Here is a 130,487-nt window from a genome sequence, read left to right as displayed (position 1 = left end):
AGCATTTGCATGTGGATCATCTTAAAAATGGGTTTAATAGTAAATAGGTATTTTTTTAATTGTAAAAATGTATTCACGTTTAATGTGCCATGAACACAACCAGTCATGTTTTCATCTGATTGTCAAACAAATCACTTCAGAAAGTAGGTTAACTTCACACGTTCTTCCAAAATTATTCCAGCATCCGGACAGGTGGCTGAAATTATAGTATCTCACCGGAGAAAGCATCCATACTCTTTTTGGCCAGACAGCGTCACACAGATGACGATGGCAGTATTATCAGCATCTACTGTCTTTTTACTTAAAGAAGTGCATATTTTATCCCCCTAGAGCCCTCAAACTCAACTCTAGACCTTGAAGCCAATTCCATTTATTTGTTCATTGTTCCCACTAATCAGGGACTAATTTAGACCTGGGACATAAGGTGGGTGCAGTTAATCATTAGGTAGAACAGAAAACCAGCAGGCTTTGGACCTCATAGGGTAAGTGTTAAATACCAGTGCACATAGCCACGGGAAATAGTTTGAGGGTGGGGGGTCTGAGAATGACCAGCTCTACAGACGGCTATATCGGTTTGCTCATACAGGACTATTAAAGCCCCATTGCACTACTGTCACGAACCGGCTCAAAGCCCGTAACAAAAGGGAGACAACGTGGAGATAAGGCGTAACAAAAGATATATTTATTAACTAAAGCAACTAAGGAAAATATACAATGGTGTGTGTGTGTAATCAGTAATCAGTAGTGTAAGTGAGTGTTTTGCATGCATGAATGTGATAATGCAGGGTGTTGAAAGATGTTGTCGCAAACAACCCAAAAACCACCAAGAAACACAACAAAATCCATAAAGGTGTCTGCATGGAGAGAGTCTCCTCCATGAATGGGGAAGTGGTGTATTTATCCTGGGAGACACCGGGCCCAGGTGTTTCCCATGTAGCTGACGACCCTCCCAACTCCGCCCACCAGCATCCTAATAAGGAAATAACAGAGAGAGAATACGGCAGACAGAGTGGGAGGGTCGTCACATCCCCCCCCCATAAAACCGGGGACCAACAAGGACCCCGGAACAAAATGCCAGCCTCTAAGTTCCAAATTGACACAGCTTCTGCGCCACAAATTGATGAGGGTTTACGTGTTCACACTTACAATTTGCCCCAGCCAACCTCCTCCCCAGACCTCAGCGACCTTCGCACAGGAAGCAACATTTAAGAGGAAATAAGAAAACAAGACCAGGAGGGAGCAGACAGGACAGAGAGAACATGACAATACGAAACAATGGTCAGTCACGTAAACATTTAGGAACAGGGTGCACGAGAGAGCGCATCAGCAATCACGTTTTCAGTCCCCCGGATGTGCCTCACATCGAGATGGAATGATTGTAAAAATAAACACCATCGCATTATCCTCTGGTTTGGACACATCATGGACCTCAAACAAGTGAGGGGGTTATGGTCGGTGTAGACCACAATGGGTACTACCCCCGACCCAACATACACTTCGAAGTGTTGTAGCGCCCAAATGAGTGAGTCACCTGAGTGGGTTGATTCACTGTTGTGGTCATCCTGTCTGGGTTGGCGCCCCCCCCCTTGGGTTGTGCCGTGGCGGAGATCTTTGTGGGCTATACTCAGCCTTGTCTCAGGATGGTAAGTTGGTGGTTGAAGATATCCCTCTAGTGGTGTGGGGGCTGTGCTTTGGCAAAGTGGGTGGGGTTATATCCTTCCTGTTTGGCCCTGTCCGGGGGTGTCCTCGGATGGGGCCACAGTGTCTCCTGACCCCTCCTGTCTCAGCCTCCAGTATTTATGCTGCAGTAGTTTGTGTCGGGGGGCTGGGGTCAGTTTGTTATATCTGGAGTACTTCTCCTGTCCTATTCGGTGTCCTGTGTGAATCTAAGTGTGCGTTCTCTAATTCTCTCCTTCTCTCTTTCTTTCTCTCGGAGGACCTGAGCCCTAGGACCATGCCCCAGGACTACCTGACATGATGACTCCTTGCTGTCCCCAGTCCACCTGGCCATGCTGCTGTTCCAGTTTCAACTGACCTGAGCCCTAGGACCATGCCCCAGGACTACCTGACATGATGACTCCTTGCTGTCCCCAGTCCACCTGGCCATGCTGCTGCTCCAGTTTCAACTTCCACCTGACTGTGCTGCTGCTCCAGTTTCAACTGTTCTGCCTTATTATTATTCGACCATGCTGGTCATTTATGAACATTTGAACATCTTGGCCATGTTCTGTTATAATCTCCACCCGGCACAGCCAGAAGAGGACTGGCCACCCCACATAGCCTGGTTCCTCTCTAGGTTTCTTCCTAGGTTTTGGCCTTTCTAGGGAGTTTTTCCTAGCCACCGTGCTTCTACACCTGCATTGCTTGCTGTTTGGGGTTTTAGGCTGGGATTCTGTACAGCACTTTGAGATATCAGCTGATGTACGAAGGGCTATATAAATAAATTTGATTTGATTTGATTTGCTAGTGCTTCCTTTTCAATAACCGAGTAGTTCAACTGATAATGGTTAAACTTTTTGGAAAAGAAACTAACAGGCCTCTCAATCCCAGACACATCTGCTTGCAGCAAAACTGCACCTGCCCCCACATGACTAGCATCCACCTGCAAGGTAAATGACAAATCCACGCGAGGAGCAGCCAGCACCGGAGTTGAGGTCAGCAACCTCTTTGCATCTTCAAAAACGTGTTGACAACGAGTAGACCAAACGTAAACAGCCTTAGCTTTCAGCATATCTGTCAAGGGAGCGACCACGGTAGAGAAGTTATTACCTCCAATGTCAATATCATGTTCTATTAAGTTTGTACGTGTAGGTGTATCAGAAAACAAACCTGGAAATCTCTGAATAAGACCAACCATCTCTTTCCGCCCATCAACAGGTAGGTGAGTGAGAAGACTGTCTAAAATATCCAGTGTTTCTGAATTTTTCAATCTACCCGGCAATATACAATCGTCAGGACCAGGAACATCTTCCTCCTCATGCACAGATCTAGCACGACAAGAACCCAAGGAAACAACGGTATCAGCCAAAAGAACAGGTTTACCGTCCTCTGTAGAATACTGTCCTTCAGTCTCAGAGGAACGTGCATAATAGGGTTTTAACAGATTTACACGGCACAGCTGGTGTGCTTTCCTCCGTTCTGGAGTGGCAACTAGATAGTTTTGCTCAGTGTACTGGCGCACCACTGTATATGGACCTTGAAACTTGGCTTGAAAAGGAGAACCAACAATTGGCAGCAGAGCAAGAACCTGGTCACCTAGACTAAAGTGACGAGGCTCAGTTCGGCGATCAAATATGCCCTTCATCCTCTCCTGTGAAGATAACTTCTCTTTAGCCATTTCACCAGCGGCGTACAGTCGTCGCCGGAAATCACACACATACGATAATAGGGACTGAGGAGGCTCGGGAGACTTCCAGTCATCCTGGAGAACAGATAAAAGTCCACGCACCCTATGTCCAAACACAAGGTCATTTTGGACTGAAACCTGTGCTCTCCTGTGAAACTTCCCTAGCGGCTAACAGTAACCAAGGCAACCCCTCCTCCCAATCCTTATCCATCTCAGTACAATAAGCTCTCAACAAAGACTTAAGTGTTTGATGGAAACGTTCCAGTGCTCCTTGACTATGCGCGTGATAGGCGCTAGACAAATTGTGTTTAATATGGAGCTGTTGAAGAACCTGACTAAACAGATTAGAGGTCAAATTAGATCCTTGATCACTCTGAATGACCTTAGGGATTCCAAACAATGAGAGAAACTGAGTCAAAGCTTTGAACACCGATTTAGTCGTGATAGATCGGAGAGGATAGGCAGCAGGAAACCTAGTGGTCTGACACATCACAGTGAACAGGTAACTGCTACCCTTTTTAGAACGAGGCAGAGGACCGACACAGTCAATATTCAGATACTCAAAAGGTTGGCTGAGTACAGGACTAGGAAACAATGGTACTGGTTTAATAGCTTGATTAGGCTTACCAGTTAATTGACAGGTGTGACAAGTTTTGATAAAATCAGAAACATCCCTCTTTAATCTAGGCCAAAAGAAATGTCTTAATATGCGATTGTAGGTTTTCCTCACCCCCATATGTCCAGCAACGTCGCTGTGAGAAGTTTCCAACACCAACTCACGAAGCTTAACTGGTACAACAACCTGACTAATTGCCTCCCCCAGAAAACAACTATCATGAGACACCCACTTTCTCATCAGGACATCCTCTTGGAGAAAATAGCCATGGGCGACATGTCCCAACTGTTCTACAGGCACAATTTGATCACGCAACTCTTCCAACGTGGGGTCATCCCGTTGCGCATTGATTAGATCTGACCGGGTTACAGATAACGGGATAACAGGGAAACAGTGACATACTTTGTATTATTATCATTAGTCGGCGCAGTAACCAGTTCGCCACGGCTCATAGAACGTGTCACTGCACACGCAGAGAACACCTCTGGGAAACTCTGTACACTCATCAGGAATCCCAACAACTGACGGCTTAGTGGAAACCACTAGAGATGGAAACACGACTGGCCATACACGCTCACCAGCCAAGTTATTCCCAAGGATAACGTCGATACCCTCAATAGGCAACGAAGGACGCACCCCCACAACAACTTCACCCTTCACCAGCCCACAATCCAACATCAGTTTATGCAATGGAACTGACAGTGTTCAAACCTATTCCCCTAATTAGAACACTATTCCCCGAATCAGTCTCAGCAGAAAAGGGTAAGAGACTCCAACACAAATGATTCAGAGGCACCTGTGTCTCTCAGGATCTTCACTGGCACTAGGTCTTTACTTCCTAACATAGACACAAAACCTTCCGTAATGAAAGGTAAATAGTCTGGATCAATATGGACTTTCTCATTCTCCTGGGCCTGAGGAAATGAGTCATGAGTGAACTGATGTGGAACAGGTGCAGCTAACGCGGTAGGCTTAGATTTAGCATAAGCACCCTTTGACCTGAGAAGTGGACATTCGTTTTTCCAATGACCTGAACCTTGACAGTAGTGACACTCCTGCCCAAAGTCAGCTTTACCATGAGAGTCAGGCTCAACCCTAGTTGAATAGAACTCTGCCCGTGAACCAAAGTATCTCGGTGAGCGAAGCCCAAATCTATCCGAACGCCCCCACTCTTTCCGAATACGGGGCTCTGCAAAGACACTTTTGTGAGTCAACACATACTCGTCCGCCAAAACCGCAGCTTCAGCAACATTCTTTACTTTCTGTTCGTTAATATACGTGGCAATACGATCAGGAATTGTGTCCTTAAATTGCTCTAACATAATCAGATCACACAGCCCTTGGAAAGTCACAACTGCAGAGGCGGAACACCAGCGATTAAACTGTAAAGATAACTGTCGCGCAAACTCAACATGAGTCTGCTTATCATCCCTTTTTAAAGTTCTAAATCGTTGGCGGTAAGCCTCAGGGACCAGTTCATTAATCTGTAACACAGCTGTTTTAACTTTATCATAACTGGCACTGTCGTGTACACTAAGAGCTGAATATGCTTCCTGCGCTTTACCAGTCAGCACACACTGCAACATTAAAGTGCGGTCAGAATCAGGCCAACTCCTAGCGTCAGCAACCCGCTCAAACAACGAAAATAATGTCTCGTGGTCCTTTTCATTAAACTGAGGCAATAACCGTAAGTTCCCAACAATATCAAATGTCTCTGGGGCACGACCAAAAGCAGAACTACCTAGGTAAATCTGGGTCACCTTCCCAAAACAAACTCTCCCCTGAGATCTTTCCTTCCCTAACCAACTCTATACGTTCTTGTTGCAACTTGATTTTAGCACGCTCCATATCTTGTTTAAATGCCAATTCCTTTTCATATTTTACACGATCATGCTCTCTCTTCTCACGATCATGCTGCCGATCATGCTCTAGCTTCTCACAATCATGCTGCCGATCATGCTCTAGCTTCTCACAATCATGCTGCCGATCATGCTCTAGCTTCTCACAATCATGCTGCCGATCATGCTCTAGCTTCTCACAATCATGCTGCCGATCATGCTCTAGCTTCTCACAATCATGCTGCCGATCATGCTCTAGCTTCTCACTATCATGCTCCAGCTGTAACAAAAGCAGTTCATTCTGCTGTTCAAAAAGAAGGCTACTAGGGCTAACCGATGGAATGGCCATTGTAACGTTATGGGGAGACAACAAATCCTCAGCAGAGGCTGGCCCAGTGGTAACTTCAAGAATACCACTCTCCATCAGATTGGCCTTCAATATCAACCTAATAGAATTCTTTAGACGTTTATCAGTTACGGCTCAAAGCCCGTAACAAAAGGGAGACAACGTGGAGATAAGGCGTAACAAAATATATATTTATTAACTAAAGCAACTAAGGAAAATATACAATGGTGTGTGTAATCAGTAGTGTGAGTGTTTTGCATGCATGAATGTGATAATGCAGGGTGTTGAAAGATGTTGTCGCAAACAACCCAAAAACCACCAAGAAACACAACAAAATCCATAAAGGTGTCTACATGGAGAGAGTCTCCTCCATGAATGGGGAAGTGGTGTATTTATACTGGGAGACACCGGGCCCAGGTGTTTCCCATGTAGCTGACAACCCTCCCAACTCTGCCCACCAGCATCCTAATAAGGAAATAACAGAGAGAGAATACGGCAGACAGAGTGGGAGGGTCGTCACACTACTGTTGGGAGAGAAAATAAATCTATGTTTTTATTATTCTTTTTCAGGGGGGACTGCAGCACCCCTACTTCCTGCGGCTATGCCCCTGCCCTAGACTCTAAGGGCTGGGTTTATACTAAGGTAGCCTCATCGAGAACCAGACTTCCCCAATACCGTAAGCCTGGGGAAGTCCATGGCAGAAAAATTGAGAAATAGTGTTGGAGACCCAGTGTAAATCAGTGACGCCTCGCTACACTTGAAACCAATCAAATGCCTTGCTTGGGCGGAGCTCCAATAGTGCTCACTAACTATTGGACTATACTAGATTATTTCCATCCACAGTTTTTATGCAAGTAAAGTCATATCGTATATAAAAAACAGAACGTTTCGGTGTAATTTTATAAATGCCAACAGATCATTTGTTTGTTCGACATAGTGCACAAATATTGATATAATAACCATCATATAGTTCTCCCACTACAACTCGGGAAACCATGCAGTTTATTAGGCTACAGATGAAATAAATTATGATGAACTTCAAAGGGTGGTGAAAGTGCACGGTGATAAACTTGATGCTGCTTTCCAATAAATATCGAGGGTCTTATTCTGGTGACGTGATCGATGCTTGACTATCGTTTGACAAATATAAATATTCTTGCTTTTATCCATAATAATCTCATCATGTAGACTATCCAACCCGCACAGCCTACCTTCATTGTATCTACAAGAAGTTGGCTAGAGCCCAGGTGCCCAGACCAGAGTACAGACATTTGCTATACAAAACTATCGGTAGAGTTGAAAATGCAATGGAAACACATTGAATTCTAGATTTTGTTTCGGTGCATGAAAATTTAAGAAAAAAAGGTACATTTTGTGTGCACTGTCATCACGCACGGATTTGATCCGCAACGAGTCCATTTGGTGCAAACATTGGTATTCCAGAACATTTGCATGAAAATCTGTCGCCAATTGGATGAAAATCGAGCCTAGTGTTGAAGAAGGTTGGGAAGTTGCCGATTTTAAAACCCCGTCAAAATATGTTGATGTATGTCGAGTTTGTGTATAAAACACAATTAAGTTTCTCCTCCAGGTTTTCGTCCATTTTCTGCAATGTTGCAAACTAGCATATGGACTAACTCTGCGAAATGTGTCCTTCCCGGTCGGAAAACAGTGATGAACATAGCACGTTCCACCAAAGAGCATGTGGGGGGTTTCTAGAAATGTAACATCCAATCAGAATCTTGCTGCTTGAAGTCAGCGGACCATTGAAACCATTTTTGCAATACAAAATTCTCCAGAACTGCAAGAGAGGCATGAAGCGACGTGATTTTGGAGGTATGACTAAGCTAACGTATGGAATTGATTTAAGATGGTAATATCAAGGATAATTTAGCTATTTGATTTGGACATTTAGGACCCCTGTAGGTAAATAAAAAAAATACAGTGCATTCGTAAAGTATTCAGACCCCTTGACTTTTTCCACATTTTTCTACATTACAGCCTTATTCTAAAATGGATGAAATATGTTTTTTTCCCTCATCAATCTACACACAATACCCCAAAAGTTTTTTTTAAACGTTGCAAATAAAATGAAATATCAAATTTACATAAGTATTCAGATCCTTTACTCAGTACTTTGTTGAAGCACCTTTGGGAGTAAATATTGCCTCAAGTCTTCTTGGGTATGACGCTACAAGCTTGACACACCTGGATTTGGGGAGTTTCTCCCATTCTTCTCTGCAGATTCTCTCAAGCTCTGTCAGGTTGGATGGGGAGCGTCGCTGTCCTGTTGGAAGGTGAACTTTTGCCTCAGTCTGAGGTCCTGAGCGCTCTAGAGCAGGTTTTCATCAAGGATCTCTCTGTACGTTGCTCTGTTCATCTTTGCATCGATCCTGACTAGCCTCCCAGTCCCTGCCGCTGAAATACATTCCCACAGCATGATGCTACCACCACCATGCTTCACCATAGGGATGGTGCCAGGTTTCCTCCAGACGTGACGCTTGGCATTCAGGCCAAAGAGTTCAATCTTGGTTTCATCAAACCAGAGAATATTGTTTCTCATGGTGTGAGAGTACTTTAGGTGCCTTTTGGTAAACTCCAAGCGGGCTGTCATGTGTCTTTTACTGAGGAGTGGTTTCCGTCTGCCCACTCTACCATAAAGGCTTTATTGGTGGAGTGCTGCAGCGATGGTTTTCCTTCTGGAAGGTTCTCCCATCTCCATAGAGGATCTCTGAAGCTCTGTCAGAGTGACCATCGTCTTCTTGGACACCTCCCTGACCAAGGCCCTTCTCCACCGATGGCTCAGTTTGGCCTGGCGGCCAGCACTAAGAAGGGTCTTGGTGGTTCCATACTTCATCCATTTAAGAATGATGGAGACCACTGTTCTTGGGGAACTTCACACACTGACTCAGAACTCTATGGACAATTCCTTCAACCTCAGGGCTTGGTTTTTGCTCTGACATGCACTGTCAACTGTGGGAACTTAAATAGACAGGTGTGTGCCTTTCCAAATCATATCCAATCAATTGAATTTACCACAGGTGGACTCCAATCAAGTTGTAGAAACATCTCAAGGATGATAAATGGAAACCAGATGCACCTGAGCTCAATTTCGAGTATCATAGCAAATGGTCTGAATACTTATGTAAATAAGGTATTTCTGTTTTTATAAATTTGCAAACTTTTCTAAAAACCTGTTTTCACTTTGTCATTATGGGGCATTTTTTGTAGATTGAGGATTTTTTTATTTAACCCATTTTAGAAAAAGGCTAACATAAGAACATTTTGAAAAAGTCAAAGGGTCTGAATACTTTCTGAATGCACTGTATACATATATTTTTTTATGATTTGATGAAATATTGAATTTGCACTTACTGCTATTAGCCCATAGAAATGCATTCAAAACAACATGAAAAAATGGTCAAAATTGTAGTCAAAGGGGGGTATTTTTTGAAGTGTCTGTCCTATATCTGAGAGATGTAAGAAAACCTAGGAAAAACAAAAATACATTTTTACCATAGAATTACCTCTATACCTTTAACGTGGAAATGCCCTAATAACTTCCATACATTTTTCCACCCAGTACCGGCTGACCTTCAGAGGAGTTGCTTGTGGAGGTCGTAGAGCAAAACGGAGAACGCCATCATGAGAGCCTCATCTTTCCCTAGAGGGGTCAGATTCATTTGTAGGCCAAACAGACGTTTTTTGAGAAGACCGATCTTCGAAATGTCTCCTGGTCTGACAAGCACAGCTGTAGCTCTGCCACCTTCCATAGATGCAGTGGATTGAGATGCAGCCCATGCAAAAAAACAGAGTTTTTAATGTATTTATTATACCTCGAGCTGAGAAATAATTGTAATATTTTTTGCTTAACATTTCTTTATGCCCAGCTCATGAGGCCCCTTGATGATGTGAGGCCTGAGGCAATTTCCAATTTCTTCTGTTTGATGGTAATTCTGACAGTGTGCGCAGATACAATGTTTGACTGTGTGAGAGTGAAGTCATGCATCTCGCACATCTCAATGGGTGTGTTCCAGCGGTAAGCCTAACGAAGCCGACTGTAGACGAAAGTCGGTGGACAGCCGAAAGTCGCACACTGTAGTGGATCCACAACAGCAAGGCTCAGATCCACATGGCAGTATCAACATATCTGCTATGGTTTGTTTATAAAGGTTTTTCTGTATAAATGTCAAAATAAACTTCTATACCCCCATATCACGCACTCACTGAAAACATAATGTGTGGTCAATGGTGGAAAAAGTACTCAATTGTCAAAAATGACTCAAGCAAAAGTGACCAAGTAAAATACTACTTGATTAAATGTCTAAATGTATCTGGTTTTAAATCAAATCAAATCAAATTTTATTTGTCACATACACATGGTTAGCAGATGTTAATGCGAGTGTAGCGAAATGCTTGTGCTTCTAGTTCCGACAATGCAGTAATAACGAACAAGTAATCTAACTAACAATTCCACAAAAAAAACTACTGTCTTATACACAGTGTAAGGGGATAAAGAATATGTACATAAGGATATATGAATGAGTGATGGTACAGAGCAGCATAGGCAAGATACGGTAGATGATATCGAGTACAGTATATACATATGAGATGAGTATGTAAACCACGTGGCATAGTTAAAGTGGCTAGTGATACATGTATTACATAAGGATGCAGTCGATGATATAGAGTACAGTATCTACGTATGCATATGAGATGAATAATGTAGGGTAAGTAACATTATATAAGGTAGCATTGTTTAAAGTGGCTAGTGATATATTTACATCATTTCCCATCAATTCCCATTATTAAAGTGGCTGGAGTAGAGTCAGTGTCATTGACAGTGTGTTGGCAGTAGCCACTCAATGTTAGTGGTGGCTGTTTAACAGTCTGATGGCCTTGAGATAGAAGCTGTTTTTCAGTCTCTCGGTCCCAGCTTTGATGCACCTGTACTGACCTCGCCTTCTGGATGACAGCGGGGTGAACAGGCAGTGGCTCGGGTGGTTGATGTCCTTGATGATCTTTATGGCCTTCCTGTAGCATCGGGTGGTGTAGGTGTCCTGGAGGGCAGGTAGTTTGCCCCCGGTGATGCGTTGTGCAGACCTCACTACCCTCTGGAGAGCCTTACGGTTGAGGGCGGTGCAGTTGCCATACCAGGCGGTGATACAGCCCGCCAGGATGCTCTCGATTGTGCATCTGTAGATGTTTGTGAGTGCTTTTGGTGACAAGCCGAATTTCTTCAGCCTCCTGAGGTTGAAGAGGCGCTGCTGCGCCTTCCTCACGATGCTGTCTGTGTGAGTGGACCAATTCAGTTTGTCTGTGATGTGTATGCCGAGGAACTTAAAACTTGCTACCCTCTCCACTACTGTTCCATCGATGTGGATGGGGGGGTGTTCCCTCTGCTGTTTCCTGAAGTCCACAATCATCTCCTTAGTTTTGTTGACGTTGAGTGTGAGGTTATTTTCCTGACACCACACTCCGAGGGCCCTCACCTCCTCCCTGTAGGCCGTCTCGTCGTTGTTGGTAATCAAGCCTACCACTGTTGTGTCGTCCGCAAACTTGATGAGTTTAAATGTACTTGTGTACAGTGGTGGAAAAAGTACTCAATCATCGTACTTGAGTAAAAGTCAAAGTAAATGCTATACATCAAATGTCTTATATTAAGTCAACCAGATGGCACCATTTGTTTATATATGGACAGATGGGGGCATACTCCAACACTCAGACATCATTTACAAAGCAGTTTTTGTGTTTAGTGAATCTGCCAGATCAGAGGCAGTAGGGATGACTTTATATTGATAAGTGCTTGAATTGGACCATATTGCTGTCCTGCCTGAGTATTCGAAATGTAAGGTGTACATATTTTCTTTAGGAATGTAGTGGAGTAAAAGTTGTCAAAAATATAAATGGTAAAGTGTAGGTACCCCAAAAAACCGTGTGTCAAAAAAACCACCCTAATGATTGGTTGACATATCGTGCCTCCCACAATGAAGGTGATGGCTGCATGGTACAGTTGGTGAGAAGCAACTGCAGCGACTTTAAGGCAACTTCATCACATGATTTTTGTAAAGTTCATGCAGTCCACATGTAGTCGCAAGTCGGACAATTCGTATACTCATAATGCAGAACACTTTGACAAAAGAGATCTGTGATCCACTCGAGCTATGGCACCCTGAAAGGTTCTATATAGAACCTCTTTGTAGGGTTCTTTGATCAGAAACCCAGGGGTTATTCTTCACTGAACCAAAATTGGTTCCAAGTAGGTTGTGCGAATCAATTTCGGTTCTATATAGAACCTTTAGGGGTGCCATTTATGAAGCAAGCTTATAACCCTTTTAGGTTCTATGCAGAACCTTTTTTATAAGAGTGTGAGTAGTTTATGATGCAAAATTCTTTGTAGATTAGTCAGTCTGCAGTGGCCTGCACTGTCGGATGCAATGTGGAACACGCCCAGTGTCATTTCGAGTCTTAAATTGCCCCTAATTTACCTTCTTTCTTTTTTTTACTTCGGAGAGGATCAGTTTGAGCAAATAAGGTGTAGAATCACTAATCTACAAATATCATTCCCTGCCAAATAATAGGTTTTGTGCCATTTAGATTCGTATAACTACTTAGCCTCCTCTGACTAATTAAACGACCCCCACCAAACACTCACGCACAACCAGAGATTGATTGATTGGAGGGAACTTGTAATTTAAATAACATTTCCTATGATTTTCTACCTGCAGCCAACCTAGTGGATAAGCCAACCCAGCTGGAAACCTAGCTGCAGCCAACCTAGCTGGAAAGTACTCGTCAAATACATTAACCCACCAAAACAACTGGCCTTAGTTATCCTATTAAACATAAAGGTTTGTAGACTGTCGTATTTTATTTGAGAAAATTGAAGTAATATAAGCCTGATGTAGGCTATCTAATTATTTATGTATAATAAGATTAGCTGTAGGCTATCAAGCCACGATGGAGTGTTCAATCTGTTCAAATAATAATTGCACACAATGCACCCTGACGAGGTCTGTCAACTAATTGAATTGATTCAGCAATAGGAATAATATCCTATTGCTGGCATCTCAATTAATTCCCTTCATATCACACTCATCGCACTCCTGTGCACAACCGTAGACGTGTTCTGCATGTATTTTTATTTGAAAGCCAGTTATATTATGGCTTCACATTGTGTTGCTGCGAGGATTGGCCGCCAACCATGTGTTGCGCAGATGGGGAGTAGCCCAGTAAGCCTACAAATAATGCAGGACTCTGACGAGCAACAGCGTGGAGAGACTCAGGATGTACTGTTATAACTGCAAACATGGCCAGGTCACCTAATCCAAATTTTCAGAACTCAAAATAGCCTATGCAGACGGTCAGGCCGCTGAGGATATGATAGGCTACCTCAGGAAAAACACCTGACTACCGAATATGAGGAAGCCTAAGTAGGCATAGCCTAAGGTGTAGAATACTGTGACTGGTTTATCCGACAGAAAAATGAATTTGTTTTATATTAGTTTTGTATTTGAAGATATATAGCAGGTCATGAGTTTATTTGCCAAGGTGAAATAACATAGGCTTATAGTTCGTTCGTTGTCCTAAAAAAAAACATTGAGGCTAATTTATATGCTAGGCCTATTGAAGCCTAAACACACTTGTGATAGGCTATCACTTTTGCTTACAAACTCCGTCTGTTTGTAAAACGGTCTTAAAAACACTTAAGAAGTGTGAATTGATGGGAATTAACTGAAGTGAGACAGAGGAGCCCAGGCGGAAATGTCAATAATGGAATTGGACTTGTCTTGAGGGGCTTATGTTTTAATTTCTAAATAACAAAAGTGTTTTTGGCTGTTACCCTAAATATATTCTCAGACGTCATGCTAATTTCTCAACATTTCATCCCTGCACAAACAGTTTCCAACCAATTACGCACTAACTAAGAACTCTTTATTTATTTTTATTTATTTTTATGAGAACATTGGACCACTTTATTTTCTGTTAAACATAAGTCTAATTTAAATACATCGTTATTCGCCTACTCAAGTTGGCTCGACAGGTGATATAAAGACTTGGTCCAGAACATATTTTCTCTTAATTTAATATGGCTTATTCGTTTCCCAATCGTAAATAATAGTAGGCCTAATTTCTAACAACTTGTTTCTTTGGTGAAGTAATGCATCCAAGTAAAAAACAACTTTTAAAAATGTTGTTATTCTCCAAATCGAAAAAGCTCACTAAAATTGTAATTTCAGATTAAATAACACAATCAATAAAAAATATAAATTAACAATAATAATTCAATAAATAAATGCATTCTATTGAAAACGTAATTAAAACACATTTAGGCCCTACGTTTTGTGTAACTATGCCTATGATATTCAACGTAATGATTTGATTAAATCTACCATTTACATTTGTAGGCAACGTCACACAAATAGCCTATATTGCCATTATAAATTGAACCAAAAAACGGTAACTTGTAATTCCGTTCGGCCGCCTGCATTGTTATTTGTGGTAACATGTTCTTATACAGTCCTGTCACTTGGTACTGTTTCAATTGGCATTCACAAATGTAATTATCCCGGGACCATTATGTAAAGATCATTAGCATGCATTTTATATAATGTAAAAAGCAGACTGTAAAATAAACCATTACTGGTCCCTCGCCCCTCCTCCCCCTCTCTGTTAAAATAGCCTATAGACAATTAGAGATAAAACAGTTAACATGCAGTTGAACCAAATAGGATATACCTGCTTTATATTTATGACATGCATAACATTCCCAAATGTGTGCCCAGTATAGCACTGAAGTCTGCATGGTTTCCATGAAATTCGTGCCAAAATTCTCCTACTCCCCCTCCCCCATGGTATTCTTAAAGTGGGTTCGAGGAAGTGTTGAGGGGGCGGGTAGTTTTGATTTTCCTTGCATCGTGCTTAGCCAATAATGTGGAAGGATATGTTGTGCACATCTCAGCTGACAGACATTTAAAAAGGAGACAGTCAGGCGCTGCTGCAATTTGTATTAAAACCTCAGTCTCTTTCTATGGAATCCTTAGCGACTCCAGACTACCAACAGCGCGAGCCCCCTCTGCAATACTACAGTCTCCACCATTAGCTGCCTCTTGCCTCGGGACACTTCATAAAGAACACCCACCACAGATCATTTCATTTGCAGCTACTTTGAGCTTTTGACAGGTTAGTGAAGTTTAACGCTTAACATCTGAGAAAGTACGTGCGTAAAACTTGGGCATGTTATCGAATTAGATTCCTTATCATCATATCGCAGGGGGTCTTTATGCGTAAACTCTGCTTGTATGTATACCTATTCTGTAGTTAGACTACATGTCCCAATGATTATTGTAGCCTATTGTAAATAAACATGTGAAATGTAATGATTATTCTCATGCATAAAGGTTATTGTTTTTCTGTATTCTGTTTTACGCAATGGCTTGCGCCCATTAACTTCGCCACCGCAATATCCATGAAATATTCATTTGCATTCGAATATATCTTCGTTCTGATTTGACTATCGAATTAGGTCATGTGGACTATATTGTCAATATAAAACACGATACAAAATCAATAGGCAATGTTTAATGTTTCTATTCCTCTTAAATCGTAAATGACGCAATTTCAACAACAACGTTGAAATGATAGGCTATGGTTAATCTCTCGTGTATATATATCTACGCCTTATCTAGCTGACCAAATTACCCGAGATTTTAGTAACCGAGATTAGGCTATGGATGATAATTCAACCTTCACTTATCTTTCCCCTCAAGGATGGCCAGATCGGCGTATATCCTCTGTGGCATGGTTTTCATCCTGGGGCTACTCTCATATACAGTGGCTTCCAAAAGGAACAGGGGCTCCCAAGGCGCCATCCCTCATCCTGACAAAAACAACCCAAACGAATCGGAGCAGCAACCACAGGCACCGCAGGCGGGCTCTGGTTCCCGACGACGGGAAAAGAGTTCTGCTGCACCCGCTGAGGAGGTGCTGGAGTCCAGCCAAGAAGCGTTGCATGTCACTGAGCGCCGCTATCTGAAACGCGACTGGTGCAAGACACAGCCACTTAAACAGACCATCCACGAGGAGGGCTGCATCAGCCGCACTATCATTAACAGGTTCTGCTATGGACAGTGTAATTCTTTTTACATCCCCAGACATGTCCGCAGGGAAGAGGGAGCCTTCCAGTCTTGTTCGTTCTGCAAGCCGAAACGATTTACTACCATGACTTTCACTTTGAACTGTCCGGACCAGCAGCCGTCCACCAAGAAGAAGCGCATCCAGCGCGTAAAGCAGTGTCGCTGCATCTCCATAGACTTGGACTAGCCCTGTGATTGACTGGGATGCGGCCAATTAGTCTCCTCATCAAACAATTATTGGATTGTTCACATGAAGGATAATCACCGTATGTCTGGGAGCATTTTTCCCTATTCCAAATATGAGAACATTTTCAATCTGCAAGGAACGTAAGATAAGACAGACATGTGCAGCATGTTATAGGCTTCTGTAGATATACTTGGGCATATTCTTTTGTAAACAAGGACTGCTGTACCATGTCATTTTCTGCGCATAATTGCCTATTAATCTAATTGCAATAGCAGCCTGTGGCAAGCAACGTTGCATGGTATAATGACATGGAATGAACACAACAATCTGCTGATTGACTTGTAAACAAGCGCACGGCTTTTCCAACCTCAAATAGGACTGCAAACCTTGTCACACAATGTTTTTACACTATTTTCAACAGAGACAGCAATAGGCTATCAAAACCAATTTCAATGGGGGGAATAGGACAGAAAATGCGTTTATATAATTAATGGTTGACGAATAGATAGTTTCCACTATGTGGAATTTGAAAAAAAGTAACGACTATTTAATGTGGCAAGAATGCTCCACTGATTTATTTGACTCCAATGTTCAGTGTTATAGTGGAGAACGGAGAGCTTTTGTAAAGTAGGCTAGGACTAAGATGTTCGATGCTATAAATCTAAAAAAAAACGAAATATCTGTATTAGTTGGACATGGAAATGAAAATGTTCGATGTAGGCCTACATACTTGCTTATAATGCTGTAGATGGAAGCTTTTCTTTTAGTTGTAAAATGTTATTCAAACACGAATTGTATATGCAACCAGTTTGATAGTTCTATCAGAGCAACTGATCCACAAAATAAACAGATATTGACATTGATGCAGTGGTCACTGAACCTGTTCGCTTTTTGCTTACATTGTTCATGTCTGAACATTTCAGCGTCAGGGTTGACACCACCGATGTGAAATGGATCGTTAATTATCCCAAACTGCAAAGACTCCGATTTCATGCATAGCATTTTTATGTATCAGGTTTAATCCTAAACACCAAATAAAAACATATTCTCTAGTGATGGGTTATTTTCTTCTTGCTTTGGAGCCAACCTCTTGCTGGGACTTTTGTACGTTCCTTAGACCATTGGATATATTTCGTCGTAAAACCAAGATCATTTATAAGAAAAGACCACAAGAAACGCGATTACATGTTAGACTCAACAACTTTTTCAATAACCCCTTCAAACGATGTTATCGAAGTTTACAATAGGATCTCCTCTGGCTCCCAAATCTGTCAAAGGCCCATGTTTTTGTGGGGACACTGATGCTAAACAGGGCTTACGCATTTGTAAAATCATGGCTCCTTACGGTTTCTTGTTCAGATGGTACAGGCCTACATGGCTCTCTAAAAATAGATACATCAACCAATCAATAGCCTTCTTTAAAAATTGAACACCGATCAAAGTTTTCTTTATCAATTATTTATTGTCGAGTTGTTTTAGCCTCTTACGGATTTGGGACTTCAGCGTTGTTTTGTCAGTTGCGTCGCTCTGCTTCGATTTACCCTTGCCAGGTCTTCATTGTACCGAATGTAGTGCTGACATAATCAAGTTTGCGCCTTCATTGGCACATGTAGCGAAGTGTAATAGGCTAAAAGTCATGTATATAGAAGTTGCGTGTTTCTATCCATTTCTATCGATTTAACTTAGGTGCACTTTCTCTCATTATTATCGTGCTTTCTGACATTTTCAAATGATTAATTTAGAATTAAAATGTGCATTGTGAGATATATAAGTGCAAATGAATAAATCTTTGCGCACAAATCAATGAAACAATTAGGCTATGGTCATTTTCACCTTTATTTGGCTACTGAATGTTATTAGGGAGTGCTGAAAGTAGAGGAACAACAGACAATTGAGGGTTAAACATCAGTTTCCATGCGAGCCAGGCTTCCTCATCTGTAGACTCCAGTTAAGACTTCTGTGACTGAATTGTTTGCAATCTATTACTTTGACCTCGCGCAAATTCATTTGAACGATAAAACACCTAAAACACGTGGGCACATAAGAGTAGGCCTCTCACGAAATGAATCAACATATGCATGTTAAACATATAGGCCTTAATCAAAATGTAATTTTTTGCCTACTAATTTGGTTCTGAAAAACTTTAAAGTAAACATAAAATGCAATTTTAAGATTATGAAATGTCTTCATACAAAAAATAATGGCACATTCAATGATTATGAAACAAAGGTGCTATTTTGACACTTAACAGATTCTGTCAGGGGTAAAGTATAGGCCTACACATGGCTTGATATGAGTAATTGTTTCTATTTTTAAACAAAGTAAACATCATCTTGATTTAAATTAAACAAAAGGCAATATATATATATATATATGTATATATATATATATAGCCAAATTATACTCTCTATAGCAGTTCATGTAGGGTATGAAACAAGACCATTTGTGGTAAATGATGAGGCTCCTTATATACAGTGCCTTCAGAAAGTATTCATACCCCTTGACATTTTCCACATTTTGTTAGTTACAGCTTTATTCTAAAATATATATTTTTTAAACCCATAATTACAAAGCAAAAACAGGTATTTCAAAATGTTAGTGTGAAGACCCTCTGCTATGAGACTTGAAATTGAGCTCAGGTGCGTCCTGTTTCCATTGATCATCCTTGAGCTGTTTATGCAACTTGAGTGGAGTGCACCTGTGGTAAATTCAATTGATTGGACATATTTTGGAAAGGCACACACCTGTCTATATATGGTCCCACAGTTGGCAGTGCATGTCAAAGCAAAAACCAAGCCAATGGAAGAAGTTTGGAACCACCAAGACTCTTCCTAGAGCTGGCCGCCCAGCCATACTGAGCCATTGGGGAGAAGAGCCTTGGTTGGGGAGAAGAGCCTTGGTCAGGGAGGTGACCAAGAACACGATGGTCACTCTGACAGAGCTCTGGAGTTCCTCTGTGGAGATGGGAGAACCTTCAAGAAAAACAACCATCTCTGCAGCACTCCACCAATCAGGCCTTTATGGTAGAGTGGCCAGACGGAAGCCACTCCTCAGTAAAAGGCACATGACAGCCCACTTGGAGTTTGCCAAAAGGCACCTAAAGACTCTCAGACCATGAGAAACAAGATTATCTGGCCTGATGAAACCAAGATTGAACTCTTTGGCCTGAATGCCAAGTGTCACGTCTGGAGGAAACCTGGCACCACCCCTACAGTGAAGCATGATAGTGGCAGCAGCATGCTGTGGGGGTGTTTTTCAATGGCAGGGACTGGGAGACTAGTCAGGATCGAGGCAAAGATGAACAGAGCAAAGTACAGAGAAATCCTTGATGAAAACCTGCTCCAGAGCGCTCCCCATCCAACCTGACAGAGCTTGAGAGGATCTGCAGAGAAGAATGGGAGTAACTCCCCAAATACGAGTGTGCCAAGCTTGTACCGTCAGACCCAAGAAGACTTGAGGCTGTAATTGCTGCCAGAGGTGCATCAACAAAGTACTGAGTAAAGGGTCTGAATACTTATGTAAATGTGATTTTCAGTTTTTTAATAAATTGGCAAAAATGTCTAAAGAACTGTTTTGCTTTGTCATTATGCGGTACTGTGTGTAGATTGAAGAAGAAGAAAAACAATTTAATCAATTTTAGAATAAGGCTGTAACTTACCAAAAATAATGAAAAGGTCAAGGGGTCTGAATACTTTCCGAAGGCACTGTAGGTCACATCCATATGAAACTAAACACTTCTTTCACCTGACTCCTGAGCCATTCATGCATCCTCCTCGAGCTAAGGCAGGAATCAAAATAATATACAAAAATACAACCTCAAAGAAAAAAAGAAATTATGTTTTGGCATACAATTTTCATTTTAATATATAAATAATGGTTAAACCCCTGTCTATAGTTTTCCAAGACAAAGTTGAAATCTTCCAGACATCAAAGACATTTTTTGTTGTTAAATAAATATACTATAGTTTTCTCCAAAAAATACATGGATGATGCAATTTATCACAACATGTTAATTCACAAATGTTATCATAGCACAGAAACCATAGAATTGCATAGGAGTTCAAGTTGAGGTGCTAGAAAGTTCAGTACATTTGATTAAGTACCATTCTGACAATAACAGAAGGATGTAGCTACTAAATACAGCTGATGCAAGCAGGAAAGTGCATAGGATTGTGACATACATATGTCATAAAAAAATTCATTGGGAACAACTAACTATTCTATCATATACACTTAAAAAATGTGTCAGGGCAGCCACAATCAGATGACCTGTTGCTTTCCTCAGCATAGCGTATAGCAAAGTTGCTTGTTCATCTCAGAGCGTCACGTCTGACTCAGGGGCTGAGAGCAAGGCGTTGCTGCATTCTCTGGCTATCACCCAGGAGGGGTCAGTCTGGTACAGTGAGAAAGTCAACACTGATACGACATCCTGTTTCTACCTTTTGACCAGGACCCACATCGCTATGAATTCAACAGGACTCTCAGTCCAATAAAGACTGCCGATTCTCTTCACAATACAACATCAGGTCAAACGTTTCTGTCCCTGCTCTTTTGAAAACAAACACCAATTGAAATACATTTACAAGACACACTTCAAACATGGATGGGCCACAGCAGATGAAAAGCTATTCTTTACATTACAGTATTGTCTACTGCTTTCATATTCTAAATCATTGTTAGAATAACAACTCCTGAATGTCTTACGTAATCGTAATAATTTCACTGAGTGAAGATTGCCATATTTGTTAACATAGCTCAGCAACAATGAGGCCTCGTCTGTAGTTGTTGCATAACCTGGCTACAATACATAGGACTATATGTCCTCACGATGTGTGATGCTGTCCTGAAACCCAGACTGAGGAATGTATGTAGGTCCTAGAGGTCAGGGGTCATCACTGTAGATATGTCAGCTGGAGTGCTCATTGTCCTGAAACCCAGCACGCCTCAGAGCAGGCTCTACAGGCTGGCCATTCAAAGGTCACACCAGTCTGGATGAATGAGGTTGACCTTTATCCCCTGTGAGTCTCATCATGTCAGCGGTTTAGTCAGCCATGGAGCCTCTGTATAGACTTAGCAGCCTGCATATCTGCTGCAGGGTGGCATTCAGTTTCCTCTTTGCCATGGTGTACATGTTGGTCTGGATGGTGGTCATAGGGATACACAGTGATAGAAGCCCACAAAAGGTGCCTCTCATCTGGGGAAGAGGCTGAGTTGGAAGAGAGTAGTGGATATGGTCCAGTCAGTAAGGACGGTAGAATGGGCCGTAGTAGAGAGGTCCACCGTGTGGGGGCACAGAGGGCTATATGAGGTATGATGTTGGGTAAGAGGCAGGTGGCGAAGGGAAGAAGTGATCATCTCCTCTCTCCACTTCCTCTCTCCACTCTGTTCTTCATTGATCATCCTCTTCAGCTGGAGGACACGCTGGCTTCTTTCTGACGCAGTCTTTCTTTCTGTTGACAGAGGGAAAAAAGGGAGAGCTGAGCTTAATAGCATTGTGTTATTTGATATGATCCACCATGATTGACTGCGTCCAGTTAAGGTAATAGCAACAACGTTATCCATCAAAATATTTGAGGGTGGTTGAAGGAAGTCCATTTCTTACCAGACTGTTGGCATTGATCTTCTTGGTTTCCACCCTCTTCTCAGCTGTGATCTTTTTGATGTTCTCCTGTGCTTCCTTCAGCCTGGAAGAAAGGAAACATTAACCTCAATCATATCAGGGAAATGTCTCGATCTATACAGGTTAAAATAACCTTTGCTGGTAGTACATACAGTGAGTGTACAAAACACTAGGAACACCTGCTCTTTCCATGACATAGACTGACCAGGTGAATCCAGGTGAAAGCTATGATCCCTTATTGATGTCACTTGTTAAATCCACTTCAATCAGTGTAAATGAAGGGGAGGAGACAGGCTAAAGAAGGATTTTTAAGCCTTGAGACAATTGAGACATGGATTGTGTTAGTGTGTCATTCAGAGGGTGAATGGGCAAGACAAAATATTTAAGTACCTTTGAACGGGGTATGGTAGTAGGTGCCAAGCACACCAGTTTGAGTGTGTCAAGAACTGCAACGCTGCTGGGTTTTTCACACTCAACAGTTTCCTGAGTGTATCAAGAATGGTCCACCACCCCAAAGGACATCCAGCCAATGGCAGGCCAGTGGTTGAAAATGGGTTATTGATGAAAGACGACAGAGGAGGCTGACACGAATTGTGCAGAGCAACAGACGGGTTACAGTTAGTCAACTGACAGTCTAGTTCAACATTAGTGCCCAAAGACCCATAAAGTAATGCACAACTCGTCGTACCTTGACACGAATTGGGTATGGCAAACGACAACCTTACAGAGTTCCACAAGAAACTGGGGTTGCAGTGGGCTAAGGAACAAAAAAACTCTGGACACTGGAGAATTGGAAAAACATTGGCTGGTCTGATGAATCCCGGTTCCTGCTGTTTCACGCTGATGGGAGGACTAGGGTATGGAGATGACCCTATGAGTACATGTATCCATCTTGCCGTGTGTCAACATTGCAGGCTGGCGGTGTGACAGTGTGTGGTGTGTTTTCATGGCACACATTGGGCCCCTAGATGAAAGTGGAGCAACGTTCGAATGCCACAGTATATCTGAATATCATTGCCAATCAGGTGCATCTCTTCTATGGCAGCAGTGTATCCGTCTGCAACTTTTTTTCCCCAGCAGGATAATGCCCCATACTACAAGGCTAGGATTGTCAAGGAATGGTTCCACGAACATGACAATGAATTCATCTTACTGCAGTGGCCTGCCCAGACACCAGATCTCAATCCAATTGAGTATCTGTGGGATGAGATGGAACAAGTTATTTGGAGTAGAGATGTCACACCTGCTCCTGCTCCCCTTCCCTGGTGCTCGATGGCGCCAGGCTCCCCAGAATTATGCTCTCCTGCCACCATCATTACGCACATCTGCCTTTCCCCTGTCACTACCATCAGTGATTATTGGACTCACCTGGACTCAATCACCTCTGTCATTACCTCCCCTATATCTGTCTGGTTCCCTGCTTTAGCATTATTTGTTGTTTGTTGTTGTTTACCCGTGTGCTGACGCTGTTTCTGTTTTGTTACCTGTCTGTTCCTGAATAAATGTTGACTCCCTGTACCTGCTTCTCATCTCCAGCGTCGGTCATTACAGAATGCTGAAGATATCATACGAAGCATCGGGGAGTGCTGGCGTTCCAGTTGGTTGTGACGTCTGACGTCTGGTACTGTCACGCCTGCTCCCGCTCCCCCTCCTTGGCGATCGAAGGCGCCAGGCTCCCCAGCATTACGCACTCCTGCCAACATCATTACGCACCTCTGCCTTTCCCCCGTCATGCGCATCAGTGATTATTGGACTCGATCACCTCTGTCATTACCTCCCCTATATCTATCTGGTTCCCCGCTCTGTTCCCTACTTCAGCATTAATTGTTGTTTGTCGTTGTTTACCCGTGTGTTGACGATGTTCCTTTTTTTGTTACCTGTCTGTTCCTGAATAAATGTTGACTCCCTGTACCTGCTTCTCATCTCCAGCGTCGGTCATTACAATAGATCCACTACCAGCCAACTTGACAGAATTGTGGGAAGTCAACATAGGCCCTCATCCCTGTGGAATGCTTTATAAACCTTGTAGAGTCCATGCCCTAATTGATGGGGTGCAACTCAATATTAGGAAGATGTTCACTCAGTTGTACACTCGGTGTATACCATAGAGCCATAAAGCTATTGGTAAATTGTTTCACATATCTGACCATGTGGCACAACACTACCATGTCTAAGACAGAAAACCTCTTGATGTCTGTTGACACGAGTCAGTTTGCTAACAGCAGCCTTAGTCCATCCAGAAGTTGTTTGCACTGTAACAGCAACATGTACATGTCACAGTATGTATCCCCCTGTGCACTACTGTATGTGGCACAGAGAGTCCTCATCCTCCCTCACAGCCCCACTCTGTTCTGTTATCCCTCTCTGGAGTTAAGCAGGCAGTGAAACCCACCGGTTAAAGCAGGGAGAATGACAGTGGGTCCATGAGATAATGAGCTAGTCTTAAAAACACTTGAGTTTTATGGTTGTGCGAACAGTATTTAAAATAAAGTTAATTGTACATAAGCACAGTCAGGTGTGGGTAATACGGGACATGATTGCCTAGTAAACAATTAAGAGAGAGCACATGGATCCATGGAATGGCTGGGAGAGCATTAACTCCATAACTCACCAGTTCAAAGATAGCTAGCCCGGCTTTTCTGTATGTGTGGTGCGTATGGCGCAAACACACACAAGAACAAACAAATCAAATGTTATTTGTCACATCCCGAATACAACGGGTGTAGACGTTACTGTGAAATTCTTGCTTACGAGGCCTTCCAAATTAGTAAAAAAATATCTAAAAATAAATGAACAAGAGTAACACGAGCAATATCAAATACACAAGAATTAAGCTACATACAGGGAGTACCAGTACCAAATCAATGTGCACGGGTACCCGGTATTTGAGGTAGATACAGTTATCTACCTTCGGAAAGAACTCACACCCCTTGACTTTTTAAACATTTTGTTCTGTTACGATTTAACTGTCAAGTGCGATTTAACTGTCATTTTTGTTCAATGATCTACACAAAATACTCCAATGTCAAAGTAAAAAAAAATGAAAAAATAAAACACGAATACAGTGCATTCGGAAAGTATCCAGACCCTTTCCACATTTGTTACGTAACAGCCGTATTCTAAAGTTGATCATATTTATTTTTTACGGCCCTCCCAAGTGGCGCAGCGGTCTAAGGCTCTGCATCGCAGTGTTGCGGCATCACTACTGTGTCACAACCGGCAGTGACCTGGAGTCCCATAGGGCATCGCACAATTGGCCCAGCGTCATCTTAACTTGGCTCATCTTGCTCTAGCGATTGCCTGCAGGCTTCCTTCGTTCGTCAGTTGAACAGTGTTTCCTCCGACAAATTGGTGCAGGTGGTTTCCTGGTTAAGCGAGTGGATGCTAAGAAGCACGACTTGGCGGGTCATGTTTTGGAGAACGCATGACTCGACCTCCACCTCTCCCGAGCCCTTTGGGGAGTTACAGGGATGAGACAAGATCGTAATTTTTTTATATATTTTTTATTTATTTTACCTTTATTTAACTAGGCGAGTCAGTTAAGAACAATTTCTTATTTTCAATGACGGCCTAGGAACAGGGGCAGAATGACAGATTTGTACCTTGTCAGCTCGGGGGTTTGAACTTGCAACCTTCCGGTTACTAGTCCACCGCTCTAACCACTAGGCTACCCTGCCGCCCCAATCACGAAATTGGGGAAAAAAAGGGCGTAAAAATGACACACACAAAAAAAATGTCTTCATCAATCCACAGAAAATACCCCATAATAACAAAGTGAAAACAGGTTTTTAGATTAGTTTTTATTTTATTTTTATTTTTTACAATTTATTAAAAATAAAAAATATAAATAGTATTCAGAACCTTTGCTATCCTGTTTCCATTGATTATCCTTGAGATGTTTCTACAACTTGCTTGGGTGTCCACCTGTGGAAAATTCAATTGATTGGACATGATTTGGAGAGACACACACCTGTCTATAAAAGGTCCCACAGTTGACAGTGCATGTCAGAGCAAAAATCAATTCATGAGTTTGAAGGAATTATCTGTAGAGCTCCGAGACAGGATTGTGTCGAGCCACAGATCTGGGGAACTGTACCCAAACATTTCTGCAGTATTGAAGGTCCCCAAGAACACAGTAGCCTCCATCATTCTTAAATGGAAGAAGTTTGGAACGATCAAGACTCTTCCTAGAGCTAGTCGCTCGGCTAAACTGAGCAATCGGGGGAGAAGGGCCTTGGTCAGGGAGGTGACCAAGAACCCTATGATCACTCTGACAGAGCTCCAGAGTTCCTCTGTGGAGATGGGAAAACCTTCCAGAAGGACAACCATCTCTGCAGCACTCCACCAATTAGGCCTTTATGGTAGAGTGGCAAGACGGAAGCCATTCCTCAGTAAAAGGCACATGACAGCCCGCTTGGAGTTTGCCAAAAGACACGTAAAGGACTCAGAGAATGAGAAACAAGATTTTCTAGTCTGATGAAACCAAGATTGAACTCTTTGTCCAGAATGCCAAGCATCACGTCTGGAGGAAACCTGGCACCATCCCTACAGTGAAGCATGGTGGTGGCAGCATCATGTTGTGATGATTTTTTTCAGTGGCAGGGACTGGGAGACTAGTCAGAATTGAAGGAAAGATGAACGGAGTAAAGTACAGAGAGATCCTTGATGAAAACCTGCTCCAGAGCGCTCAGGACCTCGGACTGGGGAGAAGGTTCACCTTCCGACAGGACAGCGACCCTAAGAACACAGCCAAGGCAACACAGGAGTGGCTTCGGGACAAGTATCTGAATGTCCTTGAGCGGCCGGCCAGAGCCCGGACTTGAACCCGATCCAACATCTCTGGAGAGACCGGAAAATAGCTGTGCATCAACGCTCCCCATCCAACCTGACAAAGCTTTAGAGGATCTGCAGAGAAGAATGGGAGAAATACAAATACAGGTGTGCCAAGCTTGTAGCGTCATACCCAAGAAGACTCGAGGCTGCAATCTCTGCCAAAGTACTGAGTAAATGGTCTGAATACTCATGAAGATGGATTACTGGGCTGAACATGCTAACAACAAGTGGCTATTTAGACATAAATGATGGAACTTTAAGGAACAAATCAGTCATTTATTGTCGAACTGGGATTCCTGGGAGTGCCTTCTGATGAAGATCATCAAATGTAAGTGAATATTTATGGTGTTGTTTCTAACTTTGTTGATTCCAAAATGGCGGCTATTCCTCTGGCTGTTTTGGGTTCTGAGCGCCGTTCTCAGATTATACTTTTTCAGTAAAGTTTTTTTGAAATCTGACACAGTGGTTGCATTAATGAATGAATGACTGAATAACACTAGTATCTTTTATCAATGTTTATTATGAGTATTTCTACTAAAATCACCGGATGTTTTGGAATCAAAACATTACTGCACGTAAGGCGCCAATGTAAACTGAGATTTTTGGATATAAATATGCACTTTATCGAACAAAACATAAATGTATTGTGTAACATGATGTCCCATGAGTGTCATCTGATGAAGATCATCAAAGGTTAGTGATTAATTTTATCTATATTTCTGCTTTTTGTGACTCCTATCTTTGGCTGGAAAAATGGCTGTGTGTTTTTTCGACTTGGCGGTGATCTAACATAATCATATGTTGTGCTTTAGCTGTAAAGCATTTTTTAAATCGGACATGATGGGTAGAGTAACAAGATGTTTATCTTTTATTTGCTGTATTGGACTTGTTAATGTGTGAAAGTCACATATTTCTAAAAAATATTTTTGAATTTCACGCACTGCCTTTTCAGCAGAATGTTGTCGAGGTGTTCCGCTAGCGGAACCCCTGCGCTAGAAAGGTGATGTAAATGTGATATTTCAGGTTTTTAATTTTTATAAATATGCCAAGAGTGTGCAAAGCTGTCATGAAGGCAAAGGTTGACTACATTGAAGAATCTAAAATATATTTGGATTTGTTTAACACTTCTTTTTGGTTACTACATGATTCCATATGTGTTATTTCATAGTTTTGATGTCTTCACTATCATTATACAATGTAGAAAATAGTAAAAATAAAGAAAAACCCTTAAATGAGTAGGTGTGTAATGAGTACGATGGGAGACAGACAGAGTGCTGGTTTCAAGCGCAGGGCGCAGCAGGTGTTTGTTAGTAAAGGACCACAGGAGGAGGCAGGTAGATGGGTCCAGGGACAGTTAGAAGGTCATACACAGGGACTCCAAAAAGGTAACAGTACAGGCAGGGAAAAGGCTCATAACGTAGTCCGGGAGATCAGGCAAGAGGTTGATGACAGGAAATCTGATAGGCAAACGTACAGGCAGGGAATAGGCAAAAAGGCGTCGTTAGTGAGGATGGACAAAAACTACGATACACGGGTGGACTAATATGGAAATAAACAGGGCTCTGAATAGAACGTGTATCAAAACAAACAATACCTCACAATTATGGGGTGCAAAGAACTGAACTAAATAGTGTGTGTAAATGAAATACAGGTGTGTGAACAGGTGATCAGAATTCAGGTGATTGGGATCTGGAGAGTGAGCTGCGTTCAGGGCATCTATGTGTTTGAGAGTGTGAGTTGGAAGCAGACGTTACAAGGTGTGTCCAAACTTTTGACTGGTACTGTATATATTTATATTCCAGACTCTGACATTGCATGTTTTGATATTCCTTAATTCCTTAAATATTTGTGGATTTGTGTTTATTGTTTTGTATGGTTAAGTATTACTGCACTGTTGGAGTAATACCTAATGTGTAATGTGATGTAGTACACAATTTTAAGGGACCACTTTTGGCCCGTGAGCGCTACTTTCATAACTACTGCCTAAATTGTATACAAATTGCTAGATCATTTTTTAAGATTGTAACATTAAATTTTAAAATGAGTAACACATCCATGGCCACATTGATGTTAATGTAACTATAAATGTCTTCTTATGTAATCCTATAAAGCATGCATGTTCAAGATAGCATGCATAGGCTGTTGCAGGTCAGTGGAGATTTTCACAATTGCTGTCGTAAGCTATGCAGAATCTTGAACGGCATTGATCACTTGCACCGGCTTTTGGCTGTCTTTTTGACTGAGTGAACATAGGTTGTAATCTCATTGATTAACGTCTCAACCAAATATTACCCAATTATCCACGATGAAATGATGTGGTGTGCCCAGTTGGTAGGCATCAGGATAGATAATAATAAGAGTCAAATAAAAAAACAGAGTAGTAGCAGCATATGATGAGTGTAAAAGTGTGTGTATGTGTGTGTGTGTATGCAGTGGATGTGGATGTGTGTGGGTTTTGTGTGAGAGTGTCAGTGTAGTGTGTGTGAGTGAGTGTGTGTATATATATACAGTGGGGAGAACAAGTATTTGATACACTGCCGATTTTGCAGGTTTTCCTACTTACAAAGCATGTAGAGGTATGTATTTTTTATCATAAGTACACGTCAACTGTGAGAGATGGAATCTAAAACAAAAATCCAGAAAATCACATTCTATGATTTTTAAGTAATTAATTTGCATTTAAACTTGGGTCAAACATTTTGGGTAGCCTTCCACAAGCTTCCCACAATAAGTTGGGTGAATTTTGGCCCATTCCTCCTGACAGAGCTGGTTTAATTAAGTCAGGTTTGTAGGCCTCCTTGCTCGCACACACTTTTTCAGTTCTGCCCACAAATTGCCTATTGGAATGAGGTCGGGGCTTTGTGATGGCCACTCCAATACCTTGACTTTGTTGTCCTTAAGCCATTTTGCCACAACTTCAGAAGTATGCTTGGGGTCCCATTTGTGACCAAGCTTTAACTTCCTGACTGATGTCTTGAGATGTTGCTTCAATATATCCACATAATTTTCCTCCCTCATGATGCCATCTATTTTGTGAAGTGCACCAGTCCCTCCTGCAGCAAAGCACCCCCACGACATGATGCTGTCACCCCCGTTCTTCACGGTTGGGATGGTGTTCTTCGGCTTGCAAGCCTCACCCCTTTTTCCTCCAAACATAATGATGGTCATTATAGCCAAACAGTTCTATTTTTGTTTCATCAGACCAGAGGACATTTGTCCAAAAAGTATGATCTTTGTCTCCATGTGCAGTTGCAAACCGTAGTCTGTCTTTTTTATGGCGGTTTTGGAGCAGTGGCTTCTTCCTTGCTGAGCGGCCTTTCAGGTTATGTCGATATAGGACTTGTTTTACTGTGGATATATATACATTTGTACATGTTTCCTCCAGCATCTTCACAAGTTCCTTTGCTGTTGTTCTGGGAGTGATTTGCACTTTTCACAGCAAAGTACATTCATCTCTAGGAGACAGAACACGTCTCCTTCCTGAGTGGTATGAGGGCTGCGTGGTCCCATGGTGTTTATACTTGCGTACTATTGGTTGTACAGATGAACGTGGTACCTTCAGGCATTTGGAAATTGCTCCCAAGGATGAACCAGACTTGTGGAGGTCTACAATTCTTTTCTGAGGTCTTAAAAAAAATGACTTGTGTCATACACAAAGTAGATGTCCTAACCGACTTGTCAAAACTATAATTTCTTAACAAGAAATTTGTGGAATGGTTGAAAAACGAGTTTTAATGACTCCAACCAAAGTATATGTAAACTTCCGACTTCAACTGTATGTGCCCTCTGTTTCCCATTGTCCTTGTCGGTTATTGTTACAATGTCCGTTGGTCTTGTGAGTACCCGTGCTGTTGTATTGGCTTCCATGCTACATGTTATTGTGCACTTGTTTTATGGGTCTCGTCCCATGTATTATTTAGAGGTTTTACACCTCGCTCTTTTGTTTGGGTGGAGAAAATAAAAAACCCTATTACGCATTTCTGCGCTTGTCTCCTATCATTATACAGCGTGACATAGGTAAATGAGTAATCCATTTGGATAAGGGAATAGTCACGTGTGCTCCCTCTCTGGCCTCTAGGTCACCAGGCTGCTCGTTATGGCGCACACGAATCAGCGCATAATTACACAAATCAGCGCATAATGACACTCACCTGGACTCCATCACTGTCACGTTCTGACCTTTATTTCCTTTGTTTTTGTCATTATTTAGTATGGTCAGGGCGTGAGTTGGGTGGGCAGTCTATGTTTGTTTTTCTATGTTTTGGGGCATTTCTATGTTTCGGCCTAGTATGGTTCTCAATCAGAGGCAGGTGTCATTAGTTGTCTCTGATTGAGAATCATACTTAGGTAGCCTGGGTTGCACTGTTTGTTTGTGGGTGATTGTCTATGTTAGTGGCCTGTGTCAGCACAGGTCTATTTTGTAGCTTCACGGTCGTCATTTGTTTATTGTTTTGTATGCAGTGTCAGTACTTTCTTTATTAAAGATTTACCATGGACACTTACCACGCCGCATTTTGGTCCGACTCTCCTTTTCGCCTCTCCTCTTCAGATGAAGAGGAGGAAGACCGTGACAATCACCTCCTTGATTACCTGCCCTTTATATGTCACTCACTTTGGTTCCTTCGCCAGGCGTCATTGTTTCTGTTTCAGTTTCATGTCTGTGCGTTGTTCGTGTTTCTTGTTTAGTATTATGTTCCATTTATTTTATTAAAACACTCACTCCCTGAACTTGCATCCCAACTCATTACAGAATGACGCCTCACCAAAGGGAATCATCAGGGAGTGTTTTTTAAAATTTTATTGTATTGGAGGTGAATCGGGTCCGAGTGTCAGAACCAGAGCTACCTGGGAGGCCACAGCAGGTTTGTCGGATTCCCATGCCTCGGCGGACTCGACGGGTTCTCCTGCCTTAGCTGGCTCAAGGGGTTTCCATACCTCAGCGGGATCGATAGGCTCCCATGCCTCAGCTTCACTTCCAAGATGGTGTAGCAGATCAGAGGTCTTTGTCTTTGTCTTGTTGTGTCCCGTGTATATATGTTTTTTTTCTCCTTCGTATATATTTCGTATATATTTTGATATTTTTAACCTCAGTTTCAACATACTCTCCTGCAACTCGCCTCACCCAATGTGGCATGGATCTGCTATTTTCTATACTTTAGAACCGGAACCCCCAACAGAAGCTAAGCAGTCATCAGCTAACCTTAGCCCAGTCAACTCCTGCCAGTCTGCACAGCGCGATTCAACCCAGAGCATACCGGACTGCTTTTTCTCCACATCTCCGGTTTCCTACCGCAAGCTCTGATCCTTTTCACCTGGATCATCGCAGCAAGCTAGCTGCTATCTGAGTGGCTACCCCCTGGCTAATGTCTCTGTCCCGAAGCAAGCACCAGTGAGCCTGGAACAAGCCTTGTGCGAGGCCCATCTCCTGGCTAGCTAAAGAGGTCCATCAGCCACTCCTTGGGCTACAATACATATTTTGCCAATTGGCCTGGACCCCTTTTACTGCCAACACGGAGCTCCGCCGATTCCATCACGACTGGTCTACCAATGTAATCTGCCCGAGGGGTTTCAACAGGCTCCTCCGTCGCGATGTCCCCTGAAAGTCCATCTGCTAGCCTGCTAACCACGGCCCACTAGCTGTGTAGAGCATATCGGACTGTTAACTGAAGATGACCATCTGCCAATTTCTTGGGCTACAATACCTATTTTGCCAATTGGCCTGGACCCTTTTACTGCCTACATGTAGCCCTGCTGATCCAACACGTAATTGCCTGAGGGGGCTACAACAGACTTCTTCCGTTGCAAAGTCCCCCTAAGGCCCTTCTGCTAGCCCCGGCCTGCTAGCTGTATGAATCGCCATGTCTCCAGCTTGCCTAGCTTCCCACTGGTCCCTATGAACACTCGGCTTCACATGCCTCTCCCTAATGTCAACATGTCTTGTCCATTGCTGTTTTGGTTAGTGATTATTGTCATATTTCACTGTAAAGCCTCCAGCCCTGCTCAATATGCCTTAGCTAGCCATTTTGTTTCACCTCCCACACATGCAGTGACCTCACCTGGTCTAAATGATGTCCCTAGAGACAAAACCTCTCTCATCGTCACTCAATGCCTAGGTTTACCTCCACTATATTCACATCCTACCATACCTTTGTCTGTACATTATGCCTTGAATCTATTCTTCCGTGCCCAGAAACCTGCTCCTTTTACTCTCTGTTCCCGAATGCACTAGACAACCAGTTCTTATAGCCGTTAGCGTACCCTTATCATACTCTTCCTCTGTTCCTCTGGTGATAGAGGAACAGAGTTTAATCCTGGCCCTGCAGCGCCTTTCTCCACTCCCATTCCCCAGGCGCTCTCATTTGTTGACTTCTGTAACCGTAAAAGCCTTGGTTTCATGCATGTTAACATTAGAAGCCTCCTCCCTAAGTTTGTTTTACTCACTGCTTTAGCACACTCTGCCAACCCGGATGTCCTAGCCGTGTCTGAATCCTGGCTTAGGAAGGCCACCAAAAATCCTGAAATGTCCATTCCTAACTATAACATTTTCCAACAAGATAGAACTGCCAAAGGGGGCAGAGTTGCAATCTACTGCAGAGATAGCCTGCAGAGTTCTGTCATACTATCCAGGTCTGTGCCCAAACAATTCAAGCTTCTTCTTCTAAAAATCAACCTTTCCAGAAACAAGTGTCTCAATGTTGCCGCTTGTGTAAGGGGCTTAATACAGTTGTATTCCAGCCACTAGGGGGTGCTCTGGTGAAGCCCATGGGAAATAAAGAAATATAGTGTAAGTGAATTGGGATTAGTAAGAATGAAAAGCTAAAGAAAGACTGTTAACGGCTCTTACCTGTGCTGACATGATTAAAAGTGCCGTAAACTGTACTTTTCGCGTTGTAGTTTATATGATAAGCTCATTGGAAGGGTAAACAAATTTGGAGGCGCCGCTAAGATTTCTTTTCATGTGAGCACCGGCCCATATTCCTTGAACGAACAATGAGTGAGAGACATTGGGAGAGTAGCTAGCTAGCTATCATTAGCAGGCTAACCACCTAATCAAGTGTAGCTATCTTGCCATTGCCTGCATTGTCGTTGTTGCCACGTGAGTAGGACAATATGAGTCGAGAGAGGGAAACGTTGTTGGATGAAATGGAACATGAAACGGCACTTGTGTGTACGTTGTGGAATAGTAGATGACTCTGAAGTATAAGGAAAGAGCCATCAAGCTTTGCGGCGCAAATTGATGGAGGATTTAATGGAATCAGAGGATGAGGGAGTGTCTTGGCTGCTTCAACTGAAAGACGAAATCAAAGGAATATCGGACTCTGAGGATACTGTGAAAAGTCTGCCTACAAGTCCCAGCCAGTCGGCGCCAACGAGGCATGTGGACAGCGAACCCAGCGGAGAGATGGGAGAAGAGGGAGGGGCTCCTCAGCCCAGCAGAGAAGTGGTCTCAGCTCCAGAAAGGCACCAGCCACAGAGAGAGAATGGAGTAAGTAAGTCCAGTTATAAAGACTTTAGAATTCACGGACAGATCGGAGATCAGAATCAAAAAGATAAGCTTAACTTCAGCAGCCAAGAACATCAGATTGAAAATGGTTGGAGAAAAGGGTACCATGAATTAGAAATCATAGAAGCAGTAATCAGAGCTGTGAGTCCAGGGCTTAAGATGAGTAGTTATCTGGAGGGAAAAACAGACATGACACTCTACACACTAAGGCAAATCTTGAGGACACATTATGCAGAGAAGGATGCTACTGAACTGTATCACAAGTTGACTAAAGCAACACAAGAGCCGAGAGAGTCTGCCTTGGACTTCCTCGTCCGAGTCTTTGACCTGAGTCAGAAAGTGTTATCAGCCTCAGCTCGTGCCCAATCAGGACTGAAATATGTCACAGAGTTAGAATGCCTGCAGGCCATTGTTACAGGATTAACAAATGATAATGTCAGGGCAGAGATGAGAGTGCATCTCCAAAATATTAACACCAGTGATGAACTGTTGCTTGAGAAAATGCTAATTGCCCAGGGCAATGAAAGCGAACGCATGCAAAAGGCCAGAATTTCCCATAAGTTCACACCCACACGAGTGAACACAGTACAGAGTGAGGATAACGGGGATAGCGGAGAGGAATGTGCACCGGCAGAGCCCTCACAGACCACAGTCCAAAAACAAAATAAAAATAATCCTCTCCTGAGTAAAATTGATGCGAGCAATGAAGCAATCAAAGAACTGACCCGTCAGGTTGCCTCATTAGTACAGTCAGTGCAGGGCCAGGGTGACAGGTCAGCTAGGAATCGCTCCAACAGAAAATCAAGTCCAACCAACAGGGAGAAAAGAAAATTCAAAAGTTGTTATGAGACTGGTCAACAGACTTGCCATCATTGCTACAAATGTGGCAGTGATAGCCATTGGGCAGTAGGATGTAGGATCAGGATCACACATCCATCGGGAAACGCCTGGGGGTCACAACCATGGAACAGGGAGTGACCTCAGATACTGTACATCTAGTTCCATCCAGTGTTGCAGTGGCTGCAGTGCAAAGGTAGAGAGAATCTCAGAGTTGAAGTTGTGTTCATTGTGTCATAAAGCGGCCTATTGTTCCAAAGTGTGCCAACAGGATCATTGGAAACAGCACCAACCTACATGTAAGACTGCCAGCAAGACTGACCACAACTCCCCTTGTCCCATGACACAGAGAGAGTGGGTGGCAACTACCCCAGCCACCACAGGACATTGTAATATAGCACAGCTCATTGGTAAAAACAAAGTCAAGTGTGGTGTTATATGGAGGGTGTAAAGACTCTAGCACTATGGGACACAGGGGCTCAGGTATCCATCATAAGTGAGGAATGGAGAAAATGTAATTTGCCACGCACACAAATTAGACCACAGGCAGAAATCATGGGCAATGCAAAGAAACTGGATCTGAGGGCAGCCAATGCCACTGAAATACCCTTTCTGGGTTGGATGGACATTTGCTTAAGTTTGCTTGATTCCAAAGCTGAGGTCATTGCAGGAAAACAGTTGAGGATTCCGATATTAGTTACAAATGAAAGACTGGAGAAACCAATCATTGGGTTTAATGTAATTGAAGAAATAGTTCAAACAAAAAGTAACAAGGAGCCCTCAGAGCTGATGTATACAGTAAAGATGCTTAGAAATGCACTTAAGCTAGGACAGGGAAAGACAAAGACTCTACTCAATCTGCTTCAGCACTCAGAGTACACGGAGGAATGCTTGCTTCCAGCAGGCAGACGTGACGTTGTCATTCCAGGTGGACAAACAAAATGGATTCATCCCTGTATCCCAAGAGGGGCTCCCTTAAATTATGAAATTGTGTTATTTGAACCGGACGTGAGAGTGATCTGGGGCCTGGACCTACAAAGTCAGGTTGTGAAAACATCAAAATGGCCATCTCGAAAAGTTGACATTGCAGTAGTGAATACTACCAAACAAGACATTACCTGACCAAGACAAACATTGATAGGGACATTACAGAGAGTAGTAGCATGTCACCCAGTTCATGTGCCCAGTGGATAAAAGGTTACTGTAGCACAAGTTCAGGACAGATCCCCACCGGAGCCTGGCCCTGACAACGGTCAAATAGAGTGGTGGGACCCACCTGTAGAGGTTCAGCACCTGAGCCAAGAGCAACAAGAATTAGTCAAACGGATGCTCAGAGAGGAATCAGCTGTTTTCGCCAAAGATGACATGGACATAGGGTGTATTGAAAATCTCAGAATGGAGATAACATTGACTGATAACATACCAGTGGCAAAGAGATACAACGGTGTGCCTTGCCCCTTGTATGCTGGGGTGAAAAGCCACCTTCAGGGGCTCCTGAACAAAAACTTAATCAGGAAGTCAACTTCATCATACGTATCATCTTTGGTCCGCGTACAGAGAAAGGATGGGAGTTTAAGACTTTGTGTTGATTACAGGGGATTGGACAAGACGACTGTTCCGGACAGGCATCCCATACTCCGTGTACAGGAAATACTTGATGGTTTGGGAGGGAACTCATGGTTTACAGTTTTAGATCAAGGAAAGGCATGCCACCAAGGCTTTGTGGGAGAGGAGTCCAGAAAATACACTGCCTTCAGCACCCCTTGGGCTTTATATGAAAGGAATAGAATTCCCTTTGGCTTATCAAACAGTCCCTCTGCCTTCCAATGAAGCATAGAGGAAAGTTTAGAGGGGATAAGAGATAGAATCTGTATACCATATTTGGATGACGTTCTTATTTTTAGTCAGTCATTTGAACAACATGTGGAAGATGTCCGTCAGGTTCTCAGGCAGCAAAATAAATGGGGTATTAAACTCAGGGCTGATAAGTGTGACCTATTCAAGAATGAGGTCCGTTATTTAATTGTAGCAGTGCAAGAACTGGTAAACAGGCCACCAACAAACGTGAGAGAGCTGAGGAAACTACTGGGGTTTCTAGGGTACTATAGGGGTTATGTACAGAACTTTTCACAACATGCTAAATGTCTCTATGACTTACTAGCAGTGAAGTCGGAGACCCCAGCATCTGTGAAACGAAGGACCAAGGTAGCTATGCAGTCGGGACAGGCTCTGCCCCACCAGAAAGTTATATGGGAGGATGCTCACCAGAGAGCTTTAGAACACTTGGTGAGTGTGTTGACTAATCCACCTGTGCTTGCTTACCCAGATTTCAAGGACCCTTTTATCCTGCATGTTGATGCCTCCGAAGAGGAATTGGGAGGGGTGTTATACCAACGACAAAGTGGCAAACTTTGGATAGAGAGTCTTTGGATATGGCTCCCGCACCCTGACTCAATCAGAGAGAAACTATCACCTTCACTCAGGGAAACTGGAATTCTTGGCCCTCAAAAGGGCAGTGACTGAGCGGTTCCTAGATGACCTATTTTATTCTCCCTCTGTGACAATGTACAGTGATAATAACCCATTGACATATGTACTAACTACAGCAAGACTGAATGCCACCGGTCATTGCTGGGTGGCAGAGCTTTCTGACTTTAATCTCACACTGAAGTATCGTCCTGGAAAGGTAAACACTGACACAGACTTTCTGTCATGCTCTCCTTTGCATGCTGAACATTACATGGAAGAATGCACAGAGAAACACTCACTTGAAATGGTAAAAGCAACACTCAATAATGTTCAGACACAACAGAATGACTGTGTAACGTGGATCTCCACGGTCACACTAAGGCCATCAGTGCAAGATGAGCTGTCATGGTGGGGGGGAACAGTTACAGACCGACTGTCTCCACACGATATTTTGCAGGCTCAGTTAAAGGATGCGGCTGTATGGAGAATCTTGGAACTGAAATGTCAAAGGACTAAGCCTAAACCAACAGAATGTCAACAAGAGTCATACAAAGTCAAACAGTTACTGCAAGAGTGGAACAGGCTCCATGCCTCACCAGATGGATTATTACAAAGGAAAACGGCAAAAAGGACACAAGTTGTGGTACCAAGTCAGTATAGAACACTGATTTAAGGGTACTTACACAGTGAAATGGCCCATCTAGGAACAGAAAGAGTGTTGAACTTAGCACGAGGACGCTTTTATTGGCCGCGCATGCAACATGGCATTGAACACTTTATCACCAAAGTGTGTAAGTGTATCAAACAAAAGAAACCCAGTGTAATAACTAGGGCCCCAATGCAACATGTACGAGCTACAGCTCCTTTCCAGATGATTTCAATTGACTATGTGCATTTGGAGAAAAGCAGAGGGGGCTACGAGTACATTTTTAGATATTTTCAATAACTTTACAAAATGTGCAGAAGCCTACCCCACCAGAAATATGTTAGGAAAAACTGCAGCAAAAAAAGCTTTTCAATGATTTTTTCCACAAAGTTTGGCTTTGTTTCAGAAATCCATCATGATCAGGGAAGAGAGTTTGAAAATCAGTTATTCAGAGCCTTGCAGAACTGTACGGGAATAGCCAATTCCAGAACCTCTCCATATCATCCACAGGGGAATCCGGTGGAGAGATTTAACCGTACACTGTTGTCAATGTTGCACACACTAGATGAAGAGAAAAAGGCCAATTGGGGTGATTATCTGAACAAGGTCATTCATGCATATAATTGTACCACCAGTGATGCTACTGGGTTCTCACCGTATTTCCTGCTATTTGGAAGGGCTCCACTGCTACCTGTTGTCCTTGTCTTTGGGTTACAGATAAAGGAACAGGAGAAATCATACCAGGATTATGCTAAGAAGTGGCAGCAACAGATGGCTGAAGCCTATGACATCGCCAGTAGAAACATGGCGAAATCAACAGCAAAGGGAAAAGCCCACTACGATCAGAAGAAAATGAGTTCTGCATCGCAATATGCTCATGTCATGTAATTCTCTACCCTTTGAGGAACCTGTTGAAACACACCATAGAGGTCTGTGGAGAAGGGAACCACCCCTGCAAAAGCAGCAAAATGGGGAGAGCGCTGAGTCTGAGAGCTCAGATGAGGATTCTTATCTAGTATTCATCAATAGGCCACATAGGGATGAAGAGAGCAGACAGAGTAGCACACAACTAGTATCAGATAATATTGGGGAAACGGGGTCAGGCTGATAGAAACTTCAGTGTGAAGGAGTGCCAGCCAGTCCTCAGAGAGAGCCCGGAGAGGACGGGTAAATATGGAAACAGCTGAGGGCTCAGACACTCAATCATCTCATGATGAAGTGGACACTGATTCATTGGGGTCACCCATGACCTTGACCCGCCGTTCAGCCCGGCAGAGAAGGCCCAGAGACATTCTAACCTATAACACTTTAGGGCTGACAAGCTCGGATCAGGATACCAACTAGAGATGTTCTGATGTGTATATATTTTCTCGTTTACCTTTTCTCGTTTACCTACTAATCACAGTGTGATAATGTTTAGTGGGCGTTGCGTCTTTGCCCATAAAGGCAGACTGGACATGTCTAGATAGTTATATGGCTGTTAGGCCAGTTTTCTCCGTTGTTCTCATGAACAATACTTACATCTTCTCTTTGTTTTGAGGCCAGTGAAATGTTTGTGACAACATTTAGTTTTTGCAGTGGGGTGTTTGTTGTAAGGGGCTTAATACAGTTGTATTCCAGCCACTAGGGTGTACTCTGGTGAAGCCCATGGAAAATAAAGAAATATAGTTTAAGTGAATTGAGAAAAGTAAGAATGAAAAACTAAAGAAAGACTGTAAACAGCTGTTGCCTGTGCTGACATGATTATCAATGAACCTACCGGGTACAACCCCAAATCTGTAAACACGGGCACCCTCATAGATATCATCCTGACCAACCTGCCCTCTAAATACACCTTTGCTGTCTTCAACCAGGATCTCAGCGATCACTGCTTCATTGCCTGCGTCCGTAATTTGTCTGCGTTCAAACGACCACCCCTCATCACTGTCAAACACTCCCTAAAATACTTCAGCGAGCAGGCCTTTCTAATTGGGTACCTTGGAAGGATATTGACCTCATTCCGTCAGTAGAGGATGCCTGGTTATTCTTTAAAAGTGCTTTCCTCACCATCTTAAATAAGCATGCCCAATTCATAAAAATTTGAACCAAGAACAAATATAGCTCTTGGTTCACTCCAGACCTGACTGCCCTTGACCAGCACAAAAACATCCTGTGGTGTACTGCATTAGCATCGAATAGCCCACGCGATTTGCAACTTTTCAGGGAAGTTAGGAATCAATATACACAGACAGTTAGGAAAGCAATGGCTATCTTCAAACAGAAATGTGCATCCTGTAGCACAAACTCCAAAAAGTTCTGGGACACTGTAAAGTCCATGGAGAATAAGAGCACCTCCCCCCAGCTGCCCACTGCACTAAGGCTAGGAAACACTGTCAGCACCGATAAATACACGATAATTGAGAATTTCAATAAGCATTTTTCTACGGCTGGCCAGGCTTTCCACCTGGCTACCCCTACCCCGGTCAACAGCCCTGCACCCCCCACAGTAACTTGCCCAAACCTCCCCCATTTCTCCTTCACCCAAATCCAGATAGCTGATGTTCTGAAAGAGTTGCAAAATCTGGACCCCTACAAATCAGCTGGGCTAGACAATCTGGACCCTCTCTTTCTAAAATTATCCGCCGCAATTGTTGCAACCCCTGTTACTAGCCTGTTCAACCTCTCTTTCGTATTGTCTGAGATCCCCAAAGATTGGAAAGCTGCCGCGATCATCCCCCTCTTCAAAGGGGGAGACACTCTAGACCAAAACTGTTACAGACCTATATCTATCCTATCCCACCGTACCCTCTCCGCTATGCAATCTGGTTTCCGAGCTAGTCATATGGGTGCACCTCAGCCACGCTCAATGTCCTAAACGAAATCATAACCGCCATCGATTAAATGACAATACTGTGCAGCCGTCTTCATCAACCTGGCCAAGGCTTTCGACTCTGTCAATCACCACATTCTTATCGGCAGACTCAATAGCCTTGGTTTCTCAAATGACTGCCTCGTCTGGGACACCAACTACAGAGTTCAGTGTGTCAAATTGAAGGGCCTGTTGTCCGGACCTCTGGCAGTCTCTATGGGGGTCCCACAGGGTTCAATTCTCAAGCTGACTCTTTTCTCTGTATACATCGATGATGTCTTTCTTGCTGCTGGCTGGTGAGTCTCTGATCCACCTCTACGCAGACGACACCATTCTGTATACTTCTGGCCCTTCTTTGGACACTGTGTTAACAAACCTCCAGACAAGCTTCAATGCTATAACAACTCCCCTTCTGTGGCCTGCAACTGCTCTTAAATGCAAGTAAAACTAAATGCATGCTCTTCAACTGATCGCTGCCCCGCACCTGCCCGCCCGTCTAGCATCACTACTCTGGACGGTTCTGACTTAGAATATGTGGACAATTACAAATACCTAGGTGTCTGGTTAGACTGTAAACTCTCCTTCCAGGCTGGCCCTCACTTCATATTCGTCGCCAAACCCACTGGCTCCAGGTCATCAATAAATCTTTGCTAAGTAAAGCCCCGCCTTATCTCAGCTCACTGGTCACCATAGCAGCACCCATCCGTAGCATGCACTCCAGCAGGTATATTTCACTAGTCACCCCCAAAGCCTATTCCTCATTTGGCCACCTTACCTTCCAGTTCTCTGCTGCCAATGACTGGAACAAATTTTAAAAATCACTGAAGCTGGAGACTCATATCTCCCTCACTAACTTTAGCATCAGCTGTTAGAACAGCTCACAGATCATTGCACCTGTACACAGCCCATCTGTAAATAGCCCATCCAACTACCTCCTCCCCATATTGTTTTTTTGTTTGTTGCTCCTTTGCATCTCAGTATCTCTACTTGCACATTCATCTTCTGCATATCTATCACTCCAGTGGTTAATTTCTAAATTGTAATTACTTCGCCACTACGGCCTATTTATTGCCTTACCTCCCTAATCTTACCTCGTTTGCACACACTGTATATAGATTTTTTCTATTGTGTTATTGACTGTACGTTTGTTTATCCCATGTGTAACTCTGTGTTGTTTATGTCGCACTGCTTTGCTTTATCTTGGCCAGGTCGCAGTTGTAAATGAGAACTTGTTTTCAACTGGCCTACCTGGTTAAATAAAGGATATATATATTTTTTTTTAAAGCTGGCTCGACAGGCTGCCATGCCTCAGCGGGGTCGATAGGCTCCCATGCCTCAGCTAGGTGAACAGGTTCCCGTGCCTCAACCGAGGCAACCAGGGAGGTCTCAGCCGGCTCATCGGGCTCTCACACCCCGGCCGGTTTGTCAGGTTTCTGCGCGTCAACGGAGGTGACCGGTCTGCTCCTGATCCCCGGGACCGTCCCTTTGGTTGGCATCCTGCGGCTGGACTCACGCGCTGGGGAGGGAGTATTGCCACGTATACTCTCTCTCCGGAGCTCTAGGTCGACATGCTCCAGCGTCTCAGCCGGATCGGCAGGTTCCCGCGCCTTAGCAGAGGTGACCCGTCCACCCCTGATCTCCGGGATCGTCATTTTGGTCGGCGTCCTGCGGCTGGTGCCGCGGGGAGGGGGTACTGTCACGTGTGCTCCCTCTCCGGCCTCTAGGTCACCTGGCTGCTCATTATTGCACACTCCTGTCACCATCATTACACGCATCAGCGCATAATGACACTCACCTGGACTCCATCACCTCCTTGATTACCTGCCCTTTATATGTCACTCCCTTTGTTCCTTCCCCAGGCGTCATTGTTTCTGTTTCAGTTTCATGTCTGTGCGTTGTTCGTGTTTCTTGGTTAGTATTATGTTCCATTTATTTTATTAAAACCCTCACTCCCTGAACTTGCATCCCGACTCTCAGCGCACACGTTACAGGAATTGTAAAAATGAAGGACACTTGTTTTAGATCTATTTTATGTTATAACCTGGAGACAAATGTGAAACCAGTCATATGGCAGAAAACTGAAGCATATCAACTTTCCCGCAGTAGAGTTTATGAAATGCTGTGGCTACCCCGACTTTATCTGTTTCCTATTTCTATCATGTTAAATATTAGCCACTATCAGTATCGGCTGTCAGTAAGCCGAAAAACCACACATTCAACTGGCAATTTACTGTTAGTTCCATTCAGTTGGTATAGCCTACATTATCATTGCATTTAATTATATTGTTTTGTTTACCTTAATTTGCTTTCTCTGTAAATGCAGTCATGGCCGTGCGGTTGTTGCTGACGATCCTTAGTAACAGTTGATAATATACAAAAAAAAGACATGTAGGCTAATTAAATCGTTACGGAGCGGCGAGCGGACAAAGTTGTGACAGTTTGAACCAGACGCATGGCGCAATACTTGGCCATGTCGTCACACAGTTCCATGGTTAGTGCAGGCAATAGATGAGGGTATAGCCTACTATTCTCCCTATGATAATAATTCTATGTACACTAATCTTCCAACATTACCATGGGTTGAAGAATGTGGCAATTTTCTGAATGAATCAAACCACTGTTTTCTTTCATTCATATGATTTATCCATTATTTTATTTATCCATTATTTTATTTATCCATTATTTTATTTATCCATTATTTTACCAGGTATGTTGACTGAGAATATGTTCTCATTTGCAGCAACTACCTGGGGAATAGTTACATGGGAGAGGAGGGGGATGAATGAACCAATTGTAAACTGGGGATTATTAGGTGACTGTGATGGTTTGAAGGCCAGATTGGGAATTTAGCCAGGACACCGGGGTTAACACCCCTACGATAAGTGCCATGGGATCTTTAGTGACCTCAGAGAGTCAGGACACCTGTTTAACTTCCCATCTGAAAGACAGCACCCTACACAGGGCAGTTTCCCCAATCACTGCCCTCAGGCATTGGGATATTTTTGTAGACCAGAGGAAAGAGTGCCTCCTACTGGCCCTCCAACACCACTTTCAGCAGCATCTGGTCTTCCATCCAGGAACTGACCAGGACCAACCCTGCTTAGCTTCAGAAGCAAGCCAGCAGTGGTATGCAGGGTGGGATGCTCCTGGCATAAATGTAAAGCATAAATGGTTCTCCAAACCATTTTTTTGTGATTCATAAATACTTTCCTAACCCTAAATAATCCACAAGAGCAGAGCATTTTCAAATCTACCAATTGGTGCTGAAACGGTGACGAATGTGCAGATATTTAAATGGCGTTCTTTTATTGATCCCTAATATTCTGAACCCGTTCTCTCGATATTGTAACGACCCTGGGTTTGTAAGCGCGGAAATTGACACTACCGCACGAGCATGCTTTTGTGACCTCGGGCTCGAAGGTCGAGGGTTCGAGACCTGCTCCCTGCTGTTTCATTACATTGGTGTCGGAAGTGATCGGACCTTGCATCCACGACAGTGTGTGTGCTTGGCCGGGGAGCGCGTTCCTGTAAGACGTAGAGCCACAAGCCAGCGCGAGGATATGCTCTTTGAAAGGAGGGAGTAGTGTAACGACCCTGGGTTCATAAGCACGGAAATCGACTCTACCGCACAAGCATGCACCGTTGATAGCGCGCGGGACCTCGGGCTCGAAGATCGAGGGTTCGAGACCTGCTCCCTGCTGTTTCATTACAATATATTCTAGTGAGTCTGTTGACAACAGTACACAGTATTTAAAGGGATGGCTTAAGATAAATGTAATGAAAACTCCATGAGAAAGTCTGTTGGTTTTCAGAGGTTGAATGAAATTGAATCAGAGCGTGCAAGGTAGCCACACTGTGTTACGTGACAGAATAAGGTAAGTCTGAATACCAAATACTGAGTAGTGTGTAGGGAATGTGTAAATTCCTAAGTTGGAATCGGCCCCTAAGAGCTTAGTGCCGTGATGCCAAAATAGCCTAACGCACGTCTGGCCCCTCACTGTCCCTTCCAGCAGCCCCGACCAGATACTTGGCACAGGTTAGGCCAGTGCTGCATCTCTCCATGTGCAATAAACCTGCAGCCCTGTGGACTGGTCAAACCATGACAATGTTTAACAGTCCTCTCAGAACACACAGTCTTTAACAGGCCCCTGTCTCCTGCTAGTAAAGCCAGAAGGCCTCCAGGAGAACTGCTGTCCCGCAGTGGGACTCCCTCCGACACCACGCCTTGGGTCAGATGAAACATCGTAAATCCAGTCCCAGTCTTTGACATTGTACCAGGCCCTAGGCCCGGCCTGCCTACCTTCTCTTTGACGCCCCTGTGCTTTAATAACTGGTAAAAACAGCTACACTCCACACTGTTTACAGAATTCATAATTCTCCATTCAGGGTGTTTTGTATCACACAGAAACGTGAGGGACACCAACAATCAGGTATGTGTTAAAGATGGGTAGGACAAGAGCAACTAAAGGATTCTGGTCAACAGATTTCATGTGTGAAGACTGAACTTTGGCCCAGTCATAACATATCCCCCTTTAATGTAATCAAATAAAGAACACTCAGGTTTCTAGAAAAAGATAGTTGGCAAAGAGCTCTAGAACTTTCCCTTTCGTCATTAGCTGTGTGATTTAATATGAGTGCTAACGAATGGTGATGCAGACATGGTTTCTTCCACTCACCTCTCCTTGGAGATGTTCTTACTCTCCCGCTTCCAAGTGTTCTTAAAGTCGCTGCAGAACTCGTACCAGAGCATGAAGACGTAACCGGGGGCCACCTCCTTCTCCCCAGACTTTGGCTTGAGCCCAAAGTAGCTCACCATGTCCAGGAAGCTGTGTGGGAGAAACAGAGGGAAGAAGAGAGAGCGAAGAGAGAGACGGGCAGTGAGAGAACATCTCACTGGGTCACAGGGGACAGCCGGTAGCGGAGGCTCCATTATCACATTGACCTCCTCTATAGCCTGGAGGGGAACACCCCCCCCCACACACACACACGTGAATGAATTGCCCCTTGGGGATTAATAAAGTTGTATTGTATTGTACACACACATTGATTACGTTCATCCAACTTGCTATCTGAGACATCAAATCCAGTAATAGTAGAGACATGAAGATATTCAAGATTCTCATTCAAGATTCTCAGCCTTAACGAGATGAGAATCTACGGCCCTTGTATGGCAGATCCTCAGACTAATTCAATTGTAACCAAATCTAAACTCTCCACAAGGCTCACAGCAGTGCTCAAAGGGTTTAAAAAGCAGCCTGCTCCTCTGGGGCTTTCTCTAACCTAAACATTGAAAAAAAAAATGTTTTGCCCAGCCTGTCAAGCGCTTGATATAGAGGCACAATGATTCAGGAGATGCTCCCAGATTGACACAGAGGTTTTGACTTCCAGATGGTAGGTGGCTGTTGCGACGCTAATGTAAGACATGTTGGGAGGGGAGTGTTGGGGGATGGGGCAATGTGCGCGGCAGACGGCTGCTCCCACATACTAGCCGCTTCCCATTCCCCAGATATCCGTCATGTGCTCCTCCGACGCTCCAGCGCTGGGGAAGATGGTGCAGTAGATCATCCTCGTCTTGACTCGTTCCACAACCAGACTAGGCCAGGCCAGCGGAACCCAGGAGGAACAGAACATACCAAATTGACATCCATTCTGTAGGCCTTTGTAGACCCGACCAGCACGGCCCAGCTTGATTAACTAGGCTCCTTTTGTATTGGCTCCTTCCCTGACCCTGGGTCAGGTGTCAGAGCTCACACAAATCACGCACAGTCTGTAGTGTGGTAAGCTTAGCTCTTTTCCTTACTCTCTGTCACACACACGCACGCACACACACACACACACACACACACACACACACACACACACACACACACACACACACACACACACACACACACACACACACACACACACAACACACACACACACACACACAAAGACACCACACACACACACACACACACACACACACAAGATAACCCGCACACACACACACACTCACACAAAGACACAACACACACATATACACACTCCTACAAGCACATACCACGCACTTCTGGAGGGCCATGACGCACCTGCCGTGAGGCCGTTTATTTCTGTACCTATGTTCAGCATTCCTCACTGACGGATAAAAGCCTGGGCAACAGGGAATATCACATGGATATTTGGACGGCAAAGATAACATTCCATACAACAGATTAGAAAGGGAAACTCTCCTGTGGTCAGCTGTTACAAAATATGTTTCTTTGACAGCGACGAGGCATCTTCAATAGACAATGGATAATGTATAATAGAAGTTGTGACAGTTCAAATATCCCTCCAGCTAACAACCCTTTAACCACATACGTATGTAAGCAGCACACACGCTGCAGTCGTTTCATATGAAATTGAGCATGATGAGGGAGGGAAACTTAATGGTCCATTAACTGTGGACGTATCAGGAAACCTCAGGGAAACTGAAACATAAAAGAAACTAATTAGGATTGCATGTTCAGGAAAGGACCTCATTGCTCACTGCATAGGGTACCCAGGATATTGAGCAAGAAACTCACATTACATCTCTGAAACTGTCATAAACTGTGTATCATGTCAGCTTTCCATAAAGTAATTTTGCCAACCAATTGACAAAATTAATGTAATTTCTCTACAACCCAAATGTCATAGCAACCGGTCCTTCCTATGATGATGGTATGCTTCAGGCCATAACAGACAAATTCATTCCCGTTCCTTAAGGGGTTGACCCTGTGTTTCAGTAGCTGGCAGTGATGATGTGATGTCTATGAGCCTTATTAACACGGGGCCCTAATCTGTGGCTGTGTCGGTGGGGTAGATGCCTCATCCAGGACAGATGTGAGGGCCGGGGCCCACCCACACCCCACAGAACAAACGGTACACACACACACCACACCACGGCCCACCGCCCATATTCATCACCAGCGTGTCACTTTTATGAGGTGCGTCCCTGGGAACCTGAGAGGGCCCCCCAGCGGCAGGCAGCCCCGGACTGTTTGGATGAAATTAAAGGCAAACTTCATTAAAGGCTAAGGGCTGTCAGCCGTGGGACCCTTTTGATCAATATCCCCAAGTTCAAGACCTTCATTACACTGGTGTCAGTCACACAGTCACATAGAGAGATATCACAATACCACCAGGAGAAGGAGAGAGAGAGAGGAAGAGAGGAAAGCGAGAGACAGAGAAAGAAGGCAGAGGGAGTGAGAGAGAGATGGAGTGAGAGACACAGAGAGAGAGATGGAGAGACCCATGCATTGCCAATCTGAGTGCTTCTCTTGGCTTGAAATGGAAACATGAAACAGGGGTGTTTGGAAACATTGGCTGAGTTGTAGTATTGTCCAAAGCAATCAACATCTTACAGTTTATAGTTTCCATTTTCCAGCGTCAAGCATCCTTTGGTTTCTCCTTCATGTGCTTTTCATGATTTATTTTGGAATCTGGAGAGTTACGATTTAAAGCAAACAATTCTGGTCTCTATCTAAACAAGGAAAAATAATCTATTTGCTTTGTTTGTTCTTTCTAGTGTGTTTTTCCAATATGACATTTTCCAGATATGTTTTTTCTCTGACACTAGTTAAACGTCTGCCAGTTGACCATTTCTCCATAAATAAGGTGGGCCTTCTTACAGTGACTCTTAGAGTTTGCAGTACCAAACACGGAAGATAAGGCCTGATAACAACTAGAGTGGATTGAGCACAGTGTGTGTATGTAAGCATGGCGGGTTATCGGCATTGGCACAGTGTATGTGAGTTTGGTGAGTGTGTGTGAACATGTAAGCGTAGTGTCTGTGTCTGTCTCCATAGGCAGCCCTCCAGACAGCCCTTCCCTATCTCGGGGCTAGTCTACATTGTGCCAGGTTATGACCTGGAGATTGTACTGGTCCTGTGTGTCTTAGTTGGTAGAGAATGGCACTTGCAACACCAAAGTTATGGGTTCAATTCCCACAGGAGACCAAAACAAAAGTATGAAAATGTATGCATTCACTACTGTAAGTTGCTGTAGATAAGAACATCTGATAACTGACTAAAATGTACTAAATGACAGAAGAACTTGCATGGCTACATGACATCCACCATCCATTATACTTGGCTGAGTTCCCTTCTGTATGTCAGAAGGTATTACAGAGGTATGCAAACAGCCAGGTCAGGAAATACAGAGCTCCTCTGTCATACAGATATGACACGTTGTTTGGTCTATGACCTCTAGGTTAATTGTGTTGTGTTATATTAGAACGGACAGAGACGATTCATACCTTTTCTGTGCAGCTTTGAGCTGATCGTCCTCAGCAGTGTGGTCCTTTTGAACTGGAAAAGACAAAACAACAGCATGGATTAGATGAATACACATGGAGTAAACAGACCTATGTGTGAGGCAGTATGGGAGGCTTGGAGGTCACAGTACATACACTAGTGGGAATAGATATTTCCAAATGGAGGTAAACTGAGGTACATCAATGACACTCCATGCAGTCCCGCTGGTACAGATGGGGGTCCTGTGGGTACAGATCTATCCTCTCCCAGGAGGAGTGTCAGGGTGAAGGGTCATTAGCATGACATGTCTAAGGTGGTGGAGCATGTGGTAGAGGTGTCCATGGATTTCACCGTGGTGAATTGTAAGAGGTGAGATGTTTGTGTGTGAGTGTGTTGATGAGGAGTGTGAGGTGGTGGTGTCTGGGGTGGGGGTGTAAGGAGAGGTCTAAGTGTGGACTGTGTGTTGAGGAGGGGAGAGGGGCAGAGGTGCGTAGCAGGGGCACAGGCAGCACAGCACAGCGCAGGGCTGAGGAGTGAGTGTATGAGACTTGGGAACTGGAGGCTCCTGTGGACTCCTGCCATGTAAAAGTGTCTAAATGCAAGGCAGATGTGTGCGGCGGGCCAGGGCGAGGTGCAAGAATTTATCTAGGGCCAGAGAGTGCCTGTGATCTCAGATTTATTGCATTTTCCAGATTCATCCTTTTTACAATGATGGGGGACCTTTCCCACTTGAAGATTTAAGAGGGGGAAGTCTCCCAAAAATTGTTCAAAGGCAGGTTTGGGGGTCTTTTGGGAGAGGGTGAGCTTAAGCTGCTACCACCCCTTTTGCTTTGCTTTTTTTTTTACATAAGCAGGCTGATTGTCTGAAGTAAACCTAATGAAGGGAAGGGGTGGCCATGGCTGGGATTGGGGAGGAGGGGGGAGAGCCATGACCAATGGCGTTAGGCCCAGCGGGGGGTTCAGGCTGGCGCCTGAGGTCCTCTCTGGTGCGGCTCTGTGTAGAGGTGGCACCAGGCCGGCCGGCGCTCTGAGAGAGAGCGGCCCACAGAGAGAGAGAGGGAGAGAGAGAGAGAGAGAGAGAGAGAGAGAGAGAGAGAGAGAGAGAGAGAGAGAGAGAGAAAGAGGATGTGTGAAGTTTCTCTTCCTCCACTCCCTGTGTAAACATGAAACCAGTAGTGGCTAACTAGAAAGTTATGAGACGCTCATGCTGAGAAGGACAATAAATTAGGCCTTTAAAACTCTGACACACTTTTCCAAACCACTGGTTTACCAAGCAGTCAGATAACAAAGTGCTAGGAAACTACATACATAAGCTGTGTTAAGGACCTGGAACCTCTCTGGGAAAAAACACACAATCTTTACTGCATCAGTGACTACAGCTCCGTGCTATAAAAATGTTTTGATGTGTGTATGCCATTTCCATACATACTCAATCAAACATCAAAAGGAGCTGTAACGTGTATGTGTGAAAGTTTGTGTGTGTGTCGATAAATCTCTTGTTCTCGGAAACGATAAATATACCTTGCTCCTTGCCAGCCCTAATCTTTGAACTTTGTTAAGCTGTGCTGGTTTTCGTATTGTTGTCCTATCAAGAGGGAGCTTACGGCCTCCTACTACCATAGCACAAACAAGCACACTTGTTTTCAAAGCCTATGCCCAAGACATCATAATTATAATTGTTTGCCAACACAGTGAAGAGCTCAGGATTGTGCATATATGACCAACCAGATGATTATGACCATAATAGCCTGGTGGGGAAGGGTGGTGAGCTTAGCCTGGTGGACACCAGTGTGCAATGGGATCTTTAGTGACAGACATCTTAAATTAGGGCCCGACTGCACCCTTTTGCAGGGCAGTGTCCTTGTCGCAGCCCTGGGTCATTGGGACCAGAGGGAGGAACATCTCCCTGGGCCAGACACCTCTCAGCAATAAACATAAAGGAGAACACCTCACAGAGTGAGACTCAGCCGTTAAAGGACTACATGGCATGCCATGTTAAACTGACACTTTCCACTCAACACATAGTTATTTGGAAGAGTTGAATATTAGTAACTGGGTTCTGATTCATTGACAACAAAGAGAGCTTATTGAACAACACATGAAAGCCCATAGACCACTAGACAAATAAAACATGACAGAACTAGAGATTCAAGTGGGAAAATTTGTTTTAAATTAGTCATGGTGTGTATTCACTACTCAAAATGTCCCCGAAGGATTCAAAGACTTTCTATTAAAGTGAGAACAGAAAGGTGGGTTTGGCTCATTGTTTTTGTAGAAAGTAACAAAACATTCTTTCAACGCTAATAAAGAGTTCTGAAGGAAAGGGAAAAGACTTGCTCCCAAACTGCTGAAGCATTGCATAAATAGGCGAACTGAGTGCTGCTGAAAGTTAGGGACTCAACATTTCAGCATTCTACCAAAAAATATATAATGAGAGGGGGAGCAGTACTGTATATACAGAAAGGAAGCAGAGGTGGTCATGGGTAATGGCAGAGTAATGCCTTACAAGACAAAGGCTCAATGACTTGGAGCTGTAGGAGCATTGTAGGAGCGTTGTAGGAGCGTTGTGAGATCACAAGCAGGTTTGCGAGGCAGGGCCTAGGGCGTTGGGGTTCAACTGTGGGCCCTGCTGAGAGGGAGCAGCCTGCCCGCCCCCACAGCCTCCACACAGCCTCCCAGGCAGTTCTGGGTCAGCGCTCCACAGACACGATCACATGAGCTGCTCTGCTCCCAATGCCTCGCACAGGAGCAAGCACGGAGTGCACTATGACAAACAGACTGTCCCTCCTCCTATTAAAAAAGTATACCGTACGTATGAGATAATTCATACTGGCTCCTTTCCTACACATGCTTGGTTATGGTTATAACTGTCCATCAATACCAATGACGACATTAATGAATAAGATGAATAATGGAATGGACATCTCTTACACGAAACCTTGCTGCTTCACAAGTAAGTGCAATTGCTGGAGGAGCTCTGTTTATTAAGAACGGATTATAAGTTTCCCACTGGAAAGTTTATGTTCAAGATGGTTTTTTTTGTAAACCAATACCATTTTGTAGCCAGTGGCAACGACAATGTTTAAAGGTTTAAAGAGCTTTCAAATATTCTGTGATATTGACCAAGACTACATGCTTGACACACTGGAATGTTAAAGGGAATAAACAGTCTATAATACATTTCCGTTTGCAATATGTAACTAGGAGACAAGGATACCAAGGCAGACTTTGTTCGCCATGAATACAGTACTCAAAACATCTCTATGCTGAAAACACTTCCCTGCCTCCAGTTCTCACTCTCTACCTCCCGACATGTGGATGCAATCTCTCCGCGAGACAACTCATTTACATATTTTATAGAAAGACCCTATTGTTTCCCAATATTCTCTGTCTGCCTCAAGTCATTTGTGTAATTTGCCCTTCAATGGAGTAAAACATAGATCACCTTGTGACACTTTTGTTCTCACTAGTACTTTGGAGAGATAAGAGGTTGTTGAAGATGTTGGCAAGGGAGAGAGAGGTGGCTTCCTTTTAAGCCAACTCCGATGGCCTACCAGACCTATAGAGGGCCATAGATCTGAGGCAGTGTTTTTGTTAATAGCCTGCTCTTTGTGGCTCTTTGTGGTATGCAGAAATGTGGCTGTGTAAAATTGGTGAAGGTGGCAAAATTGCATGCAGGTGGTTGTTGGCTTGCCAAGATGCTTGAGTTGCAGTCTGTTTGGTTGATGTTTACCCACAGCGAGAGTGATGATAGCTTGATCGTTTAAAGCCAATGAACTGTGTCCAATATTGTGAGAACATTGCCAAAAGCACCACTACATACTGCTTGGAACAAAATGCAGAGTCCTAGTTGGCACTCATTCAAATGAGGAAGAGGTTCTGTATGCATTATGTTGCTTTAGTGTCACGAGCCTGGTACCTGCTCTGTATGAGCCTGACAAGGCACCTCTCCCTCTGTCTGCATGCCACGTTGTAATGCATGTTAGGAGCGGATGTGTTGCTGCTATGTGAACAATAACTCCTGGGAATATTTACACAGTCATTTCCAGTAAATCAGGGATTACAACGCGTCTCTGTAAACTCCTTTCCTCTCCCTTTCACATTCCCATGATCAATAGTAATCACAGTTGAACCTGCTGGCCAACGGAGGAACACTCCGAGATGGATGTCACTTTCTCTTTTGGAAAACTATGACATCTGTGCTTCCTCATGCTGCATACCACAGAAACCTTACAGGAGCCCATGTCTGCATGATGGAAGTAGATAAGCATTATGCTTTCTATGGAAGCAGCTTTACTAGCTGACTGACTGGCTTTGCAGGGCACTGGAGGGGGCTGTCGGGAGGGAAGGCTCTGGGGTGAAGATGCCTAGTGGAGGGGGAGAGGTGGAGGGGATCAGAGTGTCTCTGTCTCAGTGTAGTGTGTCCCTGGCTGCCACGGTGGTCCCCAAAATGTCCCACTGAGTACAGCTAGCCTTTACGAGGCATCAGCCAGGGATGTCCTGCCAGCTTTATAGCAGTCATGAGTACAGGCAGCATGTTAAGGGCAATGTAATCCCCTCTGCAGGGTTAGGCTTTAGACTCTTGTCCCTGTGCTGTCAGAAAGGCAGCCCCCTCTAACTGACACTGGGTCTGGGCTCCACCATCACACAACTAACCGCCTGGCAGGGCACAAAAAATATATAGAAGAGCTAAATTACAGCTTTGGGCTTTAATGGTTCCTCTCAGTGTTTTGGAGGAAGGCAAACAAGACCTCTCTAGTTTCTCTCTGAGTTTGGTTTCTTTACTTGACATTCTCCTCAGCAATAAATAGTCTATGTGGAGAATGTTTCATCTCTGGAGAACAGTGGGTTCATTCTCCATTCAGAGAAGTGACAGGCTGGCTTAGAGACATGACAGAGGGAGTAAATATATCATCACTATCTACTGGTAGAATTTGGGAGTGTGTCACAGAGCATGATTTGAAGGGAGGAGGAAGGGGAAGGTCGTCTCATCACTCAGTCCAGTGGATGGGCTCAGGCCTCTGCTTGACACAGGCCTCTGCTTTCCTCTGGTGCAGTGAGTGATATCAAACATTCAAGAATCCTAATTTCCAAGAGCTGTCATTACAATCGGTAGAGAAGAAGTGGCCTGTGGAGGCCAAGGGGAGAGTAAACACATCTAAACACCCAATCAGGCCAGAACCAATGTATCCTCTCTGGCCCCTGGCTTTATTATCTCTCTCACTGGGGATCAAACAGCCTTCGCTGCCCGGCCTGGCTGCCTGTATTAGGTGACACGCAATGTTTTCAACCCCCTGAGTCTGCTGGAGCAACATCTACTAAAACAACACATAGCACCCCCTGGTAGTCAACACACGGGGCCTTGTCTCCTCCTCTCTTCGGTTCTGGTTTGTTTTACTCACCGGTCGAGACGAAGGCCTCCATTTTCTCCTTGAAGGGCTGGAGGTTCTCCTCTGAGGAGTTAGCACACACCTTCTGCACATCCTTTTCACACGCTGGGGGAGAGAGAAGGCAGGAAACGTTCAATATTGGACATTTCTCAGCAGGAATGGATTTAAAAAGCTTTGGCCTGGGGTGGGTGGAGGAGAGAAAGTGTGAGAAAGAGTAGACTGTGTCCTATGGTGTACTGTGTGAAATTGGCATTTGTTTTTTATTGTCAGAGCCTCATCATTGGGCTAAGGTATAAAACAATAACTAGCGTGCCCAAACAGCAAATGTAGCACATTAATTAATGACATGTGAGAGTGGGTATCACGTTTCCAACACTTTCATAAGTTAGTTAACCAAAGCCTGCCGAGGGGAAACATTTGAGGGAAAAGAAGTGTGTGAATCTCCTCCAAAACATCCCAACCAGATGGCTATTAAAGAGAACTGGCAATCACTTTAAATGAGCTTGGTCTGCATTCAAAATGGAAACAGAGATCATGTTTCATTATCAGTAAAGCCAAGTAATAGTCTTTAAAGGGGCTTTAACACCATTTTCTGGGGGAAAAAAATAAGAAATTGATTATAAATCTTCATCAACATATTCAATAGACAAATGATGGAAATATAGTTTTGTCCAAATACTTTTGAATGGGAGTAGGGTGTTCAATCTGTTACTCTGAAGAAATTAGAGGAGATAACACATAATATGTTGAAGCCACAGATACTGGGGCATCTCTGTTGTAGCCATAGGTACTGAGCCAGCCACCCAAAACATTGAGTGTATGGCCCACTAGCTAGATGGGACATTTTAGTCACGACTTCCACCGAAGTCGGTCCCTCTCCTTGTTCAGGCGGTGTTCGGCGGTCGACGTCACCGACCTTCTAGCCATCATTGATCCATTTTCCATTTTCCATTGGTTTTGTCTTGTCTTCCTACACACCTGGTTCCAATCCCATCAATTACATGTTGTGTATTTAACCCTCTGTTTCCCCTCATGTCCTTGTCTGAGATTGTTTGTTGTATGTAGGTGTTTATTGTATATTCTGGTGTGCGACGGTTTTTGCACACTCTATTTGTTATTTTGCATACTTTGGTTTTCGAAGGTTTTGATGTTTATTAAACAGCTCCGTTTTTACCAAGTTCATTCTCCTGTGCCTGACTTCCCTGCCAACAGCACGCACCACATTACAGACCGTACTATGGAGTCAGCAGGAGAGGATACCCCGGCAATTGAGTTGGAGGAGCGCGTCCAGGAGCATACAGATATGCTTCACCATCTTGGCGTTGCCATGGATCGCTGGGAGAGACAGGCGTTGTCCAGACGATGGACCGCTGGGAGAGACAGGGAGTTCTTCCAGCGCCTCCATCAGCGCAATCGGGGTATCTCTTGAGCGCTCCTTTCCCGCCTGAACCCAGTGGGATCCGTCTCTCCTTGCCCCAGGAGTATGACGGTAGGGCTTCGAACTTCCAGGGGATTTTACTGCAATTAAACCTTTATCTGGCCACCGTCCACCCGGCTCCATCGGATCGTGAGACGGTGTCTGCCCTCGTCTCGTGCCTCACCGGGAGAGCCCTGGAGTGGGCCAACGCCGTATGGAGAGAGGGAGATGCGGTGTTGGACAAGTTTGAGGAGTTCTGGTGAGGACCTCTACCATCTGAGGCAGGAGACGAGGAGCGCCCAGGAGTTCGCCCTGGAGTACAGGACCCTGGCTGCCGGCGCGGGATGGAGCAACAGGGCCCTGATCGACCATTATCGTTGCAGTCTGCGCGAGGAAGTCCGTTGGGAGCTGGCCTGCAGAGACACCAACCCCACGTTCGATCAGCTGGTGGACCTGTCTATCCGGCTGGACAACCTGCTGACTACTCGTGGACGTCCAGATCAGGGTCTGGTGGTTCCATCCTCCCGCACCACCTCTCCGATACCTATGGAGCTGGGAGTGGCGGTGCGCAGGGAGACCGGAGGAGGTTCCCGCTCGTGCACCATCTGTGGCCGCAGAGGTCACACTGCCGGTCGGTGCCAGGTTGGTTCCTCTGGGAATCGAGGCGGCAGGCAGGTTGCTCTGGCATCACCCCATGTGAGCCGGCACCATTCTCTCCCAGAGCCCTCTGTTGCACATATGTTTGTCTGTCACTTTTCCTGAGTTTTCTCCGTATTCCCAGCATAACGCGCTCCTAGATTCAGGCGCGCCTGGGAATTTCATTGATAGAGCGTTAGCTCATAGTTTAGGGACCTCCATTTTTCCCGTGGATGTGCGTTTCCCCGTTCACGGGGATAGTCGACCATTAGGCTCAGGGATACTTAGGGAGGTCACTGCACCATTGGATATGGTGACGCAGGGGGGTCATACGGAGAGAATGAGTATCTTCCTCATTGACTCTCCTGCGTTTCCCGTGTTGCTGGGCCTACCCTGGTTAGCTTTTCATATCCCCACTGTTTCTTGGCCACAGAGGGCTCTCATGGGGTAGTCGCGAGAGTGCTCAGGTAGGTGTTTAGAGGTTTCTGTTGGTGCTACAACGGTGGAGAGCCCATACCAGGTCTCCACCGTGCGCATTCCCCCTGAATATGCCGATTTGGCTCTTGCCTTCTCTAAAAAGAAGGCGACTTAATTACCACCTCATCGACGGGGCGATTGTGCGATAGACCTCCTGGTAGATGCTGCACTTCCCAGGAGTCACGTGTATCCCCTCTCACAGGCGGAGACAGAGGCTATGGAAACATATGTCTCTGAATCCCTGTGTCAAGGGTACATTCGGTCCTCCACTTCACCCGCCTCCTCGAGTTTCTTTTTTGTGAAGAAGAAGGAGGGAGGTCTGTGTCCGTGTATTGACTATTGGGGTCTGAGTCAGATCACGGTGAGGTATAGCTACCCGCTACCGCTCATAGCTACAGCGATAGAGTCAATGCACGGGGCACGCTTCTCCACCAAACTAGATCTCAGGAGCATTTACAACCTGGTGCGTATCCGAGAGTGAGACGAATGGAAGATGGCTTTCAGTACCACCTCTGGGCACTATGAGTACCTCGTCATGCCGTACGGGTTGATGAATGTGCCCTCAGTCTTCCAAGCCTTTGTAAACGAGGGACCTGCACGGCAGGGTTTAGTGGTGTATATTGATGACATTTTGATATACTCCGCTACACGTGCTGTGTCCCTGGAGCATGTGTCCCTGGTGCGAAGAGTGCTTGGTCGCCTGTTGGAGCATGACCTGTACGTCAAGGAGAAATGCCTGTTTTTCCAACAGTCTGTCTCCTTCCTAGGGTATCGCATTTCCACGTCAGAGGTAGAGATGGAGAGTGACCGCATTGCAGCCGTGCATAATTGGCCGACTCCCACCACGGCCAAGGAGGTGCAGCGGTTCTTAGGGTTTGCCAACTACTACCGGAGGTTTATCCGGGGTTTTGTTCAGGTGCCAGCTCCATTATCTCACTGCTGAAGGGGGGCCCGGTGCGCTTGCAGTGGTCAGCTGAGGCGGACAGGGCTTTTAGTCACCTGAGGGCTCTGTTTACCTTGGCTCCCATGCTGGCCCATCCGAATCCCTCTTTGGCATTCATAGTGGAGATGGACGCGTCCGAGGCTGGGATAGGAGCGGTGCTCTCTCAGCGCTCGGGTACGCCACCGAAGCTCTGTGCCATCTTCTCGAAGAAGCTCACCCCGGCGGAGCAAAACTATGATGTGGGGGACCGGGAGCTGTTGGCTGTGGTCAAGGCCTTAAAGGCGTGGAGACATTGGCTTGAGGGGGCTAAACACCCTTTTCTCAACTGGACTGACCACCGTAATCTGGAGTACATCCAGGTGGCGAGGATACTGAACACTCGCCAGGCAAGGTGGGCCATGTTTTTCACCCGTTTTGTATTTACCCTTTCATACAGACCAGGCTCTCAGAATGCTAAGGCAGGCGCATTGTCCCGGCTGTATGATACAGAGGAGCGGCCCATGGATCCCACTCCCATACTCCCGGCCTCTTGCCTGGTGGCACCAGTAGTGTGGTAGCTGGACACAGACATTGAGCAGGCGTTGCGTACAGAGCCTGCTCCCCTTCAATGTCCGGCTGGGCGTCTGTACGTTCCGTCTGCTGTCCGGGACCGGCTAATCTATTGGGCCCATATGTCACCCTCCTCTGGTCCTCCTGGTATTGGTCGGACGGTGCGCTGTCTTAGTGACAAGTACTGGTGGCCCAATTTAGCTAAGGACGTGAGGGTTTATGTTACCTCATGCTTGGTGTGTGCCCAGGGACGCTGCTCATGTCCATCTTCAGTGCGCCAGAAAGTGGCCGCAGACCGTCACCGCAGTGAGGCCCCGGTGTTCGCACCAGGGGATCGGGTCTGGCTCTCGACCCGTATCGAAGGGGCCCCACATTACAATTTTATTTTATTTATTTAACCTTTATTTAACCAGGCAAGTCAAGAACAAATTATTATTTTACATTGATGGCCTACCCCGGCCAAACCCTCCCCTAACCCGGACGACGCTGGGCCAATTGTGCGCCGCCCTATGGGACTTCCGATCACGGCCGGTTGTGATAAAGCCTGGGATCGAACCAGGGTCTGCAGTGACTCCTCTAGTACTGAGATGCAGTGCCTTAGACCGTTGCGCCACTCGGGAGCTGACATGCTGGCAGTAGATTGCCCTGTCCTGTTCTGGCTTTTCCCAGTGGGACTGTACATGTGGGTGACGGCTGAATGTGGAAGCCTTGTTTGTTGTTTGCTCTGGATGAGCCTTTGTTGTCCTGCCAAACCACCTAGCTCACACGGGCTCAAAAGAAACGGCCGATGACTTGACGGAGCGTGAGCCAAACTATTTAATTTCCTCCTAACAATCAACATGGGATGATATCTACAGAGCCGCCTGCCAAAATAACTTCCTCAAAGCTGTAAGTCATAAAGCTGTGCAATAAATACCTTGCGTTGGTTATTACTGCATCGCTTAATGTCTTAACAACACAACAGGAACACTGTTTGGTCAGAGTCTAAGACTGGTTCACTGGTTTCCACAACAATCAAGAGGGATGTATTAAGAACAGGTGAACATGCCCAGTGACCCACTATCCTTTTCCAGGTTCGGAGGAAAAGTTGCTCTTGAAAGGTGAGGGACAACTTGAACTACCGCACACTACTTGAGTAAGCAAAGACACTATTCCAATCACACATTAAAATCCCCCTGTCTCAAGTGGGCACAGTAAAGGGTGTTCAAAACAGCAAGACTACAATTCAGAGGCGGCTCCCCTCCAAAATGTGGTCCAGACAGTGTAGGCCACAAGAAGGAAGACCAAATAACATCAGCAGCTGCTTGAAATAAAACCCTAGTGGGCCTCTGGTTTAGGACATTGTCTTTCAGTGACAATGCATAATCACGGAGGGTTAGTAGAAGGAAGAGGAGGAGGCAGAGGAGAAGGGAGTGAGCTCTTTCTAATGCAGAAGTCACCTGGGGATATACTGTTTAACAGTACTATTACAGTTTAACAGTATTATTACAGTGTAACAGTAGTATTACTGTTTAACAGAAGAATTACAGTTTAACAGTAGTATTACAGTGTAACAGTAGTATTACAGTGTAACAGTAGTATTACCGCTTAACAGTAGTATTACAGTTTAACAGTAGTATTACAGTTTAACACTAATATTATAGTTGAACAGAGGTATTACAGTTTAACAGTGTGTATTACCGCTTAACAGTAGTATTTCAGTTTAACAGTAGCATTACAGTTTAACAGTAGTATTACAGTGTAACAGTACTATTACAGGGTAGCAGTAGTATTACAGTGTAACAGGCCAACTGAAGCCTGCTCTGCCTGCTCTGTAAATATGTTCATGCTGTTCTCTAATTGGCCAGTGAGTGTTCATTTGGGCTCTCTGTGCCCAAACAACCATATCAGTTTCCCTGTGGGCACAGCAGCAGAGAGAGAGAGTTGAGAGAAGGGGAAAGAGAGGGTGAGGGAGGAGAAAGAGAGAGGGAGAGAGAGAGAGAGAGAGAGAGAGAGAGAGAGAGAGAGAGAGACTTCACTTGAGGCTCTTCTTTCAGAGGAAAAAACTTTGTCGCAAAAGACTGTCACGTCATGGTCAGACAGAAGCGGACCGCACTGCTACCGTCAGCGTTGTTTGTCCTGTCTGGCTTTCTGTCCAGTCACCAGGTCACAGGGGACCTGTCTCCCACCACAGACACAATGCTGCAAGCTGGGAGACAGACAGAAGCTCCCTACCATTTCCAGCCAGGGTCAGCCCACATACAGACAGTGGATTCAGCATTATTGTGGAAAGTGACTGATATCTATGTGTAAATCAAGATAAAATGTATCTTAATTTACAGAATTACTCATCATGAACTGTAAGCAATACATGAAATGCCCACACATATTCTCAGTATCCAAATACATGTAGAGGGATCTAGTTCAAAACCTTATCATCTGTGATGTCCATGCAGGTTTATTTGGATTTAGAGAGGTGACATAAGACAGATATGATGGTAGGATGATTTGATGGCCATATAATCAAGGGTTGCCAGACACAAACTGCTTGTTGTTAATACTGTAGTAAGGCATGGATACATGACGTCTACAGAGTATGTACACAGGAAGCACACCCACTACATGCTGTCTGTAAGGACACTGGGCTAGCTGGTATGCCAGAGTATTGCATCATATAAGGTATGTTACTGTACTGTAATATGGGGAAGGAGCTAACATGAAAAGACAGAGTCTGACTTCTGCTCCGAGACATGGCAAACGCGGTTAGTCAAGCTTGTCACTTTGATGTAATAAATGAACCATGAATTCCTCCACATTAACCAATGGCTTGCCCAAAGCTACAGGGAAATGTTAGGACATCAAGACAATGCCACATTATTCTGTAGACCCTGGGATGTTTGGAAAACAAAACATTATAAACACAAACTGTCTTGGATAATCATGGAGCTCTACATAATTGACTGCCATATAGAAAAAGGTTTATGTTCTCAATGTTCTACTGCTAAAACTCACTTCAATTAAAGATTCATGTTGATTTTGCTGTGCACTTTATTTCTAAGCATTACTGACAATTTAAAAAAACTCCTACAGATATACATACACGACATAGTGTTTTTGCCCATCAAGCATGAATGCTTTGGAAACTATTTTCTCGTAGGAAGAGAGAGGTTAGTCTTGTCCGTGATCTGGCCTGACAGATCAGTGTTATCTACACCAGGCACTGGATCATTTTCCATCAGCTCTAAAGCACAAATCTCTCTCTAATCCACAATTATATACAATCCCAGTGCACTGTCAGGCTCCCAGCTTCCACCTCCCTCCCATCCAGGCAAGAGCCCTGCTATAACCAAGGCTACATGGGGCCAGCCATGAGGCTTATTGTAAAGGTACAGTAAGACACTGCTCCTCCCCCTAAGATAAATCTATCTCTATCAGCCTGGACAAATCAGGAATCCAACCCTGGCCCACCTCCTACAGAGCCTGTCTGAGAACACAATGCTGACATACTGTGTACACACAGTCCTGGAAACTAATATTTGTTGTAAGACACGGTTCTCCAAGGTTCAGGGAGTCAGCTAGAGTGCACCACTGAGCTCTGTTCTGCTGTAAGGGAATGCTTGGGAGGTCATAGTTTGAGGAAATCATACAAAATGTATATATACAGTGCATTCGTAAAGTATTCAGACGCCTTGACTTGTTACATTACAGCCTCATTCTAAAATAGATTTTTTTTTAAATCCTCATAAATCTACACACAATACCCCATAATAACGAAGCAAAAACGTTTTTTTTTAAATGTTTGCAAATGTACGACAAATATAAATCGGAAATATCACATTAACATGACTATTCAGACCCTTTACTCAGTACTTTGTTGAATCACATTTGGCAGCGATTACAGCCTTGAGTCTTCTTGGGTATGACGCTACAAGTTTGGCACACCTGTATTTGGGAAGTTTCTCCCATTCCTCTCTGCATATCCTCTCAAGCTCTGTCAGGTTTTCAGGTCTCTCCAGAGATGTTCGATCGGCTTCAAGTCCAGGCTCTGGCTAGGCCACTCAAAGACATTCAGAGACTTGTTCCGAAGCCACTCCTGAGTTGTCTTGGCTGTGTGTTTAGGGTCGTTGTCTTGTTGGAACGTGAACCTTCACCCCAGTGTGAGGTCCTGAGCGCTCTGGAGCAGGTTGTCATCAAGGATCTCTCTGTACTTTGCTCCGCTCAACTTTACCTCATCCCCACAGCATGATGCTGCCACCACCGTGCTTCACCATAGGGGTGGTGCCAGGTTTCCTCCAGACGTGACGCTTGGCATTCAGGCCAAAGAGTTCAATCTTGGATTCATCAGACCAGAGAATCTTGTTTCTCATGGTCTGAGAGTCTTTAGGTGACTTTTGGCAAATTCCAATCGGGCTGTCAAGTGCCTTTTACTGAGGAGTGGCTTCAGTCTGGCCACTCTACCATAAAGGCCTAATTGCTGGAGTGCTGCAGAGATGCTTGTCCTTCTGGAAGGGTCTCCCATCTCCACAGAGGAACTCTAGAGCTCTGTCAGAGTGCCCATCATGTACTTGGTCACCTCCCTGACCAAGGCTCTTCTCCCCCGATTACTCAGTTTGGCAGGGCGGCCAACTCTAGGAATAGTCTTGGTGGTTCTAAACTTCTTCCATTTAAGAATGGTGGAAGCCACTGTGTTCTTGGGGACATTTAATGATGCAGAAATGTTTTGGTACCCTTCCCCAGAACTGTGCTTCAACACAATCCTGTCTCGGAGCTCTACTGACAATTCCTTCGACCTCATGGCTTGGTTTTGCTGTGAAATGCACTGTCAACTGTGGGAACTTATATACAGTGCCTTGCGAAAGTATTCGGCCCCCTTGAACTTTGTGACCTTTTGCCACATTTCAGGCTTCAAACATAAAGATATAAAACTGGATTTTTTTGTGAAGAATCAACAACAAGTGGGACACAATCATGAAGTGGAACGACATTTATTGGATATTTCAAACTTTTTTAACAAATCAAAAACTGAAAAATTGGCCGTGCAAAATTATTCAGCCCCTTTACTTTCAGTGCAGCAAACTCTCTCCAGAAGTTCAGTGAGGATCTCTGAATGAGCCAATGTTGACCTAAATGACTAATGATGATAAATACAATCCACCTGTGTGTAATCAAGTCTCCGTATAAATGCACCTGCACTGTGATAGTCTCAGAGGTCCGTTAAAAGCGCAGAGAGCATCATCAAGAACAAGGAACACACCAGGCAGGTCCGAGATGCTGTTGTGAAGAAGTTTAAAGCTGGATTTGGATAGAAAAAGATTTCCCAAGCTTTAAACATCCCAAGGAGCACTGTGCAAGCGATAATATTGAAATGGAAGGAGTATCAGACCACTGCAAATCTACCAACACCTGGCCGTCCCTCTAAACTTTCAGCTCATACAAGGAGAAGACTGATCAGAGATGCAGCCAAGAGGCCCATGATCACTCTGGATGAACTGCAGAGATCTACAGCTGAGGTGGGAGACTCTGTCCATAGGACAACAATCAGTCGTATATTGCACAAATCTGGCCTTTATGGAAGAGTGGCAAGAAGAAAGCCATTTCTTAAAGATATCCATAAAAAGGGTCGTTTAAAGTTTGCCACAAGCCACCTGGGAGACACACCAAACATGTGGAAGAAGGTGCTCTGGTCAGATGAAACCAAAATTGAACTTTTTGGCAACAATGCAAAACGTTATGTTTGGCGTAAAAGCAACACAGCTCATCACCCTGAACACACCATCCCCACTGTCAAACATGGTGGTGGCAGCATCATGGTTTGGGCCTGCTTTTCTTCAGCAGGGACAGGGAAGATGGTTAAAATTGATGGGAAGATGGATGGAGCCAAATACAGGACCATTCTGGAAGAAAACCTGATGGAGTCTGCAAAAGACCTGAGACTGGGACGGAGATTTGTCTTCCAACAAGACAATGATCCAAAACATAAAGCAAAATCTACAATGGAATGGTTCAAAAATAAACATATCCAGGTGTTAGAATGGCAAAGTCAAAGTCCAGACCTGAATCCAATCGAGAATCTGTGGAAAGAACTGAAAACTGCTGTTCACAAATGCTCTCCATCCAACCTCACTGAGCTCGAGCTGTTTTGCAAGGAGGAATGGGAAAAAATTTCAGTCTCTCGATGTGCAAAACTGATAGAGACATACCCCAAGCAACTTACAGCTGTAATCGCAGCAAAAGGTGGCACTACAAAGTATTAACTTAAGGGGGCTGAATAATTTTGCATGCCCAATTTTTCAGTTTTTGATTTGTTAAAAAAGTTTGAAATATCCAATAAATTTCGTTCCACTTCATGATTGTGTCCCACTTGTTGTTGATTCTTCACAAAAAAAGACAGTTTTATATCTTTATGTTTGAAGCCTAAAATGTGGCAAAAGGTCGCAAAGTTCAAGGGGGCCGAATACTTTCGCAAGGCACTGTAGACTGGTGTGTTCCTTTCCAAATCGTGTCCAATCAATTGAATTTACCACAGGTAGACTCCAATGACATTGTGATGATCAACAGAAACAGGATGCACCTGAGCACCTTTATATTTTTAAAACATTTGCAAAAATATCTACATCTATTGGGCATTGTGTGTAGACTGCTGAGGAAAAACATGTATTTAATCAATTTTAGAATAAGGCTGTAACGTAACAATCTATATATATATATATATATATACAGTACCAGTCAAAAGTTTGGACACACCTACTCATTCAAGGGTTTTTCTTTATTTTTCTATTTTCTACATTGTAAAATAATAGTGGTGACATCAAAACTATGAATAACAAATATGGAATCATGTAGTTATCAAAAAAGTGTTAAACAAATGTTTAGTGTGCAAAGGATTAGCATTTAAATTAATATGATTATCAAGTGTGTAGTGATTCATTTGCGTAATTCCCACCTTTCGAAGTCTACACCCACTTCCCTTTTGTCCACCAAGCCTTAATACTGGTTTAGCCCACTAGGGCACATCCCCTATCATTTCCTTGTAACCATATCTACTTTGTTTGTTTGTTTGTATGTGCATTTCTGTGATTATTTAGTTAGTTAATAAATAAATGATTGAGACAATTGATGTATGGATGACTCATCGTGAAGACTGGGTTTGTGCAGATGACCAACAATTTACAACATTTGGAATGAGACTAACGTGAGGTAAAGAATAACTTATTAATTAGAAGACTAATTGATCAGATATTAAAATATCTGAACGTTATATTAGGAAAATTATAACTTTGTAATCCGAATATTTTCCTTCGTGTCCCGATTTCCTAGTTAATTCATATTTACCTGATTAGTTAATCACGTAATAATAATTACAGAGAATTGATTTGATAAAATAACAGTCTTCAGTTTAATGATGCCAAAGACACGACACTGGACTCGAACACAGACTCTCTAGTGACACAGCTAGCACTGCGATGCAGTGCCTAAGACCCCTGCGCCACTCGGGAGGCCTGGAATTTCTTTCCTTCTTAATGCATTTGAGACAGTTTGGTGTGTTGTGACAAGGTAGGGGTTGTATACAGAAGATAACCCAATTTGGTAAAATACCAAGTCCATATTATGGCAAGAACAGCTCAAATAAGCAAAGAGAAATGAGTCCATCATTATTTTAAGACATGAAGGTCAGTCAATCCGGAAAATGTCAAGAACTTTGACAGTTTCTTCGAGTGCAGTCGCAAAAACATCAAGCGCTAAAATGAGACTGTTTCTCATGGGGACTCAGTTACCTCTGCTACAGAGGATGCGTTCATTAGAGTTAACTGCACCTCAGATTGCAGCCCAAATAAATTTAAGTGACAGACACATCTCAACATCAACTGTTCAGAGAAGAGTGCTTGAATCAGGCCTTTATGGTCAAATTGCAGCAAAGAAATCACTACTAAAAAGACACCAATAAGAAGAAGAGACTTGCTTGGGCCAAGAAACATGAGCTAATCAAATCAAATCAAATGTATTTGTCACATACACGTGTTTAGAGAAAGCTCTCTATTGTGCATCTGTAAAAGTTTGTGAGGGTTTTAGGTGCCAAGTAATTTCAGTTTGTCAGTGATGTGTACACCGAGGAACTTGAAGCTTTCTACCTTCTCCAGTGCGGTCCTGTTGACGTTGATAGGGGGTGCTCCCTCTGCTGTTTCCTGAAGTCCACGATCAGCTCCTTTGTTTTGTTGATGTTGGGTGAGAGGTTATTTTCCTGGCAACCAGGGCCCTCACCTCCTCCCTTTAGGCTGTCTCGTCATTGTTGGAAATCAGGCCTACAACTGTTGCGTCGTCTGCAAACTTGATGATTGAGTTGGAGGCGTGCATGGCCACACAGTCATGGGTGAACAGGGAGTACAGAACGCATCCTTGTGGGGCCCCAGTGTTGAGGATCAATGAAGTGGAGGTGTTGTTCCTACCTTCACCACCTGGGGGCAGCCCGTCAGGAAGTCCAGGACCCAGTTGCACAGGACGGGGTTCAGACCTAGGGACTCAAGCTTAATGATGAGCTTGAAGGGTACGATGGTGTTGAATGCTGAGCTATAGTCAATGAACAGCATTCTTACATAGGTTTTCCTCTTGTCCAGATGGGATAGGACAGTGTGCAGTGTGATGGCGATTGCATCATCTGTGGGTCTGTTGGGGCAGTAAGCAAATTGAAGTGGGTCTAGAGGGACAGGTAAGGTAGAGGGGAAAGTATCCTTTACTAGTCTCTCAAAGCACTTCATGATGACAGAAGTGAGTGCTATGGGCGATAGTCATTTAGTTAAGTTACCTTTGCTTTCTTGGGTACAGGAACAATGGTGGACATCTTGAAGCATGTGGGGACAACCGACTAGGATAGGGAGAATATGTCCATAAACACTCCAGCCAGCGTTATGCTCTGAGGACGAGGCTAGGGATGCCGTCTGGGCTGGCAGCCTTGCGAGGGTTAACACACTTAAATGTCTTACTCACGTCAGCCACGGAGAAGGAGAGCCTACAGTCCTTGGTAGATGGCCGTGTCGGTGGTACTGTGTTATCCTCAAAATGGGCAAAGAAGGTGTTTAGCATGAAACATGATGTCGGTGTCCACCACGTGGCGGCTTTTCCCTTTATAGTCCATGATTGTCTCGTGACTGAGCCGTTGAATTGCAACTCCACTTTGTCTCTAAACTGCCATTTTGCCTGTTTGATTGCCTTACGGAGGGAATAACTACACTGATTGTATTCAGCCATATTCCCAGTCACCTTGCCATGGTTAAATGCGATGGTTCGCACTTTCAGTTTTGCATGAATGCTGCCATCTACCCACGGTTTCTGAATAGGGTAGGTTGTAATAGTCACAATGGGTACAACATCCCCTATACACTTCCTGATTAACTCAGTCACTGTCTCAGTATATTCGTCTTTGTTGTTCTCGGAGGCTACCCGGAACATATCCCAGTCCGCGTGACCAAAACAATCTTGAAGTGTGGATTCCGATTGGTCAGACCAGCGTTGAATAGCCCTTAGCACGGGTACTTCCTGTTTGAGTTTCTGCCTATAGGAAGGGAGGAGCAAAATCTAGTCGTGATCAGATTTGCCGAAGAGAGGGTGGGGAAGGGCCTTGTAGGCATCCTGGAAGTTGGAATAGCAGTGGTTGAGTGTTTTAGCAGTGTGAGTACTACAGTCAATATGTTGATAAAACATTGGTAATGTTTTCCTCAAATTTTCTTTGTTAAAATCCCGGCCTACAATAAATGTGGCATCAAGATATGTGGTTTCCAGTTTGCATAAAGTCAAGTGAAGTTCTTCGAGGGCCGTCGTGGTATCGGCTTGAGGGGGAATATACACGGCTGTGACTATGACCGAAGGTATGTGAGGTATTGCAGGTCGGTTGAACAAAAGGACTTGAGTTCCTGTATGTTATCACAACATCATGAGTAATTAATCATGAAACATACACCCCACCCTTCTTCTTCCCAGAGAGATATTTATTCCTGTCTGCGCGATAAACTGAGAAACCAACGGGTTGAACGGACTCATACAGTATATCTCGAAAGAGCCATGTTTCTGTGAAACAGAGTATGTTACAATCCCTGATGTCTCACTGGAAGGAAATCCTTGCCCTGAGCTTGTCAACTTTATTATCCAGAGACTGAACATTAGCGAGTAATATACTCGGAAGCTATGTCCAAAAGTTATTCCAGACTGTATGTAATAACTGTCACGTTCTGACCATCGTTCGTGTGTGTTTTCCTTGTTTTAGTGTTGGTCAGGACGTGAGCTGGGTGGGCATTCTATGTTGTGTGTCTGGTTTGTCTATTTCTATGTTTGGCCTGATATGGTTCTCAATCAGAGGCAGGTGTTAGTCATTGTCTCTGATTGGGAACCATATTTAGGTAGCCTGTTTTGTGTTGGGTTTTGTGGGTGATTGTTCCTATCTTTGTGTTTGTGGCACCAGATAGGACTGTTTTGGTTTTTTCACGGTTCTTGTTTTGTAGATTGTTGTACTTTCATCTTTATTAAAGATGTACAAAACTAACCACGCTGCATTTTGATCCGCCTCTCTTTCCCCAGAAGAAAACCGTTACAATAACATATGTCACAATCGTTTGTAGAAACGGACCAAGGTGCAGCGAATGTTGAGTTCCACATTATTTATTAGAAAGTGAAACTAAGCAAATACAAAAATAAATAAACAATAAACTAACAACGAACCGTGACTACAGAGATGCTATGTGCACTAACTCAAAACAATATCCCATAAACACAGGTGGGAAAAACAGCTACTTAAATATGATCCCCAATTAGAGACAACGATTAGCAGCTGCTTCTGATTGGGAATCATACAAATCACCAACATCGAAAATGAACTAGGACACCACATAGAACTAAATAAACTAGATCACCCCCAGTCATGCCCTGACCCACTTCACCATAGAGAAACAATAGCTCTCTATGGTCAGGACGTGACAACACAAAACATTTCCTGGGCTAATAACGTAAGAGATAACACATAAAAAACAAAATACTGCAATGTCCTAGGTAGACTATCATATGTTTTTCAAAAGGACAATGACCCAACACACCTCCAGGCTGTGTAAGGGCTATCTGACCAAGAAGAAGAGTTATGGAGTGCTGCATTAGATGACCTGGGCTCCACATTCACCCAACCTCAAACCAATTGAGATGGTTTGGGAAGAGTTGGACTGCAGACTGAAGGAAATGCAGCCAACAAGTGCTCAGCATATGTGGGAACTCCTTGAAGACTGTTGGAAAAGCATTCATCATGAAGCTGGTTAAGAGAATGCAAAGAGTGTGCAAAGCGGTCATCAAGGCAAAGCGTGGCTACTTTGAAGAATCTCAAATATAAAATATATTTTGATTTGTTTAAAATTTTTTGGTTACTACATGTTATTTCATAGTTTTAATGTCTTCACTATTATTCTACAATGTATAAAATAGTAAAAAGAAAGAAAAACCCTGGAATGAGTAGGTGTGTCCAAAGTTTTGACTGGTACTGTATATAGAATATAATATTTTCCACCAAGTGCTCCAACCAGGGGGGAGGGGGGTTAGAAATGATGCAGGCAATGTTATTTGATAGACTTAAATTCTAAATATAGTAATTTTATAGATACCCACTTTTTTTTTTACAAAATATGTATTCTCTACCCTCTGCATGTTCCTTGCATCTTGCACCTTTTTTTTAACCTTTATTTTACTAGACAAGTCAGTTAGGAACAAATTCTTATTTTCAATGACGGCCTAGGAACAGCCTAGGAACAGTGGGTTTAACTGCCTGTTCAGGGGCAGAACGACAGATTTGTACCTTGTCAGCTCAGGGATTCGAACTTGCAACCTTTCGGTTACTAGTCCAACGCTCTAACAACTAGGCTACCCTGCCGCCTCTTTCAGCAAGCTGAGGAGCCTATATTTAACTGTTATGTGGGGAGGAGAGGTGGCGGTACTCTACCCCAACGACTCCACACATGGAATTCCAACCGGAGCCTCTGTCGTAAAACAGGCTTCAGGGTAAAGGCCTTGCCTCGACCTGACATTAAGGGGCATTTAAAGTAAAGACACTGTCTGATTTGCCATGGTGATGAATGCCTAACCCCTCACAGGCCTTCTGTGAAACACTAAACTCCCCTGGGCAGCAAATGAGCTCTGACTGTTCTATTTTATTTGATACTATTTCATTCAGTAGCGTCCCTGCCTCACTGTCCACCCCAATTACCCAGCAGTTAAAGAGAGCTTTAAGTGGCCGCGGCCTCCGCTAGCCCTGATGGGAGGAAAGGTCCCACTCTGTCCCCACCTAAATCCCTGGGACTGGGTGAACTAAGGATACTCTCCAGGAACATCTACATGTACTGTAGCCCCCAAAGGGACAGGCACCTCTGTGGACACATAGAAATGGACAGGCACCTTTGTGGACATATAGAAATGGACAGGCACCTTTGTGGACATATAGAAATGGACAGGCACCTCTGTGGACACATAGAAATGGACAGGCACCTTTGTGGACATATAGAAATGGACAGACACCTCTGTGGACACATAGAAATTGACAGGCACCTTTGTGGACATATATAAAGGGACATGCACCTCTGTGGACACATAGAAATGGACAGGCACCTTTGTGGACATATATAAAGGGACATGCACCTCTGTGGACACATAGAAAGGGGCAGGAAACTCTGTGGACACAAAGAAAGGGACAGGTACCGCTCTGGACTGATAGGAATGGACAGGCACCTCTGTGGACACATATAAAGGGACAGGCACCTCTGTGGACACACTGAACTGAAAGCCTCAGAAGACACTAGAGAAAACACAGTGCAACATGCAGGTATTAGTCTACAGTAGCATTGCTCCTTGTGAAGGAGAGAAGGGATGGATGGATCCTAGCACTCCCCCCCCATCCCCAGAAAGAGACCCAGAGAGAGGTCATCACCTCCTGCCCAAACAGGAAGGCAGATCAAATGAGGATCATGTTTCTGCACGGTGGAGTGGAGGAGAGGGCAGCCGCCAGGCCACGGAGTCTGACCTGCTCCCGTGCATCGTCTCGGACCAGACACGCACAGACATACATCTGCTTGGCTACTTAGGAGAGCCTCACTCTGGGGAAGAGCGATATGGAGAGAAAAATATATAGCTTGAACATCCCTGAACCTTACCAAGGCATCAAAGAGGAGGGCAAAACAGGAGTCATCATGAGGCTCCCTAGCCCCGCTAATCTCCTCTCCTTTCAGCAGTACACTCTCGACTCTCGAATGTGTTAGACACAATTAAGATGTGAATGGAAGTCATCTGATATAATTAAGACCATTTGGTTTCTTTAGGGTGGTTTATAATAGTGCAGCATAAATATTTATTCCTGGCGGCTGATGGGGAGGATAAAAATGGGAGTCATAGGTGGACCTCACCAAACACTGAGAATTCACGCTCACTGCTCCCTGCCAATACCCCGAGGACTCCCGGGTGAGACTGTAACATTTTTTTCCTGCAGTAGAGATCAAATAAGAGGGCCCTTATGTTACATTTATTGTGTTTAGGTCTTCCATTTTTCCTAATAAATGAGTGACAGCTTGAGGTGGGTCTGGGGCTCTTTTGTAGACTTAGTATTTTTCCCCCAGGTCAGAGAGGATCAGGGTTTAACAGCAATCTGCACAAGGAGGGGAGAGTGGAGAGCATATCTAATTGCTTTCATATGCCATATTATTGGTTGATTTAAATAATCACAGACACCAGGGCGCTGGGGGTGCCATGCCTTTAACCCCTGGATGGCCCAGCGGACCACTGACTGACTGGCTGGCTGGCTGAGTCCCTGGCTAACTGACTAGCTGCCTGGCAAACTGGGCGGACCATGCCGGCGAGCACTGAGCCTCTGATACCAGCCACATGAACACGTTTCTCATGAGAGTGTTGCTCGTTTACTGACTAGCAGCCTGGCGAACTGGGCGGACCATGCCGGCGAGCACCGAGCCCCTGATACCAGCCACATGAACACGTTTCTCATGAGAGTGTTGCTCGTTTACTGACTAGCTGCTTGGCGAACTGGGCGGACCATGCCGGCGAGCACCGAGCCCCTGATACCAGCTACATGAACACGTTTCTCATGAGAGTGTTGCACATTTACTGCATTTACACCCAGCTTTCGTATCATCTGTAAACATTTCAGAGAGATAGTCTTGCTTTGGCCAATATGAAGACAGTTCTCACATAAGAGCAGCGAGCATGATCAGGGCTGGGGGACATTCAAGAGTGATGATGTCATGCCTGTTAAGGAAAAGGTGTTTCAGAGCATCTGAGATCCTGAATCTATCCTGAAACACGGGAGAAGACAGAATCTACAATAAGGATCCTACTACATACAGGTCAGGATGCCTATCTGAATGCCTGGTGGTGTTCTGTGAGTTGATTATAAAAGAGTGAAATAACACATCTTACCAGTCAGGTCTCTCTTCAGCTTCCTCATGTCCTTTGTGAGGTCTTCAAACTTGACCTGAGCGGCCAGGAAGAAATCCTGTGGTTCAGGAAGTGGGAATGCACTCTTGTCTGTTCCTGCGTGCTGTAAACCAACAAACAACCCATAAATGGCAAAACATGAGGAAAATCCAGAAGTCGTTAGCTTTTAGTCCATTGTAGATAATGTGTTCATAAATATTGTACCTCGTCGAAATTGCGCAGATAGTATGCAACCACATAATCCACCAGACTGATACGATTGTCCTAAAAGATACAAAGGTCAGACAGGAAGTATACTGTAGATAAAACCAGTATAATACGTGTTCATGTGTGATGAGTGTACCCTGCTCTTGACGTCCTTCAGTTTGGGCAGGATCTCCAGGCCAAAGCCATCAGCTTGACCTCGCGTCCTGTTGCCTCCGTTCATGTAGTTCCCAAAGGCTAGGACCAGCCCTATCACATCCTTCACACTGCTACAGTCTAGCAGATCCTGACACACACACACACACGGTCAGCATGTTATAAGCTCATACAATAACAAACCAAGATTGAAGTCATGTCCAGTCTTACTTTGCTCACGGTGGAGACTATTTCTACTTTGCGGTGGATGGAGGACATGGAGTCGAGGAAGATAGACTGGAATATGATGCAGTGGGACCGGCCAGAGAAGTCTGGAATCTGGGAGAGTTCATACAAGAACCTGCACAAGAGGAAATAATGTGTTATGACAAAATTAAACTAAATGTCCAACAGGAAGAACTATTTTTAATCCTTGGCTGTGCTGCTTCCACACACACACGGCTGAGTCAGTATAGCTTTTAACTAGCAGCTGATAGTCATGAGTCGTCCTGCTCTGATAGTTTGATAGGTCCAGGGTCAACTGAAGGAGGGCCAGAGCGCTGATTGATCAAAGGGAGCATCAGGCCGACTCATGTAAACAGGGACATATCCGAGGAGAGCAGTAATATCCTGTGGGATCAGGCTGCTGATGGAGGCAGACACTGAGTGGGTATGACTCACAGTCTAGTGACAGCTCTGTTCAAACATGGCCCTCAACCCCACAGTGACAAGTCATTAACAGGCCAGCTACGTTTAACCCCCATGGGAGAGACGCCTCCCTGAGAGCCAGCAGCCGTCTAACTCTCTCGTTCACTCAGAGACACACATGTGAACACACACACACACACACACACAAACACACACACACACACACACACACACACACACACACACTGTGTAAGACACACAAACATGCAACACACACGCAAACATGCACGTGTTTCGAGTCAGTCAGACAGCTATGGAGCTTTCAGATCATGGAGGTTGCAAACAGACCAGGAACAAATATTTACAGTCTGAGTAACAATAAGGAGCTTGGTTTATTTACTTATTAAAAGAGAAATAAACACAAAATTGATGCCACCTTTTCTAAGTTATGTTTATGTTAAATATCTCCCTATAATGGTTTGGCTCTAAAGAACCACTCGATATGACGAGTGAGCCTCAGGCTGCCAGAGACCAAAGTGTTTCATAATCAAACTGTTTGTCTCTGGCTGTACACATTAGAAACCACATGATGCATTTCTAAAAAAAAACTCTCAGCCAAAATCAAAGTAGCCTCTGAAATTGTGTTGACGTGTTGAATTCACAGGAGGGGATGGTTTTCTGTGTGTATGAGGTTGTAGTTCTCTGACTGCAGTAGAAGTCAGGGTCCAGTGTTCTACTACCCATCTCCCTGAACCCTTGGGTGCTGGAGAAGTACTCATACTGTTCAGGCTTGTCCAGTAGCTTCACCTCATCCTCCTTGGATGTTTCATAGTGTTTTTTGATCTTCTGCAGCTCGTCACTAGTGGCCCTCTGTGATCACACACAAACAGGACAGGTTAGAGGACAACAATAGAGCTGTAACAATGAACGATTTAGACATAGTCAACGCAAAACAAGACAGAATAGCAATAGACAAATGTTGAGTGTGATATCACTGAGAAATGAGCTGTAGGCTAGCAGATGTTAAGGAGCACTGGTGTAGTTTAACAAAAGCATGCGGAGAAAAATACTTAATGGCCCAGTGTGGTCAAAAACGTTATTTTCCTGTGTTTTATATATATTTCCACACTATGAAGTTGGAATAATAGTATGAAATGGTGAACATGATGATAATACCCTTTTAGTGTAAGGGCTTTTTGAAAAGACGACAGGAAATTTTGGTGGTAAATTAGTTAATAGACCAATTAGAAAGAGAGTTCAAACCTCTCTGCCAATAAGATCTAATTTTCAGATTTCCCCTCCCCACTCAGACCACTCACAGACAGTCATCGCAGAATTATTTTTGACTATTTTAATTGAAAACAATCACAGTAAGGAACTTAATTGTTACCATAAATGATTTGATATTGTGATAAAAACAGCTGCATTGGACCTTTAAAAAGGAGTTTGTCATCTCACATTTCTCTCATGCTGTTGCGATGACTTTACAACACACTTCTGAATACTCACATTTTCATATAAAGCCTCGATGGTCTCCAAGTCCACCACAGAGTTATCCACAGTCAAAACAGCTGGAACAGTACATTCACTTATTAGAGGCATTCTCTTATAAAGATGAAATATGTTGGGCAAGCATGCTGTCTCAATTGCTTCCTGGGTTTGGAGCCCAACTTGTCAAAGAGGTTAAATGCATAGACATGCTATGTACAAAAGGATTGGATAGCAACTAAACACTAGCATATTTCAGATGCTAACATACACATCACGGATCATCTTAACCCTCCTGCTGTGTTCGTTTCATGTTAATTCATTCTGTGTTCCCGGTCCAAAATGACCGCCCCATTATAGCTGATTATAAATCCATAATAATACATATATAATCACCTAATGTTGGGTTAGATCTTTGTTTCAACTTACGTTCTTGTGAACATTATATGTTTTGAACTTCTATTTGCTATTTATGGCCAGTAGGCCTCATTGACCTGAGCTCATACGACTCGTTTTTGAGTAAAAAAAAAGCATAATGTATGGATTATTTTGACTATAACAAATACTCAGAGATTGTATATATTGAAACATATTGTGCTATTTATCACAGAATACACAGAATATACCAGTGTCATGATCAAAGATATGTTCAAGAGCCTCACATACAGTATATTGTCTGGTCATTGTGCTGCCACAGATTGAATTGTGAGCAAGGCCTCAAAAAAGCTTATTATTATATACCAGAGCTGCAAGAAAAGTTCTATATATTATTGAAACAATGTTGCAATTGTTTGTGAGAATGCCAACAGGTGTGGTTCCTGTGGGGGAAAGATTCTATTGGGGAAAGGTTCCTGTGCGGTTTGCCATGGAAGCCAAGGGGAGTGAGGTGTGTGTGTGTTCAAACACACATGCATGTGGGGGTCAGGGAGAGGAAGTGTGTCCATCTGATGAATGGGCATGTGCCTGAACTAAATTTTATACACTAATTGTAGTCTCACCCATTCATTTCTAATGACCGGTCATTTTTGACTGGGAACACCACAGGTGTACAAAAGTTAAATAAAACACCCAAAATGTAATGAAAATCATCCAAATGTATTTTGTGTGTTCAGATGCCCTGTGTGGACAAAGTCATGGAACCTTATTGTCACGTTCTGACCTTAGTTATTTTGTTATGTCTTTGTTTTAGTATGGTCAGGGCGTGAATTGGGTGGGTTGTCTATGTTCCCTTTTCTATGTGGTGTTTTTGTGTTTGGCCTGGTATGGTTCTCAATCAGAGGCAGGTGTCATTAGTTGTCTCTGATTGAGCATCATACTTAGGTAGCCTTTTCCCACCTGTGTGGTGTGGGTGATTATTTTCTGTTCAGTGTTTTTTCAGCACCATCCAGGACTGTTCATTTGTCGTTTTGTTTCAGTGTTCAATTATTTTATTAAAGAATATGGACACTTACTTAATAATCATGGCCTCTAAACCTTCAAGCTGCATACTGGACCCTATTCCAACTAAACTACTGAAAGAGCTGCTTCCTGTGCTTGGCCCTCCTATGTTGAACATAATAAATGGCTTTCTATCCACCGGATGTGTACCAAACTCACTAAAAGTGGAAGTAATAAAGCCTCTCTTGAAAAAGCCAAACCTTGACCCAGAAAATATAAAAAACTATCGGCCTATATCGAATCTTCCATTCCTCTCAAAAATTTTAGAAAAGGCTGTTGCGCAGCAACTCACTGCCTTCCTGAAGACAAACAATGTATACGAAATGCTTCAGTCTGGTTTTAGACCCCATCATAGCACTGAGACTACACTTGTGAAGGTGGTAAATGACATTTTAATGGCATCGGACCGAGGCTCTGCATCTGTCCTCGTGCTCCTAGACCTTAGTGCTGCTTTTGATACCATCGATCACCACATTCTTTTGGAGAGATTGGAAACCCAAATTGGTCTACACGGACAAGTTCTGGCCTGGTTTAGATCTTATCTGTCGGAAAGATATCAGTTTGTCTCTGTGAATGGTTTGTCCTCTGACAAATCAACTGTACATTTCGGTGTTCCTCAAGGTTCCATTTTAGGACCACTATTGTTTTCACTATATATTTTACCTCTTGGGGATGTCATTCGAAAACATAATGTTAACTTTCACTGCTATGCAGATGACACACAGCTGTACATTTCAATGAAACATGGTGAAGCCCCAAATAAAACTGTGAAGGACCTCGGTGTTACTCTGGACCCTGATCTCTCTTTTGAAGAACATATCAAGACCATTTCAAGGACAGCTTTTTTCCATCTACGTAACATTGCAAAAATCAGAAACTTTCTGTCCAAAAATGATGCAGAAAAATTAATCTATTCTTTTGTCACTTCTAGGTTAGACTACTGCAATGCTCTACTTTCCGGCTACCCGGATAAAGCACTAAATAAACTTCAGTTAGTGCTAAATACGGCTGCTAGAATCCTGACTAGAACCAAAAAATTTGATCATATTACTCCAGTGCTAGCCTCTCTACACTGGTTTCCTGTCAAAGCAAGGGCTGATTTCAAGGTTTTACTGCTAACCTACAAAGCATTACATGGGCTTGCTCCTACCTATCACTCTGATTTGGTCCTGCCGTACATACCTACACGTACGCTACGGTCACAAGACGCAGGCCTCCTAATTGTCCCTAGAATTTCTAAGCAAACAGCTGAAGGCAGGGCTTTCTCCTATAGAGCTCCATTTTTATGGAACGGTCTGCCTACCCATGTCAGAGACGCAAACTCGGTGTCAATCTTTAAGTCTTTACTGAAGACTCATCTCTTCAGTGGGTCATATGATTGAGTGTAGTCTGGCCCAGGAGTGGGAAGGTGAACGGAAAGGCTCTGGAGCAACGAACCGCCCTTGCTGTCTCTGCCTGGCCATTTCCACTGGGATTCTCTGCCTCTAACCCTATTACAGAGGCTGAGTCACTGGCTTACTGGGGCTCTCTCATGCCGTCCCTGGAGGGGGTGCGTCACCTGAGTGGGTTGATTCACTGATGTGGTCATCCTGTCTGGGTTGGCGTCCCCCCTTGGGTTGTGCCGTGGCGGAGATCTTTGTGGGCTATACTCAGCCTTGTCTCAGGATGGTAAGTTGGTGGTTGAAGATATCCCTCTAGTGGTGTGGGGGCTGTGCTTTGGCAAAGTGGGTGGGGTTATATCCTTCCTGTTTGGCCCTGTCCGGGGGTGTCCTCGGATGGGGCCACAGTGTCTCCTGACCCCTCCTGTCTCAGCCTCCAGTATTTATGCTGCAGTAGTTTGTGTCGGGGGGGCTAGGGTCAGTTTGTTATATCTGGAGTACTTCTCCTGTCCTATCCGGTGTCCTGTGTGAATTTAAGTGTGCTTTCTCTAATTCTCTCTTTCTCTCTTTCTTTCTCTCTCTCGGAGGACCTGAGCCCTAGGACCATGCCCCAGGACTACCTGACATGATGACTCCTTGCTGTCCCCAGTCCACCTGGCCGTGCTGCTGCTCCAGTTTCAACTGTTCTGCCTTATTATTATTGGACCATGCTGGTCATTTATGAGCATTTGAACATCTTGGCCATGTTCTGTTATAATCTCCACCCGGCACAGCCAGAAGAGGACTTCTACACCTGCATTGCTTGCTGTTTGGGGTTTTAGGCTGGGTTTCTGTACAGCACTTTGAGATATCAGCTGATGTACAAAGGGCTATATAAATAAATTTGATTTGATTTGATTTGACTTACCACGCTGCGCATTGGTCATCCTTTTCTTCCACCTACGACGACCGTTAAACTTATGACAGTCAGATTAAATGAACTACATTTTTCAGAGAGAAAATGTGTAAATCGGTCCAATTCGACCAGAACACAGCAGGAGGGTTAACTATCTACTTTAAATACATAATACTCATGTCTATTATTTTGTTAAGTCATTTAACATTAGACAACTTTTGAGGTCTGACATGTCTGACAAACTTTGATTTTGGAGTGAGTGAATGAGAGTATTAGGGAGTGGTGGGGTATCTGGGAGTGTGGTCAGGCTGGACAGGGCAGCTGTGGTGTCAGAGCACAGCAAAGCAGTGCCCAGAGCCCACCTCACACGGGGGCTCTCCTCTCTGGCCGACATGCAGAGGACTAAGCCTATAGGCCACGGGTCACAGGAGAGAGCCTGTAACTGTTTAACCCCAGGACCTGTAGCCAGAACCACCACAGTCTCCAGTAATGATCTCTAAAGGGGGGCTGCATAGAGAGAGGAGGGGGGAGAGAGAGAGAGAGAGAGAGAGAGAGGGAGAGAAAAAGAGAAAGCAAGTCTCTTATCAGCAAAAGAGAAAGTGTGTGAGAGAAAAAGTAAGAGAGGGAGAGCCCTGCTCAGTGTCTCAGAGAGACGAGTCATGGCTTTATGGCTGGGTGCAGGTCAGGGAGGAAAGGAGAGAGCATAGGAGGGAGCAGACTGGGAGGGATGGCTCCTTGTCTCATAGCTGATATGGATCTGTGTGCTGTCAGTTACAGACTGCAGAGCGACACCTGCTCTCAGATCAGCCTAAAACGGACCCAGTGTGAGTGGAAACAAGCCCCTCTCCACACCACTGTAGCTGCATCATGTCTCAGAGTCACATGACTAGCAAAGAGCCACCAGTGAAGTCAAGCCAGAAGCACATGACTGTACTGTATAGAGCGACACCCTGGATTCATTATGACATGTCACCTTCAATCTCCACACAAGGCCTCCAAATCAGAAGAAAAAGATCTGCGTCCGAGAATCCAAGCATTCTTCCACTGACGTCCACAGCTTCCACAAGCCCCTACGACCAGCTAGGGCAGTAGAGCAGCCCTGGAGGCTAGATTAAAGTGGAGAGCAGCAGGCTGCAGAGCAGGCTGGAGGTGGTGGCCATTTCCTACCGCTTATTAGAGTGGATTACTCAAGGCCTCAGCACGCCCGCCATGCAACCGTCAATCACACACCAAAGGAGGGCCGCAGTGCAGCACAGTGCTCTGAGCCAAGGGGGCCAGAGCCTGGATATCTCTCCACACCGGGAGATCAAAGGAACCCAGTCGCAGCCTCACTCCCTTTCCCTCCACTTCTCACTCATCGCTCAGGGTGTGTGGTGTGTGTGGTGAGGTGTGGGGGAACCTCCCCTCTGCCTTGAACTGTGGTGGCCCAGGAGGTCCCCCAGCCAGTCTCAGGCCCTCCGTTGGCCCCCTCTCTCCCCTCTCCCTGCACTGGGTAACCAGAGCCCCTCTCCCTTGTCTCCCCCTCCCTAGTGGATGTAATTACATTACATGTCCCATGTCCTTTTAATTTGCCAACAAAGAGCAGGCAAGCAGGTGAGGCCAGGGACCAGGGCCCTTAGAAGTGCTTATTAGGCCACTCTGCTGAATTGTCAGATTCAAATTGTCCATTTCACCTACACCTCCCATTAAGGCTGTAGGAAGCAGGCTCATGCTGGGAGAGAGCAGGCTCTTTTATTGGGGGTTCTTTACCTCGACACCGACAAAAAGAGGAGAGAGAACAAAAAAAATGAAAACCAAAAACAGTAGCTTGACCCAATGTGTTGCTTGGCTTGCATTGGGCTGCCGTTTTATAGTGGTGGTGTGGTGTCTGCTGACTGCAAAGGTGGATTTATACACACTCAGATCATTAGCAGGGTGTCGCTCCCATTAGGTGGTGGAAACCGTCACTGGCAACAATGAACAGATCCGCCGGGCCACTAAGACTGCCAACCCCTCCACTCCCAGTCGCAGTATCAAACCAACGCACCCAGGCTTAGAACTATGCACAGGACGGATTTATTCATCCCCCTCCCACCGCTTTTCATACCCCGCCAACACCTCTGAATTTCCTTGGGACTCCCACCCGCTACCGCAAGAACTGGTTCCGATCCTAACCGCAGACCTGCAATGTTATTTTAAGGGTATGTGACGCAGATCACTTGCCAGCCATGGTCCCAGCAATTTTTAGCCCTACAGTCAATATCAAAATGCGCTAAAATAACCTAAGAAATAGGTTAAAATACCCAGAGATTCTCACGTGGCCCATTATATTAGGCTATCGGTATTACTGGGCTATATCAGCCAATAGATAAGACATTGTTTGAAGAGAGCGGAGTTGGAGAGATTTGCACTTTATCTTGAGCAACGTTTTATAGCCTGCCTTTTAGGAGTGGGACTATTTTCAGACGGAGACAAATATGGGTGATCAATATGTATTTCTAGGGAAAGTAGCAAAATATAGCATAATCATATTTAGAAATTACATTTCCTTGGAAAGATAACTGCCCCGTGCTTCTCTGCCCATTCATAGGCTATAGCCTAGTCTATTTAATTGAGACCATATGCGCACCTGATCTCGCATGTATGGCTACTGAACTTGAAGCAGCAAGAATGATGAGAGCGGGTCACACCCTGATCTGTCTCACCTGTCTTCGTGATTGTCTCCACCCCCCTCCAGGTGTCACCCATCTTCCCCATTACCCCCTGTGTATTTATACCTGTGTCCTCTGTTTGTCTTTTGCCAGTTCGTTTTGTTTCGTCAAGCCTACCAATGTTTTCCCTCTGCTCCTTTCTCTCGATTGTTCTTGTTTTCCTGGTGTTGACCATTCTGCTTGCTCTGACCCTGCCTGCCATCCTGTACCTTTGCCCCACCTATCTGGAATACTGACCTCTGCCTATCCTGACCCTGAGCCTGCCTGACGTCCTGTACCTTTGTCCAACCTATCTGGATTACTGATCCCTGCTTGCTCTTGACCTGTCTTTTGCCTTCCCCTGTTGGATGAATAAACTGTTGTTACTTCGACGTTGTCTGTATCTGGGTCTTACCTGAAACGTGATAGTACGAACTGGCCATGACTGACACAGCAGATCCGGGCCAGCTGCGCAACACCATCTCCTCCCAAGGAGCCACCATCAGTAAGCACGAGGAATTGCTTCAAGGCCTTATGGAGGGGGTCCAAATGTTGGCTGAACGCCATGACCGGGCGTTGGACATTTTGCTGGAGCAATTTTGCAGGTTGTCTGGGAGGCAACCTACCATGGTGGTAACCCCACAGCCCCTCAGTAACTCAGCTGTTAGCTGTGCCGTCTCATCGGTCACTCCACATTCTCAGGAGCCCCGCTTACCTCCCCGGGACGGGGAGGACCAGGCTCACTGATAGGAGCGAGTACTCTGATGGGCCATATGGAGAACTTTTCTGCTTCGCTTGTTCGCACCCCTTTTCATGCCAATCTGCTGTGGGGAAACCAGTCTAAATCTCTCCGGGTCCTCATTGACTCTGGAGCTTTTTGGACGCTACCCTTGCTTCTGAGCTGAACATCCCCACTCAGCCCCTCTCCATTCCAATGGATGTTAGAGCACTGGACGGGCGCTCTATAGGCCGGGTCACTCATTATACCACTCCCATCAACCTACAGGTGTCTGGGAATCACAGGGAGACTATTCAATTTCTACTCACCAAGTCTCCTCAGATTCCCATGGTTTTGGGATTCTCCTGGCTCCAGCAACACAATCCCCTCATCAACTGGTCTACTGGTGCCATCACGGGCTGAAGTCCATTCTGCCACGCCAAGTGTCTGAAGTTAGTGCAACTTGCTCCGGGACGTCTTCCTGGGGGCTCGGAAGGTGCCCCGGACCTCTCCGCCATTCCCGCGGAGTACCATGACCTTCGGGAGGTGTTCAACAAGGCCCGGGCCACTTCGCTTCCACCAAACCGACTATATGACTGCGGGATTGACTTTCTCCCTAGCACCACTCCACCCTGGGGACTGTAATCGCTGTCGGGACTGGAGACCAGGGCTATGGAGACCTACGTTGGGGACCCCCAAACTTCAGGATTAATACATCCTTCATCCTCTCCCGCCTGCACAGGGTTCTTCTTTGTAGAGAAGAAGGACACGACCCTGCGCTAGGGCTGGGCGACATGACGATATATATCATGTGACTATAGAAAAACCTATCATTTCATTTTATTTTGTTGTGTCGCAAATCACACTCTTACGGCAATATTTTTTGTCAATTGGACGAGGCTTTGGATGACGCACACGTGCCGTGTGGAAGGAAATTTGCAACACAAACAAACATGGAGGAGAGTGAACGTGACACAGAGCACGGAGACACGGGGCTCGCACCTAAAAGAGGGGCTACTTCGGTCACATGGACGTGGTTTGGGTATGAAAAGTCCGACACAGACCAGAAAACCGTCCTCTGCAAAATATACCGCAGGCTCAAACACCACTAATCTCTTTTACCACCTACGCAAGAATCATGTCAAACAATACAGAGAGAGTCTACGGATGAGACCCAAAAAAGTACAGTCGAGTGCTCAAAACAAACCCCCGACTCAGACGTTGCAAGAGGATTTTGCCCGTGGCACACTATATGGCAAAGAATCACGAAGATGGAAGGAGATAACAGCTGCCATTAAAACTTTCATCTGCAAAGACATGGCCCCAGTTTACACGGTCGAGAAACGAGGGTTTCGTGAGTTGGTGCTGACACTCGACCCAAGATACCAAATGCAAATTAATATGTGACACGTATTAATGCCAAAATAACATGCAAAACAGGCAAGCCCCCCCAAAATAATATATATTTCAGGCCTATATTTATTTTGTTTGCAACTATATTTGAAATGTTTTCTATTTACCTTTTAAGATTTTATAAAATAATATTTTATATTTTGTTACATGCTTAATAGAAAATGTGCACAAAGGTTCTAAATGAAAGGAGAAATAATCAAATATGAGTAAGTACCTTTTATTTGTTGAGTATAATTCAAAATGTAATAAGAAATAGGCCTTTACATGTGGTCATTTTATATAAACTACTTATTCATTGAATTTACAGAAAATGTGATATATCGTGATATGTATCGTTATTGGGATATGAAATTACCAATATCGGGATATGAGATTTTGACCATATCCCTCAGCCCTACCCTGCGCCCGTGCATCAATGACATAATGGTGAAGAACCGCTACCAGCTCCCACTCATCTCCTCTGCCTTAGAGCCGCTCCAGGGGGCCACCGTGTTATCCAAGCTGGATCTACGGAACGCCTACCACCTGGTGCGGATATGGGAGGTAGATGAGTGGAAGACCGCCTTCAACACGGCCAGAGGCCACTACGAGTATTTGGTCATGCCATTAGGTCCCCTGCTGTGTTCCAAGCTCTGGTAAATGATGTTCTCCGCGACATGTTGAATCGGTTCGTCTTCGTCTACATTGATGACATCCTCTTCTTCTCCCGCTCCGCATATAAAGCAGAAAGATGACCGTTTCCAAATAATCTGAAGGACAACAACAATATTTGAGTCCCAAAATTGTCTGTCTGACCGACCGCTCCCAACCGCAGGATGAAAAATGCTGATTGTACAATGATGTCAGACCGCAGGTCCTGCCGTCATCCCGCGAAAATGCAGCCCTCTACCCTGGCTGTCGCCAACGGATCCAATTTATGCACGCCTAACCGCTGTGTCAGATTTTCCCCGCACCATTCACATATATAAACACATATAGTCCAATACACATACACAACCAAATACTCCACTCCTCTTTAGCTCAAAAGGGAAAATATTGATGTGATTTTGACCAGTGTAGGAAGGATTGAAGCTGGTGAAACAGAATTCTCAGCAAAAATGTCTAATGTCATTCCAATACTGTTCACTCACAACATTATGCACTAGTTTGGAAAACTTGGAAATCTTCCATGTTCCACATGAAACACAAATTCATCTATAAAAGTGGAACTAGTCACACATTAGGACCTGTCAAGAGGCAGGAAACAATTTGCGCCAGGCTTCAACATGTCTTCACTAAAAATAACCACTTGCATCTGCAATTTATCAAGTGTCTTTTCTAATCTAGTGAAAATAGGATTGCAACTGATGTTTATTACTGTTTAATCGAAAAAAGAACAGCCTTGTTTAACAGACAGGAAATGAATGGTTTTCAGAAATAGTACAATATCCTCCTGTAAAAAAAGCTGCCAAACAACTTGGTTTTAACACAGACCATTAAATGTTTGCTCTCACCTTGCTGAATGTCCTTCATTTCCAGGTGCAGACTTGAGATGAGGATGCCCACTGCTTGGGAACGTTTCCCATCCAGCAGCTTGATAATCTGCAGGAGAGACATACCGGTAAACGTCATCACTTAATCACAGTGATTATATCGGAGAGCGAGAATAATATTGGCATTATATATCCTTTATTTGATCATCATATCCATTTGATTCAACTGGCACCGTTTATACAGTTGAAAAGATCCAGACCAACAGTTCATTTAAAAAAATGCAATTAAGATTTATTATAATATGATATGCTGTACACACTGTAAGTCATCCACTGTCTTTTTCCCAGAGGGGCCAAAGGAAAGTATCACTTAGTCACTTCCCAGAGCCAGACCACTTGAAGATAGATTGACTCTGGGTGGGGACAGAAGAAGTGCTCTAAAGAAGAGTAACATACAACATACTAACATCTCTGTGGAGTGTCTGGATTGACCCTAAAGCCAGACTCATCTACACAATGTCATAATCCTTCACGGTCCATGATAACAGGCAGGGATTGAGTAAGGATAGAAACCCACAGGTTTCAGCATGCCTTATCAAATGGCATCCCTAACAGTACAGAGCACAGAGTACAGAGAACAAGTTCCCCTGTAAAAGTGCATTAATTATATAGTAGGGCCCGGGACAATATCAGTATCACGATACTCATTTGTATCGTGGCAAAGAAGCAAAACACAAAGCAGATTTGATTTCTTTAGGAAAACAGCCCTAATGTTGGAAACAAACATCATTATGTTGTCATCCAGAGTCACATTTCCTAGCTGTATAACACATTATTTGACATAAAGCATGTTTTTAAAGGACCACAGAGTTTGGTCTGCTTCTTGTTTTCCTTTTTACCATAAAAACAAACATCACAATACTGGTATTGTGACAGCCCTACGATATAGTAAAAAATATTAAGTCACAGGAAAGTAAAAAAGTAAACCATAAAAGGACATATTTTCAGTGTGGAAGAGCAGGCAAGGTTTTTTTTATAACAAACTATAAATTCACAGGATTTTTATTTGTGCCTACACATGGTCACAATTACTTATGACTGAATTACCCATAAAGCTAGAAACAGTTTTGGCAAGGTAAAGCCCAGCTCTAAAACTTAATGTCTCAGCCTTCTTCATTAGGTAACACTGGCCGTTATTACTGCATCTCAGCTACTGGGCCATCCAGTGGGAACCAAGGAGCAGAAGCCTTAGAAGTGAGTATTGCATTACAGAAGGTAAGAGTGCATGCTGCTTCCACGTCCATTACTAATATCACACTAGGGATCTCCTGTACAGGGACATGAGAGGGGATCAGGCAGAGTGAGAGGCTTTTCCAACACCTTTAATGAACTGCACTGGTTGGGCCACACTAAAAGCCTTCCAGGAACCCTGGCCACTCGCTGTGGCTCCAGAAGCACCAATTAGCCCGACCAGTTAACTTAATGAGAAAAGACAACTGATCTGGAGGAACAAGCCTGGATGCTTACTCTCAGACACGCAAGGAAGGAACCTGCTGATGCTAAGAGTTCTCTGTTCGCAATCCATGACAAGTATGTATCAAAAGATAACAGCTACCTCCAGTGGACACTGGGAGAACTACCCACCAATCCAAGCTAAGGTGAAGTCCTTCCAGCAGACCAAAAAAACCACACTTGAAATAGACTGGAGACATTGGTTTGACATTGAAATGAAGATTGAAATAACAAAAGGAAGACAGTGGTTTGAGAAGTTGCAGGTGGCTGGTGTTGGGGAGAGGGCACCAGGTTCAGCAGAGAGCTGATAGTTTATACAGCCATGGCTGAGGGGGCAGGCAGCTATACGGGTGACTGCGAACCAACCATGTCTGAGTTCACCCACCCTGGAGATACGTTACAATAACAAATGGATCAAGAGAGCTCATAAATTACCACCTCCAATGAACGCTCAACATCTCCACACAACGTTCTGCACTCTCCATGTGTTAATCTTACACCCACTCTCCCACGTCACGCTCAACACTCAAAATATGCTTTTAATAAACCTCAGTGTGAACGACCATAAGTCATCTCTAAAGACGTAGGGTCTGAACAAATTAAAGCCACTGTTTGTTTTACAGCAATCCATGGTGTACAAACTGGATAGGAGCTTGATTCGTGTGGGTGGTGGGAATTGCTGTGTAATGTTTACGCAGGCCATATTACTGGTGTACACGTGGGGCGGCGGGCGGGGGGGGGGTCCTGGCACAGTAAATCCTGTCGGGGTGTAATCTAAACAGCCCCCACGCTGTGGCTCGCTGGGTTTCCTCATCTCATCTCTGTAGCACTCCACATCGCTCCTGCAGCTCATATCATCACACCCAAAATGCAGCGACACGCGCAGCCTCTCCTCTCCACTTTAAACGCCCCCACAGGTGTCCTCTCCTCTCCATTGCTCTCCTCCCGCCTCAGTGTGGAACCGAGTGGAGCCACATGCCTACAATTACCCCCAGTCTGGTGTAGAGTAGCCTGGGCGGCCGTGGAGTGTGGAGGCTGACAGGGAGCTTATTCCCCTGCATGTCATCTCTGCTGCTTTGATATGATAATCAGTGGTGCGAAAGGAAAGGCATCCAGATTAAACAGCAGCTTTCATTTGTATTGGACACATGATAATCAAATAAAATTTTATTGGTCACATACACATGTTTAGCCCTGTACGTACTCATTCCACCAGCCCCTTTTCTCCAACACTGATGGTCCTGTGTGTGGAGCTGTCCTTAACAAGGGAGGTGAGTAAAGTGACTGATCTCCATAATGCACACACACATTCCAGTAACTTCCCTCTGACTGGGATCACAGGCGTTAGCTGATCTGGAAACACTTTCTAGACAAGTAACAAGTGCAATAGGCATGTATAGCTGTACTGTCATCACATACACCATTGTGCCCTACAGCCAACATGCTTAGTGCACTGAAAACCATAATGTGTGCAGTGTAGCTGCTCTTCATAAATTAATAGAGATAATTACTGGGCAGAGATTAACTGACTTGTCTCTGTGTTGTGTCATATCGGTGTGGTGGTGAGGCCAGGACAGGACTATTGGCTTGTCAGATTACCTCTGGGGCAGATATTGCAGAGTAAGGCAAAACAGCGCTCTTCATTGACCCTGTGTCTCCGCAGGCCCAGTCTGGCTCTGTCTGTTAGCTAGCTAGATGACAGTCTGCTCTTCTCCTTTCCATCCCCCTCTCCTTTCCCCTCTCTTCTTTCCCTCCATCCTCCTCTCTCCAGCCCCCCTCTCCTCCTCCCTCTCCATCCCCCTCTCCACTTTCCTCTCTATCCCAGTTTCCTCCCTCCTCCTTTGTCCAGTCAGAGCCCGTTGTTCTGGGAACCTATCAGCAAATGATGATTCAGAGAGTTTGAATGTTGGTAGTATAAACTTTTAGGGATAAAAGATGAAGAAGTAAACAAGTTACTTTTGTTTAGCTGACCTTTCTAAAAGTGTTGGACTGCCAAGGGGCTGTAGCCAACCTTTTCCACAGTTGGTAGCGTCTCCCAATAATCATAGCTGAACCCAGGCTGCTCTCTCTGGGCTGAGTATTGTAACCCAGGCTGCTCTCTCTGGGCTGAGTATTGTAACCCAGGCTGCTCTCTCTGGGCTGAGTATTGTAACCCAGGCTGCTCTCTCTGGGCTGAGTATTGTAACCCAGGCTGCTCTCTCTGGGCTGAGTATTGTAACCCAGGCTGCTCTCTCTGGGCTGAGTATTGTAACCCATGGCTCAAATCACAATAGATATCTATACCACATATTGTATCTACCATCTCAAATAAGAATGACAAAATCAAATGTTAGTTCATGTAGTTTTCACGAAGGAGAAGTAGCCCCCTTTCTAATGGGTTACGTGCCATTGGGTCTGCACAGCTCAGGCCAATTCTCAGGGCCCATGCTGTAGTCAAGTCCAATGCTGCAACTCTGCACTTCCGCAGCCATGTGTGTCAGCGCTCCCACTGCCCCCATGGCCCTAAGTGTGGCGTCCAAGCAGATAAAATCAGCCATTGTACCAGACTGTCCCCTTCCCAATCCATACACATTCTGATCAATCTGTCAAGGCTCCAGTCCACTCTAGAGGCCTCAGTGTGGGTGAGTGTGTGTGTCCATCTCTAGTGCTCTTCATCCAGTCTGGTCACTCTGAACCCATCAACTGGCCCAATATTTGATCAAGCTCAGCCAACTGTCTCCTGGCTCCCTGACCCTGCCTGCAGGGCTGGCCCCTAAATCAGCCTCCTAGCTCACGTTGATATCTGACTCAGCTGCTTTCCCAGTAAGCATCTTTTGGATGTCTTTTCCAGACGTTGATGACAGGTGCATTTTAGGTGCTGATTGAAAGGCGAAAATACTTATTTTCCGGACGTCGAAAATATGTACTTTTCGAATGTTGAAATCAGGTGCATTTCACATGCTGAATGAAAGGTGAAAATACGTCTTTTCAGGATGTAAAAAATATGTATTTTCCAGATGTTGAAAATACGTCATTTACAGATGTTGAAAATACATGTTTTTCAGTCATTGATTCTATGGCCAAATTTCAACTGCATATTTACATGATCAATGAAGTAAGAAATATATCACAATCATACTTTTTCAAGTCTCCTAAGATAGGAAAGAGGAGCCAACTGAAGACTGCAACAGAATGCATTATTGCTCCCACTGTCACATGCACATACTGTATGTAAGCTTTTTCAAAAGCTTTAAAACTGGCAGCGATGATGTTCAAAGTAGTCCAACCCAAAGAATAAACCAACAGACCACTTCAACTACAATAACATTTCAGTAACAGTTACAGATTTTTGTTGTTGTTGCTGTGACTGTGATATGTTGTTGTTTATCTACCTTAGTTGAATGCACTGACTGTAAGTCACTTTGGATAAGAGCGTCTGCTGAATGACCAAAATGTAAATGTAAAAAAACAAGCATTTCAAGAGCCCCGCCCCTAAACAAGTTCAAATTTGAACCAAATCTGTTTCACAAGTTTGAACATCACAGGACAGACAGTACAGCACAGATTAGTACATCAGAACACAGTAGAGCTACAGTAAGGTACGGTACAGGACAGTAAAGTTTAATTCAGGAGAGTTTAATTCAGTAGAGTAAAGTACAGTACAGTGCAGTTCAGTAGAGTAGGGTGGAAGTCGAAAGGATTATTTTTTTTCATAAATAACAACTGTTTTTCTGCATCAAGTGTGAAGGAAATCTGGGCTGGGTTTCTTCCTGTAGTCCGTGATTGACTGTAGACCCTGCCACATACCTCTTGTGTCTGAGCCGTTGAATTGAGATTCTACTTTGTCTCTGTACTGGCGCTTAGCTTGTTTGATAGCCTTGCGGAGGGAATAGCTGCACTGTTTGTATTCAGCCATGTTACCAGACACCTTGCCCTGATTAAAAGCAGTGGTTCGTGCCTTCAGTTTCACACGAATGCTGCCATCAATCCACGGTTTCTGGTTAGGGAATGTTTTAATCGTTGCATGGGAACGACATCTTCAACGCACGTTCTAATGAACTCGCACACCGTATCAGCGTATTCGTCAATGTTGTTGTCTGACGCAATACTCCACGTGATGGAAGCAGTCTTGGAGTGTGGAGTCAGCTTGGTCGGACCAGCGTTGGACAGACCTCAGCGTGGGAGCTTCTTGTTTTAGTTTCTGTCTGTAGGCAGGGATCAACAAAATGGAGTCGTGGTCAGCTTTTCCGAAAGGGGGCGGGGCAGGGCCTTATATGCGTCGCGGAAGTTAGAGTAACAATGATCCAGGGTCTTTCCACCCCTGGTTGCGCAATCGATATGCTGATAAAATTTAGGGAGTCTTGTTTTCAGATTAGCCTTGTTAAAATCCCCAGCTACAATGAATGCAGCCTCCGGATAAATCGTTTCCAGTTTGCAGAGAGTTAAATAAAGTTCGTTCAGAGCCATCGATGTGTCTGCTTGGGGGGGGATATATACGGCTGTGATTATAATCGAAGAGAATTCTCTTGGTAGATAATGCGGTCTACATTTGATTGTGAGGAATTCTAAATCAGGTGAACAGAAGGATTTGAGTTCCTGTATGTTTCTTTCATCACACCATGTCACGTTGGCCATAAGACATACGCCCCCACCCCCCCATCCACATCGATGGAACAGTAGTGGAGAGGGTAGCAAGTTTTAAGTTCCTCGGCATACACATCACAGACAAACTGAATTGGTCCACTCACACAGACAGCATCGTGAGGAAGGCGCAGCAGCGCCTCTTCAACCTCAGGAGGCTGAAGAAATTCGGCTTGTCACCAAAAGCACTCACAAACTTCTACAGATGCACAATCGAGAGCATCCTGGCGGGCTGTATCACCGCCTGGTATGGCAACTGCACCGCCCTCAACCGTAAGGCTCTCCAGAGGGTAGTGAGGTCTGCACAACGCATCACCGGGGGCAAACTACCTGCCCTCCAGGACACCTACACCACCCGATGCTACAGGAAGGCCATAAAGATCATCAAGGACATCAACCACCCGAGCCACTGCCTGTTCACCCCGCTGTCATCCAGAAGGCGAGGTCAGTACAGGTGCATCAAAGCTGGGACCGAGAGACTGAAAAACAGCTTCTATCTCAAGGCCATCAGACTGTTAAACAGCCACCACTAACATTGAGTGGCTACTGCCAACACACTGTCAATGACACTGACTCTACTCCAGCCACTTTAATCATGGGAATTGATGGGAAATGATGTAAATATCACTAGCCACTTTAAACAATGCTACCTTATATAATGTTACTTACCCTACATTGTTCATCTCATATGCATACGTTGATACTGTACTCTATATCATCGACTGCATCCTTATGTAATACATGTATCACTAGCCACTTTAACTATGCCACTTGGTTTACATACTTATCTCATATGTATATACTGTACTCGATATCATCTACTGTATCTTGCCTATGCTGCTCTGTACCATCACTCATTCATATATCCTTATGTACATATTCTTTATCCCCTTACACTGTGTATGACAGTAGTTTTTTTTGGAATTGTTAGTTAGATTACTTGCTCGTTATTACTGCATTGTCGGAACTAGAAGCACAAGCATTTCGCTACACTCGCATTAACATCTGCTAACCATGTGTATGTGACAAATAAAATTTGATTTGATTTGATTTGATTTGATTTGAATCTCGAGCTTTTGCTCACCTGATATAGAATACCTCGTGGTAAGCTGCAGACCCTTTATCTACCAAGAAAGTTCTCAAGCCAACACCACTCTGGCACTCAGCGAACTGTATGGGGCCATAAACAAAACAAGAACCGGCTCACCCAGAGGCAGCGTTTCTGGTGGGCGGTTACTTTAACGCGGGGAGACGTTAAACCATCCTACCTCACTTCTACCAACACGTCTCCTGCGCCACTAGGGGCGCTAAAACTCTAGACCACTTTTATTCTACCCACAGAAACGCATACAAGGCCCTCCCTCGTCCTCCCTTCGGCAAATCTGACCAACAAAAGCTCAAACAGGAAGTACCAGTGATGCACTCAATACAGAAGTGGTCGGATGAAACAGACGCAAGACTACAAGACTGTTTTGCTAGTACAGACTGGGATATGTCCTGGGATTCATACCACAACAGTCATGGGCTTCATCAATAATTGCATAGGTAATGTCGTCCCCACAATTACTATAAGAACGTATCTGAACCAAAAACTATGGATTACAAGCAATATCAGCTATGGGGTAAAAGCCTAGAGCTACCGGAAACAAGGATTCAGACATGGATGGATAGAAAGAAGCCCTCTACGACCTCCAACAAGACATTAAACAAGACATTTAACATTACGCTGGAGTGTGATGGGACAAGGACATCCCAGCCAGCCAAACCCTCCCCTAACCCAGGCAACGCTGGGCCTCGTGGGTCTCCCGGTCACGGCCGGCTGCGACACAGCCCGGGATCGAACCCGGATCTGTAGTGATGCCTTAGACCGCTGCGCCACTCTGTAGACCACAGCCCACTTTTCTATGCTCAAGGGGAGAGAGAGACAAATAGCTAGACTATTTTACTATTAAAGTCAATACTAGTATTGTTTTCAATTTCGTAAGTAGTTTATGTTTCTTAACCAGGCAAATCTAAATAGTAGGCTGGTGACTGGTGGTTACAAGGAAGCAAGATAGTCACTTGCGCGATGCGAGGCTTATGACTGGAGGCGGAGCCAGAGTGGAGCCTGCCTGCCCACAATCACTGTGTGTGCCAGGTGTGGCACGTTCTACCCACTGCTAGAGAACAGAACCCTCGCTGCTCTGCGCACCCAGTGCTGCAAATATTCTGCTTATCATAGTAGCCTATCCAGTCCAAGTGCAAATACAAGTCACGAGAAGGTGAGTCCGAGTCACCAATGGTAAAGTCCAGGTCGAGTCACAAGTCATGAAAGTCCTGGACTCGAGTACTACAGCACTGGTACACTATTGTTTACTTTTCTTAACTGTACTCTATTGTATTGTACTGTACTGTACAGTGCTGTACTGTGCTCCACTGTACTGTGCTCTAATGTGCTGTACTGTGCTGTACTGTGCTCTACTATATAGTATTGTACTGACCTCTACTGTCACGATCGTCGTAAAGCATACTCGGACCAAAGCGCAGCGCGATATGGGTTCCACATGTTTATTCAATGAAACGCACAAAAACATTAAAGAACAAACGAAATGTCACATTCTGGAGTGCTCACAGGCAACAACACAAAAACAAGATCCCACAAAACACAGTGGGAAAATGGCTGCCTAAATGTGATCCCCAATCAGAGACAACGATAAACAGCTGCCTCTATTTGGGAACCATACCAGGCCAACATAGAAATAAAACAACCTAGATTACCCACCCTAGTCACAACCCGACCTAACCAAAATAGAGAATAAAAAGGCTCTCTATGGTCAGGGCGTGACATCTACACTGCTTTTATTTAGTGTACTGTGTACTGTACTGTAATATTCTGTACTCTGCTGTGCTCTACTGTGCTGTATTGTACTTTACTGTGCTGTCCAAATGTGTGAAACATACAGTGGGGCAAAAAAGTATTTAGTCAGCCACCAATTGTGCAAGTTCTCCCATATAAAAAGATGAGAGAGGCCTGTAATTTTCATCATAGGTACCCTTCAACTATGACAGACAAAATGAGAAAAAAAATCTAGAAAATCACATTGTAGGATTTTTAATGAATTTATTTGCAAATTATGGTGGAAAATAAGTATTTGGTCAATAACGAAAGTTTATCTCAATACTTTGTTATATACCCTTTGTTGGCAATGACAGAGGTCAAACGTTTTCTGTAAGTCTTCACAAGGTTTTCACACACTGTTGCTGGTATTTTGGCCCATTCCTCCATGCAGATCTCCTCTAGAGCAGTGATGTTTTGGGGATGTTGCTGGCCAACACGGACTTTCAAATCCCTCCAAAGATTTTCTATGGGGTTGAGATCTGGAGACTGGCTAGGCCACTCCAGGACCTTGAAATGATTCTTATGAAGCCACTCCTTCGTTGCCCAGGCGGTGTGTTTGGGATCATTGTCATGCTGAAAGACCCAGCCACGTTTCATCTTCAATGCCCTTGCTGATGGAAGGAGGTTTTCACTCAAAATCTCACGATACATGGCCCCATTCATTCTTTCCTTTACATGGATCAGTCGTCCTGGTCCCTTTGCAGAAAAACAGCCCCAAAGCATGATGTTTCCACCCCCCATGCTTCACAGTAGGTATGGTGTTCTTTGGATGCAACTCAGCATTCTTTGTCCTCCAAACACGACGAGTTGAGTTTTTACCAAAAAGTTATATTTTGGTTTCATCTGACCATATGACATTCTCCCAATCTTCTTCTGGATCATCCAAATGCTCTCTAGCAAACTTCAGAGGGGCCTGGACATGTACTGGCTTAAGCAGGGGGATACGTCTGGCATTGCAGGATTTGAGTCCCTGGCGGCGTAGTGTGTTACTGATGGTAGGCTTTGTTACTTTGTTCCCATCTCTCTGCAGGTCATTCACTAGGTCTCCCCGTGTGGTTCTGGGATTTTTGCTCACCGTTCTTGTGATCATTTTGTCCCCACGGGGTGAGATCTTGCGTGGAGCCCCAGATCGAGGGAGATTATCAGTGGTCTTGTATGTCTTCCATTTCCTAATAATTGCTCCCACAGTTGATTTCTTCAAACCAAGCTGCTTACCTATTGCAGATTCAGTCTTTGGTGGCTGACTAAATACTTTTTTGCCCCACTGTAGATGTCTATGATTGTTTTAGATTTGGTCCATGCCAAAAATCGACATCCAGTCTGAACAGGACCAATTTTTTTTCATGATTTCTCTCAACCAATAACTATTACCAGGTTTCGTAAGAAAATGTCTATTAAACTTAGTCAAAAGGACAATCAAAAGAATATTCCAAATCTAGGAGTAGGACAGTTTAGTCTACAGCTGATTGTGAAGTGTAAGCAGCAGCTAAAGGTGGATCCTACCCAGCTGTGTTTCTATACACAGGGCCAGGGAGAGGAGAGGAAAACTGAACTCACTGCCACCTGATAGCCTAGTTTGATGTCACACAAGAGCTTCCTACACCAATCACCATGAATTGGACAGTCGGGAGGAAGACGAGAAAAGAGAGGGGAGCGATTTACTCCTGGCAAACTTTGTGTTGTTCCTAGATTAGACTCCAAAGAATGCTAGGATACTTGTTTATGTGGCTCTACTTGGGCTAACTCAGCAGAGCTCCTAATGGAATGTTCCAGAGGTAAGTGGTCTAGGGTTGGAGAATAAGGTATAATCTGCTGACACCATTGTATTCATTCAGCAGATGCTCTTACTGGAGTAACATAGTAATAACGTCCTCAAAAAATGTATATGTCAATATTTTCTTCCTAACTACCTAATCTCAATAACTCCTAATACTGACGACGAAACTATAGTAAAGGAAATCTTCATTCAAATGTACCACTAGGGCCCTTGTGTAATGGAAATGACAGTTCTGAGAAATACGACGTGCCATGTCAAATGGAGTGTGTCATCGTTTCTGGTGACAGCTTTAAAGCTACAGTGTATGGGTCCCTGCATGGAAAGTCTAGTAGCCCTCATCACCTTCCAAACCCAAGACACTTGAGATTCTCCTCCTAAGAGAGGAAAAACAGCACGAGCCAAGACAATATAATAACAGTAGCACGGGGGAGGGAAAAGAATGGATGAGATTTCAACTAACCTTCTTAGTCTTGGCCTTCTTCTCATAGCTGTCTGAAAGGGGCTTCTTCTTCGGCTGCAGAGTGGCCTTGGAGAACAGGTCCTCAAACTCCTTGGTGTCTATGATATCTGGCTCCTCCAGTGAACCCCACAGTGTATTATTACTGGAAACAAGAGACAGACTGTTAGTCTGGGTCTGGGGGAGAGATACACTTCCATACGTTGAGGAGCACCACAGTTCAACATAAAACCCTTTTCAATAACAATGTTACTGTGATGTCAGGAGACTGTTATGGGGACTGTTACGGGAGTGACATGGCGCCGGAAAGGAAGACTGACATTTTACGTGCCCCCAACCGATTGTGTTATTTTGTTTGTTTATTTGCGTTGTTTGTAACTTATTTTTAAAACTTATTTTGTACATAATGTTGCCACTACTGTCTCTTATGACCGAAAAGAACTTCTGAACATCAGGACTGCGATTTCTCACCACGGACTGGCAGAATATTTTTTTTCCTTTAACGAGTGTGACGAGCCTGACGCAAATTATTTACTGCTTTCTCAGGAATAGGCCCAGATCCCCGTGATTTGCATAATAAGGAGGCAGAGAAAAGGGGCGGGAGCGCGGAGTGCCTTCTGAGAATTCATAGGTGATTGAATAAACCACCACTTCATTCCATTCTGCTAGCAAACGTGCAATCTTTGGATAATAAAATCAATGACTTATGTGGAAGATTAAATTACCTACGGGACATTCAAAACGGTAATATCTTATGCTTCACAGAGTCGTGACTGAACGATGACACTACCAACATACATCTGGCTGGTTATACGCTGTAGCGGCAGGATAGAACAGCGTCGTCTGGTAAGACAAGGGGCGGCGGACTATGTATTTTTGTAAATAACAGCTGATACACAATATCTAAGGAAGTCTTGAGCTATTGCTCGCCTGAGGAAGAGTATCTCATCATAAAATGGAGACCACACTATCTAAGAGAGTTTTCATCTGTATTTTTCGTAGCTGTTTACATACATAAAGACTGAGGCTGGCACTAAGACAGGATTGAATGAGCTGTATTCCGGCATAAGCAAACAAGAAAACGCTCACCCAAAGGACGAAGCTCCAAGTAGCCAGGGACATTAATGCAGGGAAAATAAAATCCATTTTCCTAAATTTCTATCAGTATGTTAAATGTGCATCCAGAGGGAAAAAAACTTTGGACAACCTTTACTCCACACATAGAGGCGCATACAAAGCTCTCCCTCGCCCTCCATTTGGCAAATCTGACCATAATTCTATACTCCTGATTCCTGCTTACAAGCAAAAATTAAAGCAGGAAGCACCAGTGACTAGATCAATAAAAAAGCGGTCAGATGAAGCAGATGCTAAAGTTACAGGACTGTTTTGCAAGCACAGACTGGAACATGTTCCGGGATTCCTCCGATGGCATTGAGGAGTACATCACATCAGTCATTGGCTTCATCAATAAGTGCATCGATGACGTCGTCCCCACAGTGACCATACGTACATACCCCAACCAGAAGCCATGGATTACAGGCAACACCCACACAGAGCTAAAGGCTAGAGCTGCCGTTTTCAAGGAGCGGGACTCTAACCTGGAAGCTAATAAGAAATTCCGCTATGCCCTCCGACGAACCATCAAACAGGAAAAGCGTCAATACAGGACTAGGATCGAATCGTACTACACCGGGTCTGATGCTTGTCGGATGTGGCATGGTTGCAAACCATTACAGACTACAAAGGGAAGCACAGCTGAGAGCTGCCCAGTGACACAGCCTACCAAATGAGCTAAACTACTTCTATGCTCGCTTCGAGGCAAATAACATTGAAACATGCATGAGAGCACCAGCTGTTCCAGCGTGTGATCACGCTCTTCGCAGCCGATGTGAGTAAGATCTCTAAACAGGTCAACATTCACAAGGCCGCAGGGCCAGACGGATTACCAGGACGTGAACTGCGAGCATGCGCTGACCAACTGGCAAGTGTCTTCACTGACATTTTCAACCTCTCCCTGTCCGAGTCTGTAATATCAACATGTTTTAAGCAGACCACCATAGTGCCTGTGCCCAAGAACACTAAGGTAACCTGCCTAAATGACTACCAACCCATAGCACTCACGTCTGTAGCCATGAAGAGCTTTGAAAGGCTGGTCATGGCTCACATCAACACCATTATCCCAGAAACCCTAGACCCACTCCAATTTGCCTATTGCCCCAACAGATCCACAGATGATGCAATCTCTATTGCACTCCACACTGCCCTTTCCCACCTGGACAAAAGGAACACCTATGTGAGAATGCTATTCATTGACTACAGCTCAGCATTCAACACCATAGTGCCCTCAAAGCTCAACACTAAGCTAAGGACCATAGGACTAAACACCTCCCTCTGCAACTGGATCCTGGACTTTCTGACGGGCCGCCCCCAGGTGGTAAGGGTAGGTAGCAACACATCCGCCACACTGATCCTCAACACAGTGGCCCCTCAGGGGTGCGTGCTCCATCCCCTCCTCTACTCCCTGTTCGCTCATGACTGCACAGCCAGGCACGACTCCAACACCATCATTACGTTTGCCGATGACACAACAGGGGTAGGCCTGATCACCGACAACGACGAGACAGCCTATAGGAAGGAGGTCAGAGACCTGGCCGTGCGGTGCCAGGACAACAAACTCTCCCTCAACGTGATCAAGACAAAGGAGATGATTGTGGTCGACAGGAAAAATAGGATCGAGCACGCCCCCATTCTCATCAACGGGGCTGCAGTGGAGCAGTTTGAGAGTTTCAAGTTCCTCGGTGTCCACATCACCAACAAACTAACAAGGTCCAAGCACACCATGACAGTCGTGAAGAGGCCACAACAAAACATATTCCCCCTCAGGAGACTGAAACGATTTGGCATGGGTCCTCTGATCCTCAAAAGGTTCTACAACTGCACCATCGAGAGCATCCTGACTGGTTGCATCACTGCCTGGTATGGCAACTGCTCTGCCTCCGACCGCAAGGCACTACAGTGGGTAGTGCGAATGGCACAGTACATGACTGGGGCCCAGCTTCCTGCCATCCAGGACCTCTATACCAGGCGGTGTCAGAGGAAGGCACAAACAAATTCCAAAGACTCCAGCCACCCTAGTCAGAGACTGTTCTCTCTGCTACCGCAGGGCAAGTGGTACCAAATCTAGGTACAAGAGGCTTCTACCCCCAAGCCATTAGACTCCTGAACATCTAATTAAATGGCTACCCAGACTATTTGCATTGCCCCCCCCTTTTACACCGCTGCTTCTCTCTGTTGTTATCATCTATGCATAGTCACTTTAATAACTCTACCTACATGTACATATTAACCTAAAAACTCACCGGTGCCCATGCACATTGACTCTGTACCGGTACCCCCCTGTATATAGTCTTTTATTTTACTGCTGCTCTTTAATTACTTGATACTTATATTTCTTATTCTTATCCGTATTTTTTTAAACTGCATTGTTGGTTAGAGCCTCGTAAGTAAGCATTTCACTGTAAGGTTGCATGTGACTAATACAATTACATTTGATTTGATTTTACTTCTTGGGAAAAGTGGAATAGCTAGGGGACTTCTCAGTACAAATTGTCCTGTGCCAGAGATAAACAATGTGTGAAGCTGTTTATTTGATGTTTACTTGGGCTGTGCAGTGTTTACTTCCATATTTTGATTCATGGCAGAAGTTTTCTGGAGTGAGAATTTGCAGAATGCAAAGAAAACCGACTTCAATTTCCGCTTTTTAATAAAAAGTCAAATTTATGACTGAGGCTTCTGAAAATCGTATGATTCAAGTGTCACTGGGTTTGAGATGTGAGGTTCCAGCACTAAAGGAGCATTTCAAATAAACTACAAGGAAGACAGGATGTATTCTGTTTCCTCTGTTGCTGGGTAACGCTGAAAGCAAACAGAGAAGGAGTCTGATGATGTCTCTCTTTGTACAGAAGCCTCCCAGAGTTCAGCCTTGCTCTGCCACCTTTACTTTCCATTCCTCTTTTAAATCATAGAAGAGAACTATCCCCTGGGTTAGACAGTGTGGCAGCCTCAGGCTCTGTTTGATAAGTGATCCGGCCGTCTCTGATAACACAGGGAGGGGAAGATGAAGTCCACCATAACTCAGTCTGTATATAGGCAAGGTCAGACAGCCTCACAGGCAACAGGTTCACTGAGAGAGGTTCATCAGGACCCACCTATGTGAGGCAGACTTACTGTACGTATAACACAGGTCATGTTAACCTTTCAATTAGAGTTTATCTACTGATAGTAATATGTAATGTTGCATGATTTAGCAACTTTCTATAAGGGATCCCTTTGTAAAATGTAATAGGCCTACTGCCTCTGTAGATGTACTGTATCCATACTGTATGGACTGTAGATATTAAAAATATATATATTTTATTTAACCTTTATTTAAGTCAGATAAGAAAAAAATATTATTTACAATGATGGCCTACCCCGGCCTAACCCGGACGACGCTGGGCCAATTGTGCGCCGCCCTATTGGACTCCCAATCACGGCCGGATGAGATACAACCTGGATATGCCTTATCTGTGTTTGTGTTCATGAGTTTCTCTCTACTGTCAAGTCATGAGGTCAGGGGTTGGCCGGCCGGGGCTGACTCGTTCAGAAAGGAGACATTTTTACCACGGTGGAGACAAAGGAAACTCAACAAACAGATAAAAAATGGGTCCTCTGATCCTCAAGAGGTTCTACAGCTGCACCATCGAGAGCATCCCGACGGGTTGCATCACTGCCTAGTATGGCAACTGCTCAGCCTCTGACCGCAAAGCACTACAGAGGGTAGTGCGTACGGCCCAGTACATCACCGGGGCCAAGCTTCCTGCCATCCAGGACCTCTATACCAGGCGGTGTCAATTGTTAAAGACTCCAGCCACCCTAGTCATAGACTATTCTCACTGCTACCGCACGGCAAGTGGTACCGGAGTGCCAAGTCTAGGTCCAAGAGGCTTCTAAACACCTTCTACCCACAAGCCATAAGACTCCTGAACATCTAATCAAATGGCTACCCAGACTATTTGCATTGTCCCCCCCCCTTTCACGCTGCTGCTACTTTCTGTTATTATCTACACTATGCATAGTCACTTTAATAACTCTACCTATTACATACATATTACCTCGACTAACCGGTGCCCCCGCACATTGACTCTGTACCGGAACCCCCTGTATTTAGCCTTGCTATTGTTATTTACTGCTGCTCTTTAATTATTTGTTACTTTTATTTCTTTTTTAGGGGGGGGGGGTATTTTTCTTAAAACTGCATTGTTGGTTACGGACTTGTAAGTAATCACTGTAATACTTTCACCTGTTGTATTTGGCGCATGTGACAAATACAATTGATTTGAAAATGTTGGCCAGCTGGTCATAGCTGAAATACCACAGCAATCAAACACATAGACAGAGACTCAATTAGAGTCGAGTGTGTCCATTTGGGCCCAATTTGCTATTGGCTACCCACAGCGGTGGGGAAAGTATCTGTCTGGGACAGCCAAGAGGCTTTATCCAAGAACATAATGATACTCCCAAAAATCTTCCCTTTAATTTCATACTGCCTTCACAGGGACCCATTCAAATAACTCCACGTAATGGGCTCTGACTGACTCCAGCAAACTGCAGAGAATCAATGTTGAAAAATGTTGGGAAAATACATCTACGTAAAGTCATCTACATCTACAAAGCCTTCCACAGCAGACAGCATTTATAATTGACTGGACCATGCATGTATTGACATGTAATCCCTGTAAAGCACAGTTAACTATGTCTTCCCTATTACAGCTTCCTCATGAAGCCTGCTCTGTATATGCAGCGAAATTGTGTGTATTTTGACATTTGTTCATTGACCTGGCCTTTTCGAAAGTGTACTGTATTTACCCTCATAATGTCTATCCAGAAACGTGTTACAGTTAATAGTCCTGTTTAATGCTGTTCAACTGTAAACTTTATAGCAGGCATGTAACCGCTGTGGCCCACTCAACCCTCCCCCATTAGGACCAGAGAGTGTGAACCACAAGTCAACTTCCTCTACCAATCCAGCCATAGCAATACAAGGCCATAAAGCTGGGAGCCTGGCATCCAGCAGTACAAACCACAGCCACTGGAAATGTGCTGAAACATCTCACTTGGGCTCCTGTCCTCATCCAGGGTACTAGTGTAGGGGCGGTCAATCCAGCCTGATGTTTTACTGTATTAGAGTGTCTGTGTACCTGATGGAAGTGCCATAGAGAGGAGAGGGAGAGGGATATAATAAATCTTGTGAATGGGCTATAGAAGAAGTAGGTACTTATTGTCCTGGATCTGTATCCTGGTCCAGTATAGAGGCTTCATGGGAGTGGCCGGTTCCAACGCAGGCTTCCTTGGGGCCTTCTCTGCTACCTGGCCGAACCCAAACCCAAATCCTCCCCCAGGAGGAGGAGGTGGGCCGCACCCAGGAGGAGGGGGAGGAGGAGGAGGGCCAGCTCCAGGTAACCCAAGGGGAGGGGGAGGTGGGGGACCAAAACCTGGGAGGGGGGGTGGAGGCGGTGGCCCCATGTTGCCAGGTAACGGGGGAGGAGGAGGTGGAAGCAGTCCTATTTGGCCAGGGAGCGGAGGAGGAGGGGGAGGAGGAGGAAGAGGAGGAGGAGGTGGGCCAGGCAGTCCTCCATGCAGACTCAGGTTGATGGAGTCCAGGTTGAGTTTCTTAGGCACGTTCTGGCTGGGGCTGAGACCAGACCGGCTGGCCTCACCCTCGGGGGTCCTGAGGAAGGTCTCCCTGTCTGTCTGGATGCAGACGTTACGGAAAGTTTTGGGGGGCAGGTCGTCCTCAGTGGACACACAGGTCTCACGGAGCTTGCCCCTCTCAAGACCCTGGCTAAAGGCCTGGTAACGGTCTGTATGCAGCTTGCTGATGACTCCCTCCAGCCGGGACACTGACACAGCATGCTCCCCACGCACCTGGAAGATTTGGAGCTCAAAGTCCGTCTGTGTGGAGCAGGAGCACAGAGATAAATCAGAAACATCCCACTCAGCCATATGAAACAGAATCACATAATGTTGGGCTCCACAAAGACCCCTGGGTGACTCAATGAGAGCATGTGAGGGAAAATGGCCATCGTTACCTTCATTTAATTAAATTAAGTGATTTATAACATCATGCCCACTCATTTTCATTCCAATCTTTCATCCCCAACAGAAAAGTACAAAAACTGACAACATAATGAAGAGCTAATAAGCTGGATGTTTATTGGATGTTTCAAACATCAACATAATCCAGCCAAACTTGAGGAAAAGTGAAAAGGAAACCATTTTGCAATGTATCCGACACATGTTTCTTGTTAGCATGGGGGTCAGCAAGGAAAATGAATTAGGCACGTTCCTATCCTTTCTCATGGTTTAACTACATGTTTATGAGTGTCAATACGATGGCTTGATGCAAGGGATTAGAGATAGATGGCAGGATAACATGCAGAGGAAGACCTCTACACGCAGAGGATGTCATCTATAACTGCTGAATCAGCACTGCTTTAATAATAGTCATTTTCAGACACACTTTCCAGAGACAATTTGCTCAGGTAAGGTTGTTGTTCAGAGAAATTGTTCCATAAATATGGTTAACAATCTGCTCTATGACCCTCTTACTCATCTCAGGCTGTTCTTGGAACACAGAGGAAACATAACAAATAAATGTGACTACTCCTCTGAGACCTGTGAGAAACTATTTCAAATACTGCTTTCAATTGCATCACCTTGGCACTGGTGGCTCATTTGAACAAACAATGCATTATGGTGCTTCAGCAACAGAGCAGAATCTGCTGAGTTTAGAGGGTGAACTATATACTAGATCTTACAAGAAATAATGGAGACATTTCCCGTTGGAAAGAGACAGGTCAGTAAATGAGATCTTTGGGTGCATCCATGTTGTAAACTGTGATCTTATGTCATATGAGGAACTGCCAGGAGCTTCACATCTGGAACACATCATGACATCACAGCTTCCTCTCTCAATGATGACCTCATATCAAATGTGACTGGGATGTCACATTTAAGACAGGATGAGTCCTACTGTATTTGAGGACTATCATTCAAACACATTTATATCATTGTTGTGCTGTCAATATAAAACCTTGTGCCTGACAACAGTGCTATGCCACAAAAGTGTGAGCCAATTCATGAGATGCTTTGGTTGAAATGACCATTTGAATGAGTCAAAGGAGACACCAGACCCATTTAAGGCCAATAATATATTTAGATAGAAATGCAAGGCTGTCCATTTCCTATGGTGGTGAAGAGAGGTGTGTAACCACACTTTGGGCCATTGAGACATTCTCAGACATCAAGCCTGGAAAGTCCAGTCACTAAAGACAAAAGTTGGCTTTGCTTCTGTGGCTGATTGGTGACATCTAGTGTCACTGAAGAAAACTGCAGTGTCCTGGGTTCATTAAGTATTAGTTACTTTGTTATTACATGCGGACAGTAGGACATGGTGAGGCAACTGCATTTGGTTGAAACAAACCCCAGCACTGAAATCAGTAAGAATGATATGTAGTGAACTGTTTAAAACAAAGAGGATAACTTACATGTAATTTCTCCAACTCCTCTTTGCATTCTCTCTTCAGCTGCAAGAGGGCAGCCTGGTGCTCTGGAAGGGAAAAAAGACATCCACTTACTATAGCTAGAACACATGACAATGTGAGTGCTCAGGACCTCAGACTGAAGGAAAGGTTCACCTTCCAATAGGACAATGACACTAAGCACACAGCCAAGACAACGCAGGAGTGGCTTCGGGACAAGTCTCTGAATGTCCTTGAGTGGAACAGCCAGAGCCCGGATTTGAACCCAATTGAACATCTCTGGAGAGACCTGACAATAGCTGTGCAGTGACGCTCCCCATCTAACCTGACAGAGCTTGAGAGGATCTGCAGAGAAGAATGGGAGAAAGTCCCCAAATACAGGTGTACCAAGCTTGTAGCGTCATACCCAAGAAGACTCAAGGCTGTAATCACTGCCAAAGGTGCTTCAACAAAGTACTGAGTAAAGGGTCTGAATACTTATGTAAATGTGATATTTCAGTTTTTTAGTTTTAATAGATTTGAAAATAATTCTACAAACCTGTTTTTGCTTTGTCATTATGGGGTATCGTGTGTAGATTGATGAGAGGAAAAAACGATTTAATATATTTTAGAATAAGGCTGTAACTTAACAAAATGTGGAACAAGTCAAGGGGTCTGAATACTTTCTGAATGCACTGTATGCCATTAAAAGAGCTTATTTAGGAAACTAAACCAATCTGTTTTCAATGTCCTTTCTGTTACTGTAAAGGATACTACATTTTCAAAGACTGCTTTATTTACTTTGCCTCATCATCTCACAGTAAACTACAGTAATATCACGTATATATGGCCAGAGTATGTGAGAATAAGAATGTCTTCGACATTCGACAACCACATAAAAATATGTTTTTTTGTCAGCTAATTCTGCAGTGAACCATATAAATAGCTTCTGAAAGTATGAACACGTTAGATACCTCAGCGGTAAAGCTATTAGAGCTAAACAATCTGCTGTAAAGGGGATATTACAGTATAATGTCTGGTGGTTAAAGTATTCAAGCAATTTGTGAGAACAAACCAATAATTATGCAGTTTCAAGGCTAGTATTCTGATAGAGTAAAAGCACAAGAGTTAATGGTAGGCTTACAGCTCATGGTAAATGGTGTGTGTGCTGTGTGGAACAGCATGGGTGTGTGTCTACAGTAAATGGATGTGCACACACACATAAACATGCTCTTTGTTGTTTTTATCTAGCTACCTATCAGCTTGGACCTTTGCTCAGCCTTCCAAACTCCATGAGCAGTGAGATGGCCTGAAATACCTGCCACATAATGTCTCTGCTACAGTACAGCAGGTTCTAGGCTGCACAATGTCTCTGCATCTAAGACATTAAGAGAAATGAGCATCTCCCTGTAACGTAGTTGGATCAGCCTATTTAGAGTCATGTGTGCCTTTACCCTATTTGTGTGAGTATTCATCTTCAGCGAGAGAGAGAGACAGAGAGAGAGACATAGAGAGAGTGTGAGAGAGAGACAGTGTGTGTGAGAGAGAGAGAGAGAGAGAGAGAGAGAGAGAGAGAGAGAGAGAGAGAGAGAGAGCAGTCATCTAAACATACAGCAAGCAGCATTACCGTGGAGGAAAGGTTACAGTGAGTTCCTGCTTTAAAAGGATTTAAAGGGTTTTCTTACACCCTGTAACTGGGCTTAGCTGGCTGTACAGACACCAGCAGGGCTGCACTACTTGTTTGTATCACCTCTCAATTAGATTAACCAGTCAGGTTAAGTAAGGAGAGCACCTGCCCTGGATAAAACAGGGTGGAGGCACTCATGATCAGTAGATTATCTTATCTTGTGAAACGTAGCTAAGGCAGATAACAGCATACAGGTGTTTCTCAATAAGAGATTGTATGATATTACAGAAGAGGTGTAGAGTAAGTGGAAAGCTCCAGGATGGCACAGGTCCTTACCTGCCTCGGTGTACCTGAGCCCCACCTTCTCCTCCTCATCCTTGGGCTTGGGCGGGGGCCAGATGGCTTGGAGCCGCCCGGGGGTCCGGTCCTCACTGTCTGCAGGGGAGGTGACCTCAGACTGGGAGGAAAGACAGCAGATGATACCTCAGTTAACACAGAACATACATAGAAACTGTACACACTCTCCAAGGCTTACAGTACAGTCGGTGCCCAATCTGACTGAGAAGTCAACACGTGATAAGATATGAGACCATCTCAAATCAAGACTATCCCCAAAGTTAATACCCTATGAGATAATATCACTTTAAAGTTACAAACATATTGGTTTAGTCCTGTCTGCATTGCATATGCCCAAGAAAACACAACATCGCTTTACATTCATAAATGTCAAAACCTTGGTGATCTGAGAAAAAAAAGAGGATGAATAGCGATCTCTAAAATACAACATACATACGGAATACAGCCTTGAGTTAGACACAAACAGTACATACGTTAGACTCTGCTGGACCTTTTTGCTCACTGCTGCTAGGACACTTGGACGTTCTCTCACAGATGGATTTCAGCAGCTCCTTTTCACTTCTGTTATTTTCCTTGACAGCCTCTAAATCCACAGGCTCTTCTGTATCCTTTTTAGCAGGTTTGGACCTCTTGAAGGTGTCAAGTGTTGTGTGTGAAGCTTTCCTGCTGTCTGCTGGTTGGGTGATGGGGATGTGCTCTGGACCCTTGTCTGTCACCCCCTCCTCCCTCCTCTCCGGGTCCCTGTCTGGGTCTGGCTTGTCCTCGGCCTTGGTACCGTCTAGGTTGAGTAGATGGCTGATCTGCCCTAAGAGATTACTCTTGGTCTCAGACACAGGTTTGGGCTCGGTACGTTTCTTGGGGGTGCTGCTACTGGAGGTGATCTGCTCAGGGAGGTTCTTGATTTTGTTGATGCTCTTCTTCAGGCTCAGCAGGGCCAGGTCAGTGTCTCTCTGTTTGATCTCAGACACTGTCTCCCTCTCCTCCCCCACAGCCCCCTTCTTCAGAACCAGCAGCCTGCTGAACAGGGCAGGAATTTCGAAGGAGGGGGCCTGGCAGGAGGCTGTGCCCCTGGCGGGAGACAATGTGATGGAGGGCGGGTCTGTATCGGGCCTCCTAGTGGCAGGCATGTCGCCTTGGTCCCTGGGCGAGACAGAGACAGGAATGGCACTTGGCTGGCTGTCAACTGGGGACTTTCCAGGGACATGCGTGTCAGGCTGCTCCTCCAGGCAGGGGGAAGATGGCTCTGCTGCTTCAGGTGGCCTGGAATCAGAGAGGGCGCAAGGGGAGTCGAAGCAGGGAGCATGCTCTCTATGCTCCTCAGTTCCAGTGTTTTCCGACAATATTTCCTTCCTCTGTCCAGTATCTTGGTCCGCTGGCTGTCCTGACGGAAAGGCAGTGTGGTCTGCTGCTGCCTCCGATGTTTGGGGTTCTGAGGTCAAAGACAGGTTAAGAGGTGAATACACTGCAGGGTTTCCAGCACACACGTCAGTTAGGCCCAATACCTCCTGGCTGATGCTGAAGCCTTTGGCTACTTTGTGGTGATGATGGCTGGACCCCTCTGCACCCATGGCTGCTGCATCCACACCCACCTCCACAGGCCTGGGATCAGTGGATAGGTACGTGCTGCAGCCGTCTCCAGGCACTTGTGGTTTGGAGACAGAGGAGAAGAGACCAAGATCTGTCCCACTGTCAGATCTGCCCATAATCCTTCCAGAGAACAGAACAGAGGTGTCTTTGAGGGATCTTTCCACAAGACTTTCTGGCTTGAACACAGGCAGCTCTAAGTCTGTATCAATGGCACCTCTCACTGGGCCAGCGGGTGGCAGCTGACCAATGTTATTATCGTTCACTGTCCACTGGTCATCGTCAGGTGGGAGGGACATTCCAGGGGTGTCATGCTTGTCTGATTGGCTGAGGCTGCTGATCCCCTCCTCATCTTCCATTACTGTGTCGCTGCAGATCTCCACCCTAGTGACCTGGACCAGATCTGGGTCGGCCATGGACACAGACACTTGGCCTGGGTTAGGAGGAGAGGTCACCGAGCTACTCTTCCTACTGGACTCATTCTCCCATGATTCCATCCTGTCCTCCGTATCAAGGAAGGTGGCCTCTCCATTATGAAGAACCTCACGCCTACCCCTCACATCTCCCCCCACTCGAAGTCTGTCATCACTGATAACATCCAGAGCACTTTGATCATGAACCCCTGTGAGATAGTTATCTTCATCAGACAGGGTCCTGAAAGCCGTCAGCACCGCAGTCTCTCCCGCCAGCCTCTGAGGCTCAGGCTTGTCCCCACGTGTAAACATAGTGGAGATCTTACTGCGGAACGAACTGGATTGCTGCTTCCCCTGACCGTTAGAGCTATTACTTACACTGTCCATTTTCACAGAACCCTTAACTGTCATGTAGCATGTACTTAGACCAGTGAACTCCTAGCCAGCAGGTAGAGGCTACCCGAGCACAATGTGTCCATTCAGGGTGTCACAAAAGGCTCATCTCTACACCAAGAGGAACCTCGACCTGCCAATTTGTGTTCCACTTCTACTGGTTTCAGTGAACAAAAAGGCCTTTGTGAGGACAAATCCCCTAGCTCTTCTTAACCTCTCCAGGAAGGCTCCAGGTATAACCCCTGCTCTCCTGTAATCCTGTATGGCAACACAAGACCCTGCTGTGTTGCATATAGATCACTATCTCCAATCACAAACAGCCTCGACTCCACTGTACGTTAAATGTCACTTCCAGTGATGTAAAGCCGAGTGAAATTCCAATGACTTTCCCGGTCAAGTCAAACTGTTCAGAGGCAGGAAGCATGTCCTGGAATAATCTCCCTGGGAATCCAGGAGCAACTCATTTTCAGTTTCTCAGGAAAACATTAGAACCCGTTTTAAAAGTTATTTCAGGGTGGTCTGGAAGGTTCCATTTCCCCTCTATGTGTAGGTAGAGAGACCTGATTCAGAGCAACTGTCTGAGTTGCCCTCCTGGCGTGGTTCTTTCCCCTCTTTCCCTGTGTCTGTATGTGTACAGGAGAGCTCTGTGTTCCTGAGAAAAGCCTCCAGGTTGGAAATGGTTGAAAATGTGCCTTGAAAATGTGCCTCACTGGTCTACCCGGTCTGGCCCCGCCTCCCCCCCTCCCTCCCCTGCCCTGATCTGTGGCGGCAAGCAGAACAGGTGTCTGATTAGTCCATCTTACTTCCGCAAAATATCAGTGACAGGTGGCTGGAGCTCTCTATTGCTTAGCACTATCCTTTCTTAGTGTATTTTAAACAGAGTGGGGCTGCTAGCTAGTTAGCTAGCTAATCTCCTGGTTGGTTAGGTGGACGGTGGAGGAGGTCCAGCCCAGTGTTACAGCTGACAGTGCTCTCTATACTATTAATGCTTCAGCTGTGGGAATTAGTCAGTCTGGAACTGCTGCTGCTGCCCAGCCCTGACCACCACTCCAGCACTGCAATCTTGTGTCGTCAGTAGCCTCGCTAACGTCAAGGGGCTAACACTGCTACAGTTTGCTGAGAGGAAAATAGGTTTTGATTCCCTCATCTCAGAGTGTGAATGTCATTAGAAAATATTAAGGTTGTCTTCACACTAAATCATAAACTGAACACATACATATACACACATTCGTTTTCTAGTACAGTGAGTTTATAGGAAGTTTACACAGACAAGTAACATTGTACTCTGTCTGTAGTCTACAAAGCCTGCTGCTTCAAATACGATGGGTTCAAAAATCTTTCAAGCACCATGCCCCCTTTATATGAACACAATGTGCACTTTGACAGATCTTAGCACAAAACAGAGCACATAGGCCTGAAAAGTACTTAGTGAAATTAGGGCTACTTGTTCATTGAGCTTTCAGACGGAACTCAAAGCCCTAGTAAGGCCATATTTGGCATTAGCAGCCAAAGTTCACTCCTACTGCATTCCTCCAGACACAGATTAAGAATGACAAATTGTTGTCAAGGTGATTTAGAGCCCCATACCAAACCAGACATGAGGTTTGAGTTCAAAGACAAAATGTTTGACATTAATAATACATACCTGTAATCATTAATAATCTATTAGATATTAAATAATCATATGTATAATGTATTAGAAAATACTATTGTATTTAAACATAATGTCTCTAACTGGGATTAAAATAAATCCACAGATTGTCAGTCAGAGGCTCTCAGTCAAGCCTGGAGCGAGGCGTCCTGAGCCCTGGCCCATTATGTAATAGCATTGGCTTTTAATTTACTCAGTGTAAATATATCAGCTAACCGCATAGCCAGGTCACAGCTGGATTTATGCTGTACTGTGGGCTGAGAGGAGCTGAGTCACAATGACAGACAGTTAGAGGAGGGTCCTTTTACAAATACCACACTGATCACAATGGCTTGAAAAACAAGTCACCCCAATGGAGTCCATGACTACAATGACAGCTTAGGCCACACCACAGATTGTCGGTATCTTTATGCTGAGACAGTCTACCACTAGAGGAAAAACACAACAGGGATTACTTTTGTTATGATATGATGGCTGCAACAGAGATCGAGGAGTGGCTGTTGATAACACAGCTATGCTACTCTGTCTGACAACCACACAAAACAATCTACTGTTGCTTAGCTTAGTCAAACAGCATGATGGAATCTTGACAGACAGGCACAGTAATTGTTTAGTTGTTATAATTTATATGACCTTCTCTTGACACTTTACCCAAAATAATAGATGTGCTGGCAGGTGAGAGGTGGTGGTAAATCAATCTGGTTTAATTTGATGACTAGATACTGGGTCACCATGTTAACAGTAGATGTACCATCCTAGGTAAAACATTGAAACGTGACAATACTACCCTGCCTGTGCCAAACAGCTGGTGTTTGGGTAGATTAAATATGTAGACTTTGTTTGTGGGATCTCTCGCTCAGCTGTAGAGATGTTTGGCAAGCTCTGAAGAATCCATATGTTTGGTTTCAGTACAGAGTGAAAACACCTTGAGACACACTGTACCAACAGTAGGTTTTATATGTGTGTTAGCGTGTTTGGCAGACCCACACAAGTCAGGTGCCCTGGCCTGTAGCAAACACATAGTTGAGCTTCTTAGCTCTACTCACTAAGAGAAAGGGAGCTAAATACTGTGCATGACACAATCAATCCGCTCTAATATGGTTTACAGTGACTTGACAACTGGGCACTACACCCTTAGAAAGCATGTGCTATCTAGGGCTGCCCCCATAGGATAACTCATTAATGAACCCTTTTTGTTTCCAGGTAGAACCCTTTTTGTTTCCAGGTAGAACCCTTTTGTGTACAGGTAGAACTATTTTGGCTTCCATGTAGAACCCTTACCGTGCTTCTACACCTGCATTGCTTGCTGTTTGGGGTTTGAGGCTGGGTTTCTGTATAGCACTTTGAGATATCAGCTGATGTAAGAAGGGCTATGTAAATACATTTGATTTGATTTGATTACAACAGAGGGTTCTACAGTTGTGGCCAAAAGTTTTGAGAATGACACAAATATTAATTTCCACAAAGTTAGCTGTTTCAGTATCTTTAGATATTTTTGTCAAATGTTACTATGGAATACTGAAGTATAATTACAAGCATTTCATAAGTCTCAAAGGCTATTATTGACAATTACATGACGTTGATGCAAAGAGTCAATATTTGCAGTGTTGACCCTTCTTTTTCAAGACCTCTGCAATACGCCCTGGCATGCTGTCATCCTGATTGATGGCAGCCCATTCTTGCATAATCAATGCTTGGAGTTTGTCAGAATTTGTGGGTTTTTGTTTGTCCTTGGAGCCATGAGGTAACAGCAATGTCATGCTACACTGCTCTGAGAGTGGATACGTAATGATAACTACTGTTAATGTGTAGTTGCCTTCATAGAGTATCAAATAGGGCCCAGATTTGTTCCTGACCATGTGACCTGACCAGAGTTGTTCCTGACCATGTGACCTGACCAGGGAATACTCTAGGCCCTATTTGCAATTTGGCCAGTTTTTTCCTGGTCAGGTCACATGATTCATGACATAAGTATGATGTATTGCTGCTCTCACCGTGCACTCCAGTCCAGGATAGTAGGGGGTATCTCCGATGATGTCATCTTCTGGGGGCGTGATCCTGAGGATGTCCAGGTGGTCAGGACGGGAGGCGGGGTTCAGGGAGTTCTGGGTCTGGGAGATGGCATCATCACCGTCCAGCATCCAGATGTCGGCCTCCTCTACACACACAAACACACACAGGCACACACACACACACACACACAATAATGAATTGTTATGAATTGTAAAGTGTAATAACAGGTATATTAAGATAGACTGAAACACACCATCCGTTAGAGGGTATTATACAAAGCAACAGAGCCATTATGTATCCTGAATGGATCAGGTGGGTGGAGGAGGAAAGCAGGCATCGACACCTTCTAAAAGTCACAGAGAAAATCCACTGCTGCAGGGTACAGATGCCTATGTATATACTGTCCTTAGCTAGCCTCGCTTCAGCTTGAGGACCACCAAACACTGATCTGATAAACAAATACCACTATATCCAATATGGATTTATGCGTATGAGTAGATGCATTGTCCATCCTAGGGAATGGTACTACTCTCTCTAAAACAATTGGCTAAAGAAACCAGGCCGACAGCTTGTGTGTTTCTGTTCACTCACTGTAACACATCGATTCTGTGTTGGAGGGTGACGTTGCTATGGATTGGTGAACAGAGGAGCCGACATCTAGCCCCCTCAGAGAGAGACTAAATCTGACTGGAGTAGGCTATGTTCTAGCCAAGCTATGGTGGAACAGAGCAGCTAGAACAGGGCTAATGTGAGTAGAGGTTAACGTTCCATAGGGAGGATGGATTCAGTTTGTCCACTTCCGTATGAGCTTTGTGATTCAGAGCTCAGAGACAACCTCATCCATAGTCCATCCCCCCTCCAGCCTACGAGCACAAATAATGTCAAGGGTAGGCTAGTTTAGTGCACTCCCCCAAAAAATGAACATAACACAACAGTACATCTCGCTAAAAATACTCCCACATCCACATGGATGCGCACACGTGGTACTCTCAGACACAGTGAAAATATGACTGCACTCTTCCCCTTGGGAGAAGCACTCATGCAAGATAAATAAAGAGTGGTAGAGTAGAAAGAGAAACAGCAGAGCAGCTCACACTGAAGTTGATGCTCAGCGACCTCCATTTAGGGTTATCTCATGCTGTAATACACCTCCCAGGAGGGTCACACTGCTATCGCCTCAACCTGTTGTGTGGATAAAAAATGAGATTGAACTGAGAGGCATCTCACCTCCTGTTGCATTAGATGCTCAAATATCACATCTCAGTGTAGTGTCATCACACCCTTGAGCTACTGTAGCCACACTATAATCTCCTAAACTGCAGCAGTAACCCAGTAAAATACCTCAAATACTGCCTTTCCTAAGTCTCCTCAGCCCCAGTTTAGGTCGGAGACAAATGGTTTCAATGCAGTTGTAAGAACACACACAGCCATGCATCTGTAGATTTGTATTCAGCCTCAGTATTTAACGAATAAGTCATTATTAGACAGACAGCACTGCGGCTCCACACAGCAGAGACGGAAATGAAAAGTCTTTGGCAGGGAGCGATTGATTTGATAAATCACTTTTCATTAAGATAATGCACCAGCACACTGCAGAGCTCAACACCAGCCGGGTATTTCTGGGGCTGTTTGGGATGAGTCCAAATGCACAGTCAAGCCCACTCCAGGCCCAGCTGCAGCAAATGCTGCATTCTCCCCTGCACCAGCTGTATTCCAGTGTAATTATCAACTACAGAAAATCTACTCTAATTTCAGCTGTATTTGGCATCTTGTTAGCAGGGTGGTGGTGGTGAACATAATGAGAGTGTTACTATGACAACTCAAAGTAGACGAGACCAAGACGTGGACGTCATTAAGGCAGCACCCTGCACCTCTCTGATTCAGAGGGGTTGGGTTAAAAGCGGAAGACACATTTCAGTTGAAGGTATTCAGTTGTACAACCTACTAGGTATCCCCCTTTCCCCTTAAGAATCCTGACATTGTCAACCCAACACTACAGTTGATTACTGTGTATTCTCCATGCGCAAGAAACATGGAAACAATTTGCACAGAGTACAGAACAACAGCACTCTTGCATCCTTGCATCTCTCAAATATGAAACATTTACTGAGCTTTGAGACTAGTTTGTCTACATGTACACTAGCTGTGGCGACACAGGCAGCATGTTCTGAGCTGAGACACATGCAGCAGTGTTAAAAAGCATTTAGAGGGCCACGCTGCCACCATCTGGACAGGAATAGGTGGAGAGGTTTAGTGTCCCTGTAGACACACTGCAGTGCAGCTCTGGCTGTCTCTCTCTCTGGCTCTGAGCAGAAAGACCACACTAAATACAAAGATACACAAGGAATGTTGGATACGGCACCCTAAGAGGATCTTATGACTTTTTCTGAAACGATACGTAATGCCATCACATGTTATAGACTTGAATCTATTGACATTTTGTGTATTACAGATGAATAACACAATACACATGGACTGACAAATAATACATGAACACAATTCAAGCAAAGGCATTGAGAAAACATCAACATTGAGAAAATACTTTGGACTCGTTTAATGTACTGTAAACATTGTAGACATAGTACATTCGCAAGTTCATCGTTAGGAATGAGACTTCAATCCAAAATCATAATTGAAAGTTAAACTCGAAGAGAAAGTGATGACTAGAATATGATTTAGAAAGCACTCCGCTGCATTAGGTAATGAATCCACTTCATTAGCTTGTGCTACGAGATCACTTGGCAGTTACTTCATTGCACAAGCACGCACGCACACCCAGGCAGGCACACACACACACACACACACACACACACACACACACACACACACACACACACACACACACACACACACACACACACACACACACACACACACACACACACACACACACACACATAGTGTTATCCTGGGCGAAGAAGAGTTTACTGGCACTGGGGAAAACTCTGCTCTCATTGTAATTTAATCTCCAAAACCAAGGGAGACTAAAGCGATGCCTGTACAGCAGTTCAATGAAAACTCAGCCAGGTACACATCACACACAGCTCTTTATCAATGACGACATGAGCTCTGATAACAGAACTCGTGTTGCTCTGTTGATAGAGCATGGTGATTGCAACCCCATGGTCGTGGGTTTGATTCCAACGGGGGACCAGTATGAAAATGTATGCATTCACTACTGTAAATCGCTCTAAAAATGATAACAACAGGCTTTAGACTGGACTGAACCTAAGAGAATATGATCACCTTGCAAAACTTACTCAAACTGTTCTGCTATACTATACAGTCCTACTGTTCTGCTATGCTATACAGTGCTACTGTTCTGCTATACTATACAGTGCTACTGTTCTACTCCAGCTATACTATACAGTGCTACTGTTCTGCTATACTATACAGTGCTACTGTTCTACTCCAGCTATACTATACAGTGCTACTGTTCTACTCCAGCTATACTATACAGTGCTACTGTTCTACTCTAGCTATACTATACAGTGCTTCTGTTCTGCTATACTATACAGTGCTACTGTTCTGCTCTACTATACAGTGCTACTATTATACTCTAGATATACTATACAGTGCTACTGTTCTACTCTAGCTATACTATAGAGTGCTACTGTTCTACTCTAGCTATACTATACAGTGCTACTGTTCTACTCTAGCTATACTATACAGTGCTACTGTTCTACTCTAGCTATACTATACAGTACTACTGTTCTACTCTAGCTATACTATACAGTACTACTCTTCAGCTCTAGCTATACTACACAGTGCTACTGTTCTGCTCTAGCTATACTATACAGTGCTACTGTTCTGCTCTAGCTATACTATACAGTGCTACTGTTCTACTCTAGCTATACTATACAGTGCTACTGTTCTACTCTAGCTATACTATACAGTGCTACTGTTCTACTCTAGCTATACTATACAGTGCTACTGTTCTACTCTAGCTATACTACACAGTGCTTCTGTTCTGCTATACTATACAGTACTACAGTTCTGCTATACTATACAGTACTACTGATCTGCTATACTATACAGTGCTACTATTCTACTGTAGCTATACTAAACAGTGATTCTGTTCTGCTATACTATACAGTGCTACTGTTCTGCTATACTATACAGTGCTACTGTTCTGCTCTAGCTATACTACACAGTGCTACTATTCTGCTATACTATACAGTGCTACTGTTCTGCTCTAGCTATACTATACAGTGCTACTGTTCTGCTATACTATACAGTGCTTCTGTTCTGCTATACTATACAGTGCTACTGTTCTAATATACTATACAGTGCTTCTGCTCTAGCTATACTATACAGTGCTACTGTTCTGCTATACTATACAGTGCTTCTGTTCTGCTATACTATACAGTGCTACTGTTCTAATATACTATACAGTGCTTCTGTTCTGCTGTACTATACAGTGCTACTATTCTACTCTAGCTATACTACACAGTACTTCTGTTCTGCTATACTATACAGTGCTACTGTTCTGCTATACTATACAGTGCTACTATTCCACTGTAGCTATACTATACAGTGCTACTGTTCTACTCTTGCTATACTATACAGTGCTACTGTTCTGCTCTAGCTATACTACACAGTGCTTCTGTTCTGCAATACTATACAGTACTACTGTTCTGCTATACTATACAGTGCTTCTGTTCTGCTATACTATACAGTGCTACTGTTCTGCTCTAGCTATACTACACAGTGCTACTATTCTGCTATACTATACAGTGCTGCTGTTCTGCTATACTATACAGTGCTACTGTTCTACTCTAGATATACTATACAGTGCTACTATTCTACTCTAGATATAATATACAGTGCTACTATTCTACTGTCACGTTCTGACCTTTATTTCCTTTGTTTTGTATTTATTTAGTATGGTCAGGGCGTGAGTTGGGTGGGCAGTCTATGTTTGATTTTCTATGATTTGGGATTTCTATGTTTCGGCCTAGTATGGTTCTCAATCAGAGGCAGGTGTCATTAGTTGTCTCTGATTGAGAATCATACTTAGGTAGCCTGGGTTGCACTATTTGTTTGTGGGTGATTGTCTATGTTAGTGGCTTGTGTCAGCACAGGTCTCATTTGTAGCTTCACAGTCATCATTGGTTTATTGTTTTTGTTACTCTTTTGTATAGTGTTGCAGTGTTCAGTGTTCTCTTTATTAAAATTCACTATGAACATATACCACGCCGCATTTTGGTCCTCTGATCCTTCTCGCCTCTCCTCTTCAGATGAAGAGGAGGAAGACCGTGACATCTACTCTAGCTATACTATACAGTGCTTCTGTTCTGCTATACTATACAGTGTTACTGTTCTGCTCTAGCTATACTACACAGTGCTACTATTCTACTATACTTTACAGTGCTTCTGTTCTGCTATACTATACAGTGCTACTGTTCTACTCTAGCTATACTATGCAGTGCTACCGCTCTAATATACTACACAGTACTACTGTTCTGCTATACTATACAGTGCTACTGTTCTACTCTAGCTATACTATACAGTGCTACTGTTCTACTCTAGCTATACTATACAGTGCTACTGTTCTACTCTAGCTATACTATACAGTGCTACTGTTCTACTCTAGCTATACTATGCAGTGCTACCGCTCTAATATACTACACAGTACTACTGTTCTGCTATACTATACAGTGCTACTGTTCTACTCTAGCTATACTATACAGTGCTACTGTTCTACTCTAGCTATACTATACAGTTCTACTGTTCTGCTATACTATACAGTGCTACTGTTCTCCTATACTATACAGTGCTACTATTATACTCTAGCTATACTATACAGTGCTACTGTTCTACTCTAGCTATACTATGCAGTGCTACTGTTCTGCTCTAGCTATACTATACAGTGCTACTGTTCTGCTCTAGCTATACTATACAGTGCTACTGTTCTGCTCTAGCTATACTATACAGTGTTACTGTTCTGCTCTAGCTATACTACACAGTGCTACTATTCTACTATACTTTACAGTGCTTCTGTTCTGCTATACTATACAGTGCTACTATTATACTCTAGCTATACTATGCAGTGCTACTGTTCTACTCTAGCTATACTATGCAGTGCTACCGCTCTAATATACTACACAGTACTACTGTTCTGCTATACTATACAGTGCTACTGTTCTACTCTAGCTATACTATACAGTGCTACTGTTCTACTCTAGCTATACTATACAGTGCTCCTGTTCTGCTATACTATACAGTGCTACTGTTCTGCTATACTATACAGTGCTACGGTTCTGCTCTAGCTACCAAACTGGTTGCTACTCTGCCAAGGACTTATATAATCTAATTTATACGCACAGGTGTGTTTCCACACTTCATCCCCCTCGGTGGAGGCCAGGCAGGCAGGGAATACTGTGGACCTGCAGGTGTTGATTGACAGGGCTGTGATGTGACAGTGTATAAATCAGAGCGTGTGAACTGAGCAGCTGTCAGACAGACAGTGAGGATGAAATAGAGTGGGGAGCAAAAAGAACAGGGCCTGTGTTTGTTAGGTCACATGGTGCTGAGAGGTCGTCTCATGGTTAATCTTAGCGTGTCAGGTGTGATAAATTACTAATACTAGAGATAATACGCAAGTCACTGCTCAACACTCAAGGTGAGCAGGAACGACCCTCTTCTGAAGGCATTCCAACGAACAGGCTGAAGCCATGCATTAGAAACAGTGCAGTCTCTCTCAATCCCTCTCTCCCTCTCCAACACTCTCCTGTCTTTCCACTCACAGTGGTGCCTAGTGACCTACTTCTACTTTACTAAACAAAAATCTATAAACTCTATAAAGACTCAGCCATGTGGTTTTACCCATGTGCTTGGTTAACTAGAAACTCCATCATCTCTGTGCTGGAAGCAGGCTTTGTAAATCATCATTTCCTGTCTGTCCTGCATAGTTAAGCCCTGCTCCCCTTGCTCTCTGTCGGCCGTTGGTTGGTTGGCAGTCTGGGTCCTGTCCTACAGAGGCAGGGTGAACATGACATACAGTAGTGAAACATGGAGACTGGAGAGCTCTCTGTCAACATGAAGCACACCAACTAGAGGCTAAACAGCCACTGTAATTACAGATGCCAGCAATCAAATAGGCCAAATGTCAGTTTGTGCACAGCTAAGATCCACCCCCCTCCCTCTAACACTAGAGACAGGTAGATTCAACATACTCCCTGAAGAGGAAAGATTGTGTGCATTGTGTGATCTTGGGGAAATAGAAAGTGAAGTCCATTTTGTGTTTTCTTGCCCTCTGTATGATGACTTGAGACATGTTCTGGTTGGTGCTCAGCCTGAAGGGATCTGGCTACAGAATGGACACGGGCTGGAATTCATTTTCCAAAAGGGAGTTTTTGACATTGAACAATTTATTCTCAAAGCCTGGGGGAGAAGGAGAAGTGTATTGTTTGTGTAATGTGTGTCACGACTTCCGCCGAAGTCGGTTCCTCTCCTTGTTCGGGCAGCGCTCATCGTCGGGGGGATTGTGCGATAAATCTCCTGGTAGACGCACGACACAAAACAATTATAAATCAAATAGGTTTTCAACCGATAACATAAACCTAAAATGACATGGATATGACTACGATGCAGTGCATGTGCAGGTAAGGTTGTTCTCAAGAGCTCCTACAGTGACTTATTAAGAAAAATCAGTTCCACAGTAGAAAGGGGCCTTTGTGCAGTACTATCTCTCTGGCTGTGACACAGCTTAGACAGGCAGCGTGAGAGCAGAGCACAACCCCTCCTACCCACACACACTTGGCACAATCTATTTCATTATCTGAATAGAGCTGGCCCTTGTCCTCAGTGAGAAGGGCAATGTTGCATGCCCGGCATTTTGTGTTGGACGCTAGGAGAGGGAAGTAAAGACAGATGTCAACTGACTGACTCCCGGGCTGGAGTGATCAGTTTCATATGACCTGGGGCTTGATTGGTTTATGTCATTAAGGTATTATTTACGGTCTTTCAGATTTTGTAAGGGACATTCACTGATACTCAGGCTCTATGTGTGTCAGTTGCTGCTGCCTCTGGCATTCTTGAAAGTCATTTAAAAATTGGATTTAGGATGGGGGCGAGATTGAATGTTTCTTGAACAAACCTCCCCTGCAATGAGAGGATCTTAAAGAATGTAGATAATCAGAGCAGAAATGTCAAATGTACCATGATTCTTAAATATTCACGATTGGAAATCCATAAACTACCTTTAAGTGTAAAACATAGAGAGCATTTAGAAACAGAGTATGTAGAAACGCAGGGCAATAGGTTTCTACATTGAACTTTCATTTATACTCTCTCTCCAATGTACAGTTTCCTTCTTCAAATTTAACACAGATGATTTGCTCGTCACACAGACAACGGAGATGACAGCGATTGTATCTAAATGAGGATATTATTGGCAGGCCGAACTATGAAGGCAGCCTTCATTCTGATCCAGATAGTAGCTCTTCTAGCCCCTCTGTTGTCCTTGTTAACATTTCAAGTGTAAAGAATTATTGAACATTGACAAAGGATGGTTCGGAACCCACTGAAGTCCTGCCAAATGAACAATGAGACTGTTCTCACATCTCTATCAAAGGGGAGGTTTAGAAGGAACAATTTGCAACATGGTTCATGCAATGCAATACTAGCCAGTCTTCATGTTCTATGCCTGTAGATGAAACTGTATCTTGTTCACTTAGTCCGCAAAGGCCAAGAAGAGTTATTTACAGAACTCATATCGATTAATCATGAGCCTCAACAGCACACAAACAGGCTAATAGGGACAAAACATTCTACTGCTTTGAATTCTTACCAACATCATATTTCTCGTATTGTTTTAAAGGAAGAAGCCAATTTTGACCTATAAAGGTACAATATGCAGATATCGCTCCACCCTTTTCTGGATGAAAAACTTCAAATAGTTTGCCTAATTTCAGTTTATGTGACAAAACAAGCAGTCATTTTGTGAAGAATCTTTGTACAATCTAAAACTCTGTGGAATAACTTTTCCATAACCAAAAATATTGTATTTTCAGCTGTTTGAAGCTGCTGTGCAAAACCGAAAATAAAAGATGCAAAAACAAAACTTCTTAGACTTGCTTAAAATGAGAATGACAGATCTATAACTCATATTTCTATGTGAATTTGGTCAGGTTGCCTAAAAAGTGACATATTGCAGCTTTAAGGAAAAATAAGGTTTCTGTCTGTTTGAATCTAGTCTCTGTAGTCTTGCATTCTGGGAAGCCTGGTGATCGAGGTTCACAAGATTAATAAAAAATGGATGAGGGGCAGACTTAAGCCGGCTCAGAGGGAAATTGTGTGGTGGCTGGGTGGCTGTGTGTTTGTGTGTGTGTGTGTGTGTGTGTGTGTGTGTGTGTGTGTGTGTGTGTGTGTGTGTGTGTGTGAGAGAGAGAGAGAGAGAGAATGGGGGGACATTACTGTGATGAGAATTGATTCAGATTAGATTATTCCCACATGAGTAACACTATCTATCTGCCTGCATACACCAGCCTCCCTCCAGCCATGACTATACTAGGCTGAACATTGGTCCTCTATTCTGTGTCTCTTACCACAAATATTTTTGACAGGATAGGAGTAACACTGCTTACTGGTCCAGAATCCATCACTAAGAAAGGCTTCTTAACTATTCTTCACGGTCTATAAACTAATTAAGTGGACAGTAAAAAAGCTAACTGCAGGAAATTGCTGTTGAAAAGAGAGAGAGAGTACGAGCAACATTGGTGAGGTCATCAATGCAGTTACAATGTAGTTACAGGTTAATGTAATAATGATGTAACTGCTCTAATTGAAGCACTAGGCAAAAACGTGTTTCATGACCTCTGTATCTTCCCTTACCAATTTGGACTGATGGAATGCAGCCAAACACTAAGCCAGGGTCACGCTATTGCACTCTTACCCTGATCAAAGGATTGGAGGTCAAATGGCACTACCAGACATCCTGGTTATACACTGAGTGTACAAAACATTAGGAACACCTTCCTAATATTGAGCTGCTCCCCCTTTAGCCCTCAGAACAGCCTCAATTTATCGGGGCATGGACTCTACAAGGTGTCGAAAGCGTTTCACAGGCATGCTGGCCCATGTTGACTCCAATGCTTCCCACAGTTGTGTCAAGTTGTCTGGATGTCCTTTGGGTGGTGGACCATTCTTGACATACACGGGAAACAGTTAAGCGTGAAAAACCCAGCAGTGTTGCAGTTCTGGATACACTCAAACCGGTGCGCCTGGCACCTACTACCATACCCCATTCAAAGGCACTTAAATATTTTGTCTTGTACATTCAACCAATGAATGGCACACATACACAATCCATGTCTCAATTCTCTCAAGGCTTAAAAACCCTTAATCTACTCTTATTGAAGTGTATTTAACAGGTGACATCAATAAGGTTTATAGCATTCACCTGGATTCACCTGGTCAGTCTATGTCATGGAAAGAGCAGGTGTTCCTAATGTTTTGTACACTCAGTGTACAATGTAAGAGCAGGCAACTCTTTGCTGTAGTGACATATGGGATGCAATGGCTAACAGTCAATGTCACATTATTTAACGACCCAAGGCTTGTCAATGTAACCATGAGATACAGTTTATTAGGGCAAGATTAAGAGACTGTCAGGCAATTCTGAAGTTCTGCTGCACTTCTGCTTCTTAAGCCACATCCCAAATCCTAATTATTTTTTCTGCAACCCATACGCCTGTTGAGGGTGAGTCTTTGTCAGCTGGCAGCCTGTGAACTCAGTAGGGAGTGGTTTAGGAGGAGGTGCAGAGCACTAAGAGAACAAATTGGCAATGCTTCAGTTCACATTGTTTTCATGACAGCGGTAGTGGATTTGAACTGCATGTCGACCCAGAGCCTTTGATCTGGAACCCCATCCAACCACTCCTGCCCCGGAGATTAAATGGTTAAGAGAGGCTCATCAGCATGGGATAGAAATCAAATCAGTCTCAGGCTCTGTTCTCTCTCTCACTCGCTCTCTCTCTCTGTCTGTTGGGCAGCTTTTCATACTGAGTCACATGCCAAGGACAAAGCAAGCACATCAGGCCAGTCACAACCAAAACAGGATGATCAGAAACATTTGAGACAGATTGTCAAGTGATGACTGTGACAGCTAGCACTGGAACACTGTTTACTCTGTCTCCTAGAGGGAAATACAGAGAGCAAATAGCTTTAGTAAGTGCGAAAACTCCCACAGTGTTAAGTAAAAACAGTTATTGCTGTTTGACCGCTGTAACAGACCATTTCCAAAACATCCCCAGGCTGTATGGGCTGGGTGAAAAACTGCAGATATAAAGCTCAGGTGCTGTAGTCTACACATCAAGCATTCTATAATCTCTCTTACAGCTAAGTAAACATAACAGCCGTTCCATTCCAGTGTTGTACTGAAGCCAGATCAAGGACAAACTCTGAGAGACACGTCACACAGAGGAGTGAAGCATTGATGTCAACGTTAGTGTCAAGACGGGACAGGAAAGAATGGGAGGTGGGAGGATTGTTGTGATTTTTAATAACACTAACTCACCTGTTGCCGTGGAGAGGCTGGTGGAATTCCATTTGGAAGTCGCTGGTAGTCTGCTGAGGTTCAGGTCCAGCCGTGTGATGGTCCGCTTGTTGCCATTCTTATCTATGACCTCCGTGGTGACTTTGGGCGCTTCTTTGGATCCAGTCCGGGGGCTGTCACTGTCCGTCCCCTGGCAAACATCCTCGTCAGAAAGGAGCAGGATGCGATGGTTGAGCTGGGGGCTGGGGAGCTTGGTCAATAGAGGGGACAGCACTGGGGACATGCTCTGCAGACTGTTGGTGGCAGGGTATGAGGTGTTGAACACCCCACACAGAGAGGGTGAACAGGGACTCTTACTGTGGGATTTGGTAGAGGAGGCCTCAGTAGGGTGTGAGAGAGGTAGCCTTAGCCCCTCTGCAGGTTTGGTCCCTACCGTATCCCTAATGTCCCCGTTTAGACTCCTCCATTCCCCAAACTCCTGCTGACAGCTGCTGGTCCTCAGCTGAGGTGCAACTGATTCAGCCTCTGGATAGAACTCTTTGGATCTGTTTGGGCTCATATGGCTAGCACGTTGAACTGTGGCCTCATTTTCCTGCACCTTGGCCACCACCCTAACCCCTGTGTCCCTCCTGTTGATCTCATCATAGAGCTGGTGGGCTGACTTCTCCTCAGACCGCATGGGACGAATGTTGTTCCCACTCAGCATATACTCCCGTTCGATATGATCCTGAACGTTTTCCAATAAACTACAGGAAGAAGCTTCATAGCCCAAGCAGAGTTCACTGTCATACTCAGACATGTCAGTGCAGTCCAGGTTTGGCTCAGAGGCTAGAGAGTCGTCCTCCATGAAGTCCCAGCCCTCCCTGGCAATATGGAAGTGCTCCTCCACAGGGAGGATGGGGTTGCTGGCCACAGCTCGGAGAGATGCTAGGGTCCCAGGAACTCTCTGCTCCTCCACCACTGGGACAAGGTTGGATTGATTCCGGGTCTGAGCCAAGGACTGGACAGATAAAGACTCAACTGCAGTGCTCCCTAGCCCTACTTTCTTCTTCATCTTGCTATGCAGGAACTCTTCTGCACTGTCTAACTTCTTCACACCCAGCTTCTTCAGCTTTCTGCCCCGTGAGGAGGCTCTCTTGTGCTCCGGGGACAAGGAGAGAGCATGTTGAGCATTACTACTGAGGACCTGTCCTGAGAAGCTCCCACAACCCTCCCTGTGACTCTGGAGCTTCCCATCCTGATTACCCATCCTGACTTTGTTGGCGCAGTCTCCGCACAGAGATAAGAGATCAGTCAGCAACTGGTGGTGCTCCGTGGCCAGCCAGCAGAGCTCAGCAACAGCTTCCTTTGTTGCCTGGTAGGAGTTGAGGAGTTCGGCTGCGGACTCATAAGACTGGCCTCTTTGTTTAGCTGCCGTGGGATCCACCTCTCCCTGGTCTTGGTCATTACTGGGCTGGGCCCACAGAGGGGCGTGGCTCTTGTATGTAAACACTGGGGCCCTCCCCTTGGGGAGATAGAGGCTGATACTGCATAGCTCGCGGACGGGCTCATAGAGATGCAGGACAGTATGCCTGTCCTCCATTATGGGCGCCATGCTAATCGCTTAAGCACTTTAATTAAATGGACTGCTGTCCCCTGACGCTGGTGTGTTTGGAGATGGACTGCAGAGGAAGAGTCTGAGGAGCTCGGTGTTAATCACCTGGCTGATCGAACTCCTGTCAAAGAGAAATAGGCTTTCATTGAAACAAACAGTCATAAATATGTCTGAGTAAATGTAAAGCATGTCAATAACTACGCAGTAACAGCTGTCAATCAATTTTAAGTCATGATACAAAATGAATGTGTCTTGTTAGACATTTCAAATTGAAAGTTGTCTTTTATCTTTAAACTAACACCAACACAATAGTCTAATATTAGCATCAATGGTCCCTCAAGACAAAGGGCAGAAAGAAGAATGTTTTAAAAGTCCTAAAGGGCCAGTGTTCACAGAGTAAACATTGCTTTGTTATTGAGTGAATACAACATAAAGGTAGAACAAAAGGACAAAAAGAAAGAACAAAATCTTTCAGGCTTTGCTATTCCATTGAAAATAACAGGTGCACAATTGGAAATGCTTAGCACAACAGAAGTCTGTGCTTTTGACAAATAAGCAACAAAAGCCAGACCATTTTAATGACACAAAAAATCTTTGGCATTATATCAATTAATACATCTTAGTTTCATTATTTAATGCACTCCACTGCCTCAGTCCTGAATGTAACCTTGAATAGAGATGTACTTAATTTACATTTAGGCTAAGCATTTGCACAGATGAGGTGTTTGTGAGATACATCTCCATATATATATATATATATATATATATATAGTATACTCTACATTATGCCCCTACAGCAAACTCTTTAACTGGTGTAACACAGATCATTCTGATATCCACCGTACTGTACATTAGACCAGATCATAGCATGGGGCCATGCATTATATACGTTGCTGGTCAAATAAGCAGGCTCATTTACGAGTACAAAACAGTCAGGATCTAGTAAATTAACATCGTAGAGATTCGTCACTGGTGGACAGCAGATCTATTCATTATGTATTGTATACCAACGCAATCCTAGTCTCGCGGGGCCATCCTTCAAATCTAATGTAATCATAATCTACCAACAAAAATGGCACAAAAATATTTGACTGATACCTAGAAAGACAGACGTTTCTCATCACTGCATTAGTCAATTGTTGAAGTCTTCACACACATCATCATCATCATCCTTATCATCATCAAAACAAACTATAATGTTTATTGAAGCACTGACAAACCTACTAAAAGGCATTCCATCAACATTTCACAAGCTGCGTCAAAGATGTCCCACAAGGTGAAGAGAGGAGTCATAGGCATATGCAATATGTTAGTACCACATGATTATATAAAAAATGTAAAATTTCCCCTCTAAATAAATGTATCTGTACTGTACATCACTGAGCAGAACTGCATACGTAGGATTTCACCAGCAAGCCATTTAATAAATGCGTCTCTATCCTGTTTCACAAACTATACACAATATTTATCGTCAAAATAAACTATTCCATTCTGCGTTACGTTATTAGATTCCATACCCGAGGTAAAACTGTATGGCAATAAGTTGAGCGTCTCCTCTAAATGTTCTCTAATAGGAAGCATTCCAGTGCCCTAATTCAATAGTCAAAAGCATGGAGATATCCAACGCACCTTCCGCAGATTTATGCTTTAGCAAATAAACTGCGATTTCCCCATTTTAGCTCCATGTCAAATATTTTCTCCACATCTTCTCTTCTCAATGGAGCCAGCGACCACTGCAGCCAGCGGATAGCAGAGTTTATCCTTCTTGACAGACACGCGTTTAGGCCAATTGGAGAGCTCAGCGTTTCTTTGACGCACTCTTATTTTTGTACCCTAGCACACTGAATCGGAGCTGCAGCAGTTCTCAGGTAGCCTGACGTCTCACTGAATTATTCCAATAGCGCGCAACTGCAGCCTGCAATTCGGGCGTTCCTGCATGTGGGCATTCCTGCATGGCCCTCCGCGAGCATCCCATTGCTTCCTTCATGAAGGGCGTTGAATAATTTTGGGTAACGATTAATTGTCATGCAAATAGTTATGGTTATGGTCATAATTGTTTTTTTTGGTTGAAAAACGTTTTCAGCTTGTAATGCATCTTTGAATATTAGCTATAACATAACTAATGAAGACAAAACAGCTTTGGTAACATCCCTGTCTCAAAAATGAATGGCTTTGACCGCTTTAACTTTTGGAAATTAAGCTTCTCCTCCAACCATACCTCTCTGCTGATGAAATCATTACCAACTTTACCCACTTCCTCTAAAAATGAAAAACTGCTATTGAGTAAACTATATCTACTTGAATATAAAATTGAATCCCTCCTCCTAAAATTAATGCATTTAGCCAATTATGTTTTGTTTTACTTCACTGTTCTTGTCCATACTTGGATAATTGCACAAGCCCTAACAGCATTGCAATCTGTTTAGTTTGGGTCCTGAATGCTTATTGGCTGAATTAGTGTTTCATGTTATATTTATGTTGGTAACCAGTTTATAATAGCAATAAGGTGCCTCTGGGGGTTGTGGTACACGACCAATATACCACACCCCCCCAGGCCTTGTTGCTTAACTATATACCTGGTGTATTATGGTAGGCCTACCTCTAAATTAGACTATACTTCAATGTGTGTAAGATAGTGGATTTTACTGCCTGGTCAGGGCGGTGCAGTACAAACCATCAGGAGTCAGGCAGGATTCAGGTGCAAATGGTGTGATTTATTTACAGATGCAGAAGGTGAATAAAAAGTAGATCCAAAATAATTGCAATTATCCTGGGGATGAATTCATAGCCTTACAAAATATAATAAATAAGAAGCAATAATCTAAATGGCCAATATTCAGAAGCTACAACTGGTGAACACATAATACTGTAAAGTATACGCTAGGATTTGGGAAGCAGGTGCAGAAGGTGAGTTTAATAATGAGACTAAATCAATAAACAAAACAGGAAAGGAAAGGCAAAGGGGGATACCTAGTGAGTTGTACAACTGAATGCCTTCAACTGTAATCTGTCTCCCGCATTTAACCTAACCCCTCTGAATCAGAAAGGTGCAGGGGGCTGCCTTAATCGACATCCACGTCTTCGGCACCCGGGGAACAGTGGGTTAACTGCCTTGCTCAGGGGAGAATGACAGATTTTTACCTTGTCAGCTCAGTGATTTGATCCAGCAACCTTTCGGTTACTGACCCATCGCTCTAACCAGGAGAACAAAACATTACTGCCTGAAGACTCAGTCTACTGAGTGCCAAATAAATGGGAAGTAATCAAGGTAATAATGAAGTCCAGGTGTGCATCACGATGGGGAGCAGGTGTGCGTAATGTGGGTTGCCAGGACCATTGGTTAGTAGATCTGCTATGTCGAGCCCCGGAGAAATGGAACAGGAGTAGGCGTGACAGTACCCCCCAACCACAGGACGACACCGGCCAGGAGAGATGGAAATCTTTGTTGGGGTGCAGGATAGCGGCCGCCGGAACCCAACAGTGCTCCTCTGGGTGGAACATAAAACTGGACAGATTTAGCTATGTATTGTAAATAAGAATGTAAATGTACAACCATTTTAACAACCATTTACATCTAGCTACTTGGTCATCTTCAGATGAAGTCAGAAGTTAACATACACTTAGGTTGGAGTCAAACTGTTTTTTCAACCACTCCACAAATTTCTTGTTAACAAACTATAGTTTTGGCAAGTCGGTTAGGACATCTACTTTGTGCATGACAAGTCAATTTTCCAACAATTGTTTACAGATGAATTA

The 130,487-nt window shown here is 44.3% G+C and overlaps 2 protein-coding genes across 5 annotated transcripts; one reads left to right on the top strand and one right to left on the bottom strand.

Annotated features, from left to right (window-relative positions):
* The first annotated feature begins 15,114 nt into the window (after positions 1-15,114).
* Positions 15,115-17,522, top strand: LOC112256657 (gremlin-1). Its single transcript, XM_024430057.2, has 2 exons — positions 15,115-15,330; positions 15,918-17,522. Exon 2 carries the CDS (start codon positions 15,919-15,921, stop codon positions 16,468-16,470), a length of 552 nt encoding a protein of 183 aa, XP_024285825.1. The 5' UTR covers positions 15,115-15,330; position 15,918; the 3' UTR covers positions 16,471-17,522.
* A 4,339-nt stretch (positions 17,523-21,861) lies between these two features.
* Positions 21,862-128,486, bottom strand: LOC112256658 (formin). Of its 4 annotated transcripts, XM_024430059.2 has the most exons (19): positions 128,361-128,486; positions 125,159-126,852; positions 113,619-113,782; positions 107,563-107,683; positions 105,627-105,688; positions 103,355-104,031; positions 97,042-97,183; positions 85,816-85,903; positions 75,833-75,894; positions 75,105-75,193; positions 73,907-74,036; positions 73,680-73,826; positions 73,541-73,600; positions 73,319-73,439; positions 54,888-54,980; positions 49,488-49,539; positions 45,904-46,053; positions 22,073-22,154; positions 21,862-21,920 (listed from the first exon to the last, which is right to left on the bottom strand). In XM_024430059.2, exons 2-19 carry the CDS (start codon positions 126,729-126,731, stop codon positions 21,876-21,878), a joined length of 3,858 nt encoding a protein of 1,285 aa, XP_024285827.1. In that variant the 5' UTR covers positions 126,732-126,852; positions 128,361-128,486; the 3' UTR covers positions 21,862-21,875. The 4 variants fall into 4 exon arrangements, 3 of the variants coding, with proteins under 3 accessions (XP_024285827.1, XP_024285826.1, XP_024285828.1); XM_024430058.2 differs by lacking the exons at positions 113,619-113,782; positions 125,159-126,852; positions 128,361-128,486 and adding an exon at positions 108,057-110,663; XR_006083883.1 differs by lacking the exons at positions 21,862-21,920; positions 22,073-22,154; positions 45,904-46,053; ... (5 more) ...; positions 125,159-126,852; positions 128,361-128,486 and adding an exon at positions 108,057-110,666 and having other exon boundaries at positions 73,685-73,826; positions 75,131-75,193.
* Between the last annotated feature and the right edge of the window lie 2,001 nt (positions 128,487-130,487).

Source organism: Oncorhynchus tshawytscha, linkage group LG08, assembly GCF_018296145.1.
Source record: "Oncorhynchus tshawytscha isolate Ot180627B linkage group LG08, Otsh_v2.0, whole genome shotgun sequence".
Taxonomy (NCBI): domain Eukaryota; kingdom Metazoa; phylum Chordata; class Actinopteri; order Salmoniformes; family Salmonidae; genus Oncorhynchus; species Oncorhynchus tshawytscha.
The sequence above is the reverse complement of the archived record's forward strand: the minus strand, read 5'-3'. Positions and strand labels throughout refer to the sequence as shown.

Coding starts and splice junctions, on each gene's coding strand:
- LOC112256658 (XM_024430058.2), bottom strand. CDS start 109,991: ATGACAGTTAAGGGTTCTGTGAAAATGGACAGTGTAAGTAATAGCTCT. Junction 97,184..103,354: donor ATACAGATCCAGGACAATAA/GTACCTACTTCT, acceptor TCTTGTTTCCAG/TAATAATACACTGTGGGGTT. Junction 73,440..73,540: donor ATCTGCGCAATTTCGACGAG/GTACAATATTTA, acceptor GTTGGTTTACAG/CACGCAGGAACAGACAAGAG.
- LOC112256657 (XM_024430057.2), top strand. CDS start 15,919: ATGGCCAGATCGGCGTATATCCTCTGTGGCATGGTTTTCATCCTGGGG.